At 42.9% G+C, this 144,179-nt stretch overlaps 5 protein-coding genes and 1 non-coding gene across 9 annotated transcripts in view; 2 read left to right on the top strand and 4 right to left on the bottom strand.

The window, feature by feature from the left end:
- Positions 1 to 16,925: 16,925 nt before the first annotated feature.
- Positions 16,926 to 57,449, bottom strand: LOC114765084 (protein kinase C-binding protein NELL2-like). Its single transcript, XM_028955159.1, has 20 exons — positions 57,138 to 57,449; positions 56,879 to 57,001; positions 52,408 to 52,558; positions 49,466 to 49,639; positions 48,770 to 48,866; positions 48,599 to 48,671; positions 48,349 to 48,431; positions 47,964 to 48,092; positions 47,169 to 47,271; positions 45,963 to 46,054; positions 45,251 to 45,353; positions 44,687 to 44,821; positions 39,222 to 39,347; positions 31,482 to 31,604; positions 30,571 to 30,666; positions 24,836 to 24,976; positions 24,056 to 24,249; positions 23,670 to 23,846; positions 18,266 to 18,493; positions 16,926 to 17,873 (listed from the first exon to the last, which is right to left on the bottom strand). Exons 1-20 carry the CDS (start codon positions 57,217 to 57,219, stop codon positions 17,832 to 17,834), a joined length of 2,472 nt encoding a protein of 823 aa, XP_028810992.1. The 5' UTR covers positions 57,220 to 57,449; the 3' UTR covers positions 16,926 to 17,831.
- Positions 57,450 to 67,768: 10,319 nt separating this feature from the next.
- On the top strand, positions 67,769 to 70,067 carry LOC114765245 (prolactin-like). The gene is made up of 5 exons (XM_028955324.1): positions 67,769 to 67,886; positions 67,991 to 68,169; positions 68,375 to 68,482; positions 68,713 to 68,892; positions 69,654 to 70,067. Exons 1-5 carry the CDS (start codon positions 67,865 to 67,867, stop codon positions 69,849 to 69,851), a joined length of 687 nt encoding a protein of 228 aa, XP_028811157.1. The 5' UTR covers positions 67,769 to 67,864; the 3' UTR covers positions 69,852 to 70,067.
- A 6,443-nt stretch (positions 70,068 to 76,510) lies between these two features.
- Positions 76,511 to 89,127, top strand: LOC114764728 (NUAK family SNF1-like kinase 1). Its single transcript, XM_028954601.1, has 7 exons — positions 76,511 to 76,931; positions 81,277 to 81,397; positions 83,072 to 83,223; positions 84,188 to 84,253; positions 84,351 to 84,470; positions 85,622 to 85,754; positions 86,443 to 89,127. The coding sequence occupies exons 1-7, from the start codon at positions 76,683 to 76,685 to the stop codon at positions 87,519 to 87,521; spliced, it is 1,920 nt and encodes a 639-aa protein (XP_028810434.1). The 5' UTR covers positions 76,511 to 76,682; the 3' UTR covers positions 87,522 to 89,127.
- A 34,132-nt stretch (positions 89,128 to 123,259) lies between these two features.
- LOC114765205 (overexpressed in colon carcinoma 1 protein homolog) lies at positions 123,260 to 131,800 on the bottom strand. 3 transcript variants are annotated; one of them, XR_003742591.1, is made up of 7 exons: positions 131,603 to 131,800; positions 128,505 to 128,529; positions 127,146 to 127,181; positions 126,976 to 127,055; positions 125,494 to 125,528; positions 125,103 to 125,169; positions 123,260 to 124,876 (listed from the first exon to the last, which is right to left on the bottom strand). XR_003742591.1 is itself a non-coding variant. In XM_028955284.1 (6 exons), exons 1-5 carry the CDS (start codon positions 131,646 to 131,648, stop codon positions 125,524 to 125,526), a joined length of 192 nt encoding a protein of 63 aa, XP_028811117.1. In that variant the 5' UTR covers positions 131,649 to 131,800; the 3' UTR covers positions 123,260 to 124,876; positions 125,494 to 125,523. The 3 variants fall into 3 exon arrangements, 1 of the variants encoding a protein (XP_028811117.1); XR_003742590.1 differs by having other exon boundaries at positions 125,103 to 125,528; XM_028955284.1 differs by lacking the exon at positions 125,103 to 125,169.
- LOC114765424 (U2 spliceosomal RNA) lies at positions 127,451 to 127,636 on the bottom strand. The gene has a single exon (XR_003742618.1). It is a non-coding gene; the product is annotated as a U2 spliceosomal RNA (small nuclear RNA).
- A 6,241-nt stretch (positions 131,801 to 138,041) lies between the features above and the next one.
- LOC114764629 (plexin-B2-like) overlaps positions 138,042 to 144,179 on the bottom strand; it is an 86,828-nt gene continuing 80,690 nt past the window's right edge. The window contains exons 33-37 of one of the 2 annotated variants that reach the window (XM_028954417.1): positions 142,745 to 142,892; positions 142,505 to 142,569; positions 141,920 to 141,995; positions 141,496 to 141,570; positions 138,042 to 141,406 (exon numbers count right to left, since the gene is read on the bottom strand). In XM_028954417.1, the coding sequence (XP_028810250.1) occupies positions 141,302 to 141,406; positions 141,496 to 141,570; positions 141,920 to 141,995; positions 142,505 to 142,569; positions 142,745 to 142,892 (469 nt within the window). In that variant the 3' untranslated portion in view covers positions 138,042 to 141,301. The remainder of the gene's footprint in view (positions 141,407 to 141,495; positions 141,571 to 141,919; positions 141,996 to 142,504; positions 142,570 to 142,744; positions 142,893 to 144,179) is intronic. The other variant, XM_028954416.1, reaches the window with a different exon arrangement.

The following is a 144,179-nucleotide window of genomic DNA, read 5'->3' on the forward strand; positions in this document are numbered from 1 at the left end:
AAATGGACGCTTCAAAGCCAATGTTTAATCATCATATCCTCCATAGATTCATGATAGGAGTTACCATTTGAAAGCTTGGAGCGGCGTAAGTGGATCTAACCAGGATTCAACATCCAACAAGGTAATAAAGATTCTACAGTATAGACGCTGTCTTATCAAAGCAAGAAAGAACAAAAATGAATGTGACACTTTCCACCTTCGGTCTTCAGACAGCAAGATCAACAACGTGTTTGGCCTTGATTAACCAGTTGAGCTTGCCTAGTTGAATCTTCCAGACCTGGTTTAACAGGTAAATAAAGTCTTTCTCTTGCACCATCAGGCTAACCTGTGTTACAAATTTGTTATACTTATTAATCCCTTAGAAAATCTATGCAATGAACAAATCACATGCATGTATAAAGCCTTACATCTCCCATGTTCTGTTCATTTTGAATCTGAAATCAAATAGCCACTCAAGACGACACAAACTATTATATATAAAACACTGTAGGATCAGTTGATATTATTATTGCCAATGAAAAGAGACATTTACATTTATATTTGGATTGTTTTAAGTTAAGGTAGGATATGAGGAATGGGTATGAGGAATTGCATGAGAGAATGCAATAAGCCAGATCAATTAATAAATGTGAGCTGTGTTCAATGTACGCCTTGTTTACCCTGAGCTTTCCATTAATTAGACTTGATGTTGATTGGTCAGTGAAAGGGTTGCGATTGGTTATAGTCTAATCACAACTTTTTTCTGCTCCGCTGAATTCCACCTTGATGTCATGTTTTAACGTCTCCTGTTTCTGCCACTGCTCTGCGCTTCAGGCTTGAGGGGAGCCGCGCTTCTCTTTCAGATCAATCACCTGTCAGCAGGAGCTCCCCACAACCATCATTATCAGCTCTCGCCGGCCTCCTCCTCCTCCTCCTGATGCAGTCATTAACACAGGAGCGGCCATGTCCAGGCATCAGGGGGCCATTGTGTGATCCATTTCAGCTTGCCTTTCAGGGCACAGCTGTTACGAGACAAAGCAGCGAACGGCTTTCTGAACGCTTTAAACGTTCATGCTTGTGCCTTTGGCTCTTAAAAATGCCCTGGTGAGGCCGTACAACACATTACAGCACGTATTGCCACTCTGTGATTTATGACTCTGATCAATGTCTGAAGGTTATCAGTAGTCCAAGACAACAGCTCTGGCTGTGTGTTATTAGTGCCATATTTTACAGAGGCAACTCCTGAACATGATGATGATGGTGCATACACAAAGGTCTGTTCTACAGCACAACCGATTATGTTTTTTCCCCCCTCCCTCTTGCTCCTTTTAGCTTTTTTAGGCAGGGGATATGCTCATGTAATCACCCCATCAGTCACTCTGGTCACCATGGTGGCAGGAGCATCCATCACGTGACAGCGGTGGGGGTGTTCTCCAAAATCCTTGTTGGAATGCAGTAGCAGAAATCATCCCTCACATCAAAAAAGAAAATGAAAGTGTGATAAATAGTGCAGAATTGTTTTTCTGGTGCTGAAAATATGTTTAATGTCAAGCCATTGGATTTTCATAATAATAATATGTCATAATTACATTTTATAGATCGTTGACTGATGTTGCAAACATCTAACAACAGAAAACAAAGACAAGATAAAGCAAGAAGCAGATGCCTAGGTTACATCAATTAACATAATGAGGCCAACTTAGATGAAAACCATAAAGAAAATGAAACCAATAAAATGTTAATTAGCCCCATATCCAGCGGCGGCCTCTAGTGGCAGGGGCCTGCTAGGGTCATTGGCTGTGTAAATGCAATTAAGGCACAGCCAAATTAAGCACTATGTGGGTGGGTTAATGAAACAGAGGACTAAGAGATTTTTTCCTAGATTTTGTAAAGTTAGGAAGCTTATGAAGTTGGAAGCTAGGATAGGAAAATTAACTGTCTCTGTATATCTATAGATACTTTCCAGTGAACTGTATGAGAGCCCCTTGGATCTTGCACCACAATCTCAGACCCTGCTTCCTGCCGCAGTCTGTCACTATTAATGGATGTGTACAGGAGAGCACTGTGAACGGCAAGCCACGGCTCTTGATCCACAGACTGCACGGTTCGTGCCCCCCTGCCTGGCAGCTGAAGGTAAAGGTGTTCCAACAAAAGAATGAAAGTAAGCTCTACTCCAAGCAGGCTTAAGGAGCACCTTGTTACCAGAGTAAATCACCAACCTGTAAAAAAATTAAGGTGGGCCAAACTCCCTGACTCCATTCACTCCAACCACAAAATCAATGAGGCTTTTACAGGGTCTTATGGATCTTGATTTGAGAGTTCTGGTTTAATTTCCCACAGGGGCATCTTATAAAGACTTAAATAAAGACTTTCATTACACCTACTACACATACAACTGTAACAGGGAAGTAATCTGGTCTTATTGCAGCATGGGTCCAGTCATGTGTCATTTTAATGAGAATGGACATTAAGGATATGACATGCCACACAAATCCCTCACAGGCAGCCAAAAAGTGCTGCTTGCAGCATTAAATCAGCCTTGTGATTTAATTAAGACAGCCCTGTCCCCCCACCACTCGTCCATCACAGTGTGGGGACCAATGTGTGTGTAGGGGCAAGTGGGGTGGGGTGGTCTGCCATGCAGAAGAGTGACATGTGGGCACGAGCAGGGGGGTGGGGGGGATCCACGTGTGATTTTTAAACACTGACTGAATCAGTAGGGGAGTCTGAGCTAGAAAATCCCCCCCTCGGATAGATCACAGACCACTGAAGAGAAAATTCCCAGTTTAATAAGATCCCTCTGGTATCCTCCTCTCACTCCTGCTTCTGTTTCTATTTACATCTGTGACAGGACATTAGAATAGAATCAGATAGAAAACCTTATATCTGTAAGAGGCAAGTATGAAGCAATAGAAGTAAAAAAAAGGTAGATCTCATTGCTCCATTAATTGAGCACCCCCCCACCCCGCTCCTCATCATCAACTGATCCAATTAACTTTTATTCCAAAGTACCTAAGTAGCTACAGGGAATTTGTTGGGGTGGCGGGGTTAGTGCAGAATGATGCATGGCATCTTTTAAATATGCATCCCCAAGAGATACAAGAACCACAGCAGTTGGGGCAGAAAGGGAGTTCTGGTGGGGGGTAGGGGTTGAACAAAGAAGACATGATTAGGGGGGCTGGGATCCCGCTAGCAGACGATAGGAGCAGCAACCTGCCACCTGATACTGAAATGCCCAACCGGTCCCGAGAGTTCATCCTTTTCCTCGTCCTTGTTCTCATTCAAGCCCTGCGGCGCCGTGTGGGGGTGGTCTGGGTCATAATGAATGGAGCAAGGACCACCAGTGACAACTTCATGAGCAACTCTCGTCACAAGGCTGGAGGTCCATGCTAAACAGGAAGTGGCCAGGTATTCCGCTGAGCCTGCAGATGACAGAGGATTATGACACGCCCATTCGTATGGATGGAGGCAGAAACGGTGACAAAACACTGGCCACAGAGATGTGACAAGCAGAGAACGTGATGGATCCTGAACCAAAAATCCACGAGGTAGTCTGAAAATTGAGCTCTTTTTGTTTTGTGCTAAAGTGATCGATGCCATTGTGATACTAGTAGTCAAAGTGTCAATTATTATTCTAGACAAACGCTTTAAAAATTACCCTACATGCAAATGACCTTTTTCAGTGAGTGCGCAATTTATCCTTTAAGACAAGGGGCCGTTTGTCATGGCAACGGAGATGATAAATGAGTTACCACGGCGAGGGGAGCTGATTTAATCTATCAGGCTGTTTCCAGTGACACATGCCCAAGGACCTGCTCTCTCGTCCACTCAAGCCACTGCCGCTTAAGGCCTTTTGTGCTACACTTGGCACTTCTTATGGGGCTCTTGCCACTCCTCCATCTTCATTCCGCTCTGGCAAAGTTCGCAATGGCCTTTCTAATGCCATTAAGCCAATCAGTTCTGACTGTGAGCATCCCCAATATTGGGCATCCGGGGGCTGAATGAGAGATTACCAGCAGAGTAAAAGGATTAGCTTGGATGTTATTAAAAATCCCCACTGTCGGGTCAGCGGCAAACATGGTGGAGTGAGACCCCATGAAATAACCAGTCTTGGAGTGCTAACTGAATTAGACAGGTGGAACGCTTCTAGAACTAGTTAAAAGGAAAAGGGGCAGATATGTGTGTGTGTGTGTGTAAGTGTGTGTGGTGAGGGATCCAGGTGTGTCCTGTAGAACAGATGCCGTTGGCAGGTGGGCCTTTGCTAGATTGAAGGTCAGGGCAGGGTGGGGGAGCAGGGCCATGCTGGTGATAATTAATAAGAGGATGATTGGTATCTCTGTGAGGACCAAGTGTAATAACTATGTCACATTTGCATTTAATAAACTAAAACAAATCTGCTTTGTCAAAGGTATCAAATAACACAAAGTCAACAAAAAAAACCATCTCAATATATCTGACCGTCAGTCCTGTATTTGATAGCATCCCTTAGTGGACTTATATCTAATTCAACCCTGTGATTTAATAAGACAGGGCTGTACCTCACCACTCATCCATCACAGCGGGGTGACAACTGTGTGTGTTGGGGCAAGTGGTCCACAATGCAAAAGAGTGACATGTGGGGGCATACATACTCAGTCATATTATCCCTTTTCTCCATGGCTACAGAAAGAGAGATGTATATCTGATCAGTTTTACCTTTTTACCAAGGTGGGGGTGAGGGAAGCTGGAGTCCATCTCAGAGTGAACAAACACACACAAACACACACCTTACTGCCAGGGCTAATTTGGCAGGGCCAATTCATGCTGTTGAGGAAACTGGAGCGCCCAAAATGGAACATGGGAGAATCCACTGCACCACGGTGCTATGCCAAGAATAACTGTAAGCAAAATGCCGGGATCCTGATGGGGAGATGGATCAACCTGTAAGCTCGATCTGCAATATGCCATAGACATTAGCGTTGCTACCAGGCTGTTCTCAGAACAGGTCTTCATTTTAGTGAGGTTTCAGGAAAGGAAGCATGCTAGAAAGATTTAGAGTAGAACATAACTGTTTAATGCCAGCCTCAGGCATGTAATGGCTGGATGGGGAAAACTGTGGAGTTAAAAATCAATAAAACCAGGTGCAAAAAGTGTCTCATATTTAAAGTTTTATGAGAAATTCTGAGTTATGCTCTCACAATAAAAATAGATGTAATAATACCCTCTGCATAGCATGCGATTAAAAGAACAGTCACCTTAGATCAGTGGTTCCCAACCTGAAGCCCCCCTGCTTGTGTCCAAGACAAGCCAGGACCCCCCAACCCCAATTCTTTCCCACATTCACACACATAAAAAAAAAACTTTTATTTACATAAAACAGCAGTATTAGGTTGTTCTTATTCCCCTTGTTTTACACTGCACGGTCTACAGAGTCTGTATTAGAGCTGTAATCGACCCTAAAAAGTGGGACCCAATCGACTCGGTTGTTGTGCTGTGTTTTGCATTTAAATAAATGACAGTCACACAGTCAGTGTTTTTACTGTGCCATTTCCATACAGCCATGACCACTTGAGCACCTGCATTGTACATTTTAAAAGATCCTGCTTTCTTTGCATACACTACGAGGGCTAAGAGGGAAAGGAAATGTGCAGGTTAAAAATATAATTATATAAATCGAATTAAAATACAACAAATGCAATTCTGTGACCCCCTGCCTATAGCTACATCTGGAGAGGTGCTCATGTTAAACATGTTTCCATTACTTCCAGTTCTTTGAGAAAAGATTCATTGATGTTATACAAATCAAGGAATCGGAACGAAACAGAACAGTGCACAGGACATGTATGCAGGTCGCTCTCCAGGATTTGAAGTATTTGTGTACCAAGAAAATTAAACCTGAGCAATACAATGTGTCTTTTTCTCTCTGTCGTTCCATGTTATTCTATGTGAATTTGTGGACATATATGCTTTGGTTTCTTTGCTGTGGATTGAGAATATGATGTGTTTCTCACAACATCTGGTTAGAGTTTTATGTCAATAGCACCTTTAGAAATGCATTTACTAAATTGGTTAAGTGTTGAATACTAGTTTTTCCAACTGTGCTTGATTCAGGGAGATGCTTGATTCAGAATTAGTTGATTCCTTTGCAGTTTGTTAAGGACTGACACATAAACACACCTGCTCACTTGCTAGGTTGTTCCATCATGTCTCCTCCAAGTTTCATGAAGGAGGCTAGTCTCGCACAGGTTTTGACTGGTGCCGGGTCTGAGGTCTGTACCCAGTCCTCAAGGTCCCAACGCAGAGTCCCCAGGAGTTTGCTGGCTGGCAGGATAGGAGCTGGACTGAGAGGAGCAGCATTGAATGAGGGCCTTCACTTCATGCGCCGGGAGATGGACAATTTTTAATGTTTTAATATTCAACTGAAATAAGAGCTAATGACTGTGAGAAGCTAATGGGATTACACCTAATCAATATTTAAGAGAGCATAAGACACTGCTGCCAACCTTTAAACACTTTCCTGTCTGTTCTGACTGGTGAAGAAGACGAATGAAAACAGAACTGGCTTTTAATTAAATGAAGGACACTTTGCAAAGCAGTGAGGGGGGTTCCTTCAGCACCAGCATCATAACATGAAGAGAATGAGGTGAGAAAGTCAAGGCGACAATATTCACAATCAAAACAGTGCCCATACAGACATCTAAAAGAGATTGTGCTATTACGTGAACTAACCTTCAGGCGTGTGACTATTGTCAGGAGAACAAACACAAAGTAAGCATCCATGTTAATGTTGCAGCGTCGTCTCGCTGCACTCCTCTTCATTTTATAGCTGTCCTGTGATTAGAGCCCTCTTGTCAGGCTGTGAGTCGGGCTGTGTGATGGGTGTAAAAGCAGAGGACACATTTCGCTGTGTCACCGTGTGCTGCGCTGCAGTGTTTCACAACGACGATCACTTCACTTTCACTTTCTTTTCATTTGTGTTCGGGACTTTTTGGGAATGTCTGAAGAGTTTTTCTTGTCTTCTATGCACATCTGTCGTGTCTGAGAGGGACAGTGGGTGAGGGAGGTGCTGTTGCTGCACTAGACGTGATGGCAGGGCAGCTGAGGGGATAAATGGTGCATGAAGATAGCAGAGGGGGAGCAGGGCCCATCAGTTAGTTTAATAGGGACTGTCCACAGTCCTCGGCTCCGGAGCACAGAAAGTCGGTCCGGGGTCGTCCAGCTGAAAACAGACATGAACCATCAGCTCGTGTTCTGGTTTTACAGCCTCTACTTAATATTCCATGTTGCATTTGCTCACTTGATTTATTCGCGCTCTCTCTCTCCTGTTTCAGGGTGTGTCTGGGAATGTTTCATGCTGATGCTGCTTGGACCTGTGTTTGATGTGGTGGGTCAAGTTTTGCAGGCAGAAATACAGTCTGACAATATTCATTTTAATAAGCATGGGAAGTTTGGTAATCCATTCAGGGACGGTTCTAGACAGGCATGTATTATGGGGCAGACAGAAATGTGAAGGAGGCCCATGCTGGCGAGAAATGGGTGAAGTTGGGGTGCTCTGGATAACTGTTTTCATCATGTAACTGGACTGCACTTTGTCAGGCCTCAACCCTAGGACCTGTCAAACTTGGTTGTCGCACCTGAAGGATGATCTTAGGATGACTGAGGCACACAAACCCCCCTGACGAGGACAAGATTGCAATCCTTCAGGAAGTAAACTAAAACATGCACTTGCAAGACATGCCTGGAGCGGGGGGACAAGTCGTTGCACGGGGGAGTGGACACTGGAAGAGCTGGGGAGGATGACTGGAGGCACTTGGCCTGTGGGAGGGAGGCAGGAGGTGAGTGGGAACGGGAGTGGAGCAGCGCGCTCCGTGGGGAGCAGCGGGGAAGGAGGGCTGGGGTGGACCAGGGCAGAGGAGAACAGGAAGACGGCTGGCTTGACGGTCGGTCCGGGAGCGTGGGTTGGATGGGTGGCCACCGTAGCTATGGGTGGCAGGAAAGTTGGGGTAGTGGTGGCCTAGCGGTTAAGGAAGTGGCCCTGTAATCAGAAGGTTGCCGGTTCGAATCCCGATCTGCCAAGGTGCCACTGAGGTGCCACTGAGCAAAGCACCATCCCCACACACTGCTCCCCGGGCGCCTGTCATGGCTGCCCACTGCTCACTCAGGGTGATGGGTTAAATGCAGAGGACAAATTTCACTGTGTGCACCGTGTGCTGTGCTGCTGTGTATCACGTGTGACAATCACTTCACTTTTTTTTTTTTTTTTTTTTTTTCATATACATATTGTTGTAGCAAAAAGGGGGCAGGCAAACTCAAGTTCGAGGACAGACTAAGGTCGAAGACAAAAGGCAGGATCAGTCAGTCGTTTGTAAAGAAGGCTAGCGTCTCTGGGAATTTAATTCAACGAAGAGCGGGCAGGGCTGAAAAAAAGATACATCTCCCAGCATTAACGTTCCCTTTTTGGAAAGTGAATAAGCTTTACCCTGTGTTTGGGTCCTCCAGTCAGCCCTGTGCAACAGGCAGGCTGACAGTGGTGCTTTTGGGGTCGAGAAAGAAACACTTCTCTATGAGTCCTATGAGAGGAACAATGGACTAGTCCACCTTTGACCTTACACATGAAGATGTATTGTTTAAGTTGATAATTATCTCAAAATTCCTCTAATTTTGCTATTCCCATCTTAAGTTGGGCATACACAGTGGAAATGTTCCTGGTCCTTTCCTGGAACACCAAGCTCAAAGTGTGCGAATAAATCACATTTGGAAAAAGCTCAAGATTTATGTATGCACACTATATGGTTTGATGCTGAAATGATAGCTCACACAAAAATTCATTTGATTTACCATTATAATGAACTTTTCTCTCTGTTGTTCCAGTCATGAAAAGTGCTGTGTGATTCATGACGCACCCGGGTTAATCACAGGGAACCATTAAATAACTCAAGAGTTTCGAATCAGAGCTCTCTATTGAACTGAATATTTTGCGTCCTAACTACACCAAGTCTAAACTGTAAACTCTGTCATACAAATACATCTTATAATCATTAAAACATCAATTACAACCATAAAAGTTGAAAAACTTTGCACCATATGAATCGTTATCAATCACAGACAGGATAACCAGATTCATTGCATTTGAATCTGAATCGCTCAAACAAGCAGGTTTGATTTGAACGTTTTTCTTCTCATCACAAGGCATTGAACTTTCTTTTAAAAGACCATTCAAACACTTCAGTTCAGTCACAGCTGTCGATTTTTTTTGCAATAATGACTCAAGTGACTCACACCCGGATCAGTTTACTGAGTGACTCAAAGGGATTACAGCGCTAGTCATGATATGCGGACGAGACCACGTTAAAAGATTTGCTTGTGTCTGCCACAGCTGAACGAGCCGGGATTCCATCTGCTGCTATTTGAACTTTGCTATTTTAAACAGGGCTGATATTCTTACGACCAGACGATTGTGGGTTGTGGCTTGGTCAGGAGGGGTGTTTCAGTGATTTAAGGGGGCAGAACATTTGTTTAAGGGGGCAGTGCCCCCTCTTGGGCCCAGCATAGAGCTGGGCCCGAATCCATTTAAGAATTAGGCTACATAAAATATGTATGTTAAGTAGTAGTAGTAGTACTCAGGTTTCCCTTCTCTTCCATCAGAGCCTCTTTTGAACAAGAGAACAGGGACTGCTGACTAACAGTCAATCTGGAACCTTCCGAACATTCTACCCACGTTCTAATTTCTCTTTGATTGCTGTTCACACACCAATTAATATGATGACAGTTTAAATGAGGGGTGACAGTCGGCAGAAGGCTGTTTGCTTCCAAAAATTACTTTCCAAGAGTTGATATCAACCGTCCATGTCTCGCACATCTATTTTTACCAAACAAACACGTCCAGTTTGGCAAGGACTGATGAAAGGATACATATTTATTAATAATTCCATTAGCTTTAGATTGATCTAGCAAATATACCATAATTTTTTTTAATTAACAGAATTAAAATTGAAGTATGTAATGCTTTATTTACTTACTGTTTTTGGGGTCTGACCTATGAAACGGGTGCACAATAGGTTTGTGTTAGAGCATCATCCGCTTATCCAATCCTGCCCATCCTAGTCAGGCTCACAGGGAATCAATCCCCACCCCACGTATAAAGTACCAGCACAAACTGGCACCCCAGAGGCCTGCACCTTCATCCATACCATTTGATGAGGCTCTGACAGCAACCACTGGGGGAAAATGACCCACTTTCTCTGAATGTTATTACCAGGAGAGAATAGGCACCCCAGCCCACAGAAAAAATGCACCTTCCCCAGCCAAGTAGAACTGCATTTCATGGCCAATTTTTGCAGAATTTGAAGAATTCTAATCTAATTTAAGGTGCATTAGTTTGATTCTAACCCCTAAATCAAACCTCAGTAACCAAATGCAAATCGTTCTTTTTTGCAAAATTTCAGTTTTTCTCATACTGGTGCTCAATATGATGTAAGCGGAACCATATTATATTCTGTGTGTATGACACGAGGTTGGCTGATACTCTAAATTTACCGTAGGTGTGACTGATTGGTGTATATGTGTGAGTGCACCCTGGGGTGACTGGTGCCCCACCCTGTGCTTGGTGTCCTGGGGTTGTAGATAAACTACAGCACAGCATTGTTTTTTAATAAATGCATAATACAGTTAGAGTGCCAGTTACAACGGATACGTTCAATAATTTGCCTTCTTAAAATTGAATGAATCATAACCCGCCTCTGCTCCTTGTAATTGAGGGTCTGCACCCTATTCTGTTAGATAGAGCTAGGTTAGTTCCACTGACCTCCACATTGTATCTCATTTGTCCTCATTTCTTAATTTGAGAACAAAATAATATTCTTTCACCACAGGAAGAGATTACAAGGATTAAGATAAGGTATCCAGCTCTAGACATTCACACCCCGTAATGTAGACATTGAACCCATTAATCAACCCCCCCCTTATTTTCTGCCCCATTAGTGAGAGCTACTCAACGGTTCTACTCATAAACAACCAATTTTTACAACTAGATGTCTCGGTAAAGAATCGTCTAGTATCAACACTGTGTTCCATCTTCATTTTTTAATTAAATTGTCTGTTTTCCATTTAAAAATAAGCACAACATTCGCTTCCTGACACTTGGGAGTCTCACTGGAAATTTCAGACAGAAAAAGTAATTAACCTCCATGCTAAGAGTCCGCATCTCATTTAGCCCTATGAGCATGCAGTAAAGGAGGCCACCTCCCTTTGCAAATGCAGGTAGAAAACAGGCCTTGTGGGAGAGAAGTTAAAACGTGTACAATATGAGAGTGGGCAATAGACTTTCAAAGCCCCATATTTAACCAGTTACATATCTCCCAGTACATCAGCATACTGCATACAAAGCAATAATGTCAAACAGACCATTTCTTTTATGTTCCAAAATGCGCTGAGAGAGATAGGACAACAGTACATAATCAAGCCTGTTGAGCGCATCCCGTCTCTAACCTGCTTCTACTGGCAGCAGTCAAGTAAAGACATGCTAATAACTATAGTAAAAAAAAAATGTTCAATACATCTCAATACAGCCAAATATTAGCATTAGGCCACCATTAGCATGGAACATGTAAAATATACAAGTGGATGCCATTAGATTAGTTAATAACACCATTTGAATGCAGGGGAATGCTATGCCTCTACTTACTCCAGCATGAGAAAAAAATTAATTAATAAAAATAAAAAATGTATATGACCCCTCTGTGGTTCATTATACCGGATTGTACTGGGGGAAAAAAGGAAATCAATCATAAACAATATATTTTATGTGTCTATAAATTAGTGTCTTGATTACTCATAAATAGTTTAAGGACATTCTTAGTAATTACTTACACTTATTTTTTTCGCTGTGGACGTCAAACAAAATGTTAAATGAACTCATTACACTGATGTCACAGATATGAAAGGCTGAATAAGTAATGTAGCTTTTAGCCGACTGATTTTTGACTAATTCTCCCTGTTCAATGGATGTGCAGATGTCTTGAATTGAAGAAATTTTGAGGAACTTCCTGCTCTTTAATCATAAAACCATTTCATACAGTTCTTAGTGAAATCAGCTATATAGACTTTCAGAGACATATTGGATCTCAATTGATGCAGCTATTTGTTAAAGGCAAGCAAGCAGCATATTAAAAACACTCAATCTGATGTTACCTGGCATTAAAGAGGCACGGCACAATAGAGGTTATAAGAATGAACAGTTTCTAATTTATTAACACCAGTAGATTACTATTGCAGTTACATGTAAATACTGTATGTAAAAAAAGGTACCAATGTTACAGAAAAACCCAAAATAAAAGAATGGAGAAAGGGATGGAGGAAGAGAGAGAAAATGGCCATGAACCAGGTTCCAACAGCCTGGCCCAGGAGAAACAAGGAGAGAAAGGCCCAGAAATATGGGGGTGGAGGTGGAAAAGAGAGGCGCCTTAGCCCCCAAGAGAAAACTCTTTTATACATTTGACTCCCAGGAAGTTGCCATCAGGATAATATCCTTTGATGCATCAAGGGCCGGCAAATGGCTTGGGGGGTGTCGCAGCCCGGCAAAGACACAGGTGGGGGGCCTCCACGCAAGACAAAAGCAAAGTGCCATGGACCTGGGATTTCCCATCTTACAAAACACAAGATAAGAATTCATTCATAACTTCAAACATTTAAGAAATACATTCAAAGTCGAAATTTTTTCTGCTGATGAAGGTGTAAAAAAAATATTTTAAGGATATTTTGTATCCCAATGTTGGCTTTTAAGTTATGTCATCTAGCTAAGATTTTTACAAAAAGCCTAATCTAAAGAGTCATAAAAAAAAATCTTCAGCACCCCAGGCTCATATGTTGGTGTATTAAAAAAAAGGAGGGAAATGCAGCTCGGGCCCCTTAAAGTTATAAACCAAAGACATATATAGCGCACAAACCCACTTTGAATGAATTTAGCTTTTTCTTAGGTACATACTATGCTATTTCAGCTCCCTAAATATCAAGTGATTCACCATCTCAGTCCTGACCTAAATCTTTCTATCTGCAGAATAAAATGTTACGTTAGATTCGGTATTTGCAACACACCATAGCAACCTAGGGCAGCATTTCCCATCCTTGGTACTGGAGGAACATCTGCCAAAGAATCTTCAGTCCAGCCCTACCTTAATTAGGCTCAGGTGCTACGTAATGGCCTAATAACTAGTGGGACAGGTTGTGAAGATATGTGGGTTGGAACAAAAACGTCCTGGCAGATGTTCCTCCAGGACCACGGTTGGAATACACTGGCCTATCGGGTAAGGAAATGGACCCGTCATCGGAAGGCACATCTGGGCAAAGTACCCTACCCACACACAGTGGGTGCCTTTCATGGGTGCCCACTGCTCACTAAGGTGATGGCTTACACTGTGCTGCAGTGTATCACAATGACAATCACTTCACTTCCATTTTACTGTGTGTATATACAAGTTTTAGGAGCAGTCCTGTAATTCTCTTCCAGTGGCTTTGGTAATTACAGCATAGTAAAGATTTTTTGGACGCCGCCACATTTTGCCTGTGCATAGCTTTGCTAATATAATGCTGATTAAAGGTAGTTGTAAATGAGGAGTTGCCGGAGATGGTCATTGCTTCATTGTGATACTGAGCAGACACAAGCTGGCCAGTTTTATATACAGGCACTGGTCCGAGCTCCAAATCTAATAGATATTCATAAAAGTACCAGAGGTCAGACAACAGCAAACCTTCAAGTTATATCAGAAACCAACAGCTCTAATACTTAAATTATAAGAATGTACAAAATGTACAAATGTCCAAAATTGAATTATTTAGAACATAACATATTGTACACTGCAGGCATACATTGCCCAAATTATTGTTGCATATGTTACTGTGTTTTTCATGACAGTGGGAACAGTGTAAACACGCCTTATTAAAAATCCAAAATTTTCTTTGTAATCCTGTCAAATCTAGTGTTTCTGAGAACACTTATTTCATTAGGGCACATGATCCCACAAAGCCACCAGTGAGTTTTTTTTTATTGTTCTATTCTCTTGTTTTGTGTCCCCTTCTAAGTGGTGGTAGTAGCCTAGTGGGTAACACACTCGCCTATGAACCACAAGACCCAGGTTCAAATCCCACTTACTGCCATTGTGTCCCCGAGCAGGACACTAACCCTGAGTGTCTCCGGGGGGGGGGCTGTCCCTGTAACTACTGATTGTAAGACGCTCTGGATAAGGGCGTCTGAAAAAATGCTGTAAAGGGTGCAATGTCAATGTAAATGTAAATGTAAAATGTAAATGCCCATTAGGCGTGAGTGATCAGGACCTGTTATAAGTACACCTGCAGGGCTCTAAGGTTGTCCTGCATTACTATGATTCTTGGTTGGTATGTTTGCTGCGTGCATGTCTTCAGTTATTGAATCATTTGTTTACTTTTAATTAATATGTCGCTTTTAATTACTTTTAATTAATATGTCACTTTTCTTCACAAAATGTTGAGCAACATGTCTCTCCCCTTCTCCCCACGCCGTGGCATTACAGTGTCTTGATCTTGTTTCTTCTTTTTGCATTTTGAACCTCTGCTTGTGAACCTGGTTATGATCCAAAGAAGTGTATTAAAGGAAACAGAATGTTCAGTAGGACCATGTTTCACTCCAGACTTGCATTAACCACCACTGTCTTCATATCTGTCTTTTTCCTCTCTGTTTGTCCTTCCCTCCGTCAGTCTGTGAAATGAGATATTGATTTTTACTTTAACTCACAAGACAGTACCATCCTTGAGCTACAGAGTGCACGAGTACAGAGTGTACAAACATTGCCCATTTCTGTCCACTCCCATGTCTGCATAGCACAAAGACAGAGGGGTCAAACACATACTAGCGTTCATAATGTGCAATTGGTGTTATCAATGACATTGCACCTTGGATGGGTTCACCTGTTCACCAGTCAAATTAAAAGCACTGATAATCTATTTGTACGCTTGGTTGGATAATGGGTGGAGCCATGATACAGTAACAAAGATGTCCACTGATGATGTCTTGAACAGGTTTCATTAACAAGGACAGGTGAAGCTGAAGGTAAACAGGGAATGCCTGAATACATGATGTTGTGCTCAGTGTTGCCAGGTTGGTCAGTTTAGAATTTGGGACTCACCCGGCCAATGGTGAGTCCCTGTTCCGAGGATCCGTTCTGGCAGCCATGACCCTAAAGGGAACCCAGTTTTCATATACATTTAGGGTTAGCACATTGGATGCAGTAGGTGATTAAACCTGATCACATGTACGGCAATCAAAATCAAATCTTCTTCCAGACCATGGCAAAGTTGGCATTATTGACAGGATTTTACCAATCCAACAATCAGGCCTGTATGGTAGAGTGGCCAGATGGAAGCCACTCCTTAGTAAAAGACACATGGCAGCTTGCTTAGTGTTTGCCAAAATAACCTGAAGGACTCAAAGGAGAAGAAAAACTCTCTGATCATTGGTATGAATACCAGGTGTCACGTTTGAATGAAACCAGGCACGGCTCATCACAGGTCAATACCATATCTACAGTGAAGCATGGTGGTGGCAGTATCATGCTGTGTTTTTGAACTACAGGAATAGGGTGACTAGTAAGGATAGAGGGAAAGATGAAATGAAAAACTGCTCCAGAGCGCTCTTGAATCTGGGGCGATGGGTCATCTATCAGCAGCAAAACGACCCTAAGCACACAGCCAAGATATAAAAGGAGTGGCTTCGGGACAACTCTGTGAATGTCCTTGAGTGACCCAGCCAGAGTTCAGACTTGAATCCGATTGAACGTCTCTGTAGAGATGGCTGTACACCGACTGGCTAAGGATATGTCAATGTCAAGTTTATTTATATAGCACTTTTACAACATCAATGTGCTTTACAATACAGTAAAATCAGGAAATCAAACACAATATAGACACGGTACCAAAGTAAAGATATAGATGAACAGGCAGGCACAATAAGGTAAAATCAAGAAAAGTCCACTCATTATAGATACAATAAAGACAGAAATAAAAGAACAAGCAGGCACAGATAAGACCCTGGCAGCATATTCCCAAGCAACCCGATTGAGCTTAAGCTGAGCTCGAATTAAAAGCCAAATCAAATAAGTGAGTTTTTTAAAGTCTTAAAACACTCTAGTGAATCTGCATTTCGGATGTTAGGAGGTAGGTTGTTCCAGAGCCTTGATGCTACAACGGCAAATGCCCGAAGACCTCTGCGCTTTAAGGGAGAACTGGGCTGCATTCTGAGAGACATGGATGAAATTGAAGAGAGGGAATGAGAGGTGAAATCACCTGTCTACTGAGAAATTCCTAATGGCAAAGCTGTGAATAGAACACAATTAAAATACTTAACGCATCATTGAATTGGACAGTAAACACTATATAGTGAGAAAGTGAAAATTGTCTTTGCAACAGTTTATGTCATATAATGTCTTAATTTAGCAGACACTCTGGTGTTAATGAAGGACACAACGGGGACTGTGAGCGTTGGTTATTTGGTTATGCTGCTATTCCCAGCATAAAACATAAGGTTTATTGAAATTTACACACTACCAGTAAAATGTTTTAGAACATTACAATTTTTCACGTTTTTATTTTTCAAGTTTTTATAGGTGTTGCTATAAAAATGGCAATTAAAATTAAAAAAGAGAGACAGACCATCATCATAAAAGTGACTACAATCTCCTTCGCCAGTAATGGCCTGGGGCAGTGGTGGTATTGCAGGTAAGGATGTGGACTTGTGATCAAAGGGTTTGGGTTCAAATCCTGAATCGTCAATGTGTCGTTGAGGTCCCCTTATCATTCTCTCACACGTTCTCTCCCCGGTTGCCTTTCATGGAGGATGGGTTAACTGCAGAGGACACATTTTGTTGCATGCACTGTGTGCTGTGCTTGCTGTGTATCACAGTGACAAAACACACACATACAAGTTGAAACAAAACAAAGACCAAGGGAAATGTTCCCAAAAGGAAACCTTTATTTCACCATTTTACACAACACCAATTCACACCATAAATTAAACATCAACAAATTTAAGTTCAAAAAACAACAAAAATATTGACAAATCCCAACTAGAAATTAATCCGAAATCAACCAACCAAAATGATTAACAATATCAATATCCAATTTTCTGTCAAAACAAACACCCCCAGTACCACCACAGGGGTGTTCAATCCGATTCATGAAAGGCCAGTGTGTACACAGATCTTCAGGATAACCGTTAAAACTAGAATTAACCAGTAATAGTGGAGACATTTTTAGAGCTGTTTTTAAGACATAATACATTGGGAGTTTTCACGTTTCATTTGGTAGTGGGTGTGATCCAGAGATGATTATGACAGAGTTGTGTATGTGATATGTTCTGTAAATCCTGAGGCTGAGGATGTGCTTGACCTGACATTAGCAAAAAAGCCCCATGCACAATGTCTATTATAGTGCTTTCAAAATAGGGCTCATAGACTCAAAGACACTCCATCCCTGACTGGATTGGCCACCTCTGAGGTGCAGTTGTACTTAGGAGCGAGTGGGATTCTGCAAATTTGGTCCAAGACAGTTATACAAACATTAGTGGGCTTAACACAGACAAAGGGACAAAACAAAGGGACAAAATGCCCTTTAAAATCCAAAACTAATATAAAAAATTTCAAAATATAATGTCTTGGGAGCTGACCTTATCTTGGACATCTGAACATCACCGTGGATGTCTTTTAGGTGGAGATAAAGCATGGGTTTGGTTGGCATCCGGCCACGGGTTGATGCTTTTTTTGGGGGGATTTTTCTATAAAATGTGTTTTGTAGGTTTGAGAAATGACTGTACATGGGAGTGAAGCGGCCACATCGGCCCTGCAGAAGAACTAAAGGCACAGTGGGTCCACTGAACAGCACACATGGCCATTCTGTAGAGACAAACAGGGAGAGAATACAATCAATAATGTATTTGTTCTTGGTCAGCTTGATATCTACTATCTGTAGATGACCTTGGCAGTTCCCTCTCTGCTGAATTTTCACTGCCTTCACCCCCCCCCCCCCCCACCCCCCCTCCAATCGGCTCAATGCATTGTAAGTTAATAAATGAGTGTGTGATAAATTAAAGCATGTACATGTGTGTGTGCGCGTGCACTAAATGTTCTCACAATGGAATCATGTATGTAAAACATCTTACTGATGCTCGCCACAAGATATTATTATTTACAACAAGACAGAGAAGAATGATTAAGTTGATATAATAAGAAAAGAAAATACTCAGTGTCCACACAAAACTGTAAAAAATAATGTATGATACTGTTACCTTGCACTGGCAGAGGATACATTCTGTGCCATGCTTGGTCCACGTGGACCCACTGAATCGGCTGATTCCATGTTCATCCGTGCAGGTCTTGGTGATATCATTGCTGATGGTGTTGGCCTGGCAGGGGTTGGTAACACAGCGGGGGCAGCATTCGCCCTCAGGGATGGCAGTGAACTCACAGTCCTGTACCGGGGGGCAGGAGATGGGCCAGCAGTCTACCTCACCTCTCTACAGCAAGGAGAGACAGAAATGTGTCATGGGTCAGAGTTATGAATAATTAATTTTTTTAATCCACAGATCCCTGAAGCTCCCACTGAGTTAGAACGGACACATAAATTGACATTAAGTCTTTCAACACACATGTGTAAAAGTGAAGAAGAAGAAAGTGAAGTGGCACAGCACATGGTGCACACAGTGAAATTTGTCCTCTGCATTTAACCCATCACCCTGTGAGCACCTTAGTGAGCAGTAGGCAGCCATGGCAGGTACCCGGGGAGCAGTGTGTGGGGACGGTGCTTTGCTCAGTGGCACCTCAGTGGCACCCTGGTGAACCGGCAACCTAGCCGCTTCCTTAACCGCTAGGCCACCACTGCCCCTTTACAAGTGACCTCACTGTAAAGCTCCTGGAAAGTTAGAGTGAAAGTTATGGGTGGTTACTCTAATGAATGGATTAATTTGAACATTTTTTCCCCCAAATCCATTCAAACCTGTCATGCAATCTCCAAATTAAGAACTGGGAGTGAGGGAAACTGCAAGATGTCACTTGTAATCAAGTCAAAGAAGGACCCTTATTGGCTAGCATACATCAAAGTCCTTAGTTCAGGATCAAAGGAGGTTCAATTACAACTACACTTCCCATCATCTTAAAGTGAGTTGTAGTTACCTCAACATCCCACAGCAGACAACAACAACATTTATTTCTTATATAGCCCAAAATCACATACAGTACGTCTCAATGGGCTTTGATACCCCCCACACTTGACCGTTCTGCACACAAGGAAAGACTCCACACTAAAAAACTCTTATAAAGAAAATTTATAACAAAGTACATGTAAAGTGATATCACAACATTGTGATTAGGTTCCAAATTACAAAGCTGTCATATCAGACTATTTTTTTTCAAGAAGTACTACTGAATTTTGTCTACACCAGGTTGAAACTGGCAGTTTGTCAACAGTGAGCTGATATCCCTGCAGTGGATCGATGTCTAGGTGTGTGGTTCAGTGGAGGGCATCGTTGACCCAGGGACGAGACTGCAGGTAATGAGAGATCGATAACGCCCAAGGAAGGCACCTTGTGGTGCACTCAACACCATGCTGACCATGATAAACTCCACACCGAACATCAGCTCCACCTCCATGCTTGAAGAAGCCCAGAGATTTGTTGTAAGAGGTTAGTTGCAGTAGTGCAGAAATCCCATTGATTCACTATAAGAGAATATTTGCAGTTTCACAGAATTTGATTCCACTAAAAATGATGTATTTAATAAAATGTTGAATGAGCTGATGCACAGAACATATTATGCAATGATGAATTTCTTGCATAATGAACCACATGCTGCAGAAGAAAATATGATCACATTTCACTCAGAATTGTTTTCTCTACACTGGCTTCCAGTTAAACGCAGTTTTAACCCAGCACAGTCCACTCAATCTACGGGAGAAGGCATGTACATCAAGTCATAGCTGGAAACAGCATTTTCTCATTGAACCCTAAACTACGCATAATTATGAATCATGGATTAATTAAACTGTAGGTAAAATATTGAATATTTATTTATATTAAATTGGATGTGTGAGGGATTTAGTGTGTGTTTGTGTTGATATGGTTGGTTTCTTTGCACAAGTTGAATGTGTCGCAGACGTACACCCTCATCCCCACCCACATCAGATTTTGAGAAATGACTTTTTCTTAAAGTGCGGTGTGGAAATGGGAAGCACCTTTTGCTCATCTGTTCTGTGTCTGGAGGAGAAGTGGGTCATTCTTCCCATCGCTGGAACAGGACAAATGTAAAGCTCCCCTGCTTGGCTATTGTCTTTTCCAGTCTCCAGGGGATGCAGCAGTGCCCAAACACATGGCATGACATGAATATAAATAAATTAAATTGTTCCTTCTTGTGCAATGCTACAGGATGTCCAGTAACAATTAGATAATATTCGAATTAATAATGTTTTATAACGGACATATTTGTTTTTGTGTAAAATGCTATGAACGGAAACAGTCAGGAACGTCTCTGTAGCAGCCCTCGTAGTGGACATTAACCAGGTCTGTGGAATTGTGTCATAAAGTATTAAAGATTCAGGATTTCTATGAAGCTGCTATTAAAAATGTGTCAACCTTCGGTTACAAATCACTAATCATGTAAGATCCATGTACTTCTCAACACTCATACAAGCAATCACGTCTTTACAAACATACAATCATCTACATCTAAACCAAAAGGGCCACATTTACTGTATAATTATTATAGAATTACAGAACAAATTGTAGATTTTGATCTTTTATTAAAGCTTTTTAATCCAGCTGGAGTGGGCACATAATGCATGCTGTTTCAGAGACTTAAGAGTGATTGGGCTTATTGTACTGAGATTGCTTGAACAAAAAAAGGTGAGCAACCATTGGTTAACTTATTTCTATTATATTAATTTTTTCATTTTTAACCAAGGATTAAAAATGATTCAAAAAACAGAAATGAAACAAACTTAATCTAAAACCAGAAGATAACTCCAAATGATCAGTAAATGATTTATCATTCCAATTCACTTTTCAAATATTATTAATGTTAATTGAAAAAAAATCTGTGTTCAAACCAAAAGGGCAAAACATCACCTGTATCAGCTGAGACAGTTCAGGGTGTCTCCAGGCATCCTAAAGACTTTCTACCCTGGACTGTGGAGAGCATCCTGACACATTACTTCATGGTTTGGCAACAAAAGGATCACAAAGCCCTACAGAGGGTGATCTGTGTAGCAGAATGCTTCTGCAGGTCACGCCTTCCACCTCCAAGAGATGTAGGACCAGTTATTAAGGACAATTACACCCCAAAAACAATCTGTCCTAAATTTAAAATCAGGCAAAAATCCACAGGCCATAAGGATGCTGAACCAGGATATGCCACCACACCTCCCACCCCACACACCAACCATCTGAATGTTCACTGTTGTAGTCTCTCACCACTACGCTGCAATCTGTTGCTGCTACACTGTTCATTGCACAATCCATGCACAATGCACTTTAGCTGGAATCTCTGTACTGTAACTCACTATTTTGTTTGATTTTTACTTAACATTCACATTCTGCTACATACTGTGCAAGTTAAGTATCCATAGTCACAACCCAGTGATGTCTATGTCTTTAAACATAAATATTTACATGCATTTTTAACTTTTTTTTTGATGGCACAGCCAAAAAAACTGTGTTTCAGAATGCATTTCACTGCGTGTTGCACTATAAGTATGGACATGACGAATAAAAATTTCAATATCTTGAAATAATCATGTCCTTTTTTTGCTGCACACATAAAAAAATTGGTGCCATGCTGATGATACACACACATTTTGCTTCTTTTTTGGGCAAGCTTTAGCTACCCTCCATTAAAGCTGTTGGTAATATTTACAATACCTTTTACCTATTAGCTCATCCTAACTATGATTGTTATTTGTTAGTATAAATAATAAATAATGTTTTTAGCTCATATGCAAAATCAACCCTAAATCATTACAGAACCGTTATGGTTTAGTCACATGGGTTCTGGGGGCCACAGTGACAAGAAAAAAAAGCATTGCTAAAATTCAATAATTTGAATAATAAGTTTGTTTGAATGGGAAAACACAGAGGAATTGAAAATTTCAGTGACAGAATATTTATGGCATGGCATGTTCATGAGCACAATTTGAGAATTCGCTGAGAGAGGAACAGCTTTGAGCTTCTAAAGCTTATAAAATACCTGCAATGTCAGAGAGATGTAATGCTTTTTCTTCTCAGTGAGAACAACCATTGACCAGTGGGCCCGAGCTGCATACCTGGCACAACTCAGCAACACTGACGACTCACGGCCATTTTCAGCTTTTATGACTGAAAGCGCTTCCTTTTCACAAGATCAAGGCAAACCCCTGCTGAAAAGGCATAGGCATAGGCATAGGCATAGGCATTTTCAGCTTCTCACAATGAGAACCTCCTAGAGCCAACCAGTCTGGCTTCAGAGCAGGTCATTAAACAGAGATGACCCTTTTGGCGGTTTCTGAGAAGCTACATGGCTCCAGATCAGCAAAACTCATTCTATTCTTATTCTCCTCAACCTCTCTGCAGCATTTGATATAGTTAACCACAAGACTCTCCTGTCTATCCTGAAGACACTTGGAATTCAGGGGTCGGCATTGCAATAGTTTGCTTCCTACATTGATGAGAGATCTTACTCAATGACTTGGAAAGGATCCACATCTGCTACACACACTCTCTTCACTGGCATCCCTCAGGGCCCAGTACTCAGTCCTCTCCTTTTGTCCCTCTACACACGATCACTTGGTGAGGTCATTTCCTCACACGGGTTATCCTACCACTGCTATGCCGACAACACACAGCTCATCTTCTCTTTTCCTCCATCAGATGTACATGCTGCTTCCAAAATCTCTGCATGTCTAACTGACATTTCATCTTGGATGGCAGCCCATCATCTAAAACTCAATCCAACCAAAACCAAACAAATGTTCATTCCAGCAGATTCTTCACCACATCAGCCTCTTGCTATCTCCCTGAACAACTCACAGATCTCTCCTTCTGCAACAGCCCGCAACCGTGGACAACAGACTCTCATTCTCGACTCACATCACCAATCTTTCCTGCTTATGTAGATTCCTTCTCTACAATATCAGACGAATCCGCCCTTATCTATCAACACGTGCCACCAAGACACTTGTTCAGTCCCTAGTAATCTCATGACTGGATTAATTCATTGATGGTAACATGAAAGCACCTTGTAGGTTGCTCTGGATAAGGGCGTTAAGTAACATTGGAAACATTTTACTGGTTCCTATTAACAAAGTCCTCAAATAGATATAAGAACCTTGTGTGTGTGTGTGATTTTGCTACCTCACTACAGGAGAGGGTCAATTTCTGGCGGTATTGAGTGTTTTTAATGCCATGTTCTCTGCTGCAATCATAGCTCTGAACAGAAGCCTGAGCTCCATTACTGAGAGCTTCCTCCATACTCCCAGAAAACCTTCTGGCCTGCAAACTCCATGTAGCACAATCGGCCCCTCTTGACCGCACACAAAGACATAGCTGGTTATCTTCATTTCTGATAATGTCTACTGGGCTTCTGCTTATCCTGATGCTGCATGTTGGAAAGTGTGAAAATGTGTTTAGGTATTGATTTGCTGGTACTGGCCTGTACTGTCGCACTCACCAAGCACTGGCACTGCTGGCAGTTCTCCACCCAGGAGTCTCCACTGCTGTAGGTCAGTACGCCGTTCTGATGCAGGCACTGGCTGCTGATGCGTGGGTCACACTCTGGACAGCAGAAGAGGTCTGCCGTGGGATTGTCACAGTCACACACCATCCGCCGGCACATCACCAAGCCATTCTGACATGCACACCAAAAAGAAAACGATTGATTAAACTCTTTGTTTGGCCATTTTCCTAAGATTCCTGACTATAGAACGGGGACTTTTACTTTTTAATTCTTATCATTATCAGTAAAATTTTAAATACAGATCACCAGTATCATGTTAAAAGAAGTGCAATATGCACCAATTAGTGTGTTGCTGATTAGATGCGAAAATCCTCAATCACCTGGCAGGAGCACACAGAACACCTGTCACTGTCCAGCACCCAGATCTGGCTGTTGTGCTTGACCTTGTTGTCATGGACACAGTCTCCAGAACAGTTCTTTCCATGAGGGCATCGGCAGTCGTAGCTCCCGTCCATGTTAAAGCAGACAGTGTCATTGGCACAGCTGTGTCTTTCCATCTCACACTCATCTATGTCTGGGGGGAAAACAATTCATTTGCTTGAATGAAAAGTAATAATAAATAATTATTGGAAATATAAAAAAATGGATATTAAATGGAAACATAATGCTAATATATAAATGAATGAAAAAAAACGAAGATCACAACACAACCAGTCCCTCCAAGATTTCGTAATGTACAAACAATTATGGCAAATTTAACCAATCGTCTCTTTTGAAGATGTCAGTGTGACAGATTTGGCGCTTACACAAATTGGTTAAAAACATTGCAAATGTTCTAATTAAATGGAGGTGTCTTAATAATGTGGCTAAATTTGTCACAATAAAACAGATGAGTACTAGATGAGAATGAGAGAAAAATTAAGCTACCAGATGAGGAAAACCTACAGTGCATGTTTACAAAATGTATACAAACATAGACAGGCAAAAGATGCTCTTTTTAAGAATTTGCTGTTTAACTATGAAAATACAATATCAACTCGTTGATATTGGAAAATTATTTAGAATGCAAAAAGGCATCTTCTAAATTGAGACCTGTTCCTGGCAAATGCAAATCAAGCAGAGTACATGAAAGTGTCAACGCTGCAGGGAACCTCTCCTACCTTCGCACGACTCCCCATTGGCTGAGAACATCCCATTGTCATGGTAGCCATCCCGACACTCGCAGTGGTACCAGCCCGGCAGGTTGACGCATGTGGCGCGGCTGTCGCACTCCACAAAGCCATCCAAACACTCGTCAATGTCTGTTGCCAAAGCAGGAAAAGTGTGAGATATCCACAAAAGTAAAAGAAATTCAGCACACAAGCACCTCACTGGAACTCAACGCAAAGGGCCTGGCGATTAGAAAAAAAGTGGCATCAAAAGCAGCAATAGCTATTAAAAGAATGTTAAGGGTTTCAAATTCTACTGTGTTTTTGAAGGTTCTGTAGGTAGCACCCTTTGTACACCTTTGAATAAGCGCCCACATATTTTTTTCTTCATTTAATGTCTGTCTCTCATAGACACAGTCAGAAAGTCAAGGTTCAAATCAAGGCTGTTAGTTTTCCTAAACCATATTTCTGCTACCATTTCTCTCAGAATAATGTGTGACCCCGTAAATGTAAAAAAAAAACAATAAAAGAATAAGACCATTCACTTACACACAACACCCTTACACACAAAAGCAAGTGGAAGAGTGGGCTGAATGGGATTAGTGTGAGTGTTTCAGGGTCGAATGAGACTCTCCGATGGCTTAATGATGGAGCTTGGCAGCGCATCTTTAAAGCTCCTCATTACCAGCGGAGCTCCTTTTTGCTCACAGACCAGACAGCTGTTTCACACAACTATGCACTTGAGGAAGCGGTGGTTCCTAAGCGCCTGGAGGTGGATGGAGAATGATGATGAGCTGGAAGGAGCCTCAGATATATATGGAAAATAAATAGGACACAGTCTGTCCAGCTGCATCCCCCAGGGCATGCGGGATACGTGCTGGTTCAGGAAAACCTTCAAAAACAAGTCTGCAAGGCTACGTTTTTCATTTTTATTTTCCCCTCCATTAGAAATAAAAACAAATACAACCTTAAACCATTTAAAGGAGTTTCAGAGTTTAATACCAATAAAACATCAAGAAAAAAAATCTCCTACCATGTTCAAATGCAGCAAATTGACTCAGTTTTTTTATTCTCTATTTCTCCCAGGATGCTCTCAGGATTACAGTTTAACAGCAGAAGAACAGAAAGAGCGGACTAACAGCAGACAATCCCAACAATGACAAAGACCAATGGACTTGCTGCAATCCCAAGGAAACTGGGTTCAAAAATGTCTCACAGACAGGGACACAGAAAACTGTCTGGAAGCTACACCTTTACATCTTCAACTAGATGTCAGTTTTAGACGTTGGATGGATTTGTGATATTTTGTGACAGTGGACTCCCAAGTGAAACAAGACTCAGGAATTGTGCAGGATTTCAGAGACAGCAGTCATGTTAGGGTCAGAGAGGACCCAGTGAGGGGCTGGAAATAACACAAGGCTCATAGGACCAACCAACTGCAAGGACCAACAACTCATGGAAGCACCGTGGCCTCAGGAACAAATCAGTAAAGACTCCCAGAAACCTCAGGTGGGTATCTGGGCTCCGAAATAACCCAGAACCCATGGAAAAGATTTATGGGCTTAAGTAGACTTCATGAAACTGAAGACTACAGTACTTTTTAAAGCTAAAAAAGTACTTTTTCAGCATGTTGTCATAGCAAACCCTATACAGTTTGAGTTTTTAATAAGCTATAGGGGGTTCACATCACTGCAGCATTTCTCTGCTCAACTTCTACGCCCACAGACTCTCTCAACTCTTAGTTTCTTCAACGCCCTCTGTGTTCTGTTGAATCATAGCGCCAGAAAGTCCAGCGCTCACACCTTCAAAGGTCAGCCACAAACACTGAGCACCACCATCTGCGTCGTCCCCACCAATTTATTTATTTATTCTTCACTTTGTAGAGCCTTCAAAACCTAGTCTTTACAGTTCATGTAACCCTAAATATGAATGTGACATTTGCGTATGGATGTAACTGAAGAAGACTTCAGCTCAACCGGGTAACTTCAGACCGAATGGAAACCTCATAGCAACACTTTCACCGGAACTTCAGCCTCTTTCAGTGCTGTGAGTGCCAACTGTTTTTTATTTGGTATCAGTCAATATATAAGTTAATGAGGTAGATGTATTGGGGGTTAAGGCTCAGAATTTTATGGAGGAATTTCAAAATGTATTGCAATTTAACATTTCCATCAATTTCAATATGTATTACAAATTTGAAAGATGTTTTTGGTGGTTTTTCTTTTATCAATGCAATATGTTTGCCTCCAACTGAATTTGTCTTCACAAAGCACTCAGCACATACATGTTTAATGGCTGAACTGGATTACTCCCCGCAGACTTGTTCTTAGTGATAAACCACCGTGAGAAAAAAAAAAGAAATGACTTTATTTACTGCAGGACTGAGAGATATCTATATCACCGGAGCTGGGAGCGCAGTCCTCCGTACCACAGGAGACAAGTAGACACTTTATTCTTTTGTCTCATTCACATCAGGAGACTGCATCTTAATATTATTTTACGCATTCAATCTTTCTACACAACGAAAAAAAAATTGGTTGCAATGCACCGAGGCCCACAGGCTGTCAGAGGTGATGACTAAATTTCAGTCCTCCACTTATGCACATCATGCTATAATGATTCACTGAACTCAAAATTATTTTCAATATCAGCTCAACATGTATTATTAATTCAACCTGACTGGAGAGTGCAAAAAAATTATATATACCATTACTCATAACCGCATATAAAGTCTCATTTTAAACACCATTCAGATTTCCTATTATTCTAATTTCACATTACTAACAACCTTGCAGCGATAAACCATGACTTTTCATTCAGGGTGAAAATGTATTTCAGTAAACAATTGCTTGTCAAGAATATGTATTTCTAATTTGATTATAGTTACAGCTGGTAAATACTAAATAGGACCATTTTGACTGTTTTGTGTGTGTTTTGCTTACATTTTAGACACCTTTAGGATGAACCAATCCAGTATCAGTCAACCCTGCATCTCACCGTTCTGTTTAGTGCTTAACTAACTGCTGTCATATGATTAACATATTTAAGTTATTCATAATGAAGACCAATGGACAATTTTGGCCATTTGGCAAAATTTCATATTTCAGAAGATATTCATTACAGAGACAGCCCTATTTCAGGCTCCAATTCACTATTGCTGTAGTCTGGTTTTACCTATATTTACTTTAAAACTCATTCATTCAGACCCATTTTCTTTCACAGACTATGAGAAGTTTCTGTCAGATGCTCTGAAATTGGCATCGCGCAATAAGGCAAACCAAGAGTAGAAATGAATATCTGCACGTACATCTTATTTGTGGGAGGGGAGAGGCTGTTGTCGGTGAAACCACTGTGCAAACTACACTGAGGGAGACAGGCTCCTGGTGAGAGGATCTGCCAGATGCTCACCACTCTAGTAAACCAGCTCTAATTGGGTGTGATGGCAAGCGATGGTGCTAAATAAATAAAAGAAAGCAAAAAATGATTTAATTAATATTATCTAAACTCTTCTGAGCTAAATACAATGATCTGGCTGCCCTGGCCAATGTGTGGCAAGAGACTGTATGGCCCTGCAAATTTGAACCTAGGACCGCACATTTAACCGAGGAATGCAAATTAGTAACATCTTTGACACTGTCCAGATTCTAAAGAAATATGATAATAACCCAAATGATGAAAGAAAGTTGTAAAGCCATGGTGCCTTTTTATATCTAAAAGAATTGCATATTATAGTCTGGCCAACATTTTCTGTCTAAAATATCTTTAAACACACACACACGCACAAAAACTCTTCAGTTAAACAAAACTCCACAAAACAATAAGAATATTTGACTCGGCTTGCACAGTAGGAATCTTTATAAATCAACTGTAAGTTATCTGTAAAGAGACAGATGGCTTTTTTTTTTTTTTTTTATCTTAGACGCTGTTGGACTCTCACAATTTAAAGATAGCGGCCGAAGACTTTTCAGAACCCACTGGCCGCCAAAGGTCTGGTGAAATGTCACTTTTGAAGACCAAAGGACCTAACACCCTCCCAAAAAAAACGAACCCAGCAGAGAATGTATAATTTTTTCCCAGAGGACATATCAAAGCCGAGATGAAAGCCACGGTGCTCCCTGTTAATTTTAATTTTCTCCGTCTAATTTTCCCTCTTTCTTTTTCATTGCATATCCCATGACGGTGCACTCACCATACCCAGTACGCCCGCTTACCAAAAGCGCTCGATTAAAATGAGGCCGCAGAGCCACAGCGGTGGAGCGTTCCACTGAGAATATCTTATCAACTCTTTTCCTTTCACCTGGAAATGTAATATCATGTTGAAACTAATGGATTCCTCTTTCTACACTAATCCACACTGGAGTGCCAATGCGGCGGCCATAATGGCTGAGGGTGTTCACACGGAGAAGAGACATTGCGCGGGCCGGATCACCGAGTCGAGGGCACTTGTTTACTGAAAACTCCATGGAGTTTTCTCCCAAGGAGTCAACAACGTGGGGAAAGTGTGCGGTGATTACATATGAGAGCAAAATGCACACGCAGACCAGAAACCCACGCATGTGAAAATGAAATTGAGCGCAGGGAGTCGGGCGATCTGAGAAACTGTTGCTCGCCCGGTTCCAGCTCGAGGAACATGCCGTTACATAAGCGTTCATTACGACAGCCAAACACCCTGAGAACATTTCACCAAACGCCCCCTGCAAGTAAAAAAAAAAAAAAAAAACAGCCCTCGTCTGCAAACCTTCACGCTCCCATGCATCTACACCAGCTGTCTCCGGTTCCCTCGCTCGTGGCGTTCCCTTTCGTTCATGAAGACAGGATCCTGTCAACTGGTGGGTGGGTGGTAGTGAGGAGGTTTAAATGGTGAAGCTGCTGCATGGCAGATGTTAATCCTGGTCAGTTGTGAGGCTATCGTTGAAAAGTAACCTGAAGGACCCTGTCACCTACCCCTTACATCCAAGAGCCCGGGGTCAACACAGTTTTAGACAAAAGTTGTTACGTTACACTAAGCGCATACTTGACGAATAACATTCAAGGACAATAAAATTTCATTATTAAACACATCGCACCACCACCTCAGCAGGGGAACGCACAACCACCACCAGCTACAACTCACCATGAAGGCAAAGGAGGAAAGGAGGATTAAATCAGTGACCATTACTTCTCCATGGTGATGTGCTACTGTTCATCTATGTAGGACCTGGCCTGTTCTTTGATCACGCTCTCTGGATACACTTTCTCTGGTGGATTGACTCCTGGCTCCTGGACCCGTGTCCTCGTCTCAACCCTGCACACCCCCTTCAGTCTGATGGATCTTCTCATACTTGACCCCTGCCCGGCTCTCTGTAATTCTTCTTGCCTGATTAAACTGGATGTTGACAGCCACACGGCTACAGCCCTTTGCACCCCGCACACCTCTCGGCCGACTCCCCCAGCACGGTGAACCGCGGCTGGTTTCCCACTCGCTCCAGTGAGTGACAGCGACCACCATCGCACCAGAATCTGCTCCGGATCCCATCTTCGCTCCACCCGCCCTCCCATGTCCGCGCATGCGCCCCACGGAACCAGCCCTGACAGAAATACATTAGGACTGTCAAAGTGAATACTGATTTTTAAAAAACTACACTAAGAGATTTATTACTAATTCATAACCAACTTAACCAACCATACAGAGGCGTGACCCTGTCAACAAAAAAAGCAGGAGTAGCGGAGAGTAATAATGGGATGGAGATGTGGTGGAGAGCTCGTACCTGTCTCACACCTCTTCCCCGTGAAGCCCTGCTGGCAGATGCAGGTGTCTGGAGAAATGCACGAGCCACCATTTTGACAGAGACCATCGCACAAGGCTGAGGAGGGAGCAGAGGACAGACGTTACACTGCATTCGTACGACTGGAATCACTGGCCGCTTTATTAGAAACACATTCCTGGTAGCTAGGTGGTGTGGGGTGAGGGCGTGGCTTCATTTTTTAGCCATGAGTGGTTGCCGTCTAACCACAGGATGCTTTTGGCCAAGCAGCAAATGAACTACAGTTTACAGTCTACATACAGACATGGATGCGCCTGGTCATTTACGGGTCTTGCATTGTTTCTAGATAAAAACACAGGATTATGAAAATAATCATGAGGTGTAATAAACTTAACTTTTGATATGATGGCAGGATTTCACACTCTTGGTTTCTCTCCACAACCTTAAGTTAGACAACGGGGATGGTTTCCAACAGTCCTGAAGGTTTCTACTGAACGCTTTCTTATCATTCAGTTAATGAGCATCTCATGAAGCAGCCATGAATGTAAAAAGAGGCAACTCACAAAAAAAAAAACATACACTTCCTCATGCTACAAAAATACTAAATATGTTTCTTGAATTGAAATTTTCTAAATGGCTCTATCTTAGCCTCCATAACTGCCAAAGAGTAGGTGTGACCAAACTATTGACTAGTAGTCTGCTTATTGTGTGGATATTATTTAGATTAACCTCTTTCCAATGAGTGTTTTTCTCCTTGATGTATTTTTGTGATTGTACTTTTCCCTAATTCCTTAAGGGAATCTTCTGATGCGAGTCTTTATTATTTAAATTTCAGCCAAAGGGAAACGAACTGAAAGCTGAAAACCAGTGGAGCAAAGGATTCTGGGATGCTGGTGGGACACTGTGGGACTTACCCCTGCAGACAGTGCCATTGCCGACAAATCCTGGTTTGCAGGAGCAGCTGTGACCCCCCACCGTGTTGAAACAGAGAGCGTTCTCATCACAGTCATGCTGGCCTGTCACACACTCATCATGCTCTGAAACGCACAGAGAGAGAGGACAATGATCAGAAAAACACACACACACACACACATGATTTTTTTTTTAATTGTTGCTTTTCAGACATTTAACAGATGTAAATAAAAGGTCAAGCTGTAAAGGAAACATATAAGGAATGACCACTAGATGGAGAATTGTGACTGTGAATATCCAAACATATTGTCATGCAACTTAAGGGATCAGGACATACAGTGTTAATTTCACCGCCTGGTTAAAAAAACAATGCTCATCACACCATTATGAAATGTGTTATTGACCAAATCTGAACACGAATGTGATTTTATTAGGTCAAAAGTAGGCATGTTTTATTGATATCAACATCAAAACCTCTGTAATGACAAAGCATGAAAGAAGGACATTTCCAAGACCAGAAAGTCATGACTTATTCTGACAGAGCCTCTGATGATTCAAATGACACCAATTACCCTTCATAATCACACCTATTTGACACGCTCTCTGCTGCTCAAGTGCTTTCCCTCTGCTGCCGTCTGTTCGAAGTCCATCAAACCCTTCACTTTCTGCTGTCAACTGTGTCACTGTTTATTAGTCATTAACCATTTACAGTATATGCAATAACCTGTCAGCTTTAACCATTCCTCAACCGTTCCTGAGCACCCTTCACTGTTCCCCTACATCCTTTATTGCTCCCTGACCCTCAGTTGTCTCCTAATGTCCTTTACAACCACAACTCTGGTTCTGGTTTAATCTGCTCTAAAGAAGGTAATTCAAAGTCACTATTCTCATAATCTAAACCTTGGATTCTCTACTGTCTTATCTATATTCATCTGCATTCCGTAACTCAAATTTCCTTAAATTAACCAGTAATAAAACCAAAATCCTACTTATTGGTACTAAATCAACATTATACAAAACTGACAGTATTTCAATTTATATTGATAACTGTTCTCTCTCCCCATCTCAGCAGGTTAAGGGTCTGGGTGTCATCCTCGACAGTACCCTTTCTTTTCAATCTCATATCAATAACATTACCTGGTCTGCATACTTAATATCTTCTTAATATCCATCTCCTCCATCCCTCCCTCACCCACCATACTATTGCCATTTTTGTTCACAGCCTTGTCACTTCCACTGGCCCCTGGTTTCATGATCGTCCTGTGTAATGTTCCCTGATTGTGTTCACCTATGTATAATTGCATAAAGCTACCCTCTTTTTGTCTGTTTGCCATTGGGCCATTGTTTGGTGATGTTTCTTGTCTACCATGTATTAAACTCCTGTCTCGTGACATTGTGCGTATGCGTCCTTCTTCGTCGTCATGTCCAGTCATCGTGACATCTTGTTTTATTATGCATCAAATAAAGAAGTTTATGTTAACCAGATTGTTACTTAATCATTTACAATTTAAAAAGAAAAAAAGAAGTAAACCTGTAAAAAAAGTTTTTAACTGCGATGCCATCAACACTACCACAACTTATTCTCAACCTGGAGCCAAAACTGGACAAGGTGCACCGCACATGTATTTGCCGGCAGGAAAACAGTTTTTCGGTTTTGCTTTGGTCTGTGAAAAAGCTCAATACTAAGTAGCAAATCACCACCTACCAAAGTGCAGTCGGTCATACGTCAGTCAATAAATCAATTTCACTCCAGCACATTGTGACAAGGACAGTAGTCTGATTCAGTGGTTGAACTATAGGCATACCTCCACTAAACTGTACATGGAAACATGCTTACTGTCTTTTACTTTTCCCTACGTTGCTGAATGCAAATCATCACAAAAATGCCAGATCATCGATTCCCAAACTCCCAACACCCAGCTTCCCACCCCCATCCTGCCAATTGTTGTCTTGCTCCTGGTGAACCATTACATGTCCTATCTTTTTTTCCAGGTGAACCATTCAAGCCTACTCCCTCTCAACAATATTAACATGTGGGAAGCTCACCTACACACAACAGGCTCCTTGTGAAGAGTACTTCTTGCGTGATATATAATAAACACAATCAACAGACGAGATATGGACTACAACAGACCCACAGAGGGATGATTTATGTTCTAACACAATCTGTTATGATATAAAAAAAATTAATGAAATCTGAACCAACGAGTAACCAGGGATGGTTCTCCCCTGGGACTAAGCAAGAACAATGAGCGCCGCAGCAGAATTCCCTTGTTAAAATTCTGCTGCAGTACATCAGCTGTGCCGAGGCACTTTATTAAAAAGAATGCACACACACACTGTGTAAGAAGTTGGTGCAAATTTTAACTGTGGGGTGCACTTTGTAATTGTATTATGTTGTTATATTATATCTGGTATCTGCAGTATTGTTATTTACATGAGTGCTTTCCTACTTGCTCTGAATTGTAATGAAATAAGTAAAAGATAATTTTGCTATTACTAATAATGTATGAGAAGAAACACCATTTTTCATTATTTTAATATTTATTGCACCCAAAATTTAGACAATAATAGGGATAGCCCCAAATAACAAAAATTGACAATTTCTACCATTTGCCACAGTGACAGCTTGACAGCGATGTCTCAGGCTCCTAATTATGTTGCTCTGAGGCAATGTGTTCCACTCTTCCACAAGTGCTACATGCAGGTCATGTGGGAGGTGGGGTACAATCATTCAGTCTCTGCTTCAAACATGCTCTATGGGGTTCAGGTCAGGGGACATTGATGGTCATTCCATATGAGGCACTCCAACTTCAATGTGGTGGAGCATTATATCCATATTCATACTATACTATATTCATATATAGACCCGACACTCATCAGTGAACAGGACAGTAGACCACTGCTGCACTGTCCGGGTCACATGGTCTTGTGCCCACTGCAAACGTTGGTGTCTTGGTGTCAGTGGAGTCACATGCAATGGTCGTCTGCCATTCAAGCCAAAGCGGTGAAGTCAGTTACGAATGGTTTGTCTGGAAACCCCTGTACCCTCGCATCTCGTAAACAGGCCTGCAGCCTTGTGACTGTTGCATAATGATGACTGAGTGCATAGGTCCTTAGGTACTGTTATCATTGTGGTCTGTCACTCGTGGTGCTCCACTCCTGGGTCGGTCATGACACTTTGAGACACACCAAGTTCACGAGCAACATCGGACTGCCTGCCACCGACGCGAAGCTGTGCCATGGCCAGGTGACGCTGCTCGTCCGTTAAGTGATGTTGTGTCTTCATGGCTGTTTGAATGATTAACTTGGAATGACTTACTGAAAATACCAGCTTTTTATAGTCACAGAATGTTGAAAGGTTGTCTCTTGGTATTTGTCCCAAAATAAGGCACAGCTGTACACAATGAGATCATTACATGGAAATGACAAAATGAGGTGTGTCTATCACCCCAATACAATTGCCTTCCTATCCCAAAAATGTCTGAAGTGAAAAAAAATGTATGTATGTATGACATCCACCAAGTCTCTCACAATATCCCTAACTTATTATGAGTAGTGTGTACTTTCTACCTGTCACACCTTGCAGTCATTAGCTTAGAATTCCCAAGTAAACACAACACACCGTATGTTACCATAAAGTTTCTTTTATTAATTCAATAACTATCCTAGCAAACAGTGAGGAACCCACTGCTCCGATATTCATCCATAGTTTCACACAATTATGTATACACACTGTTCAGGTTTTCACCTTGGTGACAGAGTAGTAAGGAGAGGGGCTTTGTGTCTCAAGGTCAGGTTGGTGTTTGATTAACTCGGTGTATAGTATTGTTGCAGCAGCTTGCTGAAAGGCTGGGTATATTATAAATATGTATATTCATATAAATATATATGTACATATTTTACTTGTATATAAATTAGTGGTGGGCCGTTATCGGCGTTAACATGCTGCGTTAACGTGAGACTCTTATTGGGCGATAAAAAAAATCTATTCACAAAGTTGGGTTGGGAGCTGGGTCTATACTACGCAAGCTATTGTGCCGGAGTTAAATGGTTACACTAGATTTATAAGTATATTTCTTCTTTCTTGTATCTTTTATTTTCTTATTTTCTAAAGACTTTTATTTTGTTTTTGAGACCCGGTTTAGTTCTCTTGGACACATGGCGTGAGCTGTGAGAGGTGCGTGGGGTTTGTGTGCAAAAAGTTATTTCTTTCATTTTAATTTATGTACATATTTGGAATATTTTGCATGTGTGTTATTTTGTGAATATTTTTTTATGTTCTTTTAATACTGTATATTGTAGAGAGAGTAAAGACGCGATGTGTGACGCGATGTTCTGACGCGACCTTGCTTTTTGTACAGGAATGCAGTATTGTAAATTGTGAATGCTTTATGTTAATGTTCAGTTCTCTTAGACACATGGCGTGAGTTGTGAGAGAGAGAGGTGCAGAAAGACGCGATGTGTGACGTGATGTTCTGACGCGACCTTGCTTTTTGTACAGAATACACTTTGCACAAAAAATCTCTTGGGTGTCAGCTCATCATTTGTGGTTCAAGAAACGAAATCAAAAAGTTACACAACGCAGAAGAAGAACCGCTACACTATGATGACTTTCACCTTGATATTTTAGCGTGGATGTATACCTAGCCGAATTGCACTGTAGGGGGCGAGAACGAGTCTTCGAACTGTAAAATGACCGCATCAAACGTGACGTGGTAACATGGATGCAGCTATTTAACTGAATAATCAGTTGGTAAACACAAGTACATCTTATTGAACATAATTTATTTTGTTTTGGAAACAGGAGATGAGCCCCTGGTCTAATGTGCCACCTGGCTTGAGAAACCCGTTCTCAAAGACTTACTTTTAGTCATTATTTGGGTAGCACACATATTCTGAATACCTTGACAAAAGAATGAGCCATTTTAATGTAGATTAATCTAAAATATAGATTAATCTAGATACATATAGATTAATCTAGATACATATAGATTAATCTAGATAAATTTAGATTACTCTAGATTAATCTAGATTTATTCCAATATTACAGTGATATTAATCTAGATTAAGAAAATTAATATATACCCACCTCTAATATAAATATGTATTTTTATTGATGCCTATGATTGCTTTTTTTCATCAACTACTGGTAACTGTGCAAGTGAAGACTGGACGGCAATGTCCTTGCTTCACACACTGGTTCTGTCATCACAAATAACCCATCAGTTTCAGATATGAAACCCCTGTCTGTGTCATCTTCATCGCTGCTGGAGTTTTATTTATAATATATGTATATATTATATATTTCTACATAGAAACAGTCATCACCAGATATGTGCCAAGACTACAGATCTCCAATGATGTAAATTGTCAGTCATGGCTCCAACAAACACAAGTTATTCTGGAATAGAATTTTTTTTCCTGTGATTTTCATGTAAAGTTCTCCAATATGCTTTCTGTGTACACTCACTGCAAATACATTATAAATTAATTATGTGCCACAAACTGAATTACAACAAATCCGGTTGTGAACAAAAATGCATTTGGTAGATGAGACGACGTTCTGTTATTGATAAAGCATTTTGTGCTTGGAAATAAAGCATTTGCCACTTGGCCTCACTTGTATAGATAAAAAAAAAATTCAAATAAATTCAAACTTGTGCACAAAATTCTAGATGTAATCTTCTTTTGTATTATAGCATAGTATGAAGTAATAATTATATCTGATTTATATCAGACAACAGTGTCACATCAGCTACTGCTTAGATTTAGATAAGATTTCGCATGACTGAACTAGTAGACATACTGTATAAAGATCAGACAACAGATTTCTTCTCCCTTAAGAAACAGGCAGGCATTAAAGCTGTAAAACCTCCTCAGCATGTGTGTTACCTCCTGCATCTCCAGATGGAAAACATTCATTACCCTGTTCGGGTGATTAGACAAATAAATAATTACAATGAAGCAATCATCCTTGTAGCAACCGCACTGTAATTACAGTGGAGAGTAAGAGGCTTTATCGTGTTGTCTGGAGAGGAGAGGTGAGGAGAGGAACCAGCACAAGTGACAAACATCTCACCAGGAATGCTCTCGGAAAAAAAAAAACAGAACTCGTTTTCCAACCCTCTCTTTTTCCCATTTTTATCTGGGCAGATTTCACCTTGAGAGAACATTAAGAACAGCATGCCATCCCTCTCCCTGTAGTTTTCATTAGTTTGGAGGTCATTTGCAATTCATCTTGTGCATAATGTGTGTTTAATGCAAGTTTGAACTTTCATATTCTGAAAGAGGGGAGCAGCAGGATCCTGAGTGTCTGAACAACACAAGCATATTAGCACAGGTTGGGGGATAATGGAAAATGGCAGCTTAATAACAGAGGCTAAAGGTGTCATTTGAGACTAAATGTTGCGGTAAAATAATGTGTGTGTGTGAACATACAGTCTAAACCAAAATAGGTATATAATGTGAACATGCTGTCCTTGAATGAACATTTGTAGATTTGTTGCTAGTGAGGTCAGAGAGGTTAATAAAAATGATTAACCATCTCTTGTCAGAAAATCAGCCACAATATGAAAAACTGATAAAACACAACGCAGTGACCTTGGTCTTCATACAGTGGAAGCAGGTGCCAAATTTTAGATATTTTTATTATTTAGTTTTTCAGTTTGCTTTTTCGCTTGAGTCTATGTTCAGGACTGGGTGGCCGATGGAATGCAAGGTCGTGGAAGTTGCCAATGCTTAGGTATTTAATGACTTATCTATGAATCTTTGCTACAAATAGCTGTCATAACCTCATTTTAAGGTTCTGTACCCTCCTCATTTTCCACAAGCTTTCAATGCCGACTCTTTGGAAAAGGTCTGTCTCACATAACAAGAGCGTTAGAAGCCTCGAGTTTAAACCTGCCCTTCATCACCTGCTCCTTTATCATGTTTTTATTACCAGTGTACATCGCGAAAAATTATATTTTTCTAAAGAAAGCTGACTGGACAATGACATCTGGAAGCAAACAGTCTAGAATGGTCACAACGAGTCTCCCAAACCACCCACGTCTTTACACAATTTGTCCCTGCTACTGTACACAGTGGGTCAGAAAAGCAGACGGAAAAAGTTGCTAAAGTCTCATGAGTTGCTCCAGGGGACTGTCCCTGAAACTGCTTTCCCTGTAACCCATTTTAGCATAAACATATGTAATATGCCTGTAATTTTAATTTGTGGCACTTTCACATTTATCTTTATTTCAGCATTAGCAGATATTAACCAGAAGTCTTTTTTAACTAATATTAGGCATTACGTATCTAACTGGAGAAACCCAAGTCATTTGATCAATCAAGAAATTTCAACCCTGTGCATGTAGTATAACAAATGTTAACAGATATAAAAAAAAGCAATTTTAATCACAGTAAGCGTGATTAGTGAATAAAGCCACCAGGCTGTTGGTGTTACATTACAGTCAATGGCTTTTTAATTGCAGACTGTCTGCTGCAGGGATTCTTCTTGTGAAATTGCATCTGCATCTCCACAAGCACCCGGCTCCATAAAGCCCATCAATTAGAGCTACTTTCAGGGCATATTAAAGTGCCTCAGGATCACTGATGAATTCTGGGAAATGATAGGCACCATTGTGGTTTTATATGAAAAAAAAAGAACAAAACAAAAAAACAAAAACAGATGAAAAAGATGCAGCGGAAAGCATGCACACCAGCGTGAAGAAAGGAAATGATGAGATGCACTATCTTACCAGTGCAGGAGTAGTCGTCGATGCGGATGTAGCCGGTGTGACAGATGCACATGAAGGAACCAGGAGTGTTCACACACACAGTGTTCTCCCGGCAGTAGTGCTTCCCCTCTGCGCACTCGTCAATATCTGGATTGAAGCACACACACACACATGCCTATATGTCTATAACAAATGTATTATAAATGAATAATGACCTTAACCAAGGCTAAACCTGACCCGAAAGTTAAACTTAGAAATCAAAGGCCAATAAACATTGCATATCTTTTGTCTATTGGGGACGACCAACTGTCTGTCTTTATGTGGCTATTTACTACTGCCCACAATGTGTGTTTGTAAGAATCCTGTGTGTATTTCACTGAAAAAAAAAAGAATGACCACACTGCCGGTTAGCCATTTTGAAAAGCTGGATTTTACTTGCATGCTTATACCATGTGATATGCTACTGTCCCTTATTCCTGATGCTATAGCTGGTCAGAGGAGTTGAACTGATAAACATTAGTTTATCAGTTAACATTAGTAAACAGTAGTTGAAAAGCTAAACATTAATGACCTTAACATGTGTGTTTGAAAGGACACGAGAACCTACGGACTCATGGACAACCCAAAAAAATAAGACCTGCAGGCGCAGTTGTTGTGGCAGAAGAACAAGAACTATTAACATGCAAACAGGAAGCAACAAACTGCAGGATCAGTAGTTTTCTCTAGGTTGGTTAGGCATTCATGGAAGCTGCAGAAGATCTTATTTCTGTGTTCCAATTAGCTCCCTGCTCTTGTAATCAAAATTGTAATATTGTTCTCTGCTTTTTGGCTGTGTATCTTTTGCAGAATAATTCCCAGGAGGGATGATTTCAAGAACCGGTGTGAAATTAGTGCCTGGCATGTTTCCCACTTCATTCACATTGCAACGGTTCACAACAGATGCTAAATGGTCTGAAATTAAGGGGTTAAGGCAGAGATTTGAATAAATCTATCTCCTCTCTGGAGTATCTCAGATGTATAATAAAATGTCAGACTATGCAAATGCAAACTGCCCTACAAAGTTATTTTTCAGACTTCCAGTCATGCTAAAAAACCTGCTTTCAGAGGGATTTCTCCTCTAAAGTGAGCTATAAATGAGATTAATGAAAATCCTGCAGGCAAAGCATTACTATTCCATGTCAGTTTCAGGCTTTTGTTTACGATGAACTCCCTAGGGCAGAATAATGAGGGGCTCATCGATTTCAACTGACTATGGCGTAACGTCAATAGACAATGGAGCTTCAGCCTGACAATGTGATTTTAAAAAATGTTTCTTTCTTAATTGATTTCTTTCTGCCCCAGAGGGCATTTTCAGTGTGCAATTCACTCACCACCAACTTTCTTTACAAGGAAAACACTCTTCACGCTAAACTCAAGGCCCCGTCCAACAGATAAGTCATGATTTAAAAGGACAGCATGAAAAGAAGCGTTTCGTGTTTGTGACACCATCAATTTAGCCCCTCACATTCCAGATGATTTAATCAGAAGCTGACATCTTCCAGAGTACAACCTTGACTGGTCTAAGTCATCAAAATGATAAAGCCAAGACATACAGTCGAATCTACCATGACTTGAAATATGACATGAGAACTCTGAAAGAAAACTGAAATTCGCAATGAAGAAATGAATCACTGCGGGCCAGGAAGTGTGTATAATATTGTACTTAATAAAATGTATAATAAAAATGTTAATATACACTAGATTTCCAATCATAGCTGATATATCAAAAATGCAAAAAGCCTATTTTAAACATTGACTAAAGAGAAGCTTTTAAGCTCTCTTGTTACCTGTAATAATTATGATGATAATGGCTATTATTGTTGTCATTATTATTATTTCAGCTATAAGTGATTGTTGCACAAATCAAACATAATAAGTAATAAACAAAGTAATAAAGCAATAAAATATGTAAATATGCAAATGGTATGTATGAATGTACTAGAGTCATTTCAGCCAACTGTGTTGCCAACATAAAGCCTATAGTCTTTTGCCATCATGCTATTTTTTAGTGTCCTGAATAATTTCAGTCAAATTGACTGAAAATTTGCCCCCAGTCTTGTCATTTAGTATGTTTGTGTTTTTTATGTTTTAAGCACTCTTTTTATCGCACTGTTGTCCCCATCTGTCGTCATACTCATTTAGAAATCGTGCGATTTTGTTTCTCTCTGCGTATACAAATGACTCGCCAATGAATTACACGTTGTCTCTTACATGAACAGATATTGATACAATACTATAAGACAATAACAAATTATAGTTATAAAATGCAAATCAGAAAAAATACATATACAACTAGTAAAAAATAGAGAGGTTAGTTAATTGCAAGATTATATGGTGGTAGTAGCCTAGTGGGTAACACACTCGCCTAGGACCCAGGTTCAAACCCCACCTACTACCACCGTGTCCATGAGTAAGACACTTAACCCTGAGTTTCTCCAAGGGGGACTGTCCCTGTAACTACTGATTGTAAGTCGCTCTGGATAAGGGGCGTCTGATAAATTACGTAAATGTAAATAAAATTTTGTTTTTCCTTTTTAAACAGCAGCTTTCTCTATTGTGAATTCAGTTGTGCATTCAAGTAAGTAAAGGTGCAATGGGTAATATTCGAGAAATATTCATTTTAACATGGTTAACATCAAAAAAACTATAATACAGTCTGTTGCAAATGGCGCTGTTAAAGTAAGTAGAGAGGAATAAATCCCCATTGATCTTTCTGCCAGCTAGCATCCTGCCACATTAAAGAGACAGCAGACAGCAGAGACAGCTGGTGCAAAATGAAAGCACAGACAGACTTGCGTTACTCGTGAGCAGATCTGTGACAGATAAATAAATAAATAAATCCAGCATCATGCTGCTTCCTTTGCTGGTAAATGTGCATAAAGCACATCGCTAACATTTGGAATGAGGGATACTAGGAGCGCTGACAAACGCAGAAGCAAGCCAGCAGGATAACAAGGAAGCGGCTTATCAAACAAAGCCACATCCACGTCTGTCTGTCAAGAGTAGCCCTCTGACCGGCCTGCAACTCTGTCAAACATTTCAAGCCGGAAGTGTGAATTGCGAGCTCAAGGTTTCTCTCCACCCCTCCCTCCCACCATGTGAAGGACCTTCAGAGGCATGGGACGCTTCTTAGAAGCCGTACCGGCCAAATTTAGATCAGCCGCTTCACAAGGGCTCTCTTCAAGAGTCCATAGCTTCGTTCTGCATACTAATGCATCGCATCAGCAGCATCAAAACATGCCCACAAGGCCGCTAATTGCCAACATGCTCCCGACTCTTGCAGATAGACTCAATTCCACCATCACGCCCTTCTTACTCTTACGTGCAGCAAGGTATTTACTGAAGCAATTAGGTTTGTTTAACCATCAAATACGGTGACAGTGTGATGTCTTTATGTCTTCGGCATAGGGTGGCCTTTGGTGAAGAAACAATCCGCAGCTTTTGGCAATATAAAGACCCGGAAGAAGGTGGAAGAAGCCCGTTCCCTGACTAAGAAAAAAGCCATTTGGTGGCTTGGAGTTGGGAAGTCACAGGAAAAACTGAGCTTCAGGTAACTGTGCTACATTAATTACAAACCATAGAAGAAGGGCGATGAGAAACCCCCCCAACCCAAATGCATACACAAAGACAATGGCTAATTACCATGCCAAATGTTCTCATTAGGTGCTGTGAAATTTGGTGTGAGTGTGGGCTTGAGTGTATGTGTGTGTTTGAGGTGGTCTAGGGAGCTACTTCTTCACACAGCCAAGCAGAATGAGCTCAAGATCTGCCAGTACAAGTGGTGCGCAAGAAGCTGGAAGAGCAGGACTCGGGCGGGGTCTGTGCTAAAATAAGGGCTTATCCTAGCTGGCCGGCTCCCCATCCATCCTATTATCTAACGTCTGTCCTCTCGACAATAAACTAAATTACATCAAATTTCAGCGGACTACCCAGCGGGAATATAAATGCAACCATCATGCCCGTGTCTAAGAAGTCTTCAGTATCATATCTTTATTCCCTGCGGAGGCTGAGGAAAGCCCATCTCACACCACCCATCTTCACCACCTTCTATTGAGGGACTACTGAGTGCATTCTGACAAGCTGCATCACTGTCTGGTTTGGGAACTGCACCACATTGGACCACAAGACCCTACAGCGGACAGTGAGGACAGGTGAGAAGATCATCGGAGTCTCTCTTCCCTCCACTACAGATATTTACCACACACGCTGCATCTGGAAAGCCACCAGCATTGTGAAGGTCTCTGAACACCCCTCATATGCACTCCTCACCCTCTTACCATCTGGAAAAAGGTTTGGGCCCTCACTGCCAGACTGTACAATAGCTTCTTTCCACAGGCCATCAGACACCTGAACACTCAGGGACTTTCCCCTTTTGACTGACACACACAGACACACTACCTCTGTTATACTGAGAAATATTATTTATTATTGCACTGTTCCATTTTGCACAGCATTATTTGCATTATTTTTACTTCTCACATTTATTATTAATTTATACAGTTTAGCGCTGTCTGTCTCACTGCTGTCTACATATTTTTTGTTAAATGTTATTCTTGCACTGCTTGTGTCCCGTTTGCACTTTATGTAGCCCAGTTTGTCTGTGTCATGAAGGTGCACTTTATGTCAGTATGTAACTTTGTTTATTTGTTTAAATGTTACATGTAGCACCAGGTTCTGGAGAAACGGTATTTCGTTTCACTATGTACTGTGTAACGTGTATGTAGCTGAAATGACAATAAAGCTCAACTTCAACCTCAACTTCAATCCAAAGCCTCATTTGCATGACTTAATTACATTTTTTGTGTCATAACCTTGATACTGTCATAATTTTTTAGAAGAATAAATTAGCTATTCAAATTGATTAAAGAAACATCCACTACAAACTGAACTCTGTGATATACTTTTCAGAGCATGCTACTAGTGAGAAAAATTTCAAGGTGGTTGCATAGGTGGTTGCATAGCTTAGAACTCAAAATAATCAATATGATTAATATCAATAGGGTAATAATGTACTGACATTAAGAGTAGTATTTTTGAACACATGCTCTGCACTAAGCATGGGTCTTGTTCATAGGATGTGGTGAATGCTCAGGATGTGCATGAATGAATAAAATAATGAAACACGGTCTTTAGTAATCCTTGTTAATATATTAATGGGCACAGAATGAGGAAGTAGTCTGCATGAGAACAGCCATTGGGCTCCTCCAGTTTTATACCCTGTTCGGCATGATTACAGATCATTTACAAACCAATAAAAATAGTAGACAGTTTCTCTTCTTACACATACAGAGAACTACTAAGTGGTTCGTTCTATCTTCTTACCTTACACTATCAGACAAGCTCCATATGCCCTAATCAGGTTATTTAAGGTAGAGTTTGGATCTATTCAAATGTTTTTGAACAGATGTGAAAATCCACACAACTGGGTTCTGTCTGGGTGCTGGTACCTTGGCAGTAGGCGCTATCATCACGCAGTGAGCGGAAGCCATCCTTGCAGCTGCAGCACGCCCCAGCCTCCAGATTAACACACTCCGAGTTCTCAACGCAGATCTGGCTGCTGCCCTCAGCGCAGAAGTCATGTCCTGAGAGGGAGAGCGATGCTCAGTGCATGTCCATTGGAGGGCACGTAAACAAATCTAAATCAATAGACCTTTCCCTGGAGGTCGTAAACAGCAGAAAACAGGCATCCAACGCCATGGTGCCTGGAAGTTCTTCCGCATCTTGTTAAGCCCACAAGCTGTTTACTGGAAGAGGGTGTGTGTATGCTTCTAAATGTGTTTACAGTGCTGATTTGCTGGAAGATATAAAAATAACCTTTACTGTCAGAGATTCATGGGCCTGTGCTGACCGCAGACATTGTTTATGTGGGTAATGAGCAGGGATAGCAGGCCCTAAGAGGCAACTCATTACTACAGAGGTGGACAGTGATCCATCATCGTATGACTAGTGAGATTAAAGAGCTAACAGTGAGGTGTTGTGTGTGTGTGTGTGTATATAGGTGTGTGTGTTACCTCTACAAACTTTACAGCAGCGGTCAGTAAGGCTAATCTGCTCCAACTCTGGGCAATTCAGTTCAGGGCAGGGAGGGTCATCCACTTTGTTCATAGAGTGTTCCTACACACACACACACACACACACACACAGACACACAAGCGTGTGGATCAGTCTGAATGCAGGATTTCATAAACAGACATATGTGGGGTAGAACAATAGAGTGCCACCTCATAGATCCCTGCCTTTCAAGCCACTGTTTTTTGCCAATGTTTTTTATGCCACTGTTGTAGAAAATGCACTTTTTTACTGGAAAATACGGCAGCTTTGCCATTCAGTTGATCCTGCCTGATCATGCACTCTGAATCTTCACTAGCACACCCTGCTTCGGTAACCCTCTTCATGTTAGATCCAAACTGCCAACTGTGTTACACGGAGATAAACGATTTCATTGCACAAACTAAATCTAATCACATTCATATGTCACAGGGCAGGAAAAAAAATTCTCTGCTGTTTGTGGTACGAACCCTGGGTTATTATTACATCAGTGTCTTCAGCAGTGTTGAACAAGTTACTCAAGAACTTCGTTTTAACCTTCTGGCAACATATGTAATGTATTAGCCCTACACACTAAACACAATAATTAATTGCTGCAAATATGTTTAAACAGTATATACAGTATGTGTTGCATGTGTGTGTGTGTGTGTGTTTAGACCAAAGGATTGTTCTTACCTGACACTCAAACAACTGACAGTTTCCTTCAGCATCACGGACACTCTTCTTGTCGCGCTCCACATACACACGGCCTCTAAAGATACACACAGCTACACACACACACCAGGAAATCTCACATTAAAGCTGACTTTTCAAAGCTGTCTATACACGAGCGTGTTAAACACGGCTGCATTCATTACTCAAACACTCATCTCCTGGCCTATGATTGGGCAGCTCGCAGAGACACGGCACTGTGAAAAATTTATGCATGCGTGTGTGAGTGTGTGTGAGAGTGGGCCCGTCCTGGTGTAGAGTAGTGTCTCTTAGCAACGCGGATATGTGGTCAGTTACCATGGCGAGCGGTATGACTGTGCGCTGCATGCTGTGCTGCACTGTGGGATATGCAGGAGAGATGGAGAGCGTGAGACAGAGAGAACCGTGGGAGGGGAGGAACAGAAAGAGATGAGGAAGAAAAGATGTTGAGATGTTGTGTGATGAATGGAAGAAAAAGAGAAGAGAAGAGTGATGGGGAAGCAGGGAGAGCTACATGACTGGGAGAAAGGGAGATACTTATGCAAAACACAAAGAACTAGTTTATAAAATGTCACACAATAACCAAAAGAGGTGAAAAGTGTTGTTGAAGTACACTTATGCACACACACTCATTTATTTTCTATGTATAATGTAACACATCTAAACTATGTAAACTATATAATCCCTGTAATACCAAAAGTAATACATTATATTATTCTGTTATAAAATACTATTTGTATTATTATTATATCAATGATTATATTTTTATACATATTATTTACTTTTTTGTTTCACTATTTTTAATTTATAGGTTTGTATTAATATATAGGAATTTAAGGCTATATGAATGCAATATCCATGTCTTATAAAAGTGCACATGCACACGTTATCTGTTCACATGATTTTCTTTTGTTTCTATCATAATCTCCATTAGTTTAATAGATGAATCTATAGTCTTATTGTAATTCATAATGGAATGAATAAAGCCTCACATGAGTGAAAAGGGTTGGAAGTAAGGGTAACACTCTTAAAAACCCACATGCATTTCTTCCATGTAACTACAACAGTAATAAAATCTATAGATGATCTGCTTATGGCGTAGATTCCTTTGGATTTTGTAGATAAGTATTTTTCATATTGAAGCTCCCAATTAAATAATGACATTGAACAAAAGTTATGGTGTATACTCACGCTGGCACTCTTTGCAGCACGCTCCGGGCATGTATGTAGGGGCAGTATCTGGAGCACAGAGGAGAGGTGGGCAGTATACCGCCTCGCACTTCACCGTCCCATTCTGCAGAACAAACACCGGACCCCGTTAACAACCCCCCCACGCATTCGGAGAAGAGAGGTCAGGAGTGCATGTGCACTTGATTGTTTTATTGATGTTTATACCTCCTGAAGGTGCTGGGCCGCAGCATCGACCATCCCACATGCACCGCATTGCTTCTCTGGACTGATGGCAGTGAGTGTAATCATGTGTGTGTGCGGAGAACATAACAGTAAATTACGTCTAAATGGGTTTTGCTCCCAAGGTCACATCTTTAAGCAGATCGATGTATGTCCGTCAAAACACCGTACTTCTCAGTTAAAATGATTATTATTACTATATATAAAAATGAGTGATGAATCTACAGATCTAAGATTAATGACAAGAAAACAATCTAAAGCCAATAGTGTAAATATATGTATATAGAGCTCAACAACCTTCATATTTCATCTTGTTTTGACTGTTGAACTGGTTCTAAGTTAAACTGTTATTATTCTATGATTTGACAGTTGATGACAAATTGTGCTGCTCCAATACACCCCCTTTTTAGCAATATTGTAACATTAGTATTTCAATGATAATAATACTGATGCAGCCCATTTTTCAGTGTGTGCAGATGGAATAATAATAATAAAAATATTACTGCTTCAGTGCAACATTTTTTCTTCTAAAATAGAGAAAATTACAAAGAAGATAGGGGGAGGAACAGGGCTTACTGAGCATGTGCAGTTCCTGCATCCATCTATCCACGCATCACCCTCCCTGTACACCTCTCCATCCAGACTGCACGTCTTCTCACAGTAACATCCATCCAGGGACTTCATCTTCTCTTCAGCACGGGCCAGCTGTTCTCCAGAGAGAGGGGGAGACAGACAGATCATAACCACTGTTATCATTCATCTTTTATTACCCACCCTCAAAGGCACAGCAGACCATGCTGGCAACAAAACTGGAGTTTGACATGTAGCACAGGATCTCAGGGACATCAGATTCTAACCCATCATCACTTCCTGACAGGCCAAAATGAGCTGAAGCTATCAGGCAAAGCCAGAAAAATAACACAGGGCTGAGCGGGGAATCGAGAAACCCATCATTCTCTACCTTGCTGGAGGTCTTGGCCAGTAGGTCCTGAAGCTCCATTATCTTCTGCACTAGCCCATGGAAGTCATTACAAGTGGGACATGCTATAAGCAAACACAGCATCAGAGTCATGAATCACAATGAGACACCACTGAGCACATAAACACTTCCCTGCAGAGGGGCTGAGGAGCCGGCACGCCTCCGCAGACGTCTTATTTAAGGTAGTTATCTGAAGAAATATGCCCTAGCAATTCTTTAGATGAGTGCTTACTGCGGTTGAGGTCTGGACACTGGGAGATGTGGCCTTGGGGCATTAGGACCAGTTGAACGTCTTGCATGATGCCCTGGCAAAACAAGCAGAGCCGTTCACTTTTTTTTTGCAATGAGAGAAATGAGTCTGTTTCTACGTGATTTAATTGAATTGCAAAAACTGCATTTGTACCTTATAGAAACCATGAGCTGCATTCCTCTGTCCGAGCCAGACAGATGATAAAGCAGGGATGTCCATTGCAGGTGTGTCCACTACCCTCTCATAAATCCTAAAAAAAAAAAAAGAAAATAACATGATCAACAGAGCAGTGTACAATAGAACACTCTACACAATACAGTAACAATAATTCACTTTGGGGAGTCATAACAAATACTGGTTGCCGATCCTCTAGGTCAGCATTTCTCAAACCACCTCATAGCCACATTATAATAAAGTAGCAGAGGCTTAGGCTACTGTAGTAGCGATTTAGTGCCCAGGGTTGGTGTAATTATTTGGTATAGTCTGATTCTGAAGGTTTTTGGTGCCCCTTTATTGTTAATAAAGGTATTTTCATTACTTATCCAAAGAAACTAATCATAGTGACAATCCTTCTATAGTTAAGAGTCAGAGCTGAATGTATGCCTCAGAGACACATTCAGCGTAAGTGGGGTTTGAACCTGTGAATTTATGGGTCAATTATTTAAGGTTTGACTTTGTTACCCACAAGTCTACTACTGAAAAAAAAAAACAATGTAACCGTTAAAGAATGATGGGAATCTATTTAATACACTGTATTAGCAAACACACACATTCTGCCTGCATTTCCCATGACTTTGCAAATGCTGACTATGAAGTGAAGTTCAAGTCCAAGTTCAGCGTGTTGCTGACCTGCTGCAGTCCACATGCAGGACTATGTGCGAGGAGCTCACGCCCACCGAGATCTTGTGCCACCGATCATCTGCCAGGCGGTAGGGGAACACTTCGGTGTGTGGCCGCTGGTCCTGGGTGTGGTAGTGCAGGCGGATCTCATTGCGGGGCGCGCTACTTTCCAGCTCCAGAAACCTGGGGAGGGAGGGGCCAGAAGAAAGGGATCAATTTGAGTTTCTCAGCAACGTTTAGCTGGCTGTCTAGCCCACGTCCTGCCCAATGAACTTTAGGCCTTAACTGTGTTCATCTGTATCTGCATGTGCTTTCGAAATGCAGTCTCTACATGTGAAGGTTGTGATTTATTGGAAAAAAACACAACATTCATTGTGCAATTAAACATCCAACTTCTCATTCACTCTGCTGATAATGACAATGTTTACCCTGCAATAAAAGTAACCCCGAGCCGCTGGACTACATTAGCCATATACTAAGACAAAAAAGTTTAGAGTGGAAATTCCTTGTAAATGTTCGGTCCAATATAATAATTGAGAGAAAAAACAACAACTGCCAGTAACACTGTACAACAGTTCTGAGGAGCTGTCTATGGTGCTGAGGGGTTAACCAGGCTGACATCTTGACACAACTTCATGAAAATAACAATCTGTAAAAGAGGTGAGTCCAGGCAAAGGTGAATCGCAGAGCACAATGATGCTAATATGGAAAAAGTAAAGCTGCCAGCAGAAGAAAGTGAGTGCATTAGCACGGTGTTTTCGGAGAAGCGTAAGGATTACAGCGAAAGCTGAAACTGAATGAAAAAAAAAAAAACCTAATTACAGATCAGCAGCAGAAAACTTATCTACTGACTGAATCTAATGAACTTCCTCTAGCAGGCGAGAAGGTTTCTTGCTGGTGAGTGCTGTGAAAAGAACATGCCGCTCCTCAGTGTACAGACCAAAAGTGTGAACTTAGCACTGATCTGATGAACAAAGTGACTGACATTTCCTGAGACATGCGCGCACGCACACACACACAGACAAACATATAAATGTCAGTCTATTCCCTAGTCAGGAGCTGCTATAACTGATCCTAATGCACATTGCATAACATAGAAATATTGTCATATTACTATAAATTGCAACGGTTGAGTAATAATTTTGTGAGCATAACATATATTGTGTAACATATATATAGACACCATACTATTAAACATATGTATTTACACAAATGTATTTTAATAAATGTATAAATACAAAAATAATGATTACTTAATTACATTTTGATGTAGACATCCCAGGTAACACTAATACTAATAATTCATAAAATAATTGCCTTGACTTCTCTACCGAACATCAGTTCCCTTAGACCCAGAAACTCAGTGACCCTCACTGAGGACACACTGTCATTCATCTTAATACTTTGACTGGGAAAATAGTGTTATAGTGATTTTTGAGGAGGTGGTCAAGTAGTACGGGAAAACAGGGAAGTGTGACAGGGTGAAAGGTCAGTGTGACTAAGTGATCAATACACTGCTTAATAAATGTCACCAGTCAGCCAATTTCATGGATAATACAGGCATTCAATCAAAAAAGGGGAAAATGGAAATATTCAGGAACGGTTGACAAGTCTCTTATGAGATTTCAACAGCCTATCTTCATGAAATGTCAATTTCTGCAGGGATTGATATGGGTAAACAAATTTCAAATTCAAAATTTATTTGTCACATACACAGTCATACACGGTATGATATGCAGTGAAATGCTTTAGCAACTGCTATAGACCACTGCTACAGTATGGCAAATATTGCAAGTATACAATGAATCAATATGCAAATATTGCAAACATAACCAAATATTACACTTTTATGTTTTTAACATAAAACATAAAATATGTGTAACAGGTAGGGTGAAGGGGTGCAAATGAGCAAAGTAAAGTAAAAAGTAAAAAAAAAATTGTGCAAGAGTAAAAAATTTGTGCAAGGGATGACAATGGACACTGGTCCTGCCTAGAACCATGCTGACATCAGCTCAGAGGTAGAGGTGGCCAAGAGGTCACCAAGTGTTAACTAATTCAAGACTCCATTTGATTCCCTTAAACCCTTCACTCCCCTAACTCTCCTTCCACTCGTTTTCTAAATCTTCCCTTCCAGTTCATGGTCAAGAGAAAATGAATTCATGTGAAAATTTTACATGTGAGGCACAATTCTTATGTAACAGCTATTGCATCTATGTGTAATAGGCAAGTATAAAAAATCAAGCAAAATAAACTTTTCCCACAACTTTATTACTAATAACAACACAAAAGCCAAGAGCTGTTAACACTTGTTATTGCTCTGGAAACCTTAATGAGATTTTGTTATTTTGCTGACCCCATGGAATTATCATCCCATAATTCCAGCACATATTCACTCACTTTGGCTGCAATTACTGAAAAATGTCACAGCCTATGATTGTGATTAGCCGGATTTATGAAATGATTGACACCAACAATCACAGCTGTATAATGTACAATAAATAGCGAAGAAAAAGAACACATTGAATGTCTGAAAATGTATAGTCCAGTGCAAACGTTTTAGGCAGTTTTAAAAATACTATAAACTAAGAAGATTTTTAAAAATGAATAGTTTAATTTAGTCAATGAAACAAAATGCAGTGAAGTCAAAATCAAATCAATATGTAATCAATTTTTTTATTAATTCTTCTCCAGATCTTGGAGAACTAACAACAGACCTTCGGGGCTTCTTTTTGTAATCCCAGACAGACTCAATGGTGAGATCAAGGTTGTAGGGGGGCATACCATCACTTCCATGACTCTTTGTTGTTCTTTACACTGAAGATACTTTTTAAAGACATTGCATTGGGGTTTTGGGGTCTTTTCAGTACTGTATACAGTAAAGATACAGGTAAGCACATAGACATGGCCTCTGATCCCTTAGACGATATGAATAGAAAGTTGAGTGTGTGTACCTCTGCTCGGAGTGGTGTATGGAGAGGATGACTCCTGAGTTGAGTCTCTCCTGTTTGAGGGTCAGCAGCAGGGTGAACTCGATTCTGCCCCTCAGCTTCTGCAGAAGCCCCTCGGCTACAGCGGCCGACGCCCGTACGTTCCTCCATGAGTCTGACAAATGAGAAAAAAAAAACATGTAATAATCCTTTTAAAACGGAGGTACGTGTACAGTTTTACGTTTATTATCTAAATAATCCCAGCTAAGGCATAGCTGTACTCCATTCAGCATTTCAGGACATGAATCTGTGGGATAAAATGGGACGATTAGGATGTTTGGATTACGGTGCTTTTCTGTACTCACATTCACTGTACTTTTAAACTCACATTCACTGTTTTTTTCTATTGTAGGACTATTTATTTGCATACTTGTATATTGAATCTTAGATTATACAGTCAACATAGTGTCTGTGTTATTGTCTTTTGCTGCTCTTATGTACATTTTTGCTGTCTCCAAACACCTGTACCATCACATACTGTAAATTGTGTGTCTATTTGAGTGTTTTTATTTTTGAAGGAATAATTTCCCTAATGCACAATAGTTTTTTCACTTGCATTAAATGTGGAAAAATGTGTTTGCTTGATTACCTTCCACAATAAAACTGTTTTGCTAAGTACTGATAAAACATATCTATTGTAATTTTTCTTGGCAAGCCTTGGGCTATATTATTCCAGTGATAAACAAGACTAGATAGTTTTCTAGGGGCAGTGGTGGCCTAGTGCATTAGGAAGTGATCTTGAACTGCCAAGTTGTCACTGAGGTCCGCTTGAGCATGGAAATCCTGAAGATGTCTTTGACCCACGCCTGGTATGTAGCACTGCGCTGAGTGCAAGCTTGAAAATAGTGCCAATATGTCTTTGTAGCTGTCCATGGACCTGAGACACCTACAGACAGACACCAGGTTATACAAGAATTGAGAATGCAGGGGAACGGGAGAAAGTGGGGACATCCACCAGGCATGTAATGTTTTTGCAGGTTGGAGTTTAAATCATCCAGGATGAGTGTGTGAGAGCTGTCAACCATCCCTATCTGCTCTTCCCATTATAAAATTTTATTTACAAAAACAACAGCAAAGGTCTTCATCTGGGTTAAGCATAAAAGCTAAGCATAAAAGCTAAGCATAAAAAAGGACTGGGCTATGGTCCTTTCTAGTTTCTTTCTTTATATTCCAATAAATCCAGATGATGTACTTGAAGTGGCATTAGCAAAAAAGCAATGCACAAATATGATCGGTGTCAAAAATAAAGAAATAAAATCCAAAAGCTTTTCCTTGATTCTTCAGTCGTGACAAGCACTTCTGTTCCTCTCATGGTGGGATCCTGTGCCAAGTTACCCCACACTGATGTTTCTACACTGCCTTCAATGCGGACCATCCAGGAGAGATCGTTCAACCATTTGCCTTCTTCACAATCAGAGCAAAGCAAAGGGAAAGAAAAAGAGGAGAACAAGAGCAAGTTGGAGAAGGAGTCTTCTTTTCCTCTCTCCCTAGATGTTTTGCCCCATGTCCCCATCGCCCTCCAATGCAGACGTCTCTGGTACTTTAATGGACTTAATGAATAAGTGATGAGGTATCTCAGAAGCAATCACATTGGAGAAGGTTGGATTTTAGCCACAGGCCATAATCCAGACGCCAGGCAGCAGGTAATGGCCTGGTGGGCCACGATAAAACCCTCAAGACTACGAACCGCTGTTCACAGATCTGCAGTAAACTCTGGAACATAATGCAAATGTTCCTCGGTGTGTATGTGTGTAGATGGGTTAGCTCTGATGGTCCAAATATTTCAAGCCCAAAATGCACAGTACTACAGTACTGTTCAAATGCAATACAAACCAGTAAAAAGGAAATCACTGTTTATCTAATATGCATGCAATTTACCTTTAGATCGTCCCTTACTGTTGGGAGAAAAACTTGTTTCACTTCTGCCTTTTGCACAGTACTGTATGTAAAAGATCTAGTGTATAACAGTAAAAAAAACATGACAGTTGCTCAACGGATAAATTTACCATCTTTATTAGGTGCATCATGCTTAGCTAATATTCTAAATCATTCACTGTTTTTTGCAGTTTGCCCGTCTTTGTCCTATGGACAGAGTCCAAACTAGACTGTGACACGAGCCAATCATACCAACGATGCTCAAGAAACGCTGGCAGGATTCTATCGTCCTCGCTGCAAGAAATCACATATTGCATTATGTATCGTGTGAGGAATGTTCTTTCCATGAGTGCTGACCTTGAGGGTCTAGGAGAATACAGAAAGAGAAGGGGAGAGGGAGCCGGTGAGCAGGAATTAAAAGCGAGAGAGGAAAGAGCGAGGGAGGGAGGGCAGCAATCATTACATGGTTTCGGTACCCAGCAGAATCCATAAACACAGAACGGGCTCGGAACTGGGTCCGGTGGGAAATGAGAACAGCGCAAGAGCTTCCCTGCTATTTCGGGATGCGGAGACAGGCCTGCTGAGCCGACATCTGGTGCAGCTCCCTGCATCCATCTTCCCTTGTCCACTTATAGTCTCCAAACCGCGGGACGAGCTTCCGCCCCGTCTGCCCGGTTGCGTCCAGTATGCACAGCGCCGAGGGGGACCGGTTACCAATAGTCCCTCTGGCTACTGGGGTCAAACAGAGAGCAGGTTCTAACAGCCGATGAAAGTTCTCCAGAACATGGCCGCTATTAAACTGTAGTTTTGTTGGGTTTTTATTTAGCAAAGTTTAAACCTTTTTCAACAGAACTCACGCCATCATTGCCAGAAGGTGCTCAGAACTTGTAAGAACATTGCGCGGCGTCCTGATAGTCTTCCCCGTTACGTTATAACTGGTGCGGAGAGGTCTGTTTACACATGATGAATATTTCATGACCAATTACAGCAACACGGCGAACAAGCGAGTCTGCACCGATTAGCATCGCATTAATCAGCTCAAATCAAAGCGCATTGTAAAGGCTAAACCTGTCGGGCTAAACGGCCAACACACCAAGTCCGGTTCCTCTTGCAGGATGTGTGGGTGCGCGTGCGTGTGCTAACGTCTGAGTGGACGATGACAGATCTCATTCCAGGACAATTCAGTCCAAATGAGAACGTGATCCTAGTCCATGTTTTGGAAGGATATGTGATACAAAAACAGCATCAGGTTTCAGTTTCAGCAAGGCAGAGTCAGAATGCGCATAAAAGATGAAAATAATGCACAGTAAAAAAGTATTGAAAAGTACCACATTCTAAGATGAAAGTAAAAGTGAAGTGATAGTCATTGTGAAACATGGCAGCACAGCACACGGTGACACAACGAAATGTGTCCTCTGCTTTTAACCATCAGTGAAATGGTTTGTGTGTGTGGGCCGAGATTACTTTATGCAATTTGATATTTGTCTTTCCTCCCGTATACGCAGAGTAAATCACTAGATAAAGTTGCACATTTTTACGGCCTGCGCTCCCTTACAAAAAGCAAACAGAGCATCTCTGTTGGAGGCGGTCTGTGCCACTTTCAAGGGGAACAAATTAGGGACACAGGGACACAGGGAAACAGGGTCCTGCAGCAGCCGCAATTCACTTATCACTTGCACACCAACACAAAGCCCCCTTCACACTCACAATGTGACATCAGCGCAGTAAGACCTGATTACTGCCCAGCATTCTCCCCGTCCACCTCCCATACTCCTTCTCCCCCGTCTCTCCGCCCTCCCTCACTTCGTTAGAACACAGTGAAGGACGGTCCGCAGGGAGTCTGACAGGGCCTTCATTTAAACAAGGCACAGACAGCGGCGGCAAAATAAATAAATAAATAAATAAATAAACGACAATACAGCGGCATCAGCGGCATCGCAACAGCTCCACTGTAATCTCACCACAATCCCATAACTCCTCTCGGCACCAGAGATCAATGCTGTACCATCTGACCCAATTAGGTGAGGACAGAGCAGCCACAGATCTCTACAGCATGGCTACCATGTGTGATGTGTGTGTTTATGTGTGTGTTTTTTATATATATATATATATATATATATATACACACACACACATACATACACACACACACACACACATATATATATATATATATATAACAGCTGAGCCAAATTATATGAATATTATTGACTGTCCTCCACATCTGCGTTTGAACATGCAAAGTGGGTTTTATCTTTGTTTTATGTATCTCAGCAGATGAATCTTATCTTACTTCAAATACCAGCTTTGTATGTGTGTGTGTGTGTGTGTGTGTGTGTGTGTGTTTGTTATCAAGTAGGAAATAACGGACCACTCCATCCTAATGGCCAGACACACCTCCGCTCCCACAATCCGGGGTCTTAAAAAGCCCCACTGATGTTTTGCTGCTCTGTTGATCCACTGCGAGATTAAGATTAAGATTAAGTGTTCCCACATCTGCTCCTCTTCCTCTCATCACATTAATTCACCAGGAGGTCTCGTCGTGTTCGCGTCCACGTACCTTGGAAGAGGAAGGCTCTGCTCTGGTTGTGGAAGCCCCGAACTTGGAGAACTCCGGAGAAGGACTCGCCGAGCTTCAGCTCCTCCAGGACGTCGACGCGCTGCGCCGGCTCGGCCCCCGAACCTGCAACCAGCCGCACGATGATGTAACTCCGTGAAACGCGCCGCAGTCGACCTGCACGGCGCGTATTTACTCGCGGCGTAATTCTACTACCGAGATTCTACATCCAACCACAACAATCAACGTCAAAGCTCGTTACCTGACCAAATTCCAAAAGTGCCGAGCACGAGGGAAACTTTTAATAAGTCCATGGCGAATAAAATATATGTATATAAATACATGAATATATATGTAAAAAAAAAAAGAAAATTAATCCATCCTCGCCTCCGCGCCCTGGGATGAGAACGGCACCGCGGGGCGTCAGCGGCACGTCAGCATGGTCAGGCTTAAAACATGCATTTAAAAAGCCCGAACGAAGCCCGGAAAGAAAGTTTACAGCGAACCGACGCGCCGCGACGACCCAAGCGCTCGGGCTCCGGCTCCGGCGAGTCGTCCGCAGGACGCGGGCAGGTGCGCCGTGTCGTCGTGGGCGGGAGCGGCGGCGCGGAGGGCGGGGAGACGGGCCCGCTGCTGCCCCCTAGCGGCCGATGCTGCAACTCACCAGCTTATATCCAAGAACGTGCAAGGTGCTGGTTTATGGAAGAAAACCTGTTCCATGGGACTTTGGTGTTTAGCAGAGGTGTTTAGCACTTGTTGGCCCCTTTGCCTTCACTCTGCGGTCCAGCTCACCCCTCGATTGGGTTCAGGTCCGGTGACTGTGGAGACCAGGTCTCCACTTTTTGTTAAGTACATAACTCCACATGTGTTCATTCATAGTTTTGATACCTTCAGTGAGAATCTACCATGAAAATAAATAAAACACATTGAATGAGAAGGTGTGTCCAAACTTGTCCTGTACTGTACTATGTGTGTGTGTGTGTGTGTGTGTGTGTGTGTGTGCGTGTGTGTGCGCGTGTATAAACTCTTCTGGCTCTTGAAGTAATTATTGGTCACTGGCGGATTCACGAAAAAGGTGACATCAAAACTGACTGTGAGAGTAAAAGCTCCTGCAGCCTGGACACATTATTTGTCATTATGTGCCACTTATTGACTGCTTTCTCCATTTTAGGCCATTTTAATCATGATTGGCCGAAAACAGTCTAGCAAATCAAACTCTTCAATGGGTAATCTGGCAAAAAAAAAAAACATCTGCAAAGGCATCAGGCATGTTTCTCAGGTGTATGTAAATTTGATATTTTGTACACTGGAAAGTATACTACATAATGTCTACTGTACTATGACGATTGTCACACTTCCTCTATTCTGCTCTGAATGTCTCTGTCTGGTGCTGCACAGATTGTTTTTGTGTTCTACCCCTGGCACTTGCCATTTAATAAGAAAATTATTCAATTACGAACATGTTTGTAATGCATTGTGCCTCCGTATGTGTTTTCCTTCCTCAGAATATGCCAACAGTATAATACCCTCAATAAAATTTAAATCTAGGAATCGTTTTTTACAAGTAGTGAAGGGAGTTGAAAGACTTCTACTTCTTTCATGTGTGCATTGTTGCTGTCAAGCCCTGGTGAGAAGATGCCCTTGAAAGTCTTCAGAATGGGATGCGTTGCCATGGAATCGGTAAACTCATTAGCATGTTCCCGCAGGTCAGAGGCTTATAATGTCCCAGGTTAACTGCATATATGGAACGTCTGTCAGTGTGTGTTCTTTTTAATTGTAAAGCTTTGGTGTACAAGCAAGGTTAGTCTTAGAAAAGTCTACTTAGAGGCAGTTATTACCCTTGGTCCTAACAAAGCTATAAAACAGACCTGTGTGTGTGTGTGTGTGTGTGTGTTTGCTCTGAGGATTGCTATCTTTGTAAGAAGCTGCCCAATTTTCAGAGGAAATCCATCCTCTTCACTGTGTAAATGGCAGGAGGGGGATGTCTGCGGCTATTACTGCTGTATCTGTTACCTGCCTCTGTGTATTCACACACACACACACACACACACACACACACACACACACACACACACACCACACACACACAAACACACATTGCAAGACATCCAAGCACTCCTCATTGACATTCAGCCGGGAAGCACCCTACTTGCTTCTCTAAACAGCTCGACATTTCAGCCTGGTGAAAAGACAAATGAGGGGAGTAGAGCCCTGACCCCACCCGGTGACCTCTCCCACTCCCTCATCACCACTCCATCACTGCACTCCTCCACCTCCGGCATAAAGGAGGAGTGGGACCTGCCCTACGAAAGCATTTAAGACAGATCACAGGCTTCCAACGTTTTAATCACTCAAACGCCACAATGAACAGGAGCCGTACTGAAAGCGTATGGGCTGCAGAACAAAATCACAGACAATAATGGACAATGTTTGTATGAGGAATGGTTCACTCTGCTGATGGATGCTATGACAATGACACAAAGGACACTATGTCTTTCCATGCAAGAAAAACACATCTGTCCAGATCTATCGCTGAACATTGCACATCCATTATTAATGCGTCACGCCACGAAAATCCACCCGCCATACATCTAATTACGGCATATTGCAACAAGTTATTAATTATTTAGGAGCAACGACAAACAAAGAAATCTCTCAAATAGAACCAGGCGCCTGAGCAGCCATCAGTGTGTCGATTGGGGAACAGGGAACCTCAGATCATGGTTCTTCAGAGTGGAGCATCTCTGAAGTCCCAGACTGTGGGTTGACTGCAAGGCACTGCTTCATAAACCTAGGGACATTTCAACTGCAGAGCTGGAGGTTGATCGACCCAGGGGGAAAAAAATGCAGAAAATAATCCAGCAGCCCACCCAAACGTCCATCAACTGTCTTTATCACCAACCCCACACTAACGCAGCAGGGGGGGGTGCAAAGGAGAAGAAGCTTATCAAAAGTGAAAGATGGGGTCCTGTGATGAATGGTCACGTCATATCCTAGTCCCACCCTCTCATGCCTAGAGAAATGATGCAGGTACAGAAACATGACAACAGCTGATATTACGCATGATTTCCATAAGGCGCGGCACACCAGTACAGAAGGCAACAAGAAGCTCGTCCATGCACAGCTCAATAACTGTACCATTACAGATGTGTTAATAAACAATCTGCAGGACTAATACACATTAACACGTTTAATTGTTTCGGCGTAGATGTGCCACCAATGCCAAAAGAGATTCTGTCTTTGTTACATATATACCGAGATATTGAAATATTGTCATGGTTTTGGTCATTGCTCCTTTTATTCAGTTCACTTTGGTGCAGTGGGGCAAAATAATCCACACTGGCCATGTACCTGTGGCAGACGGAGGAAACGTTTTACCCTCCACGCAGTGAATAATAATCCCCCTGCCAGCCCTGCCGGCCCGGATAGACAGAGGTTCAGTTCCACATGTGGCAGGGTTCAGGGTGCAGAGGGCCAATATCTTTGGATGTTTAGTTAGGGTGACCAGGCATGTGCCAGAAACATCATGGGCACCCTACACGCACATTCAATTCCACTCGCACTAGTGGCTCGGTTTCCTGCCCACTCATGCTAGCAGAAGCATCACCAATAGCTGTTTTTGAACTGAGACCACTTCATCCATCCACTGTGGCACATTCTGTCTCCAAATGCAGCCTTTAGAAAGAGGTGAGGCCTTAAACTGATCTCCTGTTCCTAGTGATCTACCAAATTACTGGTCTCGAATCATGAACTAACACTGGACAATATGGACCAAATGTCCTACCTTGGTATTTTTAGGCTAAATGGGCTGAATGTAAGTCAGCTGGAATCCAATGTAACACCAGAACATGGCCCATAGAAATCCTCCCACAGAGAGAGATGTTGTTGACACAGGAATGTGTAAAACGGTGCCGGAATTTACGGATTCAAAACAGTAGGGTGTGGGTGTAATAGGATGGACATCAAGTCATCTTCCTGTCTGATGTTTCTGAATGTTCTGCTAGGGACATGTTGAGATAGAGCAGCAAATGACAAATTTGACCATTATGAACTGAATGTCACAACCCAACCCCTCCCCCTCACCCTTCCCTCATATGATGTGAGGCTTGTGCATTATTGATGTACACTAATGATGAAAATGGGTGTTTAATTTTAGGCACCCATGGAAATAGCCTATACAGTGAAAGACTGCCCTGAGGAGGGGAACGGGCAGAAAACTATTCAAATGGTTTAGCCTGCGGTTGGAAAAGGATTATTGATTGTGTTCATTCAGAGACAGTGATGTCACAATTGATCCACACTGCTTTCACAGCACAGGGGAGGGTGATTGAAGGGAAAAGCAAAAGCTTGCATAGATGATTATTGGGGCAAATAAAGTGTCATGCACACTAATGTCCCCGCACTGGGTTCCATGTCATTTCTCGAACAGCCTCAGAGGTTTTTAATATCAAATACCAGCGAGCACAATATTGTATGTTCAAATCAATTTTAATGCAGCACGTAAAATTAGCACAAACGCTGACATCACTAACGCAGACCTTACCTGGTGCTGGAGGGACGATTTGCATCATTTGCAACAACCTTCAGAGACTGGAAGGATTTAATGCAAGTTGCAATGCTGCCATCTAGTGATTAAGGCAGGGCTGCAGAAGACCAAGGCCTCTCAGGGGAGGTTTAGTAAATTCATTTGGCAAATTCTGTCAGTCTGTGTTTACTGACACACTATATATATGTGTTAAGTTTAACATTTACATTTTACATTTAAAGCATTTTTCAGAAGTCACTCTTACCCAAAGTGGGGTTTAAGATGATACCTATAAAGATGCAAACAAATTGACATGACAGAAAACAACACATTTCCCTTATGTATTTCAGACAATACAAGTTACTGAGCAGCAACCAGTGGAGATACCAGCGGACAGCATTCGCCCAGTGATGCCTGGAGGAGACAGCTGATACGCCGACATTTTCTACTGGATCAGCAGTTCACCCTCATGCTCGGACTCTTGCATTTCAGAGTCATACTGGGTTTTGCGTAGGAATGTCGTCACTCACCTCGAATGCGTGTGTCTATGCGTATGACTGCACGTGACCCACTGTAGGTCAGAAGATTCGCTGAAGAATCATTTTTCATTTATCTGAAGCACAGACAGACTGTTAGGTCACACAACATCAACTAATGAACAAAAAAAAAGTAGTATTTTATTATTACTGTTATTATTTACAAATCTAATACATGGCAAATAATCTGAATTCTACATTTAAACAGAGAAATAAACCAAAAAACACATCAAGGTCCCCACCCACAGCAAACTTTCTGTTCAAATCCAAAAGCCTCAGTAATCTCTAAATATAAAGTTCATAGACAATCTTTCTATATATCTTTGCATATACTATCAGAATATAAAAATATTTACATATAGCATATGCAGTCATTTAAATAATTTTGCACATAAATATTAATCTGCTCTCTAATGGGGATTGGTTTCTAACAACATCTGGTCACAATACGGTTAAAAATTCAAATCAACAACCTGCAGTCAAATACACATGCACTCATCTCAGCACCAACACACACTCTATGCTTTTAAGGGTTAAATGTCAAGGGGTCCAGCACATGACTCGATTTCACGTGTTGCATGGTCATTCATTAAAGCGGAAGCTTACATTACCCTTGAAAAAAAGGAATGATTCATGGTTAATGCGAAAATTTGTGCATTTATGATGCATAAGCTTGCAATGTGGAGAAATTTTAGTTTGCAGAGTAAATATATTACATGTGGATCCAGGTTTTCCATGCTGTAAAGGTGGAGCATGTTATTCAACATGATTCCGATTGTCATAAAAAGCCATGCATATGACTCTCAGCTCCATACAGGTTAGACAGTACATAATGAAATGAAACAACATTTGTCCAAAAACCAGATGCTACATGTAACATTTAAACTAAGTTACGAATTGATATAAAGTGCAAACATATGACAAAGACAGTGTTATTATGATAAGTAATTGATATATACCCAGTAATCAGAATTGAAGGCTTTGAAAATGAATGAAAGCAATTTGCTGTGTTTGTGGTGCAATTGAATGTCAATACTCCCATATTACACTGATCACATTGTATTCCAAGAAGGAACAGGATCTCTCTAAAGATGTGCAATGAAAAAAAACTGACTTCACTAAACCTAGCCCTAACATACAAGTTCAGAAACAGAGACATTCAGAGACATCCATGTCAGGGTGGTGTGTATGGGGCACACGTGCAGACCTGATTTCATGTGGCAAATGCCATTTTCAACAAGACCCTGTGGAGACACAAAAGATGGCAGGCAGGCAAAGGACACAGTTCAAAAGGAGACATGCTGAATACAAAGATCAAACTAAGAGTCCAAAGGGTGATACACAGGGGTATTACAAAGAGCAAGATTTTGTCTAAAATGTAATCTATCGGAGGAAAATGATCGAAAGAGTGTAATCTAATATTAAAACGAGAAGACACATTGCCGAATTAGTGAACATGAAAATGAAAAATTATCAGTTCAATTCCCTTTATAAATTCTGGACCAGAATTCTTCTCTTTGACATTTGGGACACCAGTTGGACCCAAGTAGAAACAGGGAAAAAGGAGTGCAAGAGACCACATTGTACAATGAAGAGGCTGATGGCTGTGAAGAGCACTGGTTGTGGTTGATGGAGTCCAGAGAGATGTGAGACTTGGACTTGTTGGTTCTTGCATATGAACACCAGAGGCCATTGAGGGCAACAGAAGAATTGCTGAACCAGTTCCAGACATTGAACATTTGAACAGCTCTTTGGCAAGAAAAACGTCCAGGTGCTTATCCAGCTCCAGCTTGATGCTGCTTGTTGCCACTGCAGCACTCTGGGATGGTGCCCCTGTCTCCATTGGCCAGGTCTGGTTGGCCAAGAGAATGACAGATGTGAAACACTGAAACACGGATTGAGGATGAAAGGCCTGGTCAGCTGCTGTGGACCACGCCAGTTTAACAGCTTATCTTTGAGGATGAGATGTGAGGAGTGGCACCAGGTGAGCTGGAGGTGAAGGTTCAAGAAGCCTAGGAAACACTGGAGTAAATTGAATGAGGTGGTTCAAGGACACTCCACGGACACAGAAGGCTCGGTAAGGTGGCATGCCCCTGAAACTTCATAAAGGAGACGTGTGATTGGCACATTTTTATATTCATGTGCAAAGCATGGTGCTGCTTGAGACAAAAAAATAGTAGCTGCGTTCTATCAAGGGCCAGCCGGAAATTTATACTGCACACCACCGAGACTCTCACATGCCAATTCCACAGAAACGGCTGGATGACACATGGACAAAAGAAAAGAAACACACAGACACTGTCCTTAGGCCTGATGTATCATCTGCAATGTCTCTATTTCTTCATTTTGCCACAGGGCTACAGCAGAACAGGAAAGCAAGGAGGTAAAGAATATCCTTAATCCTTACTTAATGAAGCAGAAAAGGCTGAGCCAAGGGCTCACTACAGTCCTGCTAAGCAGACATGAGTCTATGCTTTTCATAATTCTTCCATAGATGGTATGCATATCGCCCCAACTTTGCATTCTATATTGTTCAACGCGTCAACCTTCCTTCCTTTGTACTTTTTATTGAAATCTTCCTGGTTAGAACCAGGGAAATACTGGAATAACAGTAACAATAACGGTATTTTTGATTTAGGTCATATCCTGTAAATGTGGACTCAAAAACAAGTCAAACCTTGGAAAGAGACATAAAATTGTCTTGCAATGTACTCCTTATTCGACACTGGAAAACACCATCAATAACTATATAATAACAGACCATATACATAATCAAGGGGGAAAAAAACAATTGACGTCAAGAACCCATGGCACTACGTGAGCTATTACCATAATAGATGGTAAAGGTTGTGAGCAGAAGAGCAGAGGTGATGGAGTCAGAGGTGGTGACAGAGGAGGAACAGATATTGCACAATTAGAGGGTTCATTAGTCTGGAGGCTGCGGGGACATTCAGACAACACACACTGCTTCCTTGTGCATGGTCTGTTTCACATTGTCTGTGAAGAGCTTTCACGTGGACCCCTATGTACGTGTCCCTTCTATTTTTCTTTTTTATCCCGCAGCTAAGTGAGATAGACAGCAGAACCAAAATGAGCAATGACATGCACGCTGGTCCAAAGGAACATGAGGTGGCATGAGAGCTCTAAACATGTGGCTTGAGGTCAAGGTGTTACTTTTCTGACACACATCACAAGCACACACAGAAGACTCCAAACACTATTGGCACGTGACTGTTTGTGTGACACACACACACACGCACACACAAACTGAATACACACTCACATGGAGTAGCTACAGTCATCAGGCCGTCATCACTGATAGGTCCTGATCCGAGGAAGTCGTGCTGAAGAATTGTTCTTAATTGTGACTTAATTATATCTTGTTATTCAAATGGGAAGCACAGAACCTACTAAACCTACTTTAAACCTAAAAAATACTGTGATTAGATTTTTATGTGACATTCATTTGTACCCTTTAAAATCTCTAGACCCACAGTCCATGACTCCATTTTGCATTTCTGTATTAATAAAGTTTATTTTCCTTGGGTTTTAAGGATTTCATTGATTTCTTAATGCAATTGGGAGCTCTGACATCCAACTTGCGATTATCACCATCAACACTGCATCACAAATAGTTGTTTACAACATAGATTATAGATCATTACTGATGCTCCTGGAATCATTCAGCCTCCCAATGATTGATCAGACCCAAGTGTCCAGTGTGCCTTCAGCTGAGATCCACCATGGGCTCTTTTGTTGAGGTCAAAATACCTGACAAAGTTGAAGGTCTTCTTGATCATTTGGCACAGCTTGGCTTACTCAAGCCTTGTGCTGATTGTTTGGCTTCAGGATTAGTTCCATGATATGCCCCAAGTACTTTGGTGCACATCATACTGTTTGAATGAGAAGTTTGACATGGTGTGGCTTCATTTGCACCACCTTAAAAAATCTCATAGCATGTCATCTCACCTCCTCTGGTACCAGGCAGTGTCCTTCTTTCCCTCAAGTGGTGTTTGTTTATAGAGTTGGAAAGCTGGCTTGGCCTTGAGGGAACCAGCCTCCTGTTGCCCTCTACTTCTAGCTTTTCCTCACCTGGATCCGTGTATTGGCCACCAGTAGATCACTTGAGTGTGCAGTCGTGCTCAGGCTCTTTGACCTGGGCCATTGCCACCTCCAAAGCTAGTTGCTGTCCCAGGGCGGCTGCTGTTGCTTTTTAGTTGTAACTGCCAAATACTGCTGGATATTTGAACCTCACTAATGAGCCAAAGTAGTAGCTCCCATCTTGGCTCCCATCTTGGTTCACCCACCAAAATGCGAAATGTATATGGTTGCTACACTGTCACTATGGACTTAACTTAGATGATGCATCCTTCTTGGACTACAGACCCATTGTGTTTCGTGTAAACATACCTAACTCTTTGTGTGCAGTCAGATCCTCAGGTTGTTGTTCCCATCTGAGTCATTCATCAACCCAACACAATTTTCTAAATGTTTCTTGAATAATACTGTTGCAACTGAACAGAGATGAACTCATGTTTCTATTCAGACTTGATTCAATAGCTCCCTTTAAACTCAAATCACAAGAGTGGTTGGATGATACCACCTGCTCTGTCTGACTGGCCTGCCATAGAGCCGAGCAAAAGTGGAAAAAAAGACCACCTTACAGTATCTTTGGATATCTTTAGATATTCACTAAAACCTTTCCAGACCGCAACTAAAAAAGCCAGAGCTAAGTATTTATCTGATGTAATCATCAGACATTCCCATAGACCCTAAATTCTTTTCAGGAACATCAATGCAATCATCAACCCTCAAGCCTCCCCAGCATCCACTGACATCTGTGAGACATTTTAAAAAATATTTTCTGTTGATAAAATCAAAAAAATTTGGCCGGGTTTTACTCACTTTTTTACGGCATTTGGCAGATGTCTCACAGCATTGCTCTCAGCAGTCTTTGATCATTTTTGTCCCATGTCACAGTTGAGGCACAGTTAAGCAAAAGAAACCATCAACCTCCCCAAAGTATGCCACACCCTTGCCAATCATAAAAGACACATTTGACACTATCATCCCAAGCTTACAGGTTATTTTAAACTTGCGTCTTGTCGATAGCACTGTCCCTGCTTGTTTCAAGTATGGAATCGTGAGCAGACACTGTTCAGGTGAGCACACACTTTTGACCAAGCAGCTGCATCATTCCCTTTATAATGCCACTGTTTATGACCGTGATTTTCTTCACAAGGACATGCATCATGCCAATGTGCTTCTCCTCTCCTTCCTCTTTGTTCTAGGTTTTTAATGCCAGATGATGTGGATCCTTGCCACTCTTCTGCTTTCAGCATCAATGCTCCTGAAAGTCTTTCAACATCAGCATCATGCACCTTGTCAGGTATAGACAAGATACTTTTGCACATTATCCACACCACTGGTGTAAGATCCTGGCATGTTATATGGTAAATACCTTTTGCATTCATCATTTGTGATTGTTTTGATTGGTAGGGCACACAATGTATTTGTATTCATGTCAATGTTATGTCATTGTGTGCGCCAAAGTGAACATGAGGGCATGCACATGTCCAATATCCAGCCCACCCTGCCAGCTCAAACCCTCGTTATTCCATCTGATCAGCTAAGCGAGGGAAGGAGGGTGTGAATCACGAGCACATTAAAGGAAGAAATGGATAATGAACACACCCTACCATGCACACACGCATTCCTGCCTGTTCACTCTATCTGTCTCTCGCTCACGCTCTCTCTCTCTCTCTCTCTGTCACTGACCACCCCACCTCCACTCACATGGGTGCTTTAATGAACACAGTCATTTGCTGATGCCCTGGACCTCTCCTGCCTTAAATTCTGCCCGCTTTAAAAGGCCAACTCCAAGACCAAGAACTTGAAGCTGCCGCTGAATTCCGAGCCAATCTGAGAATGTCCAGGAAAGCCAAACAAGGTGACTCTTCAATCCATGCACTTGGAAGCAGTATCGGGAAGAGCTGGCATCGTAGTAGCCAGTGTCTAGCGAGTCTTTCTCTCATATTCTTCTCTTTCTTTCAGCGTCCTTCTTCCTGTTGGCACTTCTGTGTCTGGACCTGCATGCCCGCACCGGCTCTGTGCCAATCTGTGCCAACGGCCACTCCAGATGCTATGCTCTGTCGCTGTCTGATCTCTTTGACAGGGTCATCCAGCATTCAGCGCGGATGCACAGCCTTTCCAGTGATCTCCACTCTGAGTTCGTGAGTTGCCTTCTTTCTTGGAAACTGGGGCTTGGGCAATTTGTTGTGATCGTTGCAATTGTTCTGTGAAATGGACAAATAGCCTGGTAAATGCAAAATTTACCACATTAATAATCTAGATCTTTTCTTAAATTTATTTTCAATGCAAATTGATACTGCTTCCAGAAGCCCTTTAACCAGTCTGATATTTCTCCCACTTTTAAAGGAGCAATACTTTCTTTCCAGCAAAAACCACATAGGAAGAGTCAATCGCAGGTGCCACACCTCTAATATACTAACTCCTAATGGCAAAGAGAATGCGCAGAAACTGGCTGTGAGTATTACCTTGTTGTTAGTGTTGTGCCGTGGGCTTGTGTGTATTTTTCATAATCATTCGACTCGCAGGCTGGCATCACAGAACCCACCCAAATACGCCATCCCTCCATCTGCTCTCTGTTTGAAAGCTGCTCACCCACACACATTTACATTCACAAGCTTGCTCCTTATCTGGTGTCTGTTTTTTTGTTTTGTTTCTAATGTCTGGTCTCTTCTCGTGTTTCCCAGAGAGAAGAACTGACAGAAGTGATTCTGAAGCTCCTGTTGGCGTGGAGAGACCCTCTGTCTCATCTGCACCAGAGCATGGCTCACCAGAATGATTTCAACAGCTTCAGTGGCAACAAAGCTCTGGAGATGAGTGACATGGTGCACGAGCTAAAGAAGGGCGTGGAGAAAGTTGCAGAGAAGGTCTGTGCATTTTTTTTTTCAGAAATGCAAATTTTTAACATTTTCAACTGTGTTCAACTCTCTTGCCTTTTCAGACACTATAAATACAACATTCACAGAACTGGATGACAGCATCACTGAGCATAGAAATTCAACATGTGCAAGACTGTTATATTTTCATAATTAACAATAACTTGTCAGCAGTGAGACTCGTAGATTAATTTCTTATTTTTTAATGTTCCAATTTAAAAAGGGGACGTTAGTAGCTCTGCGTCTTGATGTGTTAGTCCTAGCACTACAGTTATCTCAGACCCCAATGCCTGAACACACACACACACACACACACACACTGAAACCTGACAAAACCTTAATAAAAGAAGTCAATCAGGATGCTCAACACACTCACGCTGATCTACACTCTCTCTCTCTCCCGATTTCATTCCATCATGTGCATTCTTCTCTCAAGTGTGCACACTACTGTCTCACTTTTCCAGGATATTTCGTTCCACTTGCAGGCATCAGGGAGCAGCTATCTATATATAAGAGAGACTCCCAGAACTTCCGGAGAATTGGGATGTCTGTTAGCTGCCACCAAACCATATAAAGATCTGATATGCTTCCCAGTTTTGGTTATACTCAATTTAGATGACGTTCGGGTATATCTATGTGCACAGCAGGTGTGGTTGAGAGGAACACTACACAGCCGTGCAATGCTCTGTTGGAACAGTAATGTAGCATGTGCGTATTTATGGATAGATCCGTTTCCTGTGTCCTCCCAACAGATGCAATTGCTGGGGATCATCAGCAACTCCCTGAATGCATTTTCCTCTCCTGATGCCTTCATTCCGTATTCTAACAGTGAAGAGTCCATCACCCTGACCAACCACGACCTGCTCTACTGCTTCCGCAGGGACTCCAACAAGGTGCAGAACTACCTGAAAATCCTGAAGTGTAGGATCGTACCGGAGAACGGATGCTGACTCATGAATGACTTCTGCATGACTCCACAAGTTCTGGACTGACTGACTGGATGGGATATATTTGGTGGTGGTGTTCTCGTATAGAGAGATGTTATTTCCACCAAAGATGGAAATTCATTCCCTTAAAGGGAATTGTATTTTTTTTGGACATATATGACATGATCATATCAATGTTTTGGTAATTCTGATTATTTGAAATCAAACTATGAAATATTCTGGTGCTGTTTTGGTATTAAAAGCATGAATGACATGAAGAAAAAGACATTTTGGGAATGGGAATAAACATGTTATTTTGAAAAAAATGTGGATTTTGAATAAAGCCTCAGCATATAATGACCTCTCTTTTTTGGTGTTGTGTCCATGTCCAATCCATTGTCTCTTTTTTTGCTATTAGCATTATCTTTAATACAATATGACATCATCCTACTGTTTGCCTCTGGTTACATAGCAGCACTAATGGACCTACATGCCTGGTCTAGTTATACATTCAACTGCAAAATCACGCAATAATACAATAATTAAAAAAATCATTCAGTCTACTACAATAAAAATGTCCTTCATGTTCACATTGTACCCTACATTTCTACATTGATCGAAATGAGAATTGTTGAAAACAATTGCAGATGATGATTATCATTATTACTGAAATCAATATCGTTACAGTGCTAATCAACCAACGGAACAAGATACGTTTTTAACCATCATATTTTGTTAAAGACTCATGAAATTTTGAAAAAAAAAAACTGCAAGATGTGGAGGTGGAGAGGAAGATGGAACATTAAATGTCCCAGTATATGTGCTTGGCCACCAGAAATAGAATTGTAATATGGACCCTTGACCTCTGTTCTTCCTTTCCTAGAGCATCTCTCCCCATTCTCCCCATCTACCTCTCACAGGATGGCTTGAGGCACTGAATTCCAACTGGAACACACTGTGCATGTGGTGCTAATGTATAAGCGCTGCTTCCAGTGACTGACAGTGTGGGCCATCACAGGAGACACGATGTTGGCCGTTATACATTCCCCAGCACGTCCTGTCTGTCAGCCAACTGAATTGAGGAAGGAAAGAGGCAGACAAACGTCAGATGTCTGAAACCACCACCCTGTGGCAGAAAAAAGACAGTGGGGATTAGATCTGAGACATTTTCCTGCTGATCAGGGCTGTCCTAATGCATTACTCAGATGAAGAACACTGAGGGTCGTGTCTGTGTGTGTGTTATGGGCGTTTATTAAATGTCAGGTCTGTACAAATTCAATCAATTTAACAACACAGAAATCCATTTCCTTTGTATTCCTAGAAGCAACTAAATGTATTCAATTAAAATTCATTGTCAGGACTCATCATTTTGGTAAGACACACATTACATTACAATGTCTCCTGCCTTTAGTTAAATGTAGTGTAAAGAGCAAGCTGTGCAGTGACACACACCCCATCATGCAACCCAGACAGATGCTCTTGTGGCTTCAATCTGTGTTTTGCTTATCACGCCTACAAGCAGAGAAACAGACAGACAAGAAAGGGGCTGGAGGCAACCAAGAAGTTTGCAAATTCTGTTGAACTCATGTCTAGTAGCATTAATACTTCTCTGGGAACCCAAACACGTCAGTGGAAATAAGCAACTTTGCACCACTTAGTTGCCATGCAAAAAGCTGCAAGACCTTTTTTTCACCCCAAAACTTTTGACTTTTATGGGTGGTAGTAGCCTAGTGAGTAACACACCCAGGTTCAAATCCCACTTACTTCCATTGTGTCCCTGTGCAAGACACTTATCTACTGATTGTAAATCGCTCTGGATAAAGGCATCTGATAAATGCTGTAAATGTTAATGACTTAAATTATATTATTGGGATAAGCGGACAGTCTCATGACCAATGCTTTACTGTACTTTTCATTTTGTGCACACTGTGTGCAAATTTAGTTTTAATTTACCCTACAATATCTGGCTTCAGATATGATAAGTCCTTGCAGTATGTATTTCTAGAGACAAAGCATGCATGTCAAAAATCTGTGATAATGCAATAAAAAGGAAATTATAAATGATTACCTGCATGAATGGGCAAAAAAAAATTGAAGCGTTGATCATGCAAAACGGCACTCCAAGCCATGCAAACAAGATTTTAGTGCTCCATTAACATTTTAAAGTTGTCCTCTAGTACAGTATAGTATAGAACTGCATAGTACTGTTAGCATAGTAATCAGGTAATTAATTATTCATGCTCCATCTACACTTATACCTAAAAGAGCCTGGTATTGAGCTGGAACCACTTTCCCTACCAAAAACAGCCCTGACCCATCAAGGCATGAACTAGACCCATGAATGTATGCTGGTAATGGTAGCAGATTCAACATGGTGTCTCCATGGATCTGACATGTTTTCTCCACAGTAGCTCTTCTATTAGATCAGATAACAAGGATGGGCCTCCAGTACTCATCATCATGTAGCCATGAACATGTCTCTTTTAGTCAATCCAGACAACTCAAGGAGATGCTTTGACCCATTTTTCTGACCCTGTTTGTAAGTGGCTCTGGATAAGAACATAAAATAATTCTGTGCTCAAACAACTAGGATCTCTGATGTGAATGCCTTTAGCTTTTTTAAATCTTTAAATTCATTCACCCTGCAATTGATTTTTGTCACAACTCAGGGTGAGTTGGGGAATGAGGCACAGAAGTGAGACATTGTGATGAAGGGGTTTTAAATAATCACAATAAAAACAGGCACTGGGGATGAACGAAAACCGAATACAGAATTGTACCAGTTTCATACCATTGTTGTATAAAGAGAGCAATACACTGAATATTAGAGATAGACACATTTGGCTGCAGTGCTGCTGTATTTACAGTTTGTACAAATTATGAAGAACAGCAAACTATTCTTTTACACGGCACCATTAAAATAAATATAACTAAGAAACAAGATACTTCCAAATTAAAAATAAATGAAAAACTGTCATTTAAAAAAAATTACATTATCAAAGACTGGAAACATTTAAATAAAGTGTTGACCCATTTATTACACATGCGATACACGTGAATATTCTCCTATCCCTCCAACTCCAGTAACCTCTTTCCACTGAATCCACAGGAGCCAGCGCTGCAGTGGACTAGAATAGGCAGACGGCAGATGAACCTCACCTCTGGAGTCACCACTGATCACAGATGAGAAGAGATATTTTTAAAAAAGCGGGTCAACGTCCCCAAACTTCCTCAGCTCAACAAACAGAAAAGTAGATCTTGCTCCAGCTCTGAAGAACTGCAGAACCTAAAACACACCACTGGGTGGCAGAACACTACAAATTTCCACACAATGTTTCCTGGCCAGTCAGAGCCGGCCCAGAAAACTGATGTTAGATCCACCATCCAGACAGGCCACCGGGCCAATCATGCGATAAATGGGGTCAGGCAATCATCTAATCTAAGCACATCAATTGCTATAGTACAGAAAGATGACTGGGTCTCAGTAAAACAAACCAGTACCTTTAACCACCCTACAGAGCTCCGATCTGAAACCATGAGCTCAGATTATCAACTGTGACATGCTAATGAAGAAAACTAAATAAAGGAAACAATAAAAAAGATTAAGACCAGGACCACCCCGGACTTATTATAGAAAGATTGTCCCATCATGGGATTTTCCCATCTAAAGACACACAGGAACACTAAAGTCCACCTGAGAGAGCTTCGAGGCCGCGAGATGTCATTGGTGGATTAGTTGTGGTGGAAAAAACATTCCAGCTCTCAGCTGGCGATGCTAGAGCGGCTTGTGGTTCCACATACCTGTGCATTTATGGAAGTTAGGCCAGCGATCGTTTACTGAAGGGACACTGCAGACTGTGCAGCGTGAAATTGAGTTTCTAACATGGAAAATTGTCCGGAAGTGTGCAGCCTAACCCGGCAAAAACAGGGATGTGTGTGCCTGACTCAAGGCTCAGAGAGAAATAGCCAAATAAGCAAATAAATTGAGCAGCTATAGACTCGAAAAAAGTAACTTTAGTGATATCACTTTTTGCATTATTGTTCTAGCTCTTTATTAGCAGTAATAACTTTTAGTAATAATTTTAACCAGTAATCATTTACATTTACAGCTCTGGGTCTTCTGGTTCATAGGCAAGTGTGTTACCCGCTAGGCTACTACCACCCAACCTGGGACTTTGTGGTCTTCTGTCTGGCTACTACCACCCTAAATGTGAAGCACAGGTACCTGATGTTGAAATTAGCTATAAAGCACTCATTAACAGGAAAGCAGAAAATGTTAAATATTTTATTAACACATAACCAATCTTGATTAAGTGGCTTTTAACCTTTATATTCCGGTTGCTGTAACAATGTTAAAGTAAAGTTGAATTTTTAACCTTTCTTACAATAAATCAGACCTTTTTTTTTTTTTTTTATTCATTAAATTCATTCTGGAAGCTATGGAAATGTCTGAAATGTACCTTTTACCAAACGTACATTGAAATGAACATAGTACGTTCAACTGCTAGTGATTCTGATGACATGGCCCCCTATTTCCTCTATTTTGAACAGCCGCAGTGACCGTAGTAATTTTTTTCGCTGTCTTTTCACTGCTGATAATTTGATCCTCATTTCCACAGCACCATCATTCATTCGCATCAACGTTCTGGCACTGGTGGCCTGACAAAATCTCATCGTTCCAGCAGAGGTCAGTGCTGGACGTCGCCTTCTTTTGAGGAGCCTGGAGCTCATTACGGCCAGACGTGATCTGTGAGAGCGTCGGCGAGCTTAAGCTGAACAACTACAACATCAAGTAAACAAAGAAAGAAAATGAACGCGTGTAGGATGCAGTTGGCTGGAGGAGGTTATGTCATGTCCTCCGCCGAGGGGGCAGAGCGGTAAAGGAAATTGGACACAGAGTGTGAACGTGAGCTGAGGTCAGCCTCATCTCTGAACGGAAACACGGCGTGTGTGCTACCTTTTTTTTAGGTCATACGTGAAGATAGGTGCCCTTTTTATACGGAGGGGTTGTGGGAGAAGAGATCTAACTAACCCCCCACCGACACCCTCATGAAGCTGACACAACACGGAACAGTATTTTGTCCTCTGAATACCCTGCAGATGCAGACGTTCACACCGAGCCTTTTATTCATAAGTTGTCGGTCTCTCTTGCAAAAAGTGAACAAGTCAACAAATATCCTGACATTGTTTCTGTTATTAATGATGTATAACTATTATAATTGGTGGAATTATATTATTTTCAGGTTTGACAGTGGTTGAAGCTTTAAGCATCTACTTGTATCGGCTGGGGTTTCCTCCAGGTCCCCAGGTTTCTTCCCACTGTCCAGAGGCACACTAGATGGGTTGGTGGCTCTACATTGGCAATAGTTGTGAGTTTGTGAGTGAATGGTGTGTGTGTGTGTGTGTGTGTGTGTGTGTGTGTGTGTGTGTCTGTGTGCCCAGTGTCCCAGGATGGACTCTGGTACCTACAAACCTTGATACAGATTGGGCAGTTATGAATTATGAAGTGTTCATATAAATTGCATGAACATTTCCAATTATCTGAAACAAAATCTGGGTAATCACTTATATTGGTGAGTGAACCAACACCAGTGTGTGTGCATGTGTGTGTGTTGCAATGGTTGATTTCCCAAGAGGAAAAGGAATAGGGGTTCTAAAAAGGCAGTGAACATTTAAGACAGCTCCGTCAATACAGTGAATACAGACACACACACACACACACACACACACACAGCTAATCCATTAGACCTGTCTCAAGTGTACAAGAACACAGGCTGTGCCGTGGTGAAAGATTTTCTGGCCTGATTTAGGCAGTACATTGATCGTTTGAAGGAGTAGCAGGGTTGCGAGATTTAGACAGCCTCTCAGCTCCCCCGCCAGAGGAACACCATATGGCCACGCCCGCCTTCTGAAACACATTCTATTTATTCTATTAACACACTTATTATACTTGTTGGAAAAATATATTTTTGTAGAACTGGTACAGATTTATTTATGCATGTTGTCTGTTATTTCAGTTTCCATCAGCTTGGTCCATAACCCAGTTATGTTTAAAAAGTGGAAATGTCCATGTAACCTTGGACCAAGCCAACAAACATATAAATGAATGAATAATAGTGAGTTTGCTTGAGTTTGTGTGTGTGGCTGCGTATGTGTGAGTGTGTGGGTCTGTGTGTGTGTGCGTCTGTTTGAGTGTATGTTTGCTTGAGTGTGTCTGCACGTGTGTGTCTGTGTGTGTGTCTGCATGTGTGTTTGTGTGTCTGCGTGTGTCTGTGTGTTTGTGTGTGTTTGTGTGTGTTTGTACGTGTGTGTGAGTGCATGTGTGTCTGTGCGTGTTTGTGTGTGGGTCTGCGTGCGTGTTTGTGTGTGGGTCTGCGTGTGTGTTTGTGTGTCTGCGTGTGTTTGTGTGTGTTTGTACATGTGTGTGTGTGTGTGTGTGTGTGTGTGTGTGCATGTGTGTCTGTGCGTGTTTGTGTGTGGGTCTGCGTGTGTGTTTGTGTGAGGGTCTGTGTGTGTGTGTAAGTGGGCGTGGTTAAAACCCCGCCCCCTACAGCTGTCGGAGCCGCGCTGCGTTAGACGGTGTGAGGTGGGCGGGGCGGTGGGATGTGGGCGGGGCGGTGGGAGGGGCGTGTGTCGGTAAGTCAGTAATGTGGCGGCGGGACGTCTTCAGACGCTCAGAATCTCCGCCGCAGCAGCACGGATGTTTGTGCCGAGCTGAATTTCACATTTTCTTTCACCGAAGGACCGTTTCCTTTCACATGTCCGGAACAGCTTTATCATTTTATTCCGACTGACATTACTTCATTTATTCCTTTACTTATCTTTTGTCGATTTAAAACAAGACCTTACGCGCCCATGGACACGATGTCCGTCACGTCGCCGCTCCGGCTGTCCCATCCCGGGACGGACGGGGACCAGAGCGACGCGCCGCTGCCGGTGGACTTCCCCGCGGGCGAGGCTCCCTTCTCCGGCAGGAGAGGCTCCAGCGTGAAGAAGCACCTCCACAAGCACAACCTGAAGCACCGCTACGAGCTGCAGGAGACGCTGGGCAGGGGGACGTACGGCAAGGTGAAGCGGGCGGTGGAGAGGCACACCGGCCGGGTGGTGAGTCCCACTGGCTCTTATTACAAGCGAATTACTTTCCGGGACGGGGCTAACTGCGGGTCAATAAGGCTCTGATTGTTCCCATTTCCAGAATGTTCTCATAATCCTGAAATTATTATTCATTAGGGCTGTCAGATATGTTACGTGTCATGATATCCGGGGAATGCGGTCCCAGCATATAGTCGACTGTAGACTGGTATATTTTTGTACGTCAGTATTAAGCCGGCAAACAAAGAATTATGTATGAATTGTGTATTTTTAGTGAGAGGTTGAAAACTTTTTGGAAGGACGTCTTTCAGGAAGAAGCTGGTCCTCCTGTTAACCTTCTTTAAAACTTTACCAAGTGCATTTACTCCAAATGTTACTAAAATGTTATTAAGCCTGAACAGTGAACTGGTGAGCAAAATTTCCTTTAGCTCCTTTGTATCCGCCGGGAATTCCCCTGTTCCCGGTGTAAGGGTCACTGCAGCCGGAGACAGCTTGGGCCCCTGTGGGATGCGACTTGGGATCTTTAAATTCAGCACAGACGAGGTTAATAGCCACGTGAACCCGCCCTGGACGAAAAAGAAAACGGCAAATTTGCATCCTCCCACTCATGTAACCAGGATCTCAGCACGTGAATAATTACCAGCCACAGTGATCAGAAGTCAGGAGTTTGTCTGTGATTTTGTGTCGATAATGTGTGTGTGTGTGGGCTTGATTAAAAAAAAAAGAGAGAGAGAGAGAGAGAGAGAGAGAGATAACCCAATTCTTCTTCGGTGAAAGTAGGTCACCTCTAATCCTGAGAATAAACCCCGTCTTGGGCTGGAAGTACAACAGATCCTTCAGATTTGAGTGCTGAAGTGTGTTTATCTCATGGACGAGCGCCACGGAAACAGGGACCTAGCGTCTCACAGTTGTTTTGATGGCTATAAATGGAACGTGACCGCCCTCGTAGATTAGCTTCTGGGAGAGGCACGTGCTGCCATCATGATCCGGTGCGTTCACCTTCAGACCTGACTGGACATTCCACACGCCAGGAATTCCTGGAGGAATCTGAAGTGCCCCCTCCACCGCTGCCCCCTATCTGCCGGCTGCCTGTTGCCTCTGTGTTAACATGACCTCAGGAAAACACTCTTGTTCAGGACAGGAACATGACATTAGAAGAAAAGGAATCATCATGCTAGTGTCACTAATGTAAACGTGCCTAGACAGGCTGCACGTGAACGTACAATTGGACCCAAGCTGGCCTGGCTTTGACCAGGAAGTAACATCTACTCAGGGAAAAAAACAGCGAAAAGAGAAATGAATGTTTCATAACATAAGTAGCGCATAAAAGTTGTCTTTTTTGCGTGCTGTTGCTAGATTGTCCGCGATTCATCGTACAAATGAAAGCACTTCGTTGAAACCATATCCAGAATTATCCAAATCATTTTTATAGCGTTTGGTCCTGTTTTGGTTTGGTGTGCATCCTCACCAGGCAGATTGCACCAGAATACCTCTTTTTTGTTGGACTGAACAAACCGCACCAAGGGGGAAGATGAACTTGAGTTCGACGCAAAACAAAGTAAAGCCTGTATGTGTGAAAGAGCCCCGAGAATTAAAATGGTCTCAAATAACCTGTCCACGAAGATGCATTGATTGGTTTATGGCTGAGCATTCCTTGTTGTGGTGGGAGAAGGGAATTCCATATCCGCATGCACTCATGTCCATCGCTTGTGTGCGAGACTGATTTGTCTCGTTGTCTGTGTGAGACTGATGGCCTGAGTGTCATCTCAGTGACAGATGAGAAGAACGGACCAGCACTGCGCCCGTTTGAAACAGCATTGCATTTTATTTGCGGCAGAAAATGAGTGTGCGTGTGTTTTATTTTACCATCATGTAAAAACACACCTGCCCCACATAAAGCCAGCCTCTGTGTACTCATGTGACAGTGACAGGACCCTAACCTGGGGTCCCAGGTTAATGCAGGAGGGCGCAGACAGCCAGTCGACATCAAACCCCATGGCCGGTAATGATCCGTGGCACGGGCGGGCAGGAGAGCCGCCGGCTGGGTGTGTCCGCTCGCCGCTCCGCGGGCCGAGGATCAGCTAAATAAGTGTTTAATGAGTTTATGCTTTCACTCAGATTAGGGCAAAGCCATTCATTATCCCTGCACTCACCGCATGCGCTCACCCAAACACGTCGCGCCTCAGCAATACACTCCGCCCATGTGCGTTCCAGCTGCTTCAAAAATACCCTACCGTGCCAGGGTCATTTAGAAATGGCCTCGATTTTTATCAAATGGGTCTGAACTCCAGTCCAGACATTGTTGTAAATGACTCCGGCAGCAGGAAGTGTCTGTTAATGATGAAATATCTGCGTCTATGTAGAGAGGAACTTTATCAGCAACAATTACTCTGGAGTTCCAGTGGAATGTTGTCTTTGTTAACGATATTTCGAAACAACCATTGTAACATATTAAGATATTATTCTGCTGAAAAAGTGACAATAGGCAGTGATTTATTGCAATATAAAGAACTTGTAAGTACCGACACCGCATGTTGGATCGGAGTACTCGCCCCCCACACTGTGTTCCATAGACGGCTGTAGACGCTCACTCACTGGCCTCCTCTCTTTACACACTGATGACAGTTTGAATTGAAAATGGCTCCAGAAGACCTGTTGCCGCTGATATTCACTCCGGTTCTTGTGTAACTTCACACACAGCCGCCTGTCTCCCTTGCTTTAGAAGGACTTTTTGAGAGCAAGATATGAGGAAATGAGGGGTGGCTCAACACATTTGCATCCTGGTTGGAATTTTTTGGGGTCTTCACTTCAAGTGAGAGAAAGAAAAACTGAAAGGAAGATGACCTCACCATATTCTTTTCAGATATACTGTCAAATGTGTCACTTTTGTCCTTAAAAGGTCCGGCCAAGCCGGTGGTGACAAGGCAGGAACAGGAAGTCCTTCTCCTAAAACCTCTTCCTCCCAGTGTTCACTAAGTCATTCTGGGAGTCATTCAGTGCTTCCTGTAAAGCCCAAATCCCTCTCTGTTTCACTCCTCAGCAGTTTTTTCGATCTCGTCATTGGCTCCAATTAGAGCAGATACTCCCAACGACCACAGCCCACAAGTGTCAGGTCATGGTGACTGGTGGCGTCCTGAAATGAAGAAAATATGTCCTTATCTCAAATGTAATATATGGGGCTGAAAGTTGAGCAGCTATTGAGACCCAGCCCAGAATATTTATGCCCGTGTCCAAAGACAGGGTTGTCATTTAAAGTAGATGCTGAAAGTGCCTTTACACACTTCACGAGGTCACACGCATCCGCGATAGACGTCTATTTATGAGCCTCGCGCTCACTGGGATCCAGGCTGCTGTAGGAACATCTATTTATATCGCCCTCACGCATGGTGAGCCGGTGCCAGAGGAGGCCGAGACCTCTTCCGAGACCCACTTTCTCCTGGTGACAGTGACACGGCCACACCCTGATCTTCCCACCAGAGCAGACATTCAGTCACATCTACGGTAGAATGCCACCCCGGATGTCATACTAGCCCGTGGTAGCGTCTGTACTATACAGTAGCGGTTTCCTTATAGCTCAGCCGTGGCTCTGCCCACTCTGTGTAATTTGTAACATCTATGAGAAGCCGGACTTTTGTCCAATGATGTCATTGGATCTGTCTGCCTCAGTCTGTGTCTTTAAAGAGAGCAGGTGTTCCATAGCCTGACATCACTGAGGGGGATCTTCCCTCGCGCCGGGGACATGGGAGACCCCCGGGGACATTTCCTTCTCACGCACATGCACACAAAGCTTCGCAATCGAGTGTCCAAAAAATAAGAGACGCAAGCAGTGTTGTCCTCTGACTTTTACTGACCCTGCTCTGACAACAGCATTTTAATTAACATACTCCTTTTGAAATTCGTTACTATTACTCTCGTAATTGCATTATATATAAGGATGTAATACACTTTTTTGCATATTCATCTGTTTTTGAGGTGCTGGTTTTAACCAGGACGTATGCAGTATTTGCAGTTTCCAACTTACGGGCTTTCGGTTTTATGTATTCTTTAAGGAGGATGATGTTCTGATCTACAGGTCTGCACATTTTTAGATAGTGAGATAGTGGGGTGGTAGTAGCCTAGTGGGTAGCACACTCGCCTGTGAACCAGAAGACCCAGGTTCAAATCCCATTTACTACCATTGTGTCCCTGAGCAAGACACTTAACCCTAAGTTGCTCCAGGGAGACTGTCCCTGTAACTACTGATTGTAAGTCGCTCTGGATAAGGGCGTCTGATAAATGCTGTAAATGTAAATGTAAATGAGAAGGCAATTAAGCAAAGTTAACATCACGTGTCTGTTTCGCTTGTGTCGATGCTCAGGTGGCCATCAAGTCCATTCGGAAGGAGAAGATAAAGGATGAACAAGACATGGTCCACATCCGGCGAGAGATCGAGATCATGTCCTCCCTCCGACACCCGCACATCATCTCGATTCATGAAGGTCAGTGTGCCGGATTTCTGTGTGTTTGTGTGCTTCTCAGGTTCATTTGGTTCCACTCACCTTGTTGCGCCTTTGTGGACTACGGAGCCCGTTTTGTTCAGCACGAAGGTCTTAGTTTGTGTGCATGTGTGTGCGTGTCTATGCGTGCCTAGCTCTTCATCCGTCTTTATTCTTCCTGCGTAGATTTACAGCCCTCTTGTTTATTGTTGTGGTCTGAACACTTCCCAGCATGCTTTAGCATATCGGGGAGGTTTAGCCAGCAACACTCATGTCAACAGAAGAGTGGCAAAAGCAGAAACAGATGCACGCACACAAGCCCTTCCACCTCTTTCCACCATACATCATTATTTTGGGATTTTACAGGCACAAGTACATTGATCGCTTTTTTTGTAGTTTGAAGGGACAGGATGGTCTTCAATACACTTGTGGTCACTGGGCTGAAGGTTCAGTCTCACGCCTCCTCATTCTACTTCCTACATTTACTGCGTTTATCAGACGCCCTTATCCAGAGAGACTTACAATCAGTAGTTACAGGGACAGCCCCCCCCTGGAGACACTCGGGGTTAAGTGTCTTGCTCAGGGACACAATGGTAGTAAGTGGGGTTTGAACCTGTGACTTTGTCTTACCTACTAGGCTACTATCACCACTTCCTGTCAGCACCTCGTGTGCAAATGCCACACGTCCCCACAACCAGTCTTGCAGATCAATAATCAATCATTTAAAATAAAAGACTGGAGGTCCAGAGGCACTGACATTTGCGAACATCCCAACGCCTCCAAAGTATCCCCCTTTGTGAGGAAACACTGGGTGTTTTCCCTTAAGGCATCCGTTCTGTTAAGTTCCTGCCATAGACTGGAATTTTGTTGGGGGGGGGGGGAGCTCAGCCTTGGCCTTTTTTTTTTCCTTGCACAAAGGAAATGTCCTGTGGTCAGATGTGACAAAGATAGCACAATATATCTTGGTTAAAGGTGGTCTTGAGGGGATTTTTGGCAGCGGACAGAAACCTCCCACCCTTTTAAGCGGATCTGCTTAGTAATGCCTCAGGAATGGCCTCAAGGGGAAAAAAAATCGCCTGATCTACCCTTCTGTCTGCATGCTTGGTTGGCCTTACTGCCACGGCAACCGAGTCTTCCCACAATGGCTAAATGGGAGACTGTTGCTATGGATGCAGAGGGCCTGCGGTGGGACTAAAAGGTGGAGCGAATGTGGAAGCTGGTTGTCGAGGATAAGACTTTTTTTTTTTTTTTGTTAATTGCCTGATGTCCAATTAAAACCCATCATTCCTCCTTGTTGAGGAAGTCCACTGTCTGTCATGGTCTCCAGGCTCGCACACCAGGGAATATGAATTATCAACCCGCCGCAGGCACCGAAGTGCAAAGAACGTGTGAAACACTGAACGGAAAAAGGAAGCGATGGTCTGATTTGTGCGAAGTGCTTTGATAAAAGAGTCATTCTCACCTAGCTTCATCTTACGTAACCCTGCTCTCGGCCGGGCGATTCGCACACCCGCCCCTCGTCGCACAACTCAACAGCGGTGCCCTGAGAGAAAACAGACGACGTGGCCTGGACGGCTGGCACCGGACCAGGCTGGCCACACGCGGTCAAGGGCATTTAAACGGGTGAAGATGGCCTGCTGAGTCCCCCTTTCTCTCTGTTTCTGTGTGTTTGCGCAGTGTTTGAGAATAAGGATAAAATTGTGATTGTGATGGAGTACGCCAGTAAAGGAGAGCTGTATGACTACATCAGTGAGAGGAGGCGACTGAGCGAAAGGGAGACGCGGCATTTCTTCAGGCAGATTGTTTCCGCTGTCCACTACTGCCACAAGGTACAGTAACACACACACTTTTATTATACATGTTTGTGAAGATGTTTATTATAGTTAGGGGTCAATTGGTATTCCTGTTGGTTCTGCAATAATAAATGATACATGGATGAAGAAAAAACATCACACTTTCAAATTTGAAAAAAGTTTGAAAACACACCTTCTCATTCAACGTGTTTTCTTTATTTTATTTTATCGCTGTGTCCAAACTTTTGGCCTGTACTGTATGTTATTGAAAAAAAAAAGTTCATCCTTTTTGAAAAGTTTACTTGGTATTTCTGCAATAAAAAACATTTATTGTACACAAGTACAAGTGTTCAAATGAGGTGGTTAGGTTTAGGGTTTTAAAGAAGTATTACAATTTACCCCTAATTACCACCTCTATAAAAAAAAGACCTTTCTAAGCCTTCACTTTAACTAACTTTAATGAACCGTTTTTTTTCTCCTTGCTGTAGTAAAATGTCCCAAGTCCTGTATGGTTCAGAATTGATCCTGTCCCCAGGTCGCATCCTTCCTTTTGTCCTCTCGTTCCTTCCTTGTTCTCCCCCTGTCTCTTTCTCTCGCTCTGTGCTCTGGGACCTGACCCACATGGCCCCAGGATGGGCGAGCTCATTGTCCTCATATCTGTAAAGTTGCAGTCATGATGTCATGTCCTCAGCGTGAAAGTCCCAACTTTGCTGACAGCAGCTGGTTGGGGCCTTGGGTGTGGTGAGGGAGGAGGCTATAAGAAGACATCTGTCAGGGTTCGAACCGCAGCTCAGTCAGGAAGGAACAGGATGGAGATGACTGGCTTCACCACTTCCTTCTCTGTGTGTGTGTGTGTGTGTGTGTGTGTGTGTGTTTGGCTGTTTATGACATTTGTTAGAAACACACTGGGCAGGTGGAAAGTTTAAATCTGCTTTTCCTACCATAGCTCTATAACTTTGACACTTTGTTGTCTTGTTTTTTCTGTTTGCTTGTTTTGCAGAATGGAGTCGTGCACAGAGATTTAAAACTGGAAAATGTGCTTCTGGATGAAAACGGTAACATTAAAGTAAGTTTAAAAAGTTGGTAATTGTACAATTTAATGGATTTTAATGTCACAGTGAAATGTTTTTTGAATTTTCATTTGCATTTTTTTTTTTTGTCAGATTGCAGATTTTGGGTTATCTAACCTCTACCACAAAGACAAGCTTCTGCAGACATTCTGTGGTAGCCCGCTCTACGCGTCTCCCGAGATCGTCAACGGGAGGCCTTACCGCGGTCCTGAGGTACAACTCAATCCGCAGCCACCGTGTTGCCATTTTGTCATTTGTGGAAATATAATTCACAAATATTGTCTAAGGCAAAAAATAAAAAAGGAAAGTGAAACATCACTTTGCAGCTGTGGAGGAATCCCAGCTGGAGTGGCGCTCAGACCACAGATAAAGAGGCTCAAACCAAAGAAGCAAGTGTGCTGCTCCCCTCTAGCAAACTCCGCAATCTAGTAAAGAATTAATCACGTTGTGTAAAATCCCCAAGGCCTGACGAATACATTGTGTTAGTTTGTGTGTGTGCACGTTTCACAGATCCCAGTCAGACAATAAACACTTCCTGTTTCCTAGGACAAGAGTAGCCACTAATGTGAAAACTATTTTTTAAGGATATCGCAACCATAAACAAAACAACACCGCCCTTAAATCTGGAGGAGTTAACAAGATGTGATATCACAGTTCCCATCATTTCATATTTTGTTTGTGTGTTCACACCACGCACACACACACACACACACACACACATACAGACCTTTACCAAGACTTTACATAACCATCCTCTCGTCTCCCTGGGAAAAGCTCCCCCCCATCCCCGCCAACTCCTCACCTCTGGTCGGAGAACAGTGGAGGCCAGCCAACAATCACACAGCCCCCTCACATCTCTCCCCGGTCAGCCTGATCCGGAGTCAGGGGAGTGGACTTCCCCAGGCTGCAATCGAGCATTGTTCCCAAACCTGTGATTTATGCTCTGAGCGCCGGGGATTATCGCTGCCAATCAGAGGAGGTGGCATGGGAGGGGGCGGACCTTTGCGAGCCAAGAACCTGTGCCAGAATGTCCATGAACGCCATTAGCGTGGCGAGATGCTGGAGATAAGTTTACGGCTCCTGACTCCGTTTGACTAAACAATGGAGGCTGGAGTGCAAAACGACTCTCTAATTAGGGTGAAGACAAGTTTCCAGTGTCTCAACCATTAACAATCAAGGAAGTGCATAATATAATCACTCAAGCACAGGCTGATGATGTGCTTATGGGCCCATTGGAGCAAACATACAAAATTCCGGTTATAAAATATGAAAGCATTTGGGGGCAATAGGACAGCAGTGGATACTTGGCACCTATAGAATAGGTTGAGATGAGGCTTATAGGACAGTGCGCTCTGCATTCACAGGTGGACAGCTGGGCACTGGGAGTCCTGCTTTACACCCTGGTATATGGGACAATGCCATTCGACGGGGGAGATCACAAGAAGCTCATCCGTCAGATCAGCAATGGGGAATACAGGGAGCCCACCCAGTCTTCAGGTTTGTGGGTCTTCTTGTTGCACAATCATCTCATGTATTCGGTGTTGCAAATTGTGTTGCCTTTTATGTGTGATATTTGTTTAATTATTTTACAATACAAGCCTCATGTTTGATGAAATCTAAAGTTTACACTTCACATTCATAAAAACAAGTGACATGCATTGATCGATAACATGAATCATGACTAATGACAGCAGTGCTTGTCAACTGTTTGACACATTTACATTTACAGCATTTATCAGACGCCCTTATCCAGAGCGACTTACAATCAGTAGTTACAGGGACAGTCTCCCTGGAGCAACTTAGGGTTAAGTGTCTTGCTCAGGGACACAATGGCAGCAAGTGGGATTTGAACCCGGGTCTTCTGGTTCATAGGCAAGTGTGTTACCCACTAGGCTACTACCACCCTGACACAAACTGTCATTTATGTTGCGTGGCCACAGATAAGATATGCATCTAGTCCAAGACCGCATGTGAAAGTCAGTAACATACCTTCCATCTGAAATCATATTAAATCAAAGTGCATCTCATTTACAAAGTGAGTGAAGTTCATTTCTTTCTGCATAAAGACGTGAAATCACCAGATCTGTGTCATATTATGTCAGAAACAATCACTTCAGCCCGTCAATGGGGATTGCCGGTGATGTGCTGGTATATGAAAGGTTATTGATCATCTGCTGTGTCACAGATGCCCGTGGCCTGATCCGTTGGATGCTGATGGTGAATCCTGAGAGGCGGGCCACGGTCGAGGACATTGCCAATCACTGGTGGGTGAACTGGGGCTGGAAGAGCAGCATTTGTGACTGTGAGGCACCAAGGGACTCTACCACCAGCTCTCCCATGCTGGCCCGCTTTATCGACTGGCAAAATCGAACCGAGAGTCACTCAGCCAAAGCGGCGCGCACAGACGCAACCTCTGGCTCCGCCTCCAGCTCAGGCTATGGTGTGGCCCAGCGGCAGCGCTTGAGGAAGTGCATGAAGGAGAACGATGGCGGAGTACACAGCTATGTGGCGTTTGAGGACAAGCCGGGCCTGAAAAGGCCCAAGGGCATTCTGAAGACCAGGGCCAGTGGAGACCAGCGTTCCCACAGCTTGGGAGAGATTGAGCTCCGTCGCTCCATCCACTACCAGGATGGCGGCTCAGGGTCCAGCCCAGAGAGAGATGAAGAGGAACAGACACTCCTGGGTGGCTCACCAGCTAAAATGGTGCCCACCCTCCCCAAGAAGGGCATCCTGAAGAAAAGCCAACAGCGTGAGTCTGGGTACTATTCTTCCCCTGAATGCAGTGAGTCCTCGGACCTTCTAGGGAGCGCCATCATGGTTTTACCTCCTGCAAGTTCACCTACCCGGAGGACACTGGGGAGGAAGGGGATTCTGAAGCGAAATGGAAAATACTCCTCCCACAACTTTCAGACCATGACCAACCATGTGGACCAGTCCATGGCCGACTCTGGCCTTTCTCGGAGCCAGAGTCGCCCATCCGGCATGGTAAGCGACGAGATGGCCCTCTCCAGCACTCCCAGTATCGGCTTGGACTGGCCTCCTACCTCCCCAAAGCCCCACATTAGGGCCTGCCTGTCAGCTGAGGACATTCTGCAGCTGGCAGGCTTCAGAGCCTTACAGGCCGCCATGCCCCTCCACGGGAAGGTCACTTGCAGCCGCGTGGGATCCCCTGAGGACAACGGGAGCTTCTCGTTGCTGGGAGACCTGGACGACATGACCGAGGTATATCAACAGGCCCTGGAAATAAGCAGCAACCTGACCTAGAGATGAAAAGGGAGGAGCAGTGCTGAAAATAATCGAGAATCTGATGGACTGTCTAACATGACTGGAACAGATAATGGACAAATTAGGGGACGATATGTCCATAAAATGGTCTCTCTCGATGACTGAGACACTTCAAATTGTTTACAATGGACATCTGCACAACATACACATTCACACAAGCAAAAACCATCCTCGTTTACTGTACCGAAGGAGGGTGCTCCTCACCATTATGTCCAGATAAAGAAGATCCCCTGACATGTACAAAGCCTGTATATCAGTGTCGGGTCGTACGTGCCGTGGCTACGCCAGCGGCAGGCCAGTGATTCTATATATAGCTTTAAGACAAACGAAAAAATATTCCTCATAATTCTGTCAAGTTTCTTTTGTGAAATATGTTTGGTATTTGGTCATTTATATTAGCTTCTTTAGTGACGTAATAAAAGAAAGGAGGAAGGAAATTGGAATGTTTGAAAACTGGAATGAATTGGTTCTTTTACCAGAACCATGTGTGAGGAGCAGCAGACGGGACTCGGTAGCAAAAACTTTTGCCAAAACAAACATTTTAGACAGAACCAAGGGGATGCTGTTGTTCCAACGTTAAGACAGAGAATGTAAAATGGGTGAGAGTGTGGCCGCTGCTGTTGCTGAACTGAGCAGCATTCTTCCATTGAGGGAAAGAACGTAGCACCAGGCCAAGAACACCTTCTCTGGTCTAGTAATGTATCAAGAAGGCTTGTAGGGTCTGATAAACAACTTCCGATTAAAATAAAAATGGGCAGTTCTGTAGCACCAGGGTGGTGTGTTGTCTGTAGGTTCCTCATTTATGTAATGATGAGATGTAACCAGACGGATTCCCCGGTAAATTGCAGGAAAGTGCACAGGCTGTTCTGTTTTGTGAAAAAAAAAAAAAAAGATGCCAAACGAAACCACAAGGAAACGGGCCACGAAACAAATAAAAGTTAAATTGACTGGGTAGTCAAGGTCACGGTGTAGGTCCCTGGGTTTGTCGTGTGAGTATTTTGTCTTGAATGCTATTGTTAACTGGATATACAGTACAGAAAATTATACTATGTTAGTATTTTTTTTTTTTGAGGGGGGGAGCTTTTCTTTTCGCGCTTCTGTTTTTGATTTTTCAAAATATAGAGACAGTGCATAGCTTAATTATATGACGTGCTGGGGTAATATACAAAAGAAAGGTCAGACTGTATTTGCAGAAGCCCCTTTGCTGTCCCTCCCTCTGCTCAACTGGAAACAGTAGGCGCATATGTTTATTAGCAGATGTTCAGTAATATTGTAGCGCTATTTGACTGGATTATGGTTATACAGCGATGTATATTATTATTATATTATTTAAGCACTCTTATTTTGTTACTATATATTGCTATTGTTGTTCCAAATGTAAATGAAATTTGTATAAAGAATTTGGGATTATAATGTTGATTTTGTGCCTTTTGACAGATGTATTATTATATTTAAGCACTGAGATTGTCGATAGTCCAGCCATTTCCATTGCATCCATCCTGGGACATTTAGGGTGTACGGGTGTCTATACATACCTATACCATCACCAGTATGGACTTGAATAAATAGAACATGTTCAACAGAACACTTATTCTCTGTGTCTTTTTGGGAAAAGCCAGGCTGCCACGGTCACAACATAAAGTCTACAAATGGATGGGAGACTTTGAGAATGTTAACTATTTTCTGCTAGTGTATATGTCTGTGTATGCAAATAACTGAATTATTTATTTATTTCAATTTCCATGTAGCGAATCAAGTCATGAAGATATTAAGCTTTCTGAACGTTTAAAGAACCTTATTGTTCATTTAGGCCTCAACAGATGTACCCTTAAAAGCATTTATTTTTAGTTTAAGGCCATGTAAATGTGACCTTGGGTTCAATCACTTGCTCTAGTGGGACGTTATTCCAGATTGTACCTTGGGGAACGGGGGTAAACTCCAACTGTATCCTATTTCACCAGGATTCTGTGTTGCAAGGTATTATTTTGAACCATAAAAATGTGGCCGCGGCCGGCTCTGCAGGGGGTGGGGGAGGATGTTGACATCTCACACATATGTCTTGAAGGTTAGCTGCTCTGTTTCAAGCTTTTTGTGCAATCATTTAGACCAACAAACATAAAAGCAACTTACTGGCATGAAAAGTGGGAGGTAAATCTGATTAGAGAGCAGGTCACCTCAGGTCACTTGATATTTGCAAATTGCAAAATACAGTACTCATCAAATATTAATCAAATATCCCCCCCTCAAATTGTGCAACCCAACTAAGAAAGTACAAATCATGCCCCTCCCTGATATTTTGTCCAGGTTTCCATGATTTGCTTGAACAAAATAATGATTTGTAGCCTGGGTGTAACTTTTGGCTTTTCTGAATTTTGTGTTTGTTTTTAAACTGACACCCAAAAACATCTGGGCCGTTCAGGATCTCTCCGCCGCAGATACACTCCCTTTCTTGTAGCAGCCATAACAGTAAAGGATTATGGATTTTCCCCCTGGATGGTTGACAGTTGCAAAAATGCACTGCAAAGCACACATTTCACTCAACACAGACTCTCATGCGCCCAAACAAACCGAAAAAAAAGCATCATACCTGGATTGTACAGAATCCGAGAATTAGTAGAACTGAAAGGGCTAAAAAGGAACTTGGAGTTTTTCTTAGAGGGGCTGAATGTAAAAGACCGTGTGAAGACTAAGCAGAGAGACATTTCCTTCCAACTGGTTTTAACTAAATGAGAACTGTAAGAATGACCCAGTCAGGAGACATTGTGTAGTTTGTGTGTATGTGTGTGTGTGTGTGTGTGTGTGTGATTTTGTGTAAAAAAAAAAAAGTGCACTTTTCATGTAAAGGCCTTTAACTGTTCGAGCTGCAGCAGGAAAAATCAAGATGGGAGCAGGGCAGGGAAAATAAAATCACAGTGTGTGTGTGTCACTTTGTGACGTTATATTCTGCTCTAAAACACATGCAAAATTTAAAAGTCAAAGCACATATTTGTGGAAGCACCAAGTGAACATGCATAGCAAATTGTTTGTGTAGGTGTGTGTGTGTGTGTGTGTGTGTGTGTGCGTGTGTGTGTAAACACATTAACAGTGAGTCACCTCTCCAAACCGACCCAGCGGCCTCCGTGCCCGCTGCTCTAAATTTAGCCCTTCCTGATGCTGTGGGACGATGGGAATGTTTGATGCTGGACGCATGGCTGACTTGAAGCTACCACCCTTTCAGGAATGTCTGGCCGCACTGAGGAGGCGGCCACCACTACAAAGCTGGGACATGAAAAAAAAAAAAAAGAGTCAAAAACAGGAACGGCCGAGAAGACAGTGTGATGTCAGCTGCCAGTTTAAAAAAAAGCCTTCAAGAGAGAAATAACAGCTCCCCCAAAAAGAATACAACGTGGACAGAAATGAGAACTGCTTGTTGTTTCTGACGTGTATCTGTATATGTTTGTGTGCAAAAGAGTGCAAAAAAAAAAAACCCTCATAAAACCAAATAAAAGTGTACAAAAGACACGTTCCGTGTGTTTACACACGTGTGTGGTCCACCCAAACGAGAATACCCGGACTAAACGGGATATAATGGGATCACTTTCACTTTTCCCAAACCCAGATCCGAAGATTAAAGCAAGCCTCCGGCTCACGCTACGGCATGTGGTCCCGATTCCCCTCCACGCCCACGCCCACCCCTTCCCCCCGAACGGAGTCACTGGGCCTCGCTCCTCCGGACCTAAGTCATGTTTGACAGCCGGGCCTGATCCCCCCGGGCTTTACAAACCCGGCCCGCGGCGGTCGGCGGCGATCCGGGATGAAAGCCCTCCCAGCAGGCTTCACATAGCTCCACGCAGCCACTTTTCCCAACTCACCTCTAGCCGCCACTTCCCAGGCCCACATCAAAGAAGATCAAATGTTTCGCGGGTTCATCCCCGTCGTTACTCATCTCGTGCCGCGCGGCTGCTCCACAAAGAAAAATATGGAAATTGTTCACATTCCAAAGCCAATTAGCATGTTTTCTTTTGGTGAGCAGATGTACCGCAGGGAGGAAAAAATATTCATCGTCGGGAGATCTAAAAAGTTTTTTTGACAACGTGCCAGAACGTCTTGTCATGAATTGTCTCATTAGGGGCATAAAGGTTCTGTCTCAAGTTCTGCGAGGGCGTGAAATGGGCTTCCCGCACCGCTCAGCTCCTGCGTTCGGCACACATCCAAACACGCCCCTCACCGGGTCGCTCAACGCACTCACGAATGGCAAAGAGGTCGGGTGTCTCCCCATTAAAAGCAAGGCGTTCCTTTTTCTCTGGAAAACAGGGGGACCCTAGACCTCCCTGCAGCTCCATAAAAGCACGCCGTTTTCATCCAGATGCACAATAAAACGGTCACTTTCAAAGTCAGTACGGGGAAAAAAAGCAGGTGCTCCTTTCCTGCCTGAGCTGGGAGTGGCGGTGAGCGCGGAAGATAGCGGGTGGGGTGGCGGTTCTCGAGTCGGCCCCCGACGTCCACTGCCGGACTCCCAGAGCCGCCCGGTCTTGTGGGTGCTAAATAACGAGGTGATCCTCACTCTATGCTCATCCTCAGCATCCTCTCCACAATCGGCATCCATCTACCTACAGGGAGCATGAGCTGTGCGTGCTGGTAAAAACTTGGGCACTAAAAATGTTTTTGGGGTCAGGGGTCATCTGCCAGAAAGCTATGCGAGTGTGACAGTTGATCCTGAGGTGACAAGGCGTGTTTTTCATGCAAAATTAAAATATTCTGTGCTTTGCGGCTTCTTGTAGAGGTCGTGTTTAATGGCTGCCCCATTAAAAAAAACACAATCAGTCCCAGTGAGTGAGACACCCAAACCCACAGTGAGGATGCTTGTCACCAGTGCACAACACACACAGTCTTAATACTACAACAGCCCCTGTCTTAGTTTGTGTAAGCTAGTTTGAACGGTACACTTTCTGCTGCCATTACATGTTTAAAGTGGAGTTCTTACAAAAGGAAAAGTGGGACTTCCAACCCTGCCACAGTTTTTATTTAAATTCAAGAAGTGGTGAACTGCCAGGGGTTAAAAAAACATTAAGGGAAAGTTACCCAACACTGACAAATAATGCACAAGAATCAGAATTTTACAAAATGTTCAAGGAGCATGAAGGGCATTAACAACTTAAAGCTATTCTGCAGCTACGGAGCTTGATCAAGCCTTGAAAGTCAGTGCCACAAATTCCTACACTTATTAATCATCCCCTCATTCCACACGAAAGTAGTGTGAAAAATACACTGTGATTTTGTACACTTATGAGCATCATAAACAGTTCACAAAGTATGTTGCTTTAAAAATGGCAAGACAAAAGGCCACTAACAGCAAAAGGAAGGCATGAAGATAGACGGCCTACTCCACAGGATGTAGAGAAGCTGAAAGAATGGTTTTTGTAGATGTTTGACATCAACTGTCAAACATGGAGGAGGGAGTGTGATGGTCCGGGGCTGCTTTGCTGGATCCAGGGTCGCTGACTTGAATAGAGTGAGTGGCACCATGAACCAAAACCAGAACAGCCACAGCATTCTGCAGTGCCATGCAGCCGCCGTCTGGTATCAGGCGAGTCTGCCGGGGATTCATCCTCCAAGCTACGGCAAGACAAGAACAAGTTTAGAAGCTTAAAAACATGGAGTGGACAGCGTCTATACTTCAACCCTATCAAGCTGGTTTGGGATGAACTGGACAGACAAGTGAAAACAACCTACAAGTCGTGCACATTTGTGGGAACTTCTGCAACAGGAAGGGCAATTTTTGTAGAAAGAATGCCACGACAGTGTGTAATACTCATTGGTTGATAAATGGATTTTTAATTTCAATTTTTTATTTGTTCTCTGCTTTCATGTCAGAGTACAAAACATTGGGCTGTTCGAAAACTTTTTATTTAAAAGATAGATATATTATGATTTTTTTTTTTTTTTTGCAGGTTTACAGGTAAGCCCTGCCCACTGGCACACATTGTTTTGTGCTTTGTGCCTGCTGGTTCATGGTCCAGTAATGTGAAAGCAAAACAAATGGCTGACCGAAACTCCATGAAAGGAGAAAAGTTTCCAAGTCGCCTCACTTTCCCGCTCTTTCATGCATGTAAAACCCCTACAGGCGTCCTGCACCCTCCACTATAAGGGACCTTGTTAGACACGTATAGTATAGACTGGCGTGTCTCAGACCCGTTTGTATTTATGACAGCAGCGCCTTGAAAATTCATGTAAGCTACTCCTATGCATTCCTATTATGGGAGTCTGGGCCTGGTGACATTGACAGGGAAAAAAATAACAGAACAAAAAAAAAGGAAATTCCAAGGCTCTGTAAGATACTTCGGGATGACTGAACATTGACCTCAAATTCCCGAGCCACCATAATACCCAGCGGCTAATGGAAGTGCTGAAATTCCTGCCATTCCCCTGTCCAATCAGTGGGTCACTCTGACTGACCAATCAGCGACCATTAACAGGCACTCTGGGAATTGCGGTATGAGGGCCAGTGAGTTTAAGGGTGAGAGGGAGGAAGAGAAGGATTCAGAGGAAGTATCTATCTGTCAGTCTAAACTTCCGAAATGTTTCTTTGCTGCTTCCCACTGTATCTGAGGATCTTGTGTACGTCCATACGTATTCCAAACCTTTTCATCCAGGACCAGGTACAAAGCAAGACCTTCCACCACACAGGGTGACGTTACGGTGGCATTAAGCCTACAGGGAAAATCAAAACATTGACAGTGATCCCTCTGTTTATATGATGCAGTTGTCATTTACTAGAGCTGCATGATTCATCTCACCTGGAAAACCCCATAAAGGGTTCAGGCCGGTTTGCCCGTCGCATTGCCCTGTGACCCTTCAGTATTATGAAAATGAGTTGTCAATTGTTGCCATGTGCTTCACTACTGAGAGAAAGCCTCCATCATGGACACTTGTGGGTTTGAGGGTTTTTGTATTGATGTTTATGTGTCAGTTACATTTGCTAAGTGCTGTTGGTTAAGAACCCACTACTCAATTGTTACTCCACTGTTTCCTGTTTCAGGGTGTGTGAGTGAGGAGGGATGGTATTCAATTAGCATTAGCCTCTACAAAGAAAATGTTGTCCTTTTTCTTGCTCAGCACATGCCTATCAGGTTGCATAGAACACTATGTGTTTTGAGCAAAACCAACAAATCAGTCTGTCAACTGAACTTTACATTTACTTTAGTTGTAAGTCACGAAACAAGAAAACTTATGCTCCTCATGCTGGCAGGCTATACACAAATTACTGTTACATTTGATTAGATTGCAGTGGTCAAATGTTTCAGATGATTCAGATAGTGAAGTGAAAGTGAAATTATTGTCATTCTGAAACACTGCAGCACAGCACACGGTGACACAACGAAACGTGTCCTCTGCTTTTAATGATCACGCTTGGTGAGCAGTGGGCAGCCATGACAGGCGCCCGGGGAGCAGTGTGTGGGGGCAGCGCTTTGCTCAGTGGCACCTCAGTGGCACCCTGGCGGAGTGGCATTCGAACCTGCAACCTCCTGATTACGGGGGCCACTTCCTTAACCGTTAGGCCACCACTGCCCCAGATTAAATATTCATCAGTATATATCCCTCCTATACCACTGCACTTATAAATCAACACCTCAAAGCTGTATGTTTTATGTCATAGAAGTTCTGTGTATTGGGGCTAATTATTGTATTGTGATGTTGCACTGTTCTGTCTACAAAGAAGGTTCTCAAGTAATAATTGTGCTGTCTGCACCCTATTACATATTACAATAAACTTGAATCCTTGAATCCAACAGACGCTGCTCTTGGATGGTGCTGCAACCAGCACAGCTTTGATCTACTTCCCAGGGGAATTCTGCTCCTTTGGTAATGTGGGCTCAGGTTGATTTATGGGGTGGGGTAGTTAAATGCATATGGATTAAGTTGAACATTTTGCCTAGTAAAAAAATATGTTATGTCTGTGTTTTTAAACTTCTATTTGTACTTCAAGAACAGTGCAGGTTTTAGGTGTAATCTAATATTACTATTACTTCAGTTGCTAATATTGTTAGATAATTACATCTTCTTATGTTGTCCCATGGTTGTACTTGGTTGTAGTTTCTCATTTCACTTTATTTGTTTGTAGTTTCAAAGTTGATATTTTCACAACTTGTTTGCTTTTTGAATTTCATTAATTTCCCACTTGTGGGACTAATAAAGGATCATCTTATTTGTGGCAGTGCAGTTGGATGTGAGCTGTCTCCGCCCCTCCGAGAATGAGCTCCTCAAACAAAGTACAAATGCGCAGGTTCTCATAACCGCCTTTCCGTCTCGCTCTACATCTTTGTACCTGCATGGACGTGTTTTTACCAGGACAGCCAGGCTGAAAACAAAGCACTGGGTTGCTTCTGCGGGGGGCTATTTCTACTCACTGTTATGTCAACACACGTGTTGTCCTCTCACTGCAGGCCGTCAAGGACAAAGTAAAAAAAAAAAAAAACACCTCTTTGTTTCCATTTCAGATTTGTCCATGTGCGATTGGCATTAAACAGTAAAGTAGGTGACATGTTACAAGAATCTGAGGTGGCTTGAGTTAGTCAGACATGGCTTCAACAACCTGAGTTGTGCCACACATTTCCAATCAATAAGTTAGTTCTTTCCTGAAGTCGCAGACATTACAAGACATTACAATCGTTGGATTCACGGTAAAATAATGGTTCAGGGGGCCGTGAGACCTCCTTTTCATGCATGGATTGGGGAACTGCAGGGTCCTGGCCTCAATTCAACTGAGAAGGTTTGGGATTTTTAGGGCAGAGTACTGTAGTTTTCACAAATATAATAAGGTAATTAGTAGTAAACTGAAATATTGAACATACACAGCATGACTGAACTATTAGTGAACTGCCTATTAAAGAGTGATGAACTGTAGACAGGACAGCAGGTCATGGCACCGGAGACAAGAGCACAAGGTGCAGAGAGCCACCAGTGCCCTGTCTGTCTGTGGCTACTTGTATTACCGATAAGTGCACAGGGCCAGATTACACAAGTATGCAGGGCCCACGTGCCAACCCCGGAGGAATGCACGGCCAGCATACACTGCAATAAGCATGTAGAGATGGACGAGTGTCTCAGTCAGATTACTGCAGATAATTGCTGCAGACTTATGTGCTGCTCGGGAGTCAGCAAACTGGCATTCGATAAAAAGACTCCCTGTGCAGACCGATGGACAGAGTGTGTGCAGACACCCAAGTCGGAGTGCCCTCTAATGGCAGGACAAAAAAGTTTAAAATATATAAATATAAAGTATATATATTTTAAAGAATTGAAAAAAAAAATTGTTTATGCTTTTATGTCTGACCATCTTGAAAGCACAGATTGCGGAGAAAATCTTTTAGCACCATTGTCATATGTGGACAAGCAGGTTTAAAAAAACACGATAGATTAAATCAGTCTCACTGCTGTATTTGATGCATTACAAATGTCTCCATTAGCCTTTCTGCCACATTTTTCTTAAGAGTGTACAGTGTTTTGTATTTTTTGTAGCAGGAGAACGTGAAGTGTGTTTGATTAATCAGTTTTTTTCAGAATCTCCTTTTTTTACCTTCATGGCTGCTTTGTTTACTATTGTCATCATCAAAAGCTGTTTTGTGAGATGTTCTTTAACATGAGTGAATGATAGGAAAGTGTTCAGCAAAACCTTCAGAACTGTTGGAAACCATCCCTGTTGTCACAAGATGGTGTTGTCAATAAAAAATGAATTTATTAATAAACAAAAGGAGGATCGAGGCCCAAAAACTGACTTCACAGGTTCCAGCAGTACAAGAATCTGCACCAACATGAACATAACCAAGTCTTTTAATACTGTCAGGATTACCTGCAGCTGGGCTCCACACCGGAATCCAATCCTGACGCCCCATAAATGCCGGAAGTTTCCGCCCGTTGGGGGTCGCTGGCATTTTCGTGAACTTCAGTTGGTAACACTGTTTGTAATTTGAGTTCTGGCAATCGCCACACGCCTACGGGTTAGTTTTAGTTTGTCTGTATTTAAGTTAAATCGTTTTCGGCCACCGCGCCCGTCTTTATTTGTGTTTATTGTTTATTTAATAATAAAAACCCCTTCCCAGCATGTCAGACCTCTGCGCTTCCTTCCCCCGTAAGTCCGTAGTCGTGACAGAATGCCAGCGACCCACCCAAAAGCGCAGAGGTGGAAAGCAGAGGAGAAGAAACGCCGCGAAGGACGCAGCCCGGCGCGGCGAACGCGGACGCCAGGGGAGAGACGCGCCGCCCGTTCTGGTGGAGCGTTTTCTCCCCGAGAAGCCGTGGTACGCGGCGCTGCGTGATGACGTCACCCCCGGGAAACGCCGCGAAACCCGGAAGCGACAACGTCGGCGGGTGAGTGGGCGGAGCGAGGACGTTGGCGTCGGCAGCAGCGAGGAAGTGACGTGGGCAGCGAGCGCAGAAGATGCGACCCCCACGATCTTCGGCATGTCGAGCCAAGAACTCTGCGCTCTGCTGGCAAGGCTCCCTGTGGACTGGGACGACACGGACGACGACGACGAGAGCACGGGAGACGAGAGTTGGGCTCCGCCCATCGCACCAGTCTGCGATCGTCGCAAGGTCCGTGGGGACCCACGTCACTTCCAGGGGGGTGAGAAGCGGCAACAACAACGGCGGTGTTCCTCCAGCGAGGAGGTGGGCAGCCTCCAGCCCGAATGGCCAGAGTACTGCTCATGGGAGCTTATCGCGCCATGGGTCCAGGATGTCCGCAGGGTGGACGACCCTTGGAGTCACCGGTGGGAGGACACGGATGACGAAAGCGATGATGACGTGGATTTTCGGTGGGCGGTCGTTGCCGGGATGGCTCCGCCCAGCGTGCGCGTCCGAGATCATCGCGGCGTCCGTGATGACCCATGTGACTTCCGGGGGTACGAGGTTGACACGGACGACGACCAGGATGACGCCGTTTGGGCAGTCGGTGCCGGGATGGCTCCGCCCATCGCGCCCATCCAGGATCGTCACGAGGTCCGTGGAGACCCACGTCCCTCCCAGCAGTGTGAGGAAAGCTGGTGGAAGAGGGCGACGGGAGGTCGCCAGCCAGCAACTGCGCTGCCGGGACTGCCTCGCAGGGAATCCTCCATTCCTGCTCCAGTCGCCGACCCGCCTTCCCTCTGCCCGGACGTTCCCCAGCGAAATGGCAGCGCAGCACCAGCGTCCACACCTGCTGGAGAAGACGTCCACCCCCCTCCACACCACACACCTACCACCATCTCCAGCGACGTGCCCAGCCCCATGTGGGACAGCCCAATTGTCCCGGGACCCTTCAGTGGGGCAGCAGACACTGATAAGACCACCACCATCCTCTCGTGTCTGCTTGGGTCAGCATGGGGCTGGAGCGCAGCCCTCTGGCAGCAGGGAGAGACAGACAGCAGTGTTCGGGACTTCCAGCAGAGACTGAGGGCGGAGTTTGATCGGCCAGAGCCTGAGCCCGGGATCGAACTCTGCCCCTCCACCACGTCCAGCGCCAGTCAGGATCCGGGGCAAGAAGACCAAGCACTGGCGGGCGACGAGAAGGTCGCACCTCCCGAGATCCTGGCTGTGCCCCCTGAGGAGGTCCTGGAGAGCCCAGAGAGGGAGCCAGACGACCCTCTCTTCTGTCTGTCTCTGTCTGTGTGTGTCTGTGTGGCATATGTGTCCGTATGTCGCCCCCCACTTCCCCTCTTTGTGTCCACCAGATGGCAACCCAGCCACGGAGCCGAACCCCAGGGAGGAGGTTCCTGACCCGAATGTGCTGGTCCAAGGCGAGGTGGACAAGCCCCAAGGTACCCCTAAGTCCAGCCGGGGGGGGTGCTCCCCCAAAGAATTTTTTTGGGGGGGTGCAGTTCGGGTTGGGGACTCCTCCTGAGGGGAGGGGAGGTGGGGAAGCGATGGAGCTGGGTCCTCCGGTAGCCAGTGAGGAGGGCGGGCCAGGCATGGGCCTGCGTCTGCCTCCAGAGGGGTGGAGCGCCATAGAGCCCCCGGGTAGGCATGAGGACCCAGCTGGGACAGGCAGGAAGAGGGCCTGCTTGTCCCAACGGACGCAGAAGGGGCTAGCCGGATGGTCTGGCAATGCCCCCCCCTTGGCACCAGGGCCGTGCAGCGAGAGGGGCTGCATAGTCCCAGAAGGCACCAGCCTGGGGTGCCTGGAACAGTCGCCGGAGGCTCTGGGACAATCTCCCTGCGCGGTGCAGGGGGTGACACAAGACGTGTCAGAGGGGACATGTGGAGACAGGGCCCACACGTACCCAGATGGATCGGCCCTGATTATTGTGTGCAGGTACGGGAGTCCAGGGCCGCCATGCGGGACCACGCCGGGGAGCCAGGCCGAGGGTCCGGGGCCGCCATGTGGGACCACGCCGGGGAGCCAGGCCGAGGGTCCGGGGCCGCCATGTGGGACCACGCCGGGGAGCCAGGCCGAGGGTCCGGGGCCGCCAAGCGGGAGCACGCCGGGGAGCCAGGCCGAGGGTCCAGGGCCGCCAAGCGGGACCACGCCGGGGAGCCAGGCCGAGGGTCCGGGGCCGTCAAGCGGGACCACGCCGGGGAGCCAGCCCGAGGGACCGGGGCCGCCACGCCGGGGAGCCAGCCCGAGGGACCGGGGCCGCCACGCCTGACCACGCCGGGGAGCCAGCCCGAGGGACCGGGGCCGCCACGCCTGACCACGCCGGGGAGCCAGCCCGAGGGACCGGGTCCTCCAAGGGGAGGATACAGCAGGGCAGGAGCCCTGTGGTTGCCGCCGTCCGCCCCGCCGCCTCCACTGATGGTACTGTTGGGGCTCCGAGGACGTAGCCCCTGGAGGGGGGGCTCTGTCAGGATTGCCTGCAGCTGGGCTCCACACCGGAATCCAATCCTGACGCCCCATAAATGCCGGAAGTTTCCGCCCGTTCGGGGTCGCTGGCATTTTCGTGAACTTCAGTTGGTAACACTGTTTGTAATTTGAGTTCTGGCAATCGCCACACGCCTACGGGTTAGTTTTAGTTTGTCTGTATTTAAGTTAAATCGTTTTCGGCCACCGCGCCCGTCTTTATTTGTGTTTATTGTTTATTTAATAATAAAAAACCCTTCCCAGAATGTCAGACCTCTGCGCTTCCTTCCCCCGTAAGTCCGTAGTCGTGACAAATACAGAGTGATCAGGGTAATATCGGGGCTGTTTTGGGCAGACAGGATACAAACAGCCCCAATACTACATATACAATGAAACTGTACAAATTGTTGGTGAAAACTGAAAGAGCAGACGGGTTGAGGTTGTGACAAAGGTGAGGGCCGACAGGACCAATGAACTGGGGACATAACACCTGTTTGTCTGGGGAGAAACCAGGAGTGTGAAATGCTGCCATCACAGAAAAGGTTCCATGCTTTGGAGAGTCTTTCCTGTCCATCGTGAGTTGGAATTTGCGGCTCAGCATTGCAGTGGTTTGCTTCCTGCTATGACCAAGTGACTTGGAAAGGATCCACTGGCGTCCCTCAGGGCTTAGTACTTGGTCCTCTCCTTTTCTCCCTCTACACGAGATCACTTGAGGTCATTTCCTCACATGGGTTTTCCAACCACTGCTCTGCTGACGACACACAGCTTATCTTCTCTTCTGCTGCTTCCTCAAAGATCTCTGCATGTATAACTGATATTCCATCTTAGAGTGTAGCCCATCATCTAAAAGGGGGCAGTCGTGACCTAACGGTTAAGGAAGCAGCCCCGTAATCAGAAGGTTGCCACTGATGGTTCGAATCCCTGTCTGCCAAAGTGCCACTGAGCAAAGCACTGTCCCCACACACTGCTCCCTGGGCACCTGTCATGGCTGCCCACTGCTCACCAAAGAGTAGTGTAGAAAGAGTAGAGGACACATTTCGTTGTGTTACTGTGTGCTGTGCTGCAGTGTATCACAATGAGAATCACTTGACTTTAAAACTCAATCCAAACAAGACTAAACTAATATTCATTCCAGCAGATTCACCACATCAGGATCTTGCCATCTACCTGGACAACTCGCAAATTTCTCCTTCTGCAACTCTCCTTCTGTTACCTTAGGGTTAAGTGTCTTGCTCAGGGACACACTAAGTGTGTACCCACTAGGCTACTACCACCCTATTCTTCTCTACAATATCAGACTGATCTGCCCTTATCTATCAACACAACCTACCCAGATACTTGTTCAGTGCCAAGTAGTCTCACAACTGGATTACTGTAACTGTCTTCTACCTGTTCTACCATCTGGTGCCTCTACAACTAAGACAAAATGCAGAAGCATGACTGGTTTTCAACCTTCCTAAATTCTCCCACACCACCCCACCGCTACACTCCCTCCACTAGCTCCTAGTAGCTGCAACCTCTGGTCAGGGGGCCTCAAGGTCAGAACAGCACATTCGCTGACTATTTTCAAATGGCAGCTTTGAACCTTCCTCTTTAGACCATACTTAGACGAACTTGTAACTTTCTTACAGTCTGACTTTCTTATAATCTGAAAAACTACAACAGAGTGAATAAAATGATTGTATTCATGGTTTGAATCCTAGTGAACCAGAATTGATTACTTCATTGATGGTAACAAGAAAGCATAGTGTATGTTGCTCTGGATTGGTGGCTCTGGCAAATGCCATAAATGTAAACATAAATGTATATACAGTCTTGTGAGAAAATTAGGACACCCTGTGAAAGCCTGTATATTTTAAAATATATTTGGGCATATGGATATTTAATATCAATTTTAATGATATTTAGGGATCCAAATAATATAACTAAGCAATTAAAAATTAAGAAAAGCCTTTTAAAAACTTTCTGTGAAATGTAATTTAAATAGAGCGCAATTTCAGGTGAGGAATAAATTAGGACACCCCCACATATTATCCCACTTAAAATGGTTAAAATCACAACCACTGTATCACGTTGTAAAGGAGCCTCGCCCTGCTTAAACCTCGGATAAGTTTGGTGTGCTCCTGACTGTTGAAGTGAGCACCATGGGAAGTTCCAAAGAGCTGTCTGATGTCCTCAGAAAGAAAATAGTGGCCGCTTATGAGTCTGGTGATTTAAAAAGATCTCAAAAAAAATTTGACATCAGCCATTCCACCATCCCAAAAATTGTTTACAGGCGGAGGACATTCAAAACAACTGCCACCATGCCCATGTCTGGCGGTCCAAGCAAATTGACCCCCAGAGCAGACCGTAAGATGCTCAAAGAAGTAATCAAATATCCTAAAATGTCATCATGGTAACATCATGGAAAGTGCATGACTACAGGGAGTGCAGAATTATTAGGCAAATGAGTATTTTGTCCACATCATCCTCTTCATGCATGTTGTCTTACTCCAAGCTGTATAGACTCGAAAGCCTACTACCAATTAAGCATATTGGGTGACGTGCATCTCTGTAATGAGAAGGGGTGTGGTCTAATGACATCAACACCCTATATCAGGTGTGCATAATTATTAGGTAACTTCCTTTCCTTTGGCAAAATGGGTCAAAAGAAGGACTTGACAGGCTCAGAAAAGTAAAAAATAGTGAGATATCTTGCAGAGGGATGCAGCACTCAATCAAGCGTTTCATTCAAAATAGTCAACAGGGTCGCAAGAAGCGTGTGGAAAAACCAAGGTGCAAAATAACTGCCCATGAACTGAGAAAAGTCAAGCGTGCAGCTGCCAAGATGCCACTTGCCACCAGTTTGGCCATATTTCAGAGCTGCAACATCACTGGAGTGCCCAAAAGCACATGGTGTGCAATACTCAGAGACATGGCCAAGGTAAGAAAGGCTGAAAGACGACCACCACTGAACAAAACACACAAGACTGGGCCAAGAAATATCTCAAGACTGATTTTTCTAAGGTTTTATGGACTGATGAAATGAGAGTGAGTCTTGATGGGCCAGATGGATGGGCCCGTGGCTGGATTGGTAAAGGGCAGAGAGCTCCAGTCCGGCTCAGACGCCAGCAAGGTGAAGGTGGAGTACTGGTTTGGGCTGGTATCATCAAAGATGAGCTTGTGGGGACGTTCATGGGAGGTGTGCAAGGAGGAAACCTTTGCTCTCTAAGAGAAACATTAAGGCCAGACTGAAGTTTGCCAGAGCGAACGAAGACAAAGACAATTACTTCTGGAATAATGTTCTTTGGACAGATGAGTCTAAAATGTAATTATTTGGACACCAGAACAGAAGACATGTTTGGCGTAAACCAAATACAGCCTTCCAAGAAAAGAACCTCATACCAACTGTGAAGCATGGAGGTGGCAATATCTTGGTTTGGGGATGCTTTGCTGCAGCAGGACCTGGCCAGCTCACCATCATAGAATCCATCATGAATTCTACTGTGTATCAGATGGTGATTGAAGAACATGTGAAACCATCTGCAAAAAAAATTTAAGTTGAAGCGGAACTGGATACTGCAACATGAAAATGACCTAAACATACCAGCAAATCCACCAAGGACTGGCTAAAAACTAAGAAGTGGAGAGTCCTGGAATGGGCAAGTCAAAGCCACAATCTTAATCCCATTGAGATGCTGTGGGGTGACTTGAAACGGGCTGTACATGCAAGAAAACCCTCAAACATCTCACAGCTGAAAGAATTCTGCGTTGAGGAGTGAGGCAAACTTTCTTCTGATCAATGTCACAGACTGGTACACATCAAAAAAGTTTCTTTTCCAGACATACATAAAAACATGATTGGACATTGATATGTGAACATTTCCTAATAAAGAGCTGATTATTTAATGGGGCGTCCTAATTTTCTCACATGACTGTATTTTGCCTCTCTCGTTCTTTTATAGCAAGTCCTGTCTCTTTTGTTTTGAGTAGGTGTGTCCAAACTGGTAGTGTATGAAGTAATCAATATGCTGGTTATATATATAAATTGATCGATAAGGACAGGGGTATTGGTCCATGAAACCTTTCAGCTAATGCTAAAGCCTCCTTCCATGAGGATGTATACATTTACATTTACATTTATGGCATTTGGCAGACACTAATATCCAGAGCGACTTACAACGTGCTTTCAAGTTACCATCGAAGTTACCACATGCTGGAGATATAAAGTTACCACATGCTTAAATGTTTACTTTTTTTTTACCATTCCCAAGCAAATAAAATTCTTGAAGCTGAGGTTTTGGAAGCAAGAAAATGTCTAATGATCTGAGTGACATTGACAAGTCAAGTGATACTACATGACTGCACAGCAGGCTCTCCAAAAATTATATTTAGATCCCAATTTTAGCCATGTGAACTTAGACTTAGAATGTAAAATTCATCTCTGGTATGCCAGATAAATACCTTAAAATGTAAAGGAGCTTTGGTGGTGCAGGAACAGATGTCATTTGTTTCAAAATATGTTTTGTGTGAGTTTACACCTACAGTTCCAAGCAAAGTGGCTCTATGTACATAATCCTGACACTCAAGATGCATCAGGTTTAAGTGACCATGTTTAAACTAGGTCAGCAACGCTTGTGCCTGCTCATCTGGTCCAGTCACATCTAATATGTAACACGATATGTAATATGTAACTGAATGTCTAAACGTCAGTGATGATATAAAGGTGTTTCACAGTGTTTGCTATGTACAGAGCTATGTTGCTGCAGGCTGGTCAGATTGACCTTGCCGACTCCTGTGCGCTGCTGAAAGCCTGAACAATGGGCATATGAACAGCATTACTTATTTGCCTTGATTACACCCTTCTTTCCACAAACATTTACATCTATGGCATTTATCAGCTATAGGGATAGACCCCTGGAGACACTCAGGGTAAAGTGTTTTGCCGAGGGATTCAAGTGGGGTTTGAACCTGTGACTTTGTTGCCTTCTGGTTAATAGTGTTACCAGGGCACAACCACCCAGCTAATTTTTCACTGCCAATGGGGTGTTTGAAGAAGGTCTTTTGGTCTGCAGAGTCACGTTTTCTTTTATGTGATGTGGATGTAGGTGAGTGTTGTTGACTTGGCATGGTACCAAATGCACTGCGGAAAGAAAGCAGCAAAGTGGAGGCTACATGATGCTTTGGGCAATGTTCTGCTGGGAAATCTTGAGTTTGTCATTCATGCGGATTTTTGACATGTTCTTCCATGCCAAAGCCAATTGCAGACCATCTACTATGGCAGGATGTGCCAAAATTGTTAAGGAATGATTTGAGGAACATGGCAATTTTGTTTCTGTAATCCCTTTTTTTGTAACACAGTGAAATTGCCATAGAAGCCATAATGAGCCCAATTAACCCTGTTGAGTTCCCGATGTCCATTGCATGCGTGGGTGGGTACTTGTGTGGTTGCATTTCAGCTCTTTGCTTTCACCACAATGTTCCAGTTCAGCCTTTGTGCACGTATCCATTCAAACATATTGGTTTGGCCCACAGCTGTTCACGTTCTTACCTCCCCGCAAATGCATACCTCTTTACTGAAGGACTCATTTTTGGGCCTGGTACATCTGATTGGCTGCATTAAAGCATTACGCATTCACAGATTCTTGCATTCTTCAGAGACTGACGGACTTTGCTTGCTCGCCCCTTGTTTATGTTTGCATGATTCTGGGGTTGCAGCTACGTGCGCTGGTCGTCGGTGACATCTGCTAATGTTTAACCACTGCTCCTCAACGCTTTCTTGGGAATTATATCAGCTTGGAAACGTTTTGCAAAGATCCCCTGGGTTGAGGTATTATGCAAGTTATAGGCACTTCCAGAGTGCATCACTCTCATTCTTTGAGAACATCCTGACCCAGGCAGCATGGCGTGATCTTTCACTTTAGACCATGTCAACTCGCCAGACATGGAAGCCTGTAACATGGAAGCGCTTATCTCCAGCATGATGCTGGTGACCTCCCCTGCCTTCCACTTTGAACTACGGCCAGCCAGATGTCCAAATGAAATCTGTGGATTTCCACAAGGGAATGCAGCCAGATGTCTTGTTTTTGCCTTTAACTCTAGGATATGAAGCGTCAGGTGATATAACCAAATCAACCAGTCAAGGTCACCCACTTCTTCAGAATAACACTCTGTGCACACACACAAAGTTGTGGAATTTTGAGCAAAAGCAGAACATTTCCAGTCTTGGGAATAAAGACAAAGGAGAGAGCTTTGGGTTTAGGTTGAGACATTGTGAAGACACCAGGATCAGTGGACATGTCTTCAGTCTCCCAGCCTTGAACGGAGCATCACCCCAGGGTTTAAGCACAGAGCAGCCTTTCAGTGGTTTGATCCCACTGGGTGCTGATTCAAGTCCTGTTTCTACATGCTTGGCTTTAATTGCTTCTGTGCTGGGACCTAATGAGCACTGTGGTCCACACTCAGCCCCTATCTCTTATGTCACTGGACATGTTCTGCTCTGATGAATGAAGGAACATTTCATTAATCGAACGCGTCCCATGTGAAAACCTTTCCAAGGACACTTCTCACTAATTGACTCCTTGGTGAAACATCTCATAGACCAAAAAAACTTGTAGGTACATCTGAGCTTGTTTTTTGCCGTGGTGTGTGCTCAAACATCTCAGGGCCCTATATCAAAAATCTCTGTTGGGTTTTTAAAACTGTCTTATTCAGGGACACAATGGTAGTAAGTGGGGTTTGAACCTGGGTCTTCTGGTTCATAGGCGAGTGTCTTACAAAAAAGGCCACAAGCACATAAATGATAATAAGTTATAAGGAGAGACAGAATTACAGGGCAGTGGTAGCCTATTGGTTAAGGAAGCGACCGAATCTCGGTCCACCAAGGTGCCACTGAGCACAGCACCGTCCCCACACACTGCTCCCTGGGTGATTGTTAAAAGCAGAGGACACATCTTGTTGTGTCATCGTGTGCTGTGCCGCAGTGTTTCACAACTTCACTTTCACTTACTTCTGGGCCAAAACCATTAGCCAATGTTTCACATTCTCACATGTCGGCTGTCTGAGTATCACTCAGTAGATCCGGGGATCTCTCAGCACCTCACTCTGGGTTTAGAGTCCAGCAGGAATGTGTGGTATTTCAAAGGCACACCCTCTACTGTCAGTAAGTCGGGGTGAGCAGGGATTACCATCCAGGTCAAAGAGGTGGCGTTATCAGCATCCTGGATGTCCAATCCACACTCTGCAAGCCTTATTAGGCTTGCATGGACAAAGCATGTTGATGTATTGAGGAAGTATGTCTAGATCTTCCAGAGATCAACTAATGCTGAAGAGTACCAGTGTGGGTGAAGGTTTGTTTGAATGATGAATGCTGGGATCTGATCTGATGAGAACCAGTATGGGTGAAGGTTTGTTAAGATGATGAATGCTCCTCACATGCACTATTATTATCGTCTGATTGAAAGGCCATTCTGCCTCTCACCCACACCTGAAGGAAATGTGTCTGCCTCTCGGTGGCATTCCTTCAGCTCTCCCACAAATCCCACAGATCGGAAGTCTCCACTACCTTGTGTGTGTATTGTCAATGTACTTCAGCCTCAGGATAGATTCTCAGGCTTTGCAGGCCTGTGGAATGTGTGTCTAACCCCCCCAGCGCCCCCAGACCCTGAAGGCCAGAGCAAATGGAGACCTGATCAGGTTACACAGGACAGTTACACAGGAGCTTGGCCCCCACCACAGCAGAGGGATTCCATCATCTTGTTGTGTTTTTAATCCCACGCTGGAGAGACGCAGCTTGACCTGAATGAACTTGTCAGCTAATTACTGAAGCCCTGTGTGCTGGAATTAAGGACCCAAGTGTTCTAGATAAACACAGGTTGTTCTCACGAAAATTGACTCAATCTCTTCACTTACAGTAACATACCATTCACTACAATGCCACATCGATGGAGTACCTAGGTTAATTTATGATGAGTTGTATCATTTAGTCAATAGAACATTTAATATAATAACTTATTGTTAAGCTTATGCACAGATTAACAATAAGTTATTATCCACTTTATTTTGGTCACATAAAAAAGCAAGTGAGCGCCATAGATGCAGGGCAGGGACCATTTCCATCCCCACAATATGTTTAAATGATGTTAGAATAATTATTTTTTGACACAAATGTAGCAAAAACAAGACAAGTACAGTAAAATAACATTAAAATGTGCCAGTCTTTGAAAGGGGATGATGTATTATTATTACTTATTACTACAAAATATGTAGAATTTAGCATGAATTCAAACAACATCTAGAGGTACTAAAAATCTATTTTGCATATTAGAATAAGATCAATTGAAATACACTGCTCAAAGACATCCTGAATGAATGATAAACACTTTGTTCTTTACATAGTTGAATGTGCTGACAACAAAAATCACATAAAAATTATAGATGAAAATCAAATTTATCAACCCATGGGGGTCTGGAATTAAAGTGGAAAAACACTACTGATCCAACTTTGATGTAATGACCTTAAAACAAGTCAATATGAGGCTCAGTAGTGTGTGTAACCTCCATGTGCCTGTATGACCTCCTTACAATGCTCCCATCACACCAAGCTCCCATCACACCAGCCTATGGTCTCACAAGGGGTCTGCTGCACTCATCTCGGAACCTAATGGAAGTCAGGCTACCTCTGGTGAGCACATGGAGTGCTGTGTGGCCCTCCAAAGAAATGCCACCCCACACCATTACTGACCCACTGCCAAACCAGTCATGTTGGAGGATGTTGCAGGCAGCAGAATGTTCTCCAGACTCTGCTGCATGTGCTCAGTGTAAACATGCTGCACAGTGATGGACTCTAAGTACAACTCCCACCTGTGGACGTCGGGTCCTCATACCACCCTCATGGAGTCTGTTTCTGACGTGCACATTTGTGGCCTGCTGGAGGTCATTTTGCAGAGCCCTGGTTGAGCAGTGGGCAGTGGTTGACCTAGCGGGTAAGAAATAGACACGTAATCTGAAGGTTGCCAATTCAAACCCTGTGCCACTGAGCAAAGCACCATCTGCACACACTGCTCCCCAGATGCCTTTCATGGCTGCCCACTGCTCACTAAATGTGATGGGTCAAATGCAAAAGACACGTTTTGTTGTGTGCTGCAGTGTTTCACAATGACAATTACTTCACTTTCACTTCATTTTTACTCTGGCAGTGCTCCTCCTGTTCCTCCTTGCACAAAGGCGGTGGTTGCAGTCCTGCTGCTGGATTGTTGCCCTCCTACGGCCTCCTCCATGTCTTCTGATGTCCCGGTAGCGTCTCCATGCTCTGGACATGGAGACACGCTGAGAGACACAGCAAACCTTCTTGCCACAACTCGCATTGATGTGCCATCCTGGATGAGCTGCACTACCTGAGCCACTTGTGCGGGTTGTAGACCCACTCATGCTTGCCCTAAAATGAAAGCACCACCAGCATTCAAAGGTAACCAAAACATCGGCCAGAAAGCACAGGAACCGAGAAGTGGTCTGTGGTCCCCACCTGCAGAACCTCGCCTTTATTGGGGATATTTTGCTAATTGCCTATAATTCCCCCGGTTGTTTATTCCATTTGCACAACAGCATGTGAAATTGATTGTCACTCAGTGTTGCTTCATAAATGGACAGTTTGATTTTACAGAAGTGTGATGGATTGACTTGGAGTTACATTGTGTTGTTTAAGTGTTGCCTTTATTTTTTTGAGCTGTGTATGTTTTCTCCTTTTGGTGCTGTTGTGGAATAATATTACAATATACTGTTACAAATATTGGGGTCACAGGAATTAAAAAAAAAAGCTCACAAAATAAGCATCTGGTTTGTGCTGCCATTTCTAGTGATTTCAGTGTCGCTTTTATGGTCATGGACCATAAATAAATATGAGGTATGCATCTCTAACCTTTAGTCAGAATTGTTTTATTCTAGAACAGTCTTACAATTCAAATGTTTCTCCAGTCTCTTCTCCACTGTTCAAAAATGCATGATGAGAACTAATCTTATTGCAGATCCTCCAGTCCCTGCAAAACCCTTAATCTATGAACAAAATCTCTGCAATTTTTCTTTAAACTTTAGAGGTTGTCAGACGTTAGTTGGCTGATTTTTTTTCTGCCCTATACATATATATGAAGTTACATAATGAAGATAGATGTACAGATATAATGGAGACAAACAGTCCAGCTAGACAGCAGATGTACAACTGCACAGCTTTGGGGCATGGAAAGGCCGATCCCGTGTCAGGACGCGCAGTTTAGGAATATTAATGCCTGCTATTACCTCTGTGAAATTAAGACAGAGTGTGAAACCTCATCAGAAAGCACATCCTGCTTTCTCTCACAGGAGTGCAGAGCGCATTTAAAATGAAGAGGACTCTTTACTCCGGTGGCCCCTGGTGCTATAAGCGGGTCTTTATTGGGAGTGTTTTTTTTTTTATAACCCTCCTCAGCCGGAGAGGCGGAACAGGGGAAACGCAGGAGGCCTCATCTCTGGAGGCAAGTCACACATCGTTCCTGCACAATTCAGACAGGTCAGGCCACAGAGCCAGTCTCAGGTCGCATCTCCAGACTGGGCCTCTGAAATTAGGGCATGAAAACAGACTTGGCCTTATTAAAAGGACGTCCATATAAAGAAGGAAAACCCAAAGCTAATCAATCTCCCTGTGCCTAAATTCTGCCAAATGCTGTAGATATACTGTCCAAAAATATTAATATTGCAATTAACAATAAGTAACAATTATGAGTTATTTATGAGTATATAGTGATGAACTGCATGTACCAGACAGACATCCCACCCTACAAAGAAATCTACAGGGGTTCTCTTACACGGAAACCATCCACAACGATAACATTCCCCTTACTCACTTACCCACCCAGGGAGAACACACACACAGTACAGTAACCTGTACATCATAGATGTGCATGTACACACTCACACTGACACATACAGACAATCATACGCAATCATGCATGCAACTACACAGAGATGTGGTCATTAGTACAAAAACAGGCACGCACATGAGGATACATACAAGTACACACACACGTTAAGCACGTATACAAATACATAGAAGCATGGACACACACATATGCTGTATACATACTCAAATAGACAGACATTTATTGAAACACACACCATACACACACAGGATGTGAGTGAGTTCACTTGTTCACCTAGCAACTCTGGCCATTTCCTTGCTTTAGGCTGAGATCAGTGCTGTTTATTCAGAATCTGGCAACGCTGATGAAGCCGAACCAAACCAAGAAAATGAACCCAGTGATGTCCTCCCGAAAACAGACATAGTGGTTGTTTTTTTTTTGTTTTTTTTTGTGGATTGTTTCCTCCCTGAGGTGAACATAAGGAGCGCTGCCTGAAACCCGATCAGTAACACCGACCACCCAGAGGAGAACCGGCTCTGTTTGCTCAAGGTTTTAACCTCATACCTCGCAAAGCTTTCACTGGGTAAATTTAGATCACGTCTCCAGACGAAGGCTTTCCACAGACCTGTCCTGAGAGTCGCCCTTGTTCAACAACCTTCTTCCTTTGTCTGCTGGCCTCTTTTTCAGGGAGGATGGACACAGGAGAGTGGAACATCTATCCATTCTGCTAACAGAACCGTCCGGAGGAATGTGCCAGCTCATACACAGGCAGACATAAACACATGCATACAGGCATGAGTAGGCCCATCCATCCATCCAGACACACACACACTCATACAGCCAATGAGCAATAAGCTGTCACTCACTCAGAAACGCATACCATAACGTTTTATATTAACTTCTGTTTTCTCACTTGCACATTCTTTCTCTGTTTCTGATTTATAATGGTCCACGTGTGTGGGATCAGTGTGCACGTCTGTGTGTGTGTGTGTGGTGTTTCGTCCCAGACCTCCCAGGTGGCAGGACTTTGAACATCTGACCAACAGAATCCAGGCAGTCAGCAACAGTGGACACACACACACACAATGGCCTAATTTTGACTTAGAGAAGACAAACTGTGTGCCATCCTTTTTCAGTAACATTTTCTGTTTGATTTTATGCTACAGTTTCTTCAGTCTGTGGGGAGAAGCACGCTCAATCATAACCCAGCTTTACACTAAAAATAATATATAATACAGTACTCCTTGGTCCTTGGTCCATTTGTTAAAAATGACATACAAATGAGTAGAATTTGAATTGATGTGTACTTAAATTCAAATTTAACCCATTGTACTAAAGTGGCAGGTGACATAAAAGACATCATGCTAATTATACCTAATTCAGTGAATTACAAAATGATGGGAACGTCCAAATGTTTGAGGATAGATAATGAGAAACGAGGTGTGTGAGAGCTGTCAAATATCTCCAAAATACTCCTCCAATCTATTTCAAATTCAAATCTAATTAAAGATCATCCTCTGGACCACATAAATAATAACAAGCCAATACAAAAGGCTGGAAGAGTACATGCCCCATGTTAAAGTGCTTTGAAAAAAGTGCCTTTAAATTTACATTGGAGAACTCTGATCAGGAAGAGAGACTTCAGACACACCCTCTACAAGACCATGAAACCATTTGTTTGGGACCTTCCACGACCTCCACGTCTCCATCACCTCACACTTGCCCTGCTGAGCCTTTCCCCCAGCTGCCAGTAACATGAAATAAACTACCGGTTTCCACACCGACGTGCTAAGGAAACCCCACAATGCGGCCAGGAGGATGTTTGTTTTCCCTCATGCGTCAGCCAAGGGGTCATATATACAGCTCTCACCGCCGTGTGAGAAATGGTGCTACACTGTGAGTGTTCATTAGAGTCCCTTGACTGTGTGAGTGTGACCTCACTGATGGAGCGACTCGTCACAATGGCATCACTGTCCAGGTTCAGATTAGGGGAGCCTCTCGAGCAACACCCAAGTTTACATTTACATTACATTTACGGCATTTATCAGACGCCCTTATCCAGATCGACTTACAATCAGTAGTTACAGGGACAGTCCCCCCCTGAAGCAACTTAGGGTTAAGTGTCTTGCTCAGGGACACAATGGTAGTAAGTGGGATTTGAACCTGGGTCTTCTGGTTCATATGCGAGTGTGTTACCCACTTGGTTACTACCACCCTTTACAAATCCATAACAGAAAAAAAAAATTGTAATTCAATGAGATTCCAAATGAATACACAAATATTAAGACCTGTCCGGTAGTAAACCTGAGGTCACACCTCCAGGGTTTGTTCGAATCCCTGCTGTCCCCATGCTGGCGGGGGTTTATGCAGTTGTGGAAAGTGAGTGCGAATGAGAATTAAGACCGGCTTATTGTCTATTATGTATATTGATTGCCATGTCACCACTGTATGCAGTACGCCTTCTTATGTTCACTGTATGCAGTACGCCTTCTGTTTTTAACTGTGTACACCACTAGTCAAAAGTTTGGTGGTGAAAAGTGAAGCATGTTAGATGATCGAGTTGCCTGATTTTACCTGCTTTGTTTACTAATCATCAAAAGGCACGAGATGCTCATTAACAGGAGTGAATGATAAGAAAGGGTTCAGCATAAACCTTTTTGGTTTGTTACTTAACCTCATGTGTGTTATTTCAAAATCCTGTGACTTTAGTTTTATTCTATAATGTAAACAATGCCAGACCCATAAATGTGTAGGCGTGTCCAAACGTTTGACCTGTAGTGTATATTATCCCCCATGAAGGAACTGAGCCTCTAATTGTTCCATTTGAACATCACTGTAAAGAGAACAATAGGTTAATCTCTAACCTACTTCAATGTAGAGCGTCTGGAACTGCTGCAATTGATTTTATTTTACCATGAAAAACATGTTACATCACCACTTCTTGACATCAGATAATCACATTCTTAATATTCGGGGTGGATCGGCAGGTCATAGTGCTTCAAAACCCAACTGTAGCGTGTCTCTATAGCTCAGACGTGTTAACGCATTATGCAGTGTGCCACAGGTATTGTTGGTACAGGGAATTGGTTGGCACAACGGGCACATTTCATGGCTCGTTGCATGACAACGTACAGCACCCATTGAAGAGCAGGAAAGCACTACATAGAAGCAGTAAATTCCCCCGCCACCGGTTGAGTGAGTCTCTGAGAAGCCTCAGGTTCGTGACAGGTCGAGACAGGAGCCTCTGACTGCTACTGACTCTGTGTTGCATAAGTGCAGTCAGACCAAAACAAGATGTTCCAACCACCTCGTGGCACACATGATGACATCGTACAAAACAAATGTTAGCTCAGCGTATAGAGCCGTGGTGTTATCCATGCGATTTAAAGGGCGGCACCCTGTACCAGGTGCACTGCCAAGGGGGCTCTACAACCCAGGCTAATGAAAAGGTGTGCATGAAGAGGCTGTAACTAGGACACCCTTACACTGCTTATGGGTTAACAGGCATTCAATAAACCTAGTGAGTGACAGATGCCTCTAGCTGACAGGGAAGCAGACAGAACAAGAACGGATGTCCCTTTAAAGGTCCCCTATTATTATATAGATTTTTTGCTTTTATATTGGTGTTAGTGGTCCCCTAATACTGTATCTGAAGTCTCTATCCGAATTTCAGGTGTGGTGCAGAATTACAGCAACTTTGATGGAGTTACCTTTATGGTGGAGGGGTGGGAAATTCTCTGGGAAAACAAAGCATGAGAAACGGGAGGTAACCTTTCCTCTTATGATGACATAAGGGGACAAATTCCAGATCCGACCATTTGAGACGCCTCTCTCTTAACAGCAAAGCAGAATGGCCAAAGCACTCTTTCTAATTATTAATAGTATTACAATACCATGTTACTAGAATGTTTATTTATGGGCAGTGTAATCTAAAAACTAAAATCACAAGATGGCAGGTGAGGCAAAAGGAATATTTTCATAAATAATGTCATCTTTTGAGTTTGTCTAATTCAGTGATATTAGGAACACACAGGAATGCACAGCAGCAAAGCGAAAGTTTGCGTTCATGGTTATGCAATTAGATTTTTTCATGGTGACCTGTTTCGATTTAATCAGATGTAAATATGGTTTGTAGTTTGAATGTCATGGCCGCCGGTGCTCCACCACGCCACCAGGGGGCGCGTGACCAGCCGAGAACGCCGCAACCCTGTTGAGGAAGATGAAAGGGCAAAGGTCAGCGGCGAGCATAAAAGCCCAATGACGCCAATGGACACCGCAAACTCATTTGTCGAACTTGTTTCATGTCTGCTGTAAGCCGTTCTTTGTTCTGACCAAGCCTCACACCAATTGCCTGTTAGATTACGTTTCTGGATTGCCCTTGTCTCTTCCTGTCTGACCCTCATGACCTCACAGCCCCTTTCCAACCTTGACGACCCTCACACCACGGCCTCTGAAAGCCCACGTTCTTCTGGTACCGACCGCTTCCGATTTACTTCCCTTCAGCCTACGACCTTCAAGAACAGCTACAGCAAGTTGGAGTCCTCTCACGCTGCCACGCCCCAGGACCTGAACTGTGACACTGGAGTTATTGACAGCTTGAGTGCAAGCTGTGTTAAATGTATATTCAATCTTATGTAGAGCAAAGATGGATACCGCGGCAAATGTACAACATTGAAAAGATTTGTTCCAGCACGCATCCCAAGTACTGGCATCAAACGCTGAATTTCGCAGCTCTGGTGGCTCATGTCAACATTTGCCAAAGGCTGTTTTCTGTTTGTGCTCTGTTTCCACGGCATCAAGAGGATGAACTCCACTCCAGAACACATTGGCTGCTCGTCAAAGTAGCATTGGTTGCCTAAAACCAAACCAAACCAAACTCCAAATAAGATACTGTGTTCTTAGGAATGCCTCAGCGTTCCCTGATTGACCTTTAAATCTGTGCACCGACACATACCTGGGCCCAGAGAACGGGGCACCGTCTGTCAGCAGAAAATGGCCTCATCAGCCAATCACTCATCACGCGAATGAAGCTGACACGCAAAGGCACTGTTCTCCACACAGCCAGAGCAACCTCAGCCACGTCGAGCACCAAAAAACATGAAGCCTCCAGGCAAATAATTAGGTCGAAATGAAGTAGAGAAGTTTCTGTAGCTCAGTGATAGATGGTGTGCGGCTTGTTCACTTGTTTAAGAATAACGTCATCTTCAGGATATACATAAATAGTCAGATTGCTGTCTGTATTTTGTAGAAGAGAAACTACCTTTTTTTTTACTATCACCTATAACACGATCTTTAATAATACTTTGATGATCAGAGTTTAAAATCGGCCTAGCAAATGGTGAAGGCTGACAGTTCTCATGCTGATTCTGAACACCATCCACTCGATACTGTCAATATGTCACACGCACAAAATAGCATGAGTTCGTCTGAAAGATACCTGACCGTTTCAGCCCAAAACTGTCCAAGAAAATTGAACAAAACACTCGCAAGACCACTGAAACTATCTGTATTTACTATAAGTATTTAAATGCCTAAAACCAAACTATAACTATTAACTATTTAACTTACCTTTTCTTCCAATAACCTTATATCTATTCTTGTAAAGCAATTTTCCCCCAGAAAAAAACACAAGTGCATCTAGCTTTCTGAAATGTTTATGTTTATGTTTATGGATTGAGATTGAAAGTATACCAGCATGATTTTAAAGCTTAGCGCTAACGAATGGCTTAAGACTTGACCCTGACCTGACTTGCGGACCTTGCTCACTCAACAGAAGCTTCCACATGCAGCTCACTACTAAAGAAGCCTTGATGAAGTGTGTGTAAAAATGTTGTGTTGCCATATATGTGTGGGACTGCGGGCAGGTTTGCACAGGATCTCCTAATGTTCCCCAGAACACACTGATTCTCATCACTGCACACAGATTCGGGACGTCAGATGACATACAGAGATCAGTTGCCCAATCACAGGCCAGGATCAGATAGCAGTCATCGCTGAGTAAGGCTGACTGGGATGAACTCCAGCAGCTCTATACAGAGGCATGGAAGCTGGAGAGACACAAATCGGCCAGTACTTTCTGGTTTATGGCTGAGTCACAGGTTCCGTCAAAACCCAGACTACTCCTTGCATAATAAGTTTCTGTCTTTGACTTTACACTAGTAAACAAGCCCCACACTTGTCACATGTTGGCTGTTTAGTCATAGTAGCCTGTTATGAAACACTACACTGTCAGAAATCAGAAGCCAAAGAAAACCTCCCTGAAGATGTGAATGAAATATTTCATCCATGTTCCACATAACAGAATACGTCCCCGCCGACTTCGTCTGCTCGGAAGTTTCAGAACACTCTGCAACTAGTGTGATTATCCAGAGGAAAGGAACCAAATGGTGCAGCACTGATTGCACTTTTCTGCTGTATCAGATTCTGGCTTGCGGGCGATGGTTGCCTGCTGATGGATACGCCCCTCATCTGCTTGTCACTGGGTGGGCAGGGAGGAGAAACCACAGGATCTCGCCCGTGAAACGTATAACTCATAATATGACTGGTAATACAGTACTGTACTCCTGAGGTGCATCAGTGTGTTAGGGTCTTACGGGACGCTATCATTAAGCAGCGTGATCGGTACAATCAACCACACACAGATGTTGACTGGAATTCCCTTCTTGCTGGTCTACCACTATGTGCCATCCGACCTCTACAACTAATACAAAATGCAGCAGCACGACTAATCCTCAACCTTCCCAAATTCTCCCACACCACCCCTCTGCTACGTTCCCTCCACTGGCTCCCAGTAGCTGCACGCATCAGGTTCAAAATACTGATGCTGGCCTACGAAGCCAAACATGGAGTAGCACCATCCTACCTCACAGCCCTTATTACACCTCGCACTGCACCTCGTATACTCCGAACCTCCAGTACTGCTCGCCTGGTCCCTCCATCTCTGAAGGTAAAAGGAAGACACTCATCTAGACTCTTCTCCATCTTGACCCCTCGGTGGTGGAATGAACTTCCCCTCGAGGTCAGAACAGCTCAGTCACTGAGCACCTTCAAACGACAGCTCAAGACCTTCCTCTTTAAAGAATATTTACATTAACTTGTAACTTTCTTATTATCGAACTTGTGTACAGAATCTACAACAGAGTGAATAAAAAGATGTATGCATAGTTGGGGTCCTAGTGAACCGGAATTGATCTCTTCATCGATGGTAACTTGAAAGCACGTTGTAAGTCGCTCTGGATAAGGGCGTCTGCCAAATGCCGTAAATGTAAATGTAAATGTAATAGCTAAAATAGATTTAAGTGAGGGTCTGACGTGAAGCTACTGTAGACTAAGTTCCACTTTACAAGTGATAACCAACTTCATACAAAAAAAAACCAAACAGCTGACCAAGAAGATGAAAGGGTTCCGGATGCACAAAGTTAATCAGGTGTGTGAGCCAGAATTGCATGTGGACAGAGGCATGAAAATCGGATATTCTAGGAAAAGCGGCCCTGTAATCACCTGTTTCCTTATATCATATGTTTTCATTTCTTGAGCTGGTCAAAAAAAATTGGGTTATTTAGAAATGCCCTTGTTTTTGATAATAATAATAGTAATGGTATAGCTGATGGGGGAAGAAAGCACAGATGGGGCATAATATAAAAAAGGATTTATTAATAACCGAAATCAAAAAGGGCGCAAGGGGCGAAAACGGTGGAACCACAAGGGGATAACACAAATTAGCCCCACTGCGCAGGGAGGCGGTCCCAGACCCTCCGGCCATTGTTTAAGGCACCCTTGTCTGGTGCCTTCTGGGTACATGCAGCCCCTCTTGCTGCACGTCCTTGCTGGCAGCGCAACCACGACTTCCCTTCGCCCTCTTCCTCCTGCCTACCCCCGCATCGCCATCATCCTCCTGGTGGTCCTCACACCACCAGATGTGACATGGGTCCCCACGGACCTCATGGCGATCATGGATACAGACAGCGGAGCCATCTCGGCCCCGACTGCCCACCAATCCACGTCATCCTCGCTCTCGTCGTTGTCCGTGTCCTCCCACCGGTAGTCGCGTGGGTCGTCCACCCTACTGACATCCTGGACCCAGGGCGCGATCAGCTCCCACGGGCAGTACTCCGGCCATTCCGGCTGGAGCCAGCCCTTCTCCCCACTTGCAGGACATACTGAAAACAAGGATTTATTAAGATTTTAAAATAGCCAGCAGGCATGTGGCGATGGCCAGAACTTAAAACACATCAAACAGTTTCCAGGTTCACAGAAGGTCAAGTTCACAAATAAGTTCACGAAAATGCATGCCGCCTTTTAACTTGGTCTGTGACGGATATGGTGGCCTGTGCTCAATCGGGCCATAGAAATTACAAAATGAGAAAATGAGATGCACCTGTGGGCCCTAAAACTGTGAGCCAGCGAGGAGAGACTCTTTTGTAATATACAGTACAGGCCAAATGTTTGGACGCACCTTCTCATTCAGTGTGTTTTTGTGGCTGTCTGAGACCTGGCCTCCACAGTCACCGGACCTGAACCCAATCGAAGCAGAAAGGTCTCAGACAGCGAGAGCAACAACATTAAAACTAGTGAGAGGAGTCAATCTATTTCAGAATTTTTTTTCATATTTCATAGACGTTCTTATCTTCACCTTTTTTTGTTAAGTACATAACTCCACATGTGTTCATTCATAGTTTTGATGCCTTCAGTGAGAATCTACCAATGTCAATGGTCATGAAAATAAAGAAAACACATTGAATGTGAAGGTGTGTCCAAACTTTTGGCCAGTACTGTGTGTGAAAGTAAATTAGCAATCTATGGGATTTTTTTTTTGTATGTATAGTTTCAAGTTTGCACATCTGCTTGTTTTTTGCTCTATGCTGTAATCTTATGCATAACCATCTGAGACTGAGACGCATAACCATCTGAGACTTTTTTGGATACATGGCTGTTTAGTCCTGGACTTTTTAGTGCATGTGGAAAAGGTTGTATGTTCACTATTAACCAGAGCTGTAAGGGTGACTTCACTCAGTAACTTCACTTAAATAACATCACACTTACAGAACTTCATAGTCTCCACACAGAGGAAACAACACCAACCTGAAGCGAACAGGTAAAGTGCACACGCACCATGTCCGAGCCGGGTTTCAAACTCGAAAAAATCATAAACCAAAACTTTAAACAATCGTGGCATTGTGAGGGCACGTTCATAAACACTGTTCCACCGCATGGATCCCTTATGTCTTCATATTAAGGCAATTTCCAGTCGTGGTGATTCAAGATTGTTTGCTGAGTATGGGCAGTATGAAATGTACATCAAATGTTTGCAGTTCTTTCTGGCTGGATTCTTATTCAGACTGGATTAATTGCATTGTTAACTGGAATTAACACCCTCATTCATTTTTGTGTTTTGCAGGGCAGGGACACAAACAGTCCTCATGTCCTTTTTAAATTTAGCCCAAGCTGTGATTAAATACTGGTCAGTTTGCTTGAGGGCGATTCACATTCTCATTTCCTTTTAGTTACATGAGTGCAGTCCCTAAAGATTTTTGCCTTTAGACAAGTAAGAATAGTTTTTAAAAGAAGCAGGCTTCAAAATGACTCAAAATCATAAAAATATTGCTTTACAACAGAAATATATCAACAGAAAATCTGACCTATTTTTCTTTTAAAAAATGTTTTCATTCTGGGTTATCAGGCTATCTTGGTTCCTTCCATTTCACCTCCAAACCATCTTCTGTGACTTGTCCTTCACATGAATGGGTAACCTGAAAACTAAATTTAACTCTGGGCTTTTCTATTTTAAAGCGTATTTCTATGTAGGTTGGAGGATTAAGTGGGTCACTTGGAACCTCTGGCTCACACTGCAGCAGGCTCAACTCAAATCGTAGCTGTAGTTACAAAAATGGGTCTAAAAGTTAGAAAATACATTTCATTCGGTGTATGGTAGTTTCCTGTGAACGCAGAGCAGCAGAGCCGGGACCTCGATACAGTAAAAGTCATAAAAAAAAAAAAACTTCCTATCTTGTCTCAAGTTAAAACTAGGACAAGTCCTATTTAACAGAAACTCTCAGCGCTGCCCTATCTAACGTCAGGCATCTAATCATAGAAAGGAAACACTAACCATTTGCACAAGTCTCAGTTGGGAATTAGCTGATGATGGTTTCATTTAAATGGTGCCCACCAAACAGGAAGCTGAACTTTCAACAATGCTGTGTCAAAAGATACAAATGTCTGGTGAGAATTTATCATTTTAAGGTAAAGTTAGGTGGCACACTTTAACTAAAGCCTACAGAAGTTGTCCTATGCATCCATATTATCACTTTCAACCCGTATTTTTTTATTATAAATGAAAAGACATTTTAGCCACAATATTACTCCTCATGCATATTTAAGCTCACCCTGCTTTAAATCATGATTTAAAATGTACAGATACTTGAAATCTGCTCAGTTATTATCGTGTTTTTTGGGCCGAATGGTAGTTTACATGGATAGGACCGTGTCGGTACAACGCTGACATCTTGTGGTGTGGGGGAGAAATCACCACGCTGATCAGACTCAACATTAAAACTACCAGCCAAATATTATGGTGTCCGCAGGACAGATCTGATCAATGTGTAAAAAATGACAAGAAACTTTCTACAGTGACGTACACACATATCATCCTGAATAAAGTTTCACTAAATGCATGCTCGTTAGCTATCTTATATCATGCTAATTTGTTAGGAAGTTAAATCTACCACTTCTTCTGTATTGTTATGTTGAGATCACGTGTTATTAAGATCTCAACATAACAATTTCTTTAAAATTCTGTTTTGGTTTATGGATTTACTGTGTTGCTAGATGTAGAATCATTAGTGAACATATTCGATTTTACAGTGATCGGCAACTGAAACAAAGATAGCACTGTCTGGGAAAGATTAAAGTTCTGACATTTTATCCTTAAAGAAACGTCATTTTTCAGTGCAAGAGCTCATGACCCCACAACTGCTTTCATTATAAGTACTTTATACAGTAACAGTAACTGTTTGTACATCAGTCAGAAAAAAACATTAAAAGTGCTCAGCGAAGAAGTGAAGAACATTGATCAATTTGTTCTTTTGTGATATTAGGTGGGTTATTTGATCGAACAAGTGAACGATTCATCTTAGGCATGGCAGGGCAGAACGAAGGGATCAGAAGATCTGCGGTAGAACCAATGACTGAACACCTAACATCTCACACACTGCTGAGTCGTCAGTGGTTATCAGAACTGGTCCAGGAAGCAATGGAAGAAGGAAGCCTGGTCTGATGAATTGTTGTTAGCCCCAAATGTCTTCCCCATGTGTTTCAGATTTCCAAATTACCATCATTATTTCAGCACCCATGCTCCTCCACTTCCTGGCTGCGTGTCTGGGTTGAATGTCCCCACATGTGATATCTGTAGTCTTTAGATTCAGACTTTCTGGCCCACACACACATTTTATGTTCTGTTTTGTGCACTTCATAATCAAACTTGTGTTTTTTTTTTATTTTTAGATGATCTGGTTGTAGTTTACTTGGGAATTACCTGACAAGGGCCAGTATTCCCTGATGCCAGTGGCCTGATTCCGCAGGATAATTCACCCTGACATGCGGCAAAATATTGTTCCCAAATGAACCACATACACCACACAAACACCACACTCAGGTGTACTGAAACTGAAAAAGGAAATAGAAGCGTTTCTAAGACTTGTTCAATATCCTCCTTGTTTTCTCTGTGCCAGTTAGTTCGTTCTGAGTCATTACCAGTCATTACACAGATGCTGAATCCAGCCTGAGGCTTTTATTTCCGAGCACCTTTCTGATCAACACTCACACACCTTTATAGAAATAATCTCTTTACTTATCAGCAAACGGATGAGTAAATGGAACTTATGGGAATGCTTTAAGGTAGTGCAATGGCGATGCTTCTTATTTTTTAACCAGCTGAGAGAAGAAGCTGGTGTCTAAAAACAGACAACCAGGTTAGCAAAAAAAAAGGCTCAAATTTACCACTTTACCCTTTGATTTTATACTTTTATATAGTATAATTACTAAAATATATAATGTGAACATTGTTTAATGTTTTGTTAGCACCACTAAATGCTACCACTTCCATGCCTTTCCCTACAAAAATGAATGTGATGATACAACATCAAAAATCCTTATTTACACTCAGAAATAGTGCATGACAAATAAACATCAAATTTCCTAATTAAAATGGGGGTGTTCACACAGTTGTACACAATACTGGACACCAGTCTGATCGGGCGAGTTAATACACTAACATACCCAAGATTATACATGGCTTATATTTGAGAGTTTCTACAGAGCTTTGTCAGAACCTCTGGAGACACTAGTAAACACACACAATCCATGACATTCACCGCTTCTAAGTGACATTCTCAGGAGAAGAAAAATAAACCATGCCCACCATGGCTTAAAATCAGCAGACATGGCAACCCTGTGATGAGGTGGCCTACATAGCCACAGGAAATGAGGGCAAGATCTAGTGCCTTTAACAGCATTTCTTGTTATTCTGTTATAGTGAACTGAGAGACGCGCTCCACGTACCGGGTTCGTTTAAGTGAACAAGCCAGGACCCTGTTTTCAGTAATTACAAGAAGGGTAGTAGCCTAGTGGGTAACACACTCGCCTATGAACCAGAAGACCCGGGTTCAAATCCCACTTATTACCATTGTGTCTCTGAGCAAGACACTTAACCCTAAGTTGCTCCAGGGGGGGACTGTCCCTGTAACTACTGATTGTAAGTCGCTCTGGATAAGGGCGTCTGATAAATGCTGTAAATGTAATGTAAATGATTGGATTGAAGAAGAACTTGGTAAATACATAGATCCTAACAGAAAGCGATGAAATGGCTGTTAGCAGAAGCTGAACCTGAGAGTTGCAATCATCGCTGAAAGGGGAGACATTTTTCTATGCAAAAATGATGCCTTCAGACAATGTATGAGCCTTTTGACTTACCATGCCCAGATATGTGTTTAAACAGAGTTTTATTGGGTCAGTTTTATGAAACCCTAAAGCTATGGTGACGGCTTGCACAAGGCTTGGTCACGTGGGATGCGAGCGTGTCAGGGTCGCCGAAGAGTCTCCACTCCAAAAGAAGCTGAAGTGTGGCAGCAACGTTGTTCTTAATGACCCTCACACAGCATCCCTCTTCCCTAGTTACATTCATCCGCATGCATCCTGTCTCTGGGCTGAAAACGGACACGCTGTATGCACACACCATATGCATTCAGACTGTCTGAGAGGTTCGGGATAAGCACAGCGCTATGCCGTCAAAAAAACCCACAACGTAAGTCATATCAAGCTCCAAGGTGGCGAAGAAGTGTTCTAGGTTGTAGCCATACTACAGCAGGCGGAGGATATGAAGGGGGTAAAAGCGCGGTGTGTTCTCGGGCTGTAAACAGGTCCAGTGCTGGGTCCTGAGGGAGGTGAGGCAGCGCAACCGAAAACATCCAAGCCAGTCGCAGCCCCGCATTATTAGCCATTGTGCGTATTGTCACTGGCATTTTGCTGTCGCCAGCGCGCCGAGCCGATCCCAGCACACTTTCGAGAAGAGAGTCCCCCTAAAGACTCCGCTGAGTCCTCCCACTGAGCCGGGTTGTGCTGTGGGTCTGCTGACTGTGTTATCTGGAGCTTTCCATCACGACATCCCTGAGGACAGTCCTCTGCGTGTGAGAGATGGGGTTTAAACACTCAAACATTCATTTTACACCCATAGTTACATATACATACATAAGCATACAAAGTATGTATAAAATGCAATCTTTCATGATTTTACGATCCAGATTTAAAACAAGATTTCTGTTAAGAATGTAATTAAAACATTTTGTGAACAAAGCAGCCGTGAAGGTAAAAAGAGGAAAGTAAAAAAATATTATTCATCAAACATACTTGCATTGTATTTTTGCCACCCATGAACCCTGACAGGTAACCAGATAATCAGTGACATTCACTTCATCTGTCAAAATATATAATTTTATATATATAAATTAGACTTTTTGTTTTTTTCTTCACATTTGCACAGAAATCTCAGAGAACATGTGGTCATGAAAATTTGCCGTAGATCAATTGAAAAGTTATGAAAATGTTTGAAAACCCTGATTAGAGCTGCTCAAACACATTTAGAAATACATAAAACTCGTAATGTGTTTGGGCAGCTGTAGTTGCCCTAAATGAGTATATTTATTCTGCATATTTAAAATTTCACCTCACACCCCAAGTCACAATGGCGTTAATCTTTCAGAAGTGTTTAGTGAGGACACTGCCAGTCAGGGTAACTAACCTTATCACGAGACATGAGTTGTGTTCTTCTTTAATCTGGGGAGAAAGAAAGCCGTTTATTAGTTTCGTGCAAACGCACACTCACATACATACACACACACAGCACACACAACCCTACTGCTGCTTTTCATTAAAACTCTTACCCGTACCTAGCACCCTGAGGAGCATTTCTTCCTCTCCCTGGAGAGGATGACATTAGCAATTACCAGCTCCCCAGTTCCCCAGGTTTGACACACGAGGGTAAAAACACCCTGAGACATGCACAGTGTTATAGACACACACACGATTACACACACAGCGGGACATGAGGTTGCATGTTCTGTAAATAAGGTCAGAGTGAACGCACAGTGCCGTAATTAGGACTGCTTTTCAGCTTGCAGATCTCATTAAACGCGAGGGTCTGCACCACCGGCAACTCTGACCTTTCAAACACTGCATGGGCAAGAAATGTAAACCTTGAACCTTGTGTGTGTGTGTGTGTGTGTGTGTATGTAAAGTGAAGTGATTGTCACATGTGATACACGGCAGTACAGCACACGATGCACACAGTGAAATTTGTCCTCTGCATTTAACCCATCACCCTGAGTGAACAGTGGGCAGCGCCCGGGAAGCAGTGTGTGGGGACGGTGCTTTGCTCAGTGGCACCTCAGTGGCAGATCAAGATTCGAACCAGCAACCTTCTGATTACGGGGCCACTTCCTTAACCGCAAGGCCACCACTGCCCCAGTGAGCAGTGGGCAGCCATGACAGGCGCCCGGGGAGCAGTGTGTGGGAACGGTGCTTTGCTGAATGGCAAATCGGGATTTGGCAGATCGGGATTCGAACCGGCAACCTTCTGATTACAGGGCCTCTTCCTTAACCACTAGGCCACCACTGCCCTTTGTATGTGGAATATTTGTATGTGGAATAAACATTTAATCTAGCAGCTATTCAAATGGAACTGCTTACATTTGGCTTCCACTGCAATAATAATTTCTGTCACAATTTTGGCATGTATTTATTACCCTATAACTGCAAAATATTTCTTTATTGAAGCTATCAAGAGGTGTCTCTTGTGTTGTCGCTAAAAAACGAGTGATCACTTTTGTTTTGTCTTTTTAAGGTTCTGGGGTCTGTTTTCATCGCTAAATTTACAGGAGGATGCTTTTTAGGATTTAATTGAGCATCGGATTGTCAGCCCTTGATATGCCATTTATCCTGAGGAATATCTGAGAACTTTTTCTTTGTGTTCCATTTTGGCTGCTCAAACCATGCCAGAGAAAAACAAATATTATCGAAGTCAGCCAATAAGAATGAGTCTGTAATACTTCATAAAACTGAAGGCTTGCTTGGTTTGTAGCCCAACGGTATGTGTCCTGTCAGTGTTCCTCTGTTAAGGGGTGAGAACATGGCACAACAACGTGATTAACGGTAATTTAGCTCCCCCACCACCCTTTGGATGCAACGGTGTGAGTGTGCGTGCGTGCGTGCGTTCACACCTTACCTTTGTGTGTAGATGTAGATTGTCCTGCGTTCACATTGCTAAGATCAGCTGGCAGACCAACATACACGCCCCCGTAGTTCCTACCGATGCACACAACCAAGCAGGAGAACACAGCAAATGAGCGGTGAGTTAAGGGCATTTCGGAGCATGTGTCAGGTCACATGACCCACCTCCTTTTCTCCTCATCGGGGGAGCCCTCTTCTGTGCTATTGGAAGACAAAGTCACATAGTGAAAGAAAGTGAAAGTGATTGTCACGTGTGATACACAGCAGCACAGCACACAGTGAAATTTGTCCTCTGCATTTAACCCATCACCCTGAGTGAGCAGTGGGCAGCCATGACAGGCACCCGGGGAGCAGTGTGTGGGGACGGTTCTTTGCTCAGTGGCAGTGGAACCTTGGCGGATCGGGATTCGAACCGACAACCTTCTGATTACGGGGGCCGCTTCCTTAACCGCTAGGCCACCACTGCCCAATGAAAGTGCACCGCTCCCAGAGGCACTGCAATACTGGGTCCATGCGTGGAGCGGATGGAGCAAGCTCCTTTGCCGACTCCCTCTTCTAAAAATCCGCTTAATATGTAGTCCCCCGCTGGGGGACGTATCAGATATTAAACTGATAAGAACAGATACTACACTTGATCTTAGCCAAATGTGAGAGTTTGGACGAGGCTGAATCAAGATTTGACCCTCTGCTCCCTGCATCCAGGGGAGTTCAAGGCGAGAAGTGGGCAGGGACCTGAGAACGTGCTCCACGCAGGGAGCCTTTCAGCAGAGCCAGGTGATTGGCTGGTCTGTTCAGTGTTTGGGTACAGACTTGCTGCTGGTTCCCCTGCGGTTCTAATCCTCATCAGAGCCCAGTGAGGAGGTCCATGTGATTGTGTGTGTGTGTGTGTGTGTGTGTGTGTGTGTGTGTGTGAAAGAGTGTGTCACGGAGATTGGGAACAGTAGAGGAACCCTGTGGAGAGGACCTTCATCTTGTTAAGGTCATTTCTGATACTGATAGGGTTTCAGGAAGGCTGGGAGGATTCTGGGAGTTGTTTTGAAAATCACATCTTGCTCTGTAGCCCCCCCATCATTACCACGTCCTTCACAATGAGCAAAGGCAATTAAGAGCAATCGGGGCGCTCTCTCTTTCTCTCTCTCCTTCATGCATAGTTGTATCCACCCACCCACCCATCCATCCATCCATCCATCCATCAATTTGTCTGTATTTCGTTAGAATGGAGAGCTTTATTTTATATGTAAAATATGTGTGGAAGCATCATTTTAAATGTCACCTGATACATTTTCTGATTGGTGAATATAATAGCAATATAATGTATGTAAAATTGTGCAAGACTGTTCATGTTTAAATGTGGTTTAATGAACATATTAGATTTCCAGAACTGAGTTTTGAGAACTCAGTCTCCATCCTGGTGTCAAACATACATCGCAAATCGTAGTGTCTTTAGCTCATCACACTCAGAATCGTGTTTGTTTGAGATTTTTCATACATCAGAACTAAACAGGATAAAGAAAAGATACTCACACATCCTTTGAATCCTCAGCTGGACCTGGGAAGACAGAACACATTTGTTTTGTAATGTATTTTGAATTTACACAACAATTTAGTTATACAGTATTCATTAAATGAGTGACAGTAGTTCAGACTTTGATGTGTAGAATTGCGTAAGAGGTGATACACACAGAGACGACATGTTTTCTTAAAATTAAGTTTTAAATTATTAAATGTACAAATGTTTGTCAAATTCAGATCCTTTTTAAGTCACACTAGCTGTCCATACTTATGATTCAATAGGTGGCATCACCATACAATGAAATCATACGGCCTGTAGGAGGATTTAGGCATTTTGATATGACTACAGTGCTCCTCTCCTCTTCATGTATAATTAAGGAGTGACTTAGGCTGGTTCTTCCAAAAGCCCACAGGACAAACCCTTCTGGGCCACTTGAGGTAAATAACATAGGTAATTAAATAGATAATGAGTTTGAAATTGACTAATTTTGCTTTTCCAACATGCACCATGTGAAAAGAACAGTGACTCATCATTCTGAGCCTTCCTCTTTGTGTGTGTGTGTGTGTGTGTGTGTGTGTGTGGTAAACTGCTAGACTGCTGTAAGTCTGACCTCTAATATACCGTGAAGATGTCTGACTGTGGACTTGCTGTCATTGTTTACTCACTTCTAAATAAGGAGCCACACACACACACACACACACACACACACACACAATTTTCTATGTAATAATAAATGTTTACATTGAATGTATGTGAAGTGTATGAAAGCGTGTGGTGACGTATACTGTACAAATACGAAAATGGGAGAGTGCATGTGAGCACGCACACACTAGCCCACATACACAAAAGGCATTAGCAAGAGGAGGGCAGCCTGTTCCAGTTCGAAAAAAGTGGACAGAAACGGAAAATAAACAACACACAATGAATCCAGACCTTGCATTTTAGGCTGGATTGCTTCTATTAAGAGTTCAGAACAGCGAGGCAGTGTAAGCCTGTCAGAAGTGGCTAGAGTATATGTTTAAAAAAGGTACTATTTATCTACACTATCAGTCAAAAGATTGGATGCGCCTACTCATTTACGGTTTTGCACTTTCTTGCATTATATAAAAAAACAACACAGGACTATAAAATGACATATGTGAGGTTATCTAATAAACAAACGTTTGTGTCTGTCCAAAGCAGGGAGCTTTTGCTGTGACAACGGGGACGGTTTGCAGCAGTTTATGCTGAACGCTTTCATATCATTCACTCGTGTTAATAAGCATCTCATGAAGCGGCTTTTAATAGTGACAATAGTGAACAAAGCACCCGTGAAGGTAAAAAGAGGCGACTCTGAAAAATATTATTCATCAAACATACTTGCATTGTATTTTTGCCACCCATGAACCCTGACAGGTAACCAGATTCATCTGTAAGTTTTACTACTCCTAAGCCCCGTTTATTTGTGAAAAGTGTAGGTTAGTGACTTGGTGGCAGAATGGTGGTCAAGTAGAATGGTGGAAGTCTCCCGCCTCCCTAAACTAGAAAATTGTCTAAAGGACATCAGAGTCTGGATGACCCACAATTTCCTCCTGCTCAAAGCGGATAAGACCAAAGTGTGGGGCCAAATGACGATTGACAGAATATAGATTGCAGTGTGCTGGATTTTCAACTGGTCCTAGTTGAAATCTGTAAAGAATTTGGGTCTGATGTTTGATGCTGATTTGTCATTTGATTGTCACATTAAAAAATTTCCAGGACGGTGTACTAATACTCAAGAATCATTGCTAGAAACTTTCTCTCCATCTATGATACAGGGAAATTAGTTTACTCATTCACGCATCTTGACTGGATTACTGTAATTCTCTGTTTTCTGGTTGCTGCTTCATTGAATAATCTTCAGACCGAGCAGAACTCTGCAGTCAGGGTTCTTACAAACACTAGAAGGTATGATCACATGACACCTGTATTTTCTTTTTTGCATTGGCTTCCTGTTAAGTTCCATTTTGAATATTATGCTTATCTATCTTATCTTACCTATAAAGCTTTGCATGGTCTTGCTCCAGTTCAGCTTAGTGTTCGGTACACTTGCTGTCATTTTGTTGCTAACTCATCACTAACATTCTTGTTTTTTTTTCTATCCTTCTCCATCCACTACACTGGATAGTAAATCCTGCCTCGGGAGTTTCCTGGTACGGAGTGATCACATGGCCGACCTCCATGGACTGTCCATACTGGCCCTCTGGTGACCCCATCTGATACCTGCTCAGCTGCTGGGACTCATTAACACATCTGGATGCTAATTCATTACACACATGTGAACTGCAATAACCTTCATATGCCATAATGCCGTAATCCAGTGCTAAACAAAAGAGGAGGATGGGTTCCCCTTGCTGAGACTTGGATCCTCTCAAGCTCTTCATCAAGGAGTTTTTTTCCTTGCCACTGTTGCCTCTGGCTTGCTCACCTGAGGCTTTAAGCACTGTTCTGTTTGTTAGGCATTTTTGTGACAATAGATTGATTGATCGAAATGTTGGTTTTTATAAATGTTTCATGCCCCAGTCCACAATAGATTTGCATCCCTCACTTTTGGGAACAACTGTGTCATGGCATTTCTCAAAATGAGCAATTAGCAATGAATCACAATACATAATTTTATAACTGTAGATTGATGACATATTGCCTGTATACAACCTGTAAGCACCTTCATGAGTCCAGCCGCACTCCCATCAATTAGCCACCAAAGCCGGTGAAGCAGAGCGCTGAGCGGTTCATAAGTGCAGCTACAGACTGATTCACCGCTTTGTGAGTGTGTGTGTGTGTGCGTGTGTGTGTGTGTGTGTGTGCATGTATGAGTCATGCTGTATCGGTGCTCAGGTGCCAGACAAGCTGGTCGAGCTGCTGAGCACATCCACTCTGAAGCCCACGCAGCCAAGCTGACGGCGCCGAGAGAACAACGCAAGCACCTCTCATTCTGTCTCATTCACACTCTCCATCTCTCCCAAACACATAAACACAAACACACCCTCGTGACACACACTCGGCTCCGGCCACGTACACAGTAAAGTTCACTGTGGACTCACTGCAGCCAAACTGACACTGGTCCACACAGGTGGAGACGAGAACTCACCTCCTCCTCCTGCAGCGCTGGTCGCCGTGGAATTCCCACAACCCATCTCCCGGCAGCTCTGAGCAGGCAAGGTGGTGAGGTGAGGGAGGGACTAATATAACGGAGGGGCAGGCAGATGAAAAAAGAGGGAAAGATGGGATGGAGGTGTGTTTCTCTCTCTATCCCTCTTCCTCTCTCTCCAGTGCTCCAGACGTCTCCTTTGAGGAAGAGCAGTGTGAGGACTCCAGCGAGGAGGGCGAACACTTATACAGGGAGGCAGGGGAGGGAGGGAGAACCGAGTGAGGGAGAGGGGGGGGGGGTGCTAGTCGGTACTTCCTCAACCCTGGAAGGTTGCCCAGGTTACAAGAAGTGAGGGCGAGAAGAAGATATAGACTGAGGCAACTTTTATAAAATTTGAAATGGCTGAAGAGCTTGTCCTACTGTTACCCTCTTAATCTTCCACATGAGAACTTACTGCTGAAGACTCCAGTGAGCATGATGGCTTCTCTTCTATTCAGGTGATGTTACCCCAGTGTCCTGAATGATCATTAACTGTGAACGGATTGTAAAAGATGTGTCTCCTTAAAACGCTCATTTAAAATACTTTTGCTTGTCATAAGCCAGTGGGGGCTATGGCTTTTGTTTGTTTGGCAGTATTGAGATGTTTTAACAGTATTTCACTTTGAACTGAATATTGAATATTGTTATCGGTTTTATTGACTCCCACCACTAATAGCAGGACGGAGACGAGATGTCACTCCATAGGGCGCATCAAGGAAAGACAAAAGAGGAAAAGGACCTTTAAAACTTATAACGATATTTTAATTAAAATCAGATGGGTATCGAGGTCCATGCCTCTCTATGACCTTTTTTGTTGTTGTTGAGACAAGTTTTGAGCATCAGACAACTCATTTTGTTGTCCTTAATACTATTGTTTTCATAATCTATGCCTTGGTACATGTACATATTGTCCTTCTCCAAAATCGCTTAAAAACTTGCCATTATGTAAGAAACACCATAGTAAACATGACAAACTACCATCAACTGTATATAAAAATGTGCCACCACACAATCTTCAAAAAAGTATGTAGCTCCTCCATTGGTTAGCCGCAGTATAGTTTTTATCAAGGTCCATAAGTTTCCATTGCACGTTTATCATTTAAATGCTCTTTCCATTTACAGAATATGGAATATATGTTATTCTACAATATCCCAAAAGGTGTGGTTAAGTAGTTGACAGGCATGGCTAGACTGCACCTGCTTGTAGGCTTAATGCTGTTTAAGTTCATTTGCAGATTTCCATTGTAGGATCTGAAGGCACAGTGGCAAGGAGAATGCAGGAGGAAAAGCAGGAGGAAATATTCAGCGTAAACAACACTTAAAGTAGGAAAGTGTTCTCATCAGTTTGGTAGGCTCCCTCTCTCTCACACACACACTGTAAATCTCTTGGTATCCCAGTTCCTGAGCCTGTAAAATAGGACGGTGCAGCAGGAATGTCTCTTGTGCAAACAGAGAATTGTTTCGGGCGCCATTCTCCACAGTCGAACTGCAACACTCAGCTGCACCCATAAACATCATGGTTTACATGATGTTCTGCATTCGCACAAGTTCTGCATTCGCACACATACTTACACATTTTCTTCCTTTATTATTTCATATGCCATATAATAAAGTGGTGCTCTCTGGGTTCAGTATAGGGATTTAAAGCAGGAGAAGTAAATGTGAATATACAACATTTGGAGCCCAGAATAAAACAGTGGGGCAGTGGTGGCCTAGCGGGCAAGGAAGCGGAGTTGTAATCCTGAACCACCAAGGTGCCACTGAGGTGCCACTGAGCAAAGTACTGTCCCCACACTCTCCCTGAGCTGCCCATTGCTCACCAAGGGTGATGGGTTAAATGCAGAGACCACATTTTGTTGTGTGCACCATGAGCTGTCACATTGGCAACTCAGTCAAATCAATCCAGATAGGGCAGACAATAAAAATTAATGCCTGACCATCACAAGTAGGAAACTAGATTAACTTAACATAGGCAGAGATGAACACAATGAAATGAATTTAAAATAAGTGAAAGTGAAGTGATTGTCATTGTGAAACACTGCAGCACAGCACACGGTGCCACAACAAAATGTGTCCTTTGCTCTTAACCATCACCCTTGTTGAGAAGTAAGCAGCCATGAAAGGTGCCCAGGGAGCAGGGTGTGGGGACAGTGCTTTGCACAGTGGCACCTCAATGGCACCTTGGTGATTCGGGATTTGAGCTCACAACCTTCCGATTATGAGTCAATATTGAATATTGGAGCAGATAGGAGATGAGAAAGGATCAGGATGGTAGTAGCCTAGTGGGTAACACACTATGAACCACAGTTTCAAACCCCACTTACTACCATTGTGTCCCTGAGCATTGAGGCATTGAAAGCAAAACACAAAAAATGCTGACTAGGCCTCCACCAAGTGAAAGCAGATGCAGATGGGCTGTACAACAAGCAGAGAGCTGGTGGCTCATCAGCTGGTGGTCATGCCTGCCAGTGCACATGCCACGCCACTGGTCGTAAGGTGGGGACTCACCACCGGGGCGCACACACTCACACACACACACAGACAATTCAGCACTGCCAGTTCACCTAGTGTACATGCCTTTCTATGACAGGAGGAAACCAGAGAGCCTTGAGGAAACCCACACAGGGAGAACATGCAAACTACGGCCACACATGGTCTGTAAGTGGAATTTGGCCACACATCCATATGGTGCCAGCATAAGATCATTGGAATGCTGTTCAATGGTGAGAAACAGTGAAATATGTCAGGATTTGACACCAACACTGTGTACAGACATGATGGGCATGGAGGATCTTCTCAGCATGCCCAGTGAGTCATTGAGCTGGTGCTAGAGAAAATATAATTTACGGCTTAACTACAACATGTTCATTGAAAGAACTGGCTGATGTTCGTGCTGTTCCAATGACTTACTTCATTCAGTTGAAGTGTTGACTTCAGTTCATTTAAATTGGCTGATTCATACAATCTGATTCATTCTAGTTTAAAACAGCACAGATACGTCTGAAAATCCTGTTGTTCTGGAGGATGGATGGAACAAACATGGATGATGGAGACAGCAGTAATGCCAGAACACTGACTAAACACATTAACATTAACATTTCTATTTCCACCTACAATGAGTCACAGTGCATGCTGTTTTAAAATGGACATGAAGGTCTCCTTTTTCAGGCTTTTAAAAACCTGAGTATAAGAGGTGCCACTGAGCAAAGCACCGTCCCCACACACTGCTTTTCGGGCGCCTGTCATGGCTGCCCACTGCTCACCAAGGGTGATGGGTTAAAAGCAGAGGACACATTTTGTTGTGTCACCGTGTGCTGTGCTGTGTATTACAATGACAATCATTTCACTTAAAATATTTTGTAAATATTTTATCATACATTTCAAAGCCAGAAACTGGGGACACATGTGACCATGTGTTTCTTGGTACCAGTCCCAAGCCTGAGTAAATGGGGAGGCTTCCGTCAGGAAGGTCATCCTGTGTAAAACTGTTGCCAAATCTATGGAGCAATGGTGGCCTAGAAGGTAAGGAAGTGGACCCGTCATCAGAAGGTTGCCAAATAAAATCCTGAACCGCCAAGGTGCCATTGAAATCCCCTTGAACAAAGTACCGTTCCCACCTGTCATGGCTGACACTGCTCACCAAGGGTGATGGTTTAAATGCAGAGGACACATTTCGTTGTGCCACGATGTGCTGTGCTGCAGTGTTTCAGAATGGATTAGTCTGTGGTGACCACTAATAGGAGAAGCTGAAAGAAGACAACATTTTATTATATCTTTCTTTGGACAACATAGAAGATATGACACTTTGATAAAATGTAAAATGTAAATGTAGGTGTGGTCAGTGTACAGCTGCCCCAACAAAAGCTATTATAAAATATTTACAAAAATGTGAGGGGTGTACTTATTTTTGTGAGATACTGTATATCACAGCCATGTTGCATTTTAGATTATTGATGCCATCTTGTGTTTACACTCTCTTTTTTTGTCGTTTTTTTTAACGGTTTATGTTCTTCACAGTTGCTGAAGGTAAAAATACTGCAGCCACCCACATAGTCCAGCATGTTCCCATCAGCTTCTCGACTTGCTTCACTTCATGGTGTATTCTATTATCCCGTTTTCTCCTTTAATTATTGAGTGACCCTACTGTGGAAGTTCGTGAAGCAACACCACTGATTTACCATGGGGAACCTTTTCAGAAAAAGGTTCACTGACAGAGAGGCATCAGGATCCTTACATGTTGCATCCAGAATTTTTTCACATACAATTCAAGATTTATGCTCTGTTTCTAGCTGCAGCATATATGAAAAGAACTGCATTGACAAAATGTGTGTCAAACACACTGCAAGTGAGGATATGAACTTTACTACATTGTGCATGTGTACATTTTAACACTTTAAATTCAGTTCCAATGATCTTGCAGTTAGGATTTCCTATTCTGTATATTCATTTTTAAATGATTGTTGGTTTCACTCCTAGAACAACAACATTTATTTCTTATATAGCCCAAAATCACATACAGTGTGTCACATACAGTGGGCTTCGATCGGTAGCCAGTGCAGTGAGGACAGAATCGGTGCGATGTGTTCAAATCTTCTCATTACAGTTAGAATTCATGCAGGAGGCACTCTATGGAGTTTACACCAGGCATCATGCTTGGTGAGTGTTCGTCTTAGCTTTGAAATATTACGGAGGTAAAAGAATGCAGATATTGCTTATGTGATTCTCAAAAGTCTTTAATGTCTTATAAAAAGTTCTCAATTTTTCACTCAATCTTCTCCACGTCTGGTTGACATGTACAGTTGTGTGTCATCTGCATAATAGTGGTAGTTGATACTATGTTTCTGAATTTTATTTCCAAGTGGAAGCATATACAGAGAGAACAATACTGGTCCGAGTATGGATCCGTGGTGTACTCCAGTGCCTTTTTTGAACATTCACCATTGATCTTGACAAAGGCGTATCGATCTATTAGATATGAAGGAAACCATTTGAGTTCATGACCTCTGATTCCCCCAAGATTTTCCAACCTGTAAAGTAGAATGCGGTGGTCAAAAGTATCAAAAGCTGCACTGAGATCAAGTAGAATGAGTATTGAAATACAGGCATTGTCTAATAACATAAGCAGATAATTTCTAACTCTGACAAGGGTTGTTTCCATGCTGTGGTGTGGTCTAAAATCTGACTGGAATGCACTTTTGTCATAGGTTTGAATTTTACTCAAGTAAAGAAAATTGTTATGCGTGTTTGTGAATGAATGCATGAATATTTGTCCTGTACCAAGGGTTACCAAGCCTGCTCCATTCCAACCACTGCTGAAAAGTAACTTATAGTGGAACGGTGGCAGGTTAGAACATGGGTTTGGAACATGTAACTGGGAAAAAGACTTTGTTAGTTTGTACATCTGTTATTGTTCTTGTTATTGACATAATGCCATTTTCCTTTGTTTGTCATGCGAGCCGGTAGTAACACTGCCTCTGAACCAGAAGAGCTAAAAAGTCACAGGTTACTACCATTGTATCACCAAGCGTCTCCAGGGGGACTGTCTCTGTAACTACTGATAGTATGGATAGGGGTCTAGATAAGGGTGTCTGATAAATGCTGAAAATGTAAAATGCTGCAGCTGCGATGTCCTTGGAATGTGGCTGAATCTGCAGTGATTTCTCTGTACAGCAGGAGGCACCATTGTAAAAAAAGATGTGGAACTTCTTTCATTCATAACTTGGTGTGTTCAGAAGATTAACGCATCTTTGTCTAACAGCCATAGTTTTAGGTCACCCCCTTCCATTTTATAATCACGGTGATCTAAAGATCTGTGCCACATAAGACTGATGAGTGAGTGTCGCAGTGGAAATGAAATACTTAAATAAGGCCAAAGACACCAGTGTCTCTCCAGTGGAACTATCCCTGTAACTATATTGTAAATCGCTCTAGATGAGCACGTCTGAAAAGGGCTGCAAATGTAAACATTACAATATAATGCTGAACTTAACATATACTTGTGCCTGTTATTACTAACTATGTCTGTGCTGATCGGAGAGCGACTCTTAAGTTTGCCCATCCTGTAAAATTAAGAGAGTGAGCGGGGAGAGACTAAAAGCAACTGACACACATCTCTGCCCGTCCTCTTTCGACACAGACATATGTCGGACAATCCCACTGCTCTCCACACTGAATCTTGGTCTCCAGATGTAAATGCACCTGCTGGCCTGCAGGTGGCTGCAATGCAAGCATTTATGGCTTCCAGACATTGTTAATTTGTTCATTTCAGGGCCTCAAACAAATGCAGAAATGGGTGTGGAACAAAAACAAAAAAAAGACAAGCCAGTTTCAGATTAAACAAGATTTATTATTTTAGTTTGATCCAATCATTTGCTTGACTCCATCTCTGGTCCCACTGGCATGGTGTTCAGTCAGCAGTCGGTCCAGTCATGTGACCTGTCACCAACCGGTTGGTGTTCACACCCTAAAGCACCAGTTGGTGCATTTGAACCAGTGTATAAATGGACTGCAGCAGATGAGCTCCCACACTCACAGCTTATCACACAGAGACTCGGTTAAAGGAGATTTCTCATCTCCTCCTTCCCTGCCTCTGGTGGAAAACAAGACAAGAACTGATCCCTCTTTCATCTGTTTTTCTGTTTCTTTATTTTGATCTCAGAAGCATTTCGTGGTATAATGTTAACAGGTCCATACAAGCTTTACAAGCCGCTGGCAGGGGGCTTCAATTTCATATTAATGTTCATGTAAAAACACTCAAAGCGTCTGGAGCTGGATGTTCAAAACACTGCATTACAAACCAGCATGGACACACACCCACACCAGACTTCACTCAGGGGCAAATCGGACCACAGACTTACAAATCTCTCACATTTGGGGCAAAGATGTCTGATAACATCACAGTCAAGTCTGGATAAAAAAGAATCCATTTTCGTTTGATTGAGATCCTACAGTATCTCCAAACCACACCAGGTCAGACAGACACAAGGCCGTGACACGCCAAAAGTGGCAGAAGTTGGGGGTATGACGGTACACTTACGCAGCCTTATTCAAATTTCACACATAATTACCTCTGATATATTGGGAATGTGTAATGTCAGAGCCGGTCAATGTTCTTTTCAAATAAAACCATCAGATTTAATTCTTTTTAAAAATAGATTCTTCTGACTCCACTGACCAAAAGTCCGATATAATAATGTGCCAATTTTTTTAATCACCAAACCAATTATAAATTATATATAATTGGGAGAATTGTTGACTCAAGAAATTGCTATATTGCCGTTATTTTAATCTCTTAAATGAGATGTTCCACAAAAAAAAAAAAAAAAAAAAAAAAAAAATTGACTCAAGTCTTTCTTGGCCCTAATAAGGATGTAGGGAAAAAAGACCTGATGGAAATATTTATAGGTTTGGCCCAGAATTCACAAAATTGGCACACTCATGAATATCAGATTACTGTACAAGATCAAAGCTGACTCACCAGTATTTTATACTCAGTTTTCATCACTTTTCTCCTGCCTTGCCCTGCCATCGTGCTTACGCTCATTATTACTACATATTCCAGGAGGCACTTGGTGACTAGAGGCAAAAAAACAAAAGCTGGTAACAGACGAGCCGTGGCGCTGTTGTGCGAGAGTGAAAATTGAGGCATTCGAAGGCATCCACTGCTGCGCCAGTTAAACCGAGGCCTGGCACCTCCAGCCTCTGAACATTCAACACACTGGTGCTCTGAATTACACAGAATTCCATTTTCCAATCTACTTTTTGAGATGTTGGGATATTAACTAGATTACATTAGGCACTATTTTCAAACTGGGACTAAAAGCAGCACTGCACACTAAACATGGGGCTTGCTGGCTAAGATTTTTATAAAATTGATTACATTTTGAACCACTTGTTATTTATGAAAATCCTGATGCTGCCTTTCACCTTATTGGGCCAGTTTGAAAATAGCGCCCATTCACATGAAATGATCATTACCATACCAGCTTAATTATCATGTTTAGAAACACTGTGAATGTTAAAACATAAGGAAATGAGACCATAATCGGAAGGTTGCCGGTTCGGGATTGGTGCCAAAGCACTGTCGCCACACACTGCTCCCTGGGCGCCTGTCATGACTGCCCACTGCTCACAAAGGGTGATTGTTAAATGCAGGGCACACATTTCGTTGGGTCACCGTGTGCTGTGCTTCACAATGGCAATAACTACACTTTCATAAACTACAAGATCAACCACTCGGAGAGCAAGAGGGAAGAGAAAACCGCACATTGGCATCATTGACATCAACTAACTTTTCGCTGCACCTTTTGTTTTTAATTTTAATGGATTTAAGCATTTTCTTTTATTCACTGGAATGTGCCAAAGCTTCAGTAACTATTCAACAAGACAAAAATAGTGAACAGAAACTTTGGTGAGAGACTCACATAGACCAAAAAAATAAAAAATGAGCTGGCTGCTCATAAAAGGCATAAAACACCACAAAGTACCATATGATTCAAAAACAGCATGATTTCTTGCGTTTTGAGTGTTAAACTTACAATTTTTGGCGTACCATACATGAAAAAAAAAAAAAATTACCACCAACTTTTGGCAATAAAATAACTATTACAGATAAATGTCAGCATCTCAATTAAACAGTGTGACACATTAAAAGTGGTAACCTGTCCAAAGTGCCCAAAATCAAACTGGCAGGTTTCATAATCCAAAATTAAAAGCAGGCATTGGGTACTTGAGTGATTTTTTTTTTTTATGAGTCTGTAAACACGCCCACATTGGCTGTACGCTAAAATAAGGCAGATGACCTGCAGCCAGTGTGTGGACAGACCAAAAAAATATATATATATATTTTAATAAGACAACAATATAAATGCAGTACAGTTGATGTAATATCAGCACTATAGACACAAAGCAGAGGAGGGCCACAGCTGTGTAATCTGGAGCTTTGTCCAATTGGTTCGTTCTGTTGCAAAATAGCATCTAGTGCTAATTTAGCCACAAAACCTCCAGGCTGGAATTTAGCTCTTGGTCCAGAAACCGCCTTGACTAACATGAATAACAGACCCAGGAGAGAGCTGGCCCCCAACACTGCTGAGGCCAGTCCTTTCCACAACCATACCACTGCATGAATCTTAAAAAAAAAATAAAATAAAATAAAAAAAATGAATTAAAAAAATAAAAAATAAAAAACTTGTGTGACCTATTTCACATCATATTTCTGCAGTCCTAATTCCCCTGTGTAGAGATGAGCTGCGAAACAGATGGGCGGGGCTGGTCATTGGTGCTACAGGTTGTGTGCTTTTTCGCGTACATATTCTTGCATACACCTTGTAAAAATATATATTTACATACAACACTATCATGTCTCACGATCTACACAGGAACAAAGGAATTAAACACCTGACGCCTGGCTGAGACTGGAATGAAGCAAGGATTCGGCTGGAGTCCATCTTCAGGAGTCCCGTTGCTCTTTAAAGAGTCTCTGCAGGTTCATTAAAGGTCACAGTGCCACTTGGCACCAGAAAAGGAGAAGATGGGTGGGCCTGTCAGTCAGAACATCTTCCTGTTTCTCGAGGAGGGGGAAGTCTCCTACAGCAAGTTTGTCAGTCTGCTCCGCCTTTTCTTGCTCTTCCCGACCATGACCCTCACTCCTTTCCCAGCGCGTTAAAGGTCGGTGACTTTGTTCTCTAGCGCTGCAGCTATCTGCTGCAAACGCAGTGTCAGCTGTCTACTTTGTGCCGCCGGGTCTTCATCCAGAGACGATATGATCTGTGAACGACAGACGGAGCATGCAGATGAACTTGGCTTGCAGAGAAGGGTTTGAAACTGATATATATATGAGAGAGAGAGAAACATACCCCATCGTAGTATTTACTGGCGTACTGGTACAGCTGGTGCAGAGCCACTTGAGTGTTCAACTTGTCTGTATGAGACTGAAGCAGGAAACAAGGTATTAACATTAAAACAGAAGACTTTTCATGATGTTGTTAGCTAGTAGCTTTAATGATGTTTGCATATGCGATTTATTGATGAGGGCCTAAATTATTCAGTCAATCATCAGGCTCCTCTCAATTATAAACTGTTTCTAAACACATCATTAAATAATCATGTTCTGGGTGACAAAGAATTATATTAGACCAAAAAATGGTAATTAAGTTTCTTTTTTTCCTGATTTATCTGTTTATGTAAATCCTGAGAATGACTTTGACCTTTACACTTGCAAATAAGCCCCACGTTCAGTGCAAATATCCATATGCATCTCTCACATCCCCACACACTTACACGTGATATTTCAGCAAGATGTGTGTTCATGTCCTGGTCGCTAACTTGTACCATCTGTCTGATGCCCTTGTAATAACTACAGAGGAGAGAAGAGCAGAATTTTTATGAAAAAACAAAAACAAAACACAACATCTACATTCAGCACAACCAGGCAGGAGATAATCAGCTGAGAGGATTATCACACTTATACTGTATCTTGCCAAACTAATACAAATGGAAATAGCTTTTGTTAGATGTTAAGGACCATATAGATAGCATGCCATGTACCCTATCCATAACATGAACTATATTTGTATGTACAATTATTAATATATGTTAATACAAACAAATGTTTTAAACCTAGTTTAGAATTGCATGATTAATCAAATACTATGGAATTCATAATGATTCAACAGCCTTGTTGAATAAAAAAAAAAAAAAAAAAAAAGGTGTAATGGGGAATCACATTAAGCTCCCTTCCTGTGTGCATGCTTATTGATGCATCTTGCACAAAAATTTGGACAAAATTGCAAGGTTACACATAGATAAGTTGAAATTGCTTTGTCTTGTCCTATTCTGCATATGGAAAAAAAAAACATCACTCACTCTTCCACCATCTTCTTATATGTGGGGATCTCTTTTGCATAGAGTAACTTGTTGCTGGGCGATTCCTGTGGTTGAGAAATGCAGTTTTAATATAAATTGATATTAAAATCATTCCATGACATCAGGCTGCCAGGACATTCAGAGGACATCAGAGGTCAGTGTGGAGTAACAACATTTCCTAGCCTCAGGTTAGTTAAGAACTACCAATAAGGGGGTGTGAGGAGGAGAAAGAAAGCTCACCCTGCTGAGCTTGTGCTCGGTCTTGGTGCAGGCGTCCATGAAGGTCTGAGCAATTACAGAAAGTGAGGCATCCACCACCTCGGTCACATGCACATCGAAGATGAAGTGAGGATTCTTCAGAATGTTCACCCAGAACCGCAGCGGGAGACTGAAGAGAGAAAGAAGGTACACACAATTACGATTCAGAGACAAATACAAAAAAAAAAAAAATATATCAATCTTGCTTAGGCCTTATTTCTCAATGGATGTGTGGGACTTGTTGGCCAGTCAATGGTCAAGTGAAAACACTGTTCTGAATTTGATTCCCACAATGACCAAGTAGTGAGCATGGGAGCTGCCAGTCACAGGGCTCCTCAGATTATGAACTTTACTTCTTTTTTTTTTTTTTTTTTTTTTAAACATATTAAGACCATGTTCATAACTGATAGTTTCTCTTCTTCAAGGTACAGATAACTACCATGAGTGTCTTTCTTGAGTAGATCCCGAGGACATCTTTAATTTTACACTAGAAAGAAACTGAATCAGGAGTAGTCTGATCAGATTGCAATATTCCATTCATGAACCATTATCATGCTGAAAGAGGGTGCTGCCATGAGGGAATGGGTCTACATGGGCAGTAACAATGTTTAGGTAGGTGGTAAGTAAAATTTTACAACATGAATGATGTAAAAATCATCATATTCCCTTCCCCATCAATAAATAATGGACATTTAATTGTGCAGAGATAAATATATTCATTTGACCAGTTTCAACCTCATAAAACTGATTAAATGCTGTTTATATCACCCATCACCCACCCTCCACCCATCACTGAGTTTTCAGAAACCAACAGCAGGTCGTGTTGGTTGTAAATGGGCAGTTATTCTGTAGTGTCTGTATAGGGGTCTCTCTCTCTCTCTCTCTATGTAAGGATTTGTGTGTGTGCGTGTCTCTCTCTCACGGTGTGTGTGAGACAGAAGTAATTTGGTTTTTCCTGATTTCTTGAACATCTCTAATCTGCTCCAGTTTTCACCTGTTCGCTTTGGCTTTAGAACAAACCTCACGTTTCTCTTGCCTGGCAGAGAATAAATAATTTACCGGAGAGGAAGTGAGAGTGAGGGCCCTCCTGAGACTCGCAGGTGTTACCTAAGACATGTAAATATCTCATCACGCTCAGAAAATGTGAGTGAGTGTAAAGGAGAGAGAGTGAAGGAGCATGCATCAATCACAAGTGAGAGATGCGGTCAGGTAATAAAAAATAAATAAAAGATTGTGTAGCTTGTGTAAGCTTGTGTAAGCTTTCTGTATTTCTCTATTTAATACTATATTTATAAAGAATAAAAATTTATGGCAAGAAATTTTACTTAAAAAGTGCATTTCAAAAGATGAGTTAAAGGGAAACCTTTTGAAAGTATACACAATTGGTCAAAGATTCAAATCTTTCCCTTTTTTTTTG

The sequence above is a fragment of the Denticeps clupeoides genome, chromosome 15 (assembly GCF_900700375.1).
Source record: "Denticeps clupeoides chromosome 15, fDenClu1.1, whole genome shotgun sequence".
Lineage (NCBI taxonomy): Eukaryota > Metazoa > Chordata > Actinopteri > Clupeiformes > Denticipitidae > Denticeps > Denticeps clupeoides.

Excerpts from the sequence above, each read along its gene's own strand:
- LOC114765245 (XM_028955324.1), top strand. The coding sequence starts at position 67,865 with ATGTCCAGGAAAGCCAAACAAG. Across the intron at positions 67,887-67,990 it reads GTCCAGGAAAGCCAAACAAG|CGTCCTTCTTCCTGTTGGCA; the intron begins GTGACTCTTCAA and ends TCTTTCTTTCAG. Across the intron at positions 68,170-68,374 it reads GTGATCTCCACTCTGAGTTC|GAGCAATACTTTCTTTCCAG; the intron begins GTGAGTTGCCTT and ends CCACTTTTAAAG.
- LOC114765205 (XM_028955284.1), bottom strand. The coding sequence starts at position 131,648 with ATGGGTTGTGGGAATTCCACGGCGACCAGCGCTGCAGGAGGAGGAG. Across the intron at positions 127,182-128,504 it reads GCTGAGGATTCAAAGGATGT|CACAGAAGAGGGCTCCCCCG; the intron begins GTGAGTATCTTT and ends GTCTTCCAATAG. Across the intron at positions 127,056-127,145 it reads CCCGATGAGGAGAAAAGGAG|GAACTACGGGGGCGTGTATG; the intron begins GTGGGTCATGTG and ends GTGCATCGGTAG.
- LOC114764728 (XM_028954601.1), top strand. The coding sequence starts at position 76,683 with ATGGACACGATGTCCGTCACGTCGCCGCTCCGGCTGTCCCATCCCGGG. Across the intron at positions 83,224-84,187 it reads CTGTCCACTACTGCCACAAG|AATGGAGTCGTGCACAGAGA; the intron begins GTACAGTAACAC and ends CTTGTTTTGCAG. Across the intron at positions 85,755-86,442 it reads GGAGCCCACCCAGTCTTCAG|ATGCCCGTGGCCTGATCCGT; the intron begins GTTTGTGGGTCT and ends GCTGTGTCACAG.
- LOC114765084 (XM_028955159.1), bottom strand. The coding sequence starts at position 57,219 with ATGTATTTATATACATATATTTTATTCGCCATGGACTTATTAAAAGTT. Across the intron at positions 57,002-57,137 it reads CACTTTTGGAATTTGGTCAG|GTTCGGGGGCCGAGCCGGCG; the intron begins GTAACGAGCTTT and ends GGCTGGTTGCAG. Across the intron at positions 30,667-31,481 it reads CAATGGCACTGTCTGCAGGG|CCTTGTGCGATGGTCTCTGT; the intron begins GTAAGTCCCACA and ends CTCCCTCCTCAG.